General features: G+C 34.7%; 1 protein-coding gene across 1 annotated transcript; it reads right to left on the bottom strand.

Moving 5' to 3' along the window:
* Window positions 1-38,963: 38,963 nt before the first annotated feature.
* Window positions 38,964-140,738, bottom strand: HSD17B4 (hydroxysteroid 17-beta dehydrogenase 4). Its single transcript, XM_081281713.1, has 24 exons — window positions 140,550-140,738; window positions 137,940-137,993; window positions 125,521-125,628; window positions 119,734-119,793; window positions 118,345-118,366; window positions 118,197-118,243; window positions 116,607-116,691; window positions 114,942-115,129; window positions 105,696-105,787; window positions 102,865-102,889; window positions 100,904-101,032; window positions 97,722-97,825; window positions 95,995-96,231; window positions 93,434-93,485; window positions 90,760-90,831; window positions 89,531-89,634; window positions 78,064-78,129; window positions 60,064-60,133; window positions 59,357-59,463; window positions 58,157-58,243; window positions 51,846-51,932; window positions 50,681-50,819; window positions 43,153-43,280; window positions 38,964-39,370 (listed from the first exon to the last, which is right to left on the bottom strand). The coding sequence occupies exons 1-24, from the start codon at window positions 140,605-140,607 to the stop codon at window positions 39,281-39,283; spliced, it is 2,211 nt and encodes a 736-aa protein (XP_081137839.1). The 5' UTR covers window positions 140,608-140,738; the 3' UTR covers window positions 38,964-39,280.
* Between the last annotated feature and the right edge of the window lie 3,441 nt (window positions 140,739-144,179).

The following is a 144,179-nucleotide window of genomic DNA, read 5'->3' as shown; positions in this document are numbered from 1 at the left end:
TAGGGACTATTCCTAATTTCCTGAATATGTTCCCCAGCTGAGGTATATAATCCATTTCAACAATGGACAACCTTTTTATTTCAACTATATTAATAAAGTGTATCAATACGGTATATCAGGTATCTTTATAATGACAAATCCTCTCCTTTGGCAAAATATCATGATGAAATTCATTCTTTGACATATGAGCAAAATTAAGAATGAAAACAAGTTCTGGTGGATTATTAGAACTTTCAGAGTTTTCGTTTGCTTTCCTGTGTCTTGAACTGATTTTCAGGTGAGTTAAATTGAAATGAATTAAAAAACATGAGATTAACTATTTTATGTAGATGGCTTATTCTTTAGAATAATTCTCATTGCATTTATAAAATAAAAATCAACTAAAGATTTTAATTGACATATTTAGATACTTAAAACCTTTTATGGTAATTAAACTTTATTTTTCATTGACATTAATTGTATATATTAATGGGGTCCAGTGTAATATTTCTATACATGAATACAGTGTTCAATGATAAATCGAATCCCTATTTTAATTCTCCCCAACCCCCAAAGCCTTCACAGTCCTTACTAATCACTATTATACTTTCAGATCAACTGTTTTTGTTTCCAATTATGAGAAAAACAAATAGTATTTCTTTCTTCATCTGACATGTTTACGTAACATAATAACATAATATCCTCCAGTTTCATCCATTTTCCTGCAATTGATAAGATTTCATTCTTTAAGTCTGTGTAGTACTCCATTTTTTTTGTATATATATATATTCATTCCATATTTCCTGTATCCATTCATGTCTTGTTGGCTACCTAGGCTAATTCCATAACTTTGCTGGGGTGCATAGTGCCACAATAAACACATAAACATGGGAGTACAAGTTATCTCTTTGTGCTAATTTCAGTTCTTTTAGATATATACCCAGAAGTGAGATGGCTGGGTTGTATGGTAGTTTTTAGTGTTTTGAGGAAACTCCATAGTGGCCTTCATAGTGGCCATACTAATTTACATTCCCATTAATATGACATAAGAGTTCCTTTTCTCCATATCCTACCAGCATTGATTATCTTTTTTAAAAAATAATAGCCATTCTAACTGGGTTGAGATGGTTAGCCAATCCCAAAAAACCAAATGCCATATGTTTTCTTTGATATAAGGAGGCTGACTCATATTGGGATAGGGAGAGGGAGCATGGGAGGAATAGACAAACTCTAAATAGGTCAGAGGGGTTGGAGGGAAAGGGAGGGGGCATGGGGTAATTAATGATGGTGGAATGTGATGGTCATTATTATCCAAAGTACAGGTATGAAGACACGAAATGGTGTGAATATACTATGTATACAACCAGAGATATGAAAAATTGTGCTCTATATATGTAATAAGAATTGTAATGCATTCTGCTGTCATATATAAATTTTAAAAATAAGTAAATAATAGTCATTCTAACTGGGGTGAGATGGTACCTCATTGTACTTTTGATTGGCATTTCCCTGAAGGCTAATTAGTCCAGTTTTTTTGATTAGCCCTTTGTATTTGTACTTCTTCTTTTGAGGAGTGTTATTCAGTTAATTTGACCATTTATTAATTGTATTGCTTCTTTGTTGTTTTTTGAGTTCCTGTATCTCCTGGATATTATCCCTGTCAAGTGAATAGTTGACAAATAGTTTCTGATTGTCATTGTCTTTTCACTCTGTTGATCACTTCCTTTGATGTGCAGAAGCTTTGTAGTTTGATGCAATGCCATTTGTCAATTTTTACTAAGGTCCTAATCGGGAAAACCATTGCCTGTACCAGGATCTTGAATTGTTCCCCTATGTTTTCTTTGAGTAGTTTCAGAGATTCAGGTTTTTTCGGTTTGTTTTGTTTTTCCATTTTGAGTAAAGTTTTGTACAGAGTGAGAGAAAGGATGAAGTTTCAGACTTCTGCATGTGGATATCCATTTTTCACAAAAAAAGCTGTTCCTTTTCCACTGTATTTTTTTTTAGCAACTTTGTCAAGAATCAGTTTATTCTGTTTTGATTTGTCTGTTTTCTGTGGTATGTCTATAAATCAGGTATTGTGATATCTCCTGCTTTGCTCTTCTTGTCCAAGATTATTTGTTATTTGAGGTCTTTTCTGTTTTCATATAAAGTTTAGGGCTACCTTTTCTAGTTCTATGAAGAATATCACTAATATTTTGAATTAAATCTGTAATTTCATCAAATCTGTAGATAGCTTTGAATAGTATTCTAGATTGGATCTGAACTATTCCCTCAAAGGATCATGTGTTAAAGGCTTGGTCCCCAGTGCAGCAGCATTCAGAGGTGGGGTTCAGGGGAAGTGATTGGATTGTGGAAGATCTGATAGATTCATGGCTAAATGGACATTGGGAAGTGATGAAAATTGTAAGGGGTAGGACCTAGTTGAAGGAAATGTGTCCTTGGGGACATCCCTTGGGGCCATATCTTATCCCAGGCCCCTTCCCCTGTTTATCTTCCTCCTGACCATAATAAGGTGATCTGTTTTAATCAGTCCACACTCTGCCTCACCATAAGCCCACAGCTATGTGGCCAAATTATGGACTTAAACTGTGAGGCAAAATAAATCTTTTCTGATTTTAAGTAGTTTATCTCAGGTATTTTGTCACAGTGACAGAAATCTCACTAAAGCATGTAGTATTGCCATTTTAGCAATATTCTCCCAATCCAAGAACATGGGAGGTCATTCTTATTTATATTTTTTCCTATGGATTTTTTTTTTGCTATTATGGATGAGACTGCTTTCCCAATTTCTTTTTCAGCAAATTCATTATTGGTGTTCAGAAAAACTAATTTTTTTTCAATGTCAGTTTAGTGTACTGCTACTTTACCAAATTCATTTCTCAGTTCTAATAGTCTTGGTGGAATCTTTAGCTTCTCTGTTTAGGATCATATCATGTACAAACAGGGATAATTTGACTTCTTCCCTTCCTATTTGTGTTTCTTTTACTTGTTTCTTTTGCCTAATTTTCCTGGATAACCTTCTAGTGCTCTATTAAGAGCAATAAGTATAGATACCCTGGTCCTATTCCTGCTCTCGCTTTCTCTACACTCAATATGATGTTGGCTATGGGTTTGTCAAAACCTTATTTATGTTGAGGTACAATCCTTCTATAGCTAAAGTCTCCAGGGCATTTATCATGAGGACACTGAATTTCATCAGATAATTTTTTTGCATCCATTTATATATTTGTGATTTTTAAATTTCATTCTATTAATGTGATGTCCTATATTTATTGATTTGTGTATGTAGAACCATGCTTGTATCCCTGGGATGAAATCAATTTGATCATGGTGAATTCTTTTTGTTGTTGAATTTGATTTGCTAGTATTTTGCTGAGAAATTTTGCTAGTATTTTGCATGTATGTTCATCAAGGATATTGGTTTATACTTTTATTGTTCTGTCCTCGTCAGGTTTTGATGCTGGTTTCAATAATTCTGAAAGAGTTTTCTCCCTGTGGAATACTTTGATAATGACATTAGTTTTTTTTATATATAATGCTTAACACATTAATTATATAAATGTATGGGTTTCACGGTGACATCTACATACATGCCTATATCATGCCTTGATCATGTCCACTCTCCCTTCTGCCCTCCCTTGCCCTTCCCTCTTCCCCACCCACTACGATCCCCTTCCCCTTGGGTTTTGTTGCTGTTGTTTTAGTTTCCATATATGAAAGAAAGCACATGATATGATACTGGTCTTTTTATATGTGGTTTACTCTAATTAACATGACATACTCTAATTCTATTCATCTGCCTGCAAATAGAAGGATTTCATTCTTATGTCTAAATAAGATCCAGCCATAATTTCTTTATCCATTCTTCCATTAATGGGCATTAACTCATAAGGATATGGAGAAAAAAACTTTATACATAGTTTATTAATATAAATTAGTGTAGCCACTATGGAAAATTGTATGGAGGTTCCTCAAAAACCAAACTACCATTTGATTTCACTCTCTGTCTTGGGTATATACTTCAGATATATATGAAGGGGAGCATTTGTTTTTATTTTGATTTTGTTATAGTTGTTGTTTGGTGATAGTCAATCAAACTAGGGTGAGATGGAATCTGTTTTGATTTGTATTTCACTGATGTCAATTATGTTGAACATATTTTCATATATTTGTTGCATATCTGTACTTTTAAGAAGTGTCTGTTCAGATCATTTCCCTGGGAATTGGAAGACTTGTTATTTTATGATTTCTTTATATATAACTGACAAAGATTTTCTCCCATTCTGTAGATTGCCTCTGTGTTCTGTGGATTGTTTCCTTTGAGGTGAAGATGCTTTTTAATTTGATGTAATGCCATTTGTCAGTCCCTGCTTTTGTTTCTTGAGCTACTGGCTTCCTCCTCAGGAAATTGTTACCTGTGCCAATATTTCTTAGTATTTATATATGTTTTTCTACCATAGTTTCAATGTTTCAGGTCTTAAAATAAGGTTTTGATCAATTTTGAGTTGACTTTTATGCATGGTGAAAGATGGGGATCTTTAATCTTCTATATGTGAATGTCTGGTTTTCCCAGCACTATTTGTTGAAGAGGCTCTCCTTTTCCCAATGTTTTTGGTACCGTTGTTGGGAATCAATTGTCTGTAGATGTGTGAGTTTATTTCTTAGTCCTCAATTCTACCTCACTGGTCTATGCATCTTTTTTTATTCCACAGGATGCTGTTTTAACTAATACCACTCTGCAGTGTGTTCTGACATCAGGTATTGTGATGCCTCCAGCATTGCTTTTTTTGCTGAATTGTTTTGGTTATCTGAGAAATTTTGTGCTTCCATATGAATTTTAGAATTCTTGTTTCTAGTTTTATGAGGAATATCATTGGTGTTTTGATGTGGATTTCTCTGAATATGTAGATAGCATTGGATGCTAGGGTCATTTTAACAATACTAATTCTCCCAATTCATTAACATGGGAGGTACTTCCATCTTTGTGGTGTTTTTTAAGTATCTTTTATTAGTGTTTTATAATTTTCTTTTCTCCTTTACATGCACTTTAAAATTTTTTTAGTTGTCAATGGACCTTTATTTTATTTATTTGTATGTGGCACTGAGAATCAAACCCAGTGCCTCACACATGCTAGGCAAGTGCTATACCACTGAACTACTATCCCAGCCCTGTTTTATAATTTTCATTATAGAGGTCTTTCACTTCAGGTAAATTTATTCCTAAGAATTTCAGTGTGTGTGTGTGTGTGTGTGTGTGTGTGTGTGTGTGTGTGTTGTGAATGTGATTCCTTTCCTGATTTCTTTCTCAGTGAGTTCATTCATTATTAGTTTACAGAAAAGTTGCTTTTTGTGTGTTGATTTTTGCATCCTGCTACTTTGCTGAATTTTATTATTACTTCTAAATATTTTGATGGAGTCTTTAGGGTTCTCTAAGTATAAAATTGTACCAACAAACAGAAAATTTAGATGATTCCTTCCTACTTCTTTCCCTTTTATTAATATTTTTTATAATTGCTCTGGCTAAAATTTCTATTATCATATTGAATAAGAGGGGTGAGAATGGACTCCTTTGCCTTATAACTGATTTTAAAGGAAATGCTTTCAGTTTTCTCCACTCAGTATGATGTGAACTATGGCTTTGTCATACATAGTCTTTATTAGGATTAGGTACAATCCTTCTGTAACCAATTTATTCTATACCCAAGTTATTCAGATGTTTTATCATGAATGGATGTTATTCAATGCTTTTTCTGAATATTGATATGACCATGTAATTTCTATCTTGAATTCTATTATGTGCTGTATTTACAATTATGATTTTTTTATATATGGAGTCATTCTTGCATCCCTGGAATGAAACCAATCTGATCATATGCATGATCTTTTTAGTGTGCTATTCAATTTGATTTACTAGTGTTTTATTGAGGACTTTTGCACCTATGTTCATCATAGTATTTTTGTTGTTGTGTCCTTGTCAGATTTGGGGAACAGGGTAGTACTGACTTACATAGAATGCTTTTGGAAGTGTTCCATACATTTCTATTATGAAATAGTTTGAGGAGCATTGGTTTAGTTATTCTTTAAAAGTCTGATAAAATTCAACTGTTAATCCATCTGTCCCGAAACCTTTTCTTTCTTGAGAGACTTTTTATTACGGCTTCAACCTCATTACTTGCTATTAATCTATTTGGATTTATATATCCTCTTGATTCAATATTGGTAGACCTTATGTGTCCAGAAATTTGTCCATTCCTTCTGGATTTTCAAATTAATTGTCATAAAGCCTTTCAAAATATTCCCTAATGATACTTTCAATTTTAGCAGTAATCTTCCATAATATCTCCTTTTTCATCTCTAATTTTATTTGGCTCTTCTTTCTTTTGATTTGTTTTGCTAAAGGCTTGTCAATTTATTTATCTTTCAAATCAATCAACTCTTTGTCTCATTGGTCTTTTATACTTGTTAATCTGTTTCTTGTATTTAAACTCTAAGCTTTATCATGTCTTCTAATGATTTAGGGTTTGGTTTCTTTTCTAAAACCTTAATGCATCATTAGTTTATTTTAGACCTTTTTTTTTTTTAACTATAGGCACTCATTGCTGTAACCTTCCCTCTCGGTACTGCTTTTGCTATATCTTATAGTTTCTAGTATATTGTATTTCCATTTTTATTTGATTATAGGAACTTTTTCTTCTTCCCTAATTATTTCATGACCCACTGCTTGCTCAATACTATATATACTGGTATAATTTCTATTGTTTCTCTTGCCACTCATTGATTTCAAGTTTCATTCCCTTGTGATCAATAAGATGCGAGAAATTTTTTCAATTCTTTGAGTTTGTTAATACATTAAGCCATAAAGCAATATTTATCTAGTTTAGAAAAAGTTCATTTGCTAATGAAAAGAATGTGTATTCTGCAGCTATTGAATTCTTCTATACTGTAATTCAGTTTGGATGATATACTGATGAAAATAAGGTATAGAAATCACCCCCTATTTTTCTACTGGGACCTTTCTCTCCCTTTATATCTAATAGTGTTTTTTATATAAAATTGGAGGCTCCACTGTTGGATTCATGTATATTTATAATTACTATATCATCTTGATAGTTTTTCTGTTGATCAATATGTAGTGACCTTTGTCACTTCTAACTACTTCTGGCTCATAGTCAATTTTGTAATACATAAACATAGCTATTCCTTCTTGGTTTTTGATTCCATTTTTTTGGAATATTGTTTTCCATCCTTTCATATTTATTCCTTTTATGTCTTTGCAGGTGAGATGAGTTTCTTGCAGGCAGCATATGGTTGAGTTTTTTTTTTTTAATTCATTCTTGTGATTGGATTATTCCTTCACCTTCTGGGAGTAGGATTCCCTTAATTATCTTTTATAATTTGGTTTAGTGGCCATGAATTTTTTTTAATAAATTCATGCTTATCTTGGAAGATCTTTATCTTCCAATTCTGAAGGATAACCTTGCTATGCAATAATCTTGGTTGGCAATTATTTTCTTTCAGGATTTGCAATATATCATTCTCTGCCCTCCTGGACTTTAGAGTTTCTGCCAAAAAAAAAAAAATCTGTTATCTGATATGTTTGCCTTTAAATGTGACTTAGTGCTTCTCTCTTTTAGATTTTTATATTATTTCTTTGTCCTATATTTTTGGCAGTGTAACTACATGTCATGGAGAGTTTTTCTGGTCAGACCTATTTAGGATCTATATGAGTCCTATACATGGATATCCATGTCTTTCCCAATGTTTGGGGATTTTTTTCTACTATTTCAATGAATAGGATTTCTGTGCTGTGGGCATGTAACTCTTCTTGCTCTGGCTTGTCAATTATTTGGATGTTTGGTCTTTTAATGGTGTCCCAGAGATCTTATGTATTCTCTTCTTATGCTTTTTTCTTATTTCTGTCTGAATGTTCTATTTTTACAGAGTTGCATTCAGGTTCTAATATTCTTGCTTCTGCTCGATCTGGTCTGATGGTGTTATGGTTTGAATCTGGATCCCAAACTCTCATGTGCTCAGAGGTGGGGCTTTAGGGAAGTGCTTGGATCATGAGAGCTCTGACCTCATCAGAAGTGGAATGGTTAATCCATTAATTAGTCAAATTAACTACTTGGTGTTGGGACCTTGTTGGAGGAGGTAGGTTACTGGGAGTATGCCGTGGAAGGGCTTATCTTCACCCCTTCTCTCTCCCTCTTCTCCCCGATCACTGATTTCCAGTGTTCTCCCATGGTCACTTGCATCAAAATGCAGCTGTTCACCTGTTACTTCAGTACATCTCTGGAGGGGGAGGTGAGTGCTGAGCATCTCTATTCAGTCATATTATCCTCCAAAACCTGTGATTTTTTTTTTAAATTACTGAATGATAAGATCATAAATCTACAATAATTTAATGTTTATAGCATTATTTTTATTGTATCTTTTTAAAATATATATTTTTTTGTAGATGGACACAATACCTTTATTTTATTTATTCATTTTTTTAATGTGGTACTGAGGATCAAACCCAGTTCCTCAAGCATGCCAGGTGAGTGCTCTATCACTGAGCCACAACTCCAGCCCTTCATTGTATATCTTAATTTCATTTATAAGTGAAATTAAGCTTAGAAATGGTAGCTAACCAGACCATGTTCTAGACCTCTAAGTATTATTCTTTTATAATAATTATAAGCCTAACTAAATTAAAGAGAGAATTTGCCTTTGTCATCCACAAGATTTTATCATTAAAAATGCAGAGTGTACTAGTTTGCATATATATTATAAAGGAGGAGAGTGGAGGTCTGAAATAAGTCTCAGATGTGTTATAAAAAGGTGTTTATGGAATGGGTCCTTCATACTTAAATAAAGGATCTTTAAAGGTACAAGCTAGGGGCACATATTTTATTCTGCAAGAAAAATCAAAAATTAAAAATGTTAAAAATAAAGGGGCTTCTTTAGTCCAAGTTGTTATTTAACACTCAGTCCTCTGCTGTTTCAGCTTTTAGTTGGAGAATTTTCTATAAATTCCAAAGTTATAAAGTACACTAACTTTGTAGCAACAGCACTCCTCAGAGCCCCATTCACCTTAATTAAGGAGTCAACTTCAAGGCAAGTCATATTATCCTTAAAAGATAAGGTTGGAAATCTACATTTAGAAACACTGCTTGAAATGCCTTCGAAAAATAAGCACAAGGAGTTGGGTGACCTTGTTTCTTGACCTGGCTCTGATGCCTTCCTTGGTGTGACCTGGAACAACTCATTTAACTTCTCAGAATTTCACTGCAATTTTCCAAGTGCAATTTTTTTTTTAATTATCAACTCTAAGAATAGAAACTGATTGTTCACATGTAGGGAAATACATATTCTCTTGAACAACTCATGGGAAGATATTCTTTCATTTTAAAACTCCAACCTGAGCAGCAACACCTTCTAAAGAATAAGAATGTAAATAATGATAATTCTCAAGAAATGATAATAAAATTGAATTTACTCATTGAATACAATCAGGTTTTTAAATTTATTTTCCTTATTCACATCTAAATCTCTAGTGTACAGTACACATTAATACAAGTAAATACTCATTCAATATACACTATCCATTGGTTGTCTTGAAAACTGCTATTTGAGAACCAATATGGTCACATGGAAGAAAGAGCCATATTTATGGAATGGCCCCTAAATCTGAAAGCTGAAGCAGGAAAAGACGCTGTTTCAGTCTGTCTTAACCCATCCCTACAAGTCAAACTGTATATTCTTAATCAGGCAAAGGAAAAGAGAGGCCTATTTTGTAGTGCTCATTGAGCCAGAAAAGTAATGGTAGGAATCACCCCGCTCTATTTCCTGAGCTGTAATGTGAATTGCTTCACTGTCCATGTGTCCTCCCTTGGATTATGAAGGATTATGAGCAAAGGGAATGTTATTCCCTTTGGATGGAGGTTTGGGTGTCACTGAGCCTCAAATTCAGTTGTCTATCCAAAAGGAACAAAGATTCAAATTATTTAAATATATAATTACACCACCTGTCACAACACACGACTAAACCAGTCAGGGTCACTCCAGGAGAACTGGGCTGGCACAAAATAATGACACATAGACAGAGAAATATCTTTTTCTTTGGGTTCTTTGATGGCCCCTCTTACTCAACTCCCATGAAGGAGGCAAGGCAGGCAAGAAAGAGAAGGAGCACACCTGGGTCTTATTGGAGGAAGCTGTTCCAGGAAAAATGTTATATCAAAAGGGGCAAAGGGGTAGAATTACAAAGGAACAAGGAAGCAGCCCACTCCAATAGGGTAATACCCACTCCCAAACTGCACTTTTTTATCCGAGCAGAGCTAAAGTTCACTTTTGTTGCAGGGTGCAATACCAGTCCAGTACCTCTTTACTCAGGACTTAAAGGTGTGTGCATAGCTCCTATTCAGGGTGGCCCCCGACAACTACCCATCTCCTATGATATATTCAATAGACAGAAATGCACATTCTGAAAACATACTCATTCCTAATCATAACCAATGGCCTCTTTATTCTGGGCTATCATCCACTCACAGAAGTAGGGCACATACTTCTTGTCTCTCATACTCTAACAGACATTTCATTTGAATCAAAAGTTTAAGACTTATTGCCTCAATGACTGTTCTTGCTTGATTATAAAGCTTAATAAAACTAGGAATTAAAGCACAGCTGTATTTGATAGGAATTGACATGTATAAGGCTGTTGCTTTTAGAACTTGCCGTTCATAAACATGCTAACAGTTACCCCACTCCTTTTCTCACCTCCAGAAGTAGGGTGAGCAAAAATGGGATCTTGTGGCTGTAAGGGAAAGGTATAAAGTCTCTGACCCATAAACCCAGTAATTCCATTCCTAATTTTTTTTCAAGAAACTAAAACCATTTAATATGGTCCAGAATGCATACATATGTGAGAATGTGTGTGTGTGTGTGTATTATATATATAATATATATATATATATATATATATATATATATATATTATATATATAAAAGAGAGAGAGAGACATTCACATTTATAGGGTTCGGAGTGACATTTCAACAATGTATACATATATGTATAATGATCAGATTAGGAAAATTAGCTTATCACCTCAAACATTTATTATTTCTTTATGTTGGAAATGGTCAAAATCTTTTCTACCAGCTCTTTTGATATTAATTGTCAACTATGGTTATCCCATTGTGCTACAGAACATTAGAAGTTATTCTTTCTGTCCACCTATACTGCTGTACCCTTGAACTATTCTCTCTCAATTGGCCCCATATACACACACACACTTTCTAGGTTCTGGTAACCACCATTCTCTCCACTTCTGAGATCAACATTTTTAACTTTTACATATAAATGAGAACATGCTGTATTTGTCTTTCTTTCTATCCCTAACTTACATCACTTAACATATATCTTCCAGGTTTAACCATGTTGTTGTAAATGACAGAAATTCATTCTTTTTGGCCCAGTAATATTCCCTTTTATATACAGACCTTATTTTATTTATCCATTCATCCATTGATGGACACTTAAGTTTCTTCCCTCTCTTGGCTGTTGTAAATAATAATACAATAAACATGTGGGTGCAAATATCTCTTCAAGACACTGGTTTCATTTTTTGAATATATATCTAGCAGTGTGATTACTGAAACAGATGGTACTTCTATTTCTAGGGATTTTTTTTAGGAACTTTCATACTGTTTTTTATAATGGTTGTACTGATTTACATTTCCTCAAACAGAATAAAAGTGTCCCCCTTTTTCAAAATTCTCACCAGCATTTGTTGTTGAATTATTTCAACAATAGCCACTCTAACTGGGGTGAGTGCCATCATATTTGGGGTATATTTGCTTGTTGGCTTTTTTTAAATTAAGACATAATATTTGTACTTTTTTATTCAAATCAGTTATACATGACAGTAGAAAGCTCTTCAATGTCTTGTACATAAATGGAGCAGAATTTTTCACTTCTGATTGTACGAATGGTGTGACTCTACTTCACATACAATCATACATGTACCTAGAGTAATTATGTCCATTTCATTACACTGTCTTTTATACCCCTTTGTCCCCTCTTTCCCTCCCCTTTACCCCATGCAAAGTTCCTCCACTATACCATGCACCCCACCCTATGTGGATTGGCATCCACAGAAAACATTTGGCCCCTGGTTTTTTGAGATTGGCCAATTTTTCTCAGCATGGTATTCTCCAACTCCATCCATTTACCTGCAAATGCCATAATTTTTTTAATTTTTATTTATTTTTTAGTCATACATGACAGTAGAATGCATTTTGATATATAATACATACATGGAATGTACATACATCAATCCTATTGTCTATTCTGTTGCCCTTCCTATCCAAATGCCATAATTTTATTCTCTTTTAATGCTGAGTAATATTGCATCATCTATATGTATATATCCATTCATCTACTGAAGTGCATTTAGGTTGCTTCCACAGTTCAGCAATTGTGAATTGTGCTGCTATAAACATTGATGTGGCTGTATCACTGTAGTATGATGTTTTAAAGTCTTTAGGATATAGACCAAGGAGTGGGATACCTGGGTCAAATGGTGGTTCCATTCCAAGCTTTTTAAGGAGTCTCCATACTGCTTTCCAGATTTGTTGCACCAGTTTGCAGTCCCACCAGCAACATGAGTGTAGATTTTCCCCCACATCATCGCCAACACTTATTGTTGCTTGTATTATTCTTAACTGCCATTCTGACTAGAGTGAGATGAAATCTTAGTTTTTTTTTTTTTAGAATTTTAATATTTATTTTTCTTAGTTTTTGGCAGATACAACATCTTTGTTTGTATGTGGTGCTGAGGATCAAACCCGTGCCGCAAGCATGCCAGGCGAGCGCACTACCGCTTGAGCCACATCCCCAGCCCAAAATCTTAGTTTTTTTTTAAATCTAATTAGGTACATATGACAGCAGAATGCATTTTGATTCATTGTATGCAATTGCAGCACAACTTTTCATTTATCTGGTTGTACACGATGTAGCATCACAATATATGTGTAGTCTTACATGTCCATCTCATTTGACCATCTTTCCTGTGCCCATGTCTGTCCCCCCCAACTTTACTCAAAGTTTCTCCATTTTTCTCATGCTGTCCCCCATTATGGATCAATGTCCATTTATCAGAGAACATTCAGCCTTTGTTTTTTTGCGGGGACTGGCCTTCTTCACTTTGCTTGATATTCTCCAACTCTATCCATTTACCTGAAGATGCCATAATTTTATTCTTTTTTAATGCTGAGTAACAGTCCATTGTATATATGTACCAAAGTTTCTTTATCTATTCATATCTTGAAGGGCATCTAGGTTGCTTCCACAGTTTAGCTATTGTGAATTGTGCTGCTATAAATATTGATGTGGCTGTGTTACTATATTATGCTGATTTTAAGTCCTTTGGGTATAAACCAAGGAGTGGGATACCTGGGTCAAATGGTGGTTCCATTCCAAGTTTTCTAAAGGATCTCCATATTGCTTTCCAGTTTGGTTGCACCAATTTGCAGTCCCACAAGCAATGTATGAGTGTACCTTTTCCCCCACATCCTTGCCAACACTTATTGTTGTTTGTATTCTTCTTAACTGCCATTCTGACTGGGGTGAGATGAAATCTTAGAGTAGTTTTAATTTGCATTTCTCCTATTACTAGAGATGTTGAGCATTTTTTTCATATATTTGTTGATTGATTGTATATCTTCTTCTGAGAAGTGTCTGTTCAGATCCTTAGCCCATTTATTGATTGGGTTGTTCGGGAGTTTTTTTTTGTTTTGTTTTTGTTTATTTTGGGGGGTTAAGTTTTTTGAGCTCCTTATATATCCTGGAGATCAGCACTCTATCTGACGTGCTACCAAAACGTACACTCTCTCTTCACCTCGTTGATTGTGTTTCTTTTGCTGAGAAGAAGATTTTTAGTATGAATCCATCTCATTTATTGATTCCTGATTTTAATTCTTGTGCTTTAGGAGTTTTCTTAAGGAAGTCAAGGCCTAATCCAACATGATGAAGATTTGAGCCTACTTTTTCTTCTATTAGGCACAGAGTGTCTGGTCTAATTCCTAGGTCCTTGATCCACTTTGAGTTGAATTTTGTGCCTGGTGAGAGATAGGAATTTAGTTTCATTTTGCTGCATATGGATTTCCAGTTTTCCAGCACCGTTAGTTAAAGAGGTTATCTTTTCTCCAATGTATGTTTTGGCACCTTTGTCTAGTATGAATAACTGAATTTATGTGGGTTTGTCTCTATGTCTTCTATTCTATACTATTAGTCTACATGTCTATTTTGGTGCCAATACCATGCCGTTTTTGTTGCTATAGCTTTGTAGTATAGTTTAAGGTCAGGTATTGTGATGCCTCTTGTTTCACTCTTCTTGCTGAGGATTGCTTTGGTTATTATGGGTCTTTTATTTTTCCAAATGAATTTCATGATTTGCTTTTTCCATTTCTATAAGGATGTACATTGGGATTTTAATTGAAATCACATTGAATCTTTGGGTAGTATTGCCATTTTGACAATATTGATTCTGCCTATCTAAGAACAAGGGAGATATTTCCATCTTCTAAGATCTTCTTTAATTTCTTTCTTTAGTGTTCTGTAGTTTTCATTCTAGAGGTCTTTCACTTCTCTTGTTAAATTGATTCCCAGGTATTTGTTGTTTTTGAGGCTATTGTGAATGAAGTAGTTTTTCTAATTTCTCTTTCAGAAGATTCATCACTAATGTATAGAAATGCATTTGATTTATGGGTATTGATTTTATATTCTGCTACTTTGCTGAATTCATTTATTAGTTTTAGAAGTTTTCTTGTGGAATTTTTTGTATCCTCTAAGTATAACGTGATCAGCAAATAATGGTAGTTTGAATTCTTCTTTTCCTATTTGTATTCTTTTAATTTCTTTATTTTTTTTAAATTTATTGTTGGTCGTTCAAAACATTACAAAGTTCTTAATATATCATATTTCACAATTTGATTCAAGTGGATTATGAACTCCCATTTTTACCCCGTATACCAATTGCTGTATCACATCAGTTACACTTCCGTTGATTTACATATTGCCATTCTAGTGACTGATGTATTCTGCTGTTTATCCTATTCTCTACTATCTCCCTTCCCCTCCCCTCCCCTCCCCTCCCCTCCCCTTTTCTCTCTCTACCCCCTCTACTGTAAATCATCTCTTCACTTGTATTATTTTTCTCTTACCCCTCCTTTCCTCTTATATGTAATTGAGTATGACCCTGAGGCTCACCTTCCAATTCCATGCGATTTCCCTTCTCTCTCCCTTTCCCTCCCACCTATCATCCCTGTTTAATGTTAATCTTCTTCTCAAGCTCTTCGTCCCTACCCTGTCCTTGGTTACTCCCCTTATATCAAAGCAGTCATTTGGCATTTGTTTTTTTTAAGGATTGGCTAGCTTCGCTTAGCATAATCTGCTCTAATGCCATCCATTTCCCTCCAAATTCTGTGATTTTGTCATTTCTTAATGCAGAGTAATACTCCATTGTGTATAAATGCCACATTTTTTTATCCATTCATCTATTGAAGGGCATCTAGGTTGGTTCCACAATCTTGCTATCGTGAATTGTGCTGCTATGAACATCGATGTAGCAGTGTCCCTGTAGCATGCTCTTATTAGGTCTTTAGGGAATAGACCGAGAAGGGGAATAGCTGGGTCAAATGGTAGTTCCATTCCCAGCTTTCTGTCTAATTGCTCTGGCTAGAGTTTCAAGAGTGATGTTGAATTAAAGTGGTAAAAAGGGCACTTCTGTCTTGTTCCAGTTTCTAGAGGGAATGCTTCTGATTTTTCTCCATTTAGGATGATGTTGGCCTTGGTTATAAAAGCATAGATAGCTTTTATAATGTTGAGGTATGTTCCTACTATCCATAGTTTTTTTAGTGTTTTTAGCATGGAAGGGTGCTGTGTTTATCAAATACTTTATCTGCATCATTTGATATGATCATATGATTCTCATCTTTAAGTCTATTGATGTGATGGATTACAGTTATCCATTTCTATATGTTGAACCAACCTTGCATCCCTGGGATGAACCCCACTTGATTGTGGTGCACTTTTTAAATGTTTTTGTGTGTTTAATATGTTTTTGTATTTGCCAAAATTTTATTGAGAATTTTCACATCTATGTTCATCAGGGATATCGGTATTCTCATTCTATTTTTTTTCTTTGATGTGTCTCTGTCTGGTTTTGGTATTAGGATGATAGTAGCCTCATAGAACAGGAGAGGACCCTTCCAAACTCATTCTATTTCATGGAATAATTTGAGGAGTATTGGTATTAATTCTTCTTTGTAGGTCTCACAGAACTCAGTGAGAATCCATCTGTTCCTGGGCTTTTCTTGGTTGGTAGGCTTTGGATGACATCTTCTGTTTCCTTGCCTAAAATTGATCTGTTTAAGTTGTGTATGTACTCCTAGTTGAGTTTGGTAGGTCATATGCCTCCAGAAATATGTTGGTGTCTTTGATTTTCTATTTTACTCGAGTATAAAGTTTCTAATTACCTTCTGTATTTCAATAGTGTCTGTCATGATATTTTCTTTTTCATCACGAATTTTAGTAATTTGAGTTTTCTCCTAATCATTAATTTTATTTTTTCAAAGCATCAGCTTTTTTATTTTGTCAATTTTTTTGAATTGTTTCTTTTGTTTCAATTTTATTGATTTCGGACCTAATTTTAATTATTTTCTGTCTTCTGCTTTTTTGGTGTTTGTTCCTCTTTTTCTAGGGCTTTGAGAAGTAATATCAGGTCATTTTTTGTTGGCTTTTCCTTTTCATGAATGAACTTAATGCAATGAACTTTCCTTTTAGCACTGCCTTCATAGTGTCCCAGAGATTTTGATATGTTGTATCAGAGTTCTCATTTACCCCTAAGAATTTTTTTATCTTCTCCCTGATATGTTCTGTTATGCATTTGTCATTCAATAGCATATTAGTCTCCAGGTGTTGAAGTAGCTTCTATTTTTTATTTTCTCATTGATTTCTAATTTCATTTCATTATGATCTGATAGAATGCAGGGTAGTATCTCTATTTTTTTTTTATTCTCTAAGACTAGCTTTGTGGCATAACATATGGTCTCTCTTGGAGAAGGATCCATGTGCTGCTGAGAAGAAAGTGTATTCACTTGTTGATGGATGGAATATTATATATATCTGTTAAGTCTAAATTATTGATTGTTTTATTGAGTTCTATAGTTTCTTTGTTTAGTTTTTGTTTGGAAGATCCAGTGGTGAGAGATGTGTGTTAAAGTCACCCAGTATTATCGTGTTATGGTCTATTGGATTCTTGAAGTTGAGAAGGATTTGTTTGATAAACATAGATGCCTCATTGTTTGGTGCATAGATACTTATGATTGTTATGTCTTGTTGATGTATGAATCCCTTAAGTTGTATGAAATGACCTTCTTTATCCATTTTCACTCTTTTTGGTTTAAAGTCCACTCCATCTGATATGAGGATGGAAAGCCCTGCTTGTTTATTTGGTCCATGTGAGTGATATGGTTTTTCCCATTATTTTACTTTCAGTCTGTGGATGTCTTTTTCTATGAGATGAGTCTCTTGAAGGCAACATATTGTTGGGTCTTTTTTTTAAACCCAATCTGCCAGCCTATATCTTTTAATTGATGAGTTTAGGCCCTTAACATTCAGGGTTATTATTGAGACATGGTTTACATTCCTGGTCATTTTGGTTTATTTTTGTTTTTTAACTTAACTGGTTTCTCCTTTGATTGGCCTTTCCTTTAGTGTAGTTCCTCCCATTGCAGATTTTCATTGTTGTTTTTTATTTCCTTCTCATGGAATATTTTGCCAAGAATGCTCTGTAGTGCAGACTTTCTTACTGTAAATTCTTTTAACTTTTGGTCATCATGGAAGGTTTTTATTTCATCATCAAATCTGAAGCTTAATTTTGCTGAACATAAGATTCTTGGTTGGCATCCATTTTCTTTCAGAGCTTGGTATATGTTGTTCCAGGTTCTCCTGGCTCTGAGGGTCTGGGTTGAAAATCTGCTGAGATCTGAATTGGTTTTCTCCTATATGTAATCTGATTCCTCTTTCTTGTGGCCTTTAAGATTCTATACCTATTCTGTATGCTAGGCATTTTCATTATAATGTGTCTTATTGTAGATCTATTGTAATTTTGTACATTTGGTGTCCTGTAAGCCTCTTTTGATTTTCCAATTCATTCTTCATGTTTGGGAAATTTTCTGATATTGTTTCATTGAAGAGATTGTGAATTCCTTCAGTTTGAATCTCTGTGCCTTCCTCTATCCCAATAAATCTTAGGTTTGGTCTTTTGATGTTATCCCATAATGTTTAGAAGTTCAATTCATGGTTTCTTATCATCTTCACTGTGTGGTCATCTTTATTTTTAATATTGTATATTTTGTTTTCATTGAGGTCTATCTTCCAAGTGACCTAGTCTGTTGGTGATGCTTTTTATTGACTTTTTTAAATTTTTTTTTAGACCTTTATTTATTTATTTATTTATTTATGGTGCTGAGAATTGAACCCAGTGCCTCACACAAGCTAGGCAAGTGATCTACTACTGAGCTATATCCCCAGCCATCTATTGAGGTTTTTATTTGGTTTATTGTTTCCTTCATTTCAAGGATTTCTATTTGTTTTGTTTTGTTTTTTCAGAATCTCTTTCTTGAAGTAATCTTTTGTTATCTGTATTTTCTCTTATCTCTTTAGAAGAGTGATCAATTTTTGCCTGTATTTGCTCACTTAGGTCATTCTTTAATTCACAGATCATTTTAATTATGTACATTCTGAACTCCTTCTCTGACATTTGATATATTGTCCTGCCAATGGATTCTATTTTTGTAGTATCTTGGTTCGTTTGGGTACTTTTCTGTTTTTTTTTTTTTTTTCATGTTGTCTATGTGTCTTCCCCTCTTGCAGTGCAGATCTGTGGTACTGCAGCTTCTACCTTATAATCATGTAGTGTCCCTGCAGGTTACCAATACCTCACCTTTAAGGGGAATATCAATGTTTACAGCACCTAATGCAAACAATATGCAGCCATAGATCAATTAGCTTCTATTTAGACATTTACAGTTTTGTCTCTATAAACAGAAATGATGAGTTTAGTTATCTTCTACCATATAGTCAGTAGGGTTGCATAAGGGTTTACAGTTTCTAATAGTGGACAGATAGGGGGAGTAGGTTGTGATGTTTATGAGGTAGGATGTGAGAATATAGAGGTATTAGATTATAGGACTAATGAATGGGTAATCATGAGAAGTTGGCTGTTAGCAGGATAAAAAAGAGAGGGAGACAACCCCATGAAAGGCTCCCTACTGCCTCTGCAACAGGATGGTGTCTGTTAGCACACCTAGTAGAGATACCTCTGGTATAGCCAGTAGTGTCAAACTTGTAGGTACCTGGAACTACACTAAAGGAAAGGCCAATCAAATGAGAAACCAGTTAAGTTAAACCTGTCAGCTTCCAGGCCCCAGTCAGTGTCCCAAGGGAGAAGCTGCCCCAGCTAAAGATGGCAGAGGTGGCAGCAGAGGTAACTCAAGGTGGCGGTGGAAGTGTCCCAAGATGGAGGTAACCACTTTCAGAGATGGAGCTGGAAGGACTGGCTGTACAATGACATTGGGTAGCCTACTCTGTGATGCCACAGTGTGGTGCTGCAACTGGCAGCCTCATCCTGGCCCTGTCTGATGTCCCATGGAGGAGATCACCACATTGGGAGGGCTATGGTGGCTGTGATATCCCAAAATGGAGGAGGTTTGGGTGGAGGCACACGTTGGTGAACAGGGAACAACAGTGTGGTATTCCTCTCAGTGTGAGCTGGGTGTTCCTCTCCGGTGGTGGGCCGAAGTGTGGGTCATGGTTACTCTCTGGCAGTGGGCCATATGATTATCAATATTTGTACATTTTATGGGTACATTATGGATAATTTGATAGATTTTCATAATGTGTAATAAACAAATCAAGGTAATAAACATTTCCATCTTTTCAAATGTTAATTATTGTGTTGGGAATTTCATATTTTTATAGTCATTTTGAAATATATCTTACACTGTTTTAACCAATAGTTATCCTAATGTGCTATGGAATCAGAACTAATTCCTCCTCTCTGTTCTGGTGCCCTTTATTAAGCTTCTTTCCATCCTTTTTTCCTGGACTTTCCAATCACTAGTGACTATTGCTTCCCTTAATTCTACTGTGAGATCAACTTTTCAGTTTCCACACATAAATGAGAACATATGTCATTTGTCTTTCTGTGTCTGGCTTATTTTACTTAACATAAACACCTCCAGGCATCCATATTGCTGCAAATAACAGAATTTTGTTCTTTTTTATGGCTAAATAATATGTGCTCTCATACATTTTTTTTCTGCATTCATTCACTGATAGGCAACTAATTTGATTCCACATCTTGGCTATTGTAAATAGTACTGTTATAAACATGGCAGTGCTGGTATTTCTTCTGTATAATGATCTCATCTCCTTTGGATATATATCCAGTAGTACAATTGATGGATCATGTGGCAGTTTTATATTTATTTTTTAAAGGAATCTCCATACTGTTTTTTGTAATGACTGCACTTATTTACATTCTCACCAACAGTGTAGGAGTTTCCCCTTTCTTCATATCTTTGCCAGCATTTCTCATCTTTGTTCTTTTTTGATGATACCCATTCTGAGATGATAATCTCACTATGATCTTGATTTGCATTTTCCTAATGATTATTGATACTGAAATTTTTCAGGTACTTATTGGCCATTTATACATCTTTTTTAAAAAAAAGTCTTCAGATATTTAGCCTATTTTTAATAAAAACTATTTTTTAGGTAGTTAACTTTTTGAGTTTTTTGTATATTCTTGAAAAATCTTGTCAGATTAATAATTTCAAATATTTAAATATTTTCTCACCTTCTGTAGGTTGTCTCTTAATTCCATTGATTATTTACTTTGCAGAAGTTTATTGGTTTGATATAATCTATTTTTATTTTGATTGCCTATACTTTTGGCGTTCAATCTAGAATATCATTGCCCACACCAATTTCTTTAATTATTTTCCCTATATTTTCTTGTAGTAATTTCACAGTTTCATGATTTAAATTTAAGATTGATCCATTTTGAGTTGATTTTTTACATATGATGAGAGAAACGGATCTTGTTTCATTCTTTTTCACATGTATATGCAGTTTGGCCAGCACCATTTATTGAAGGGTCATGTATGTGAATTAATTTCTGGATTCTTTATTCTGATGTTCATTTATCTTTCTATGCTAGTACCATGTGGTTTGGGTTGTTATGACTTTGATATCACTATGCCTTCAGCTTTGGTTTTGTTGGGATTTTTTGTTGTTCAGGTAGCTTTGATTATTTGGGGACTCCATATGAATTCTAGGATTTTTTTCTATCTTTGAAAAGAAAGTAATTGTTATTTTGATGGCAATTTCTTTGAATCCCATTTTGGGAAGTACAATCATTTTAACAATAATAATTTCTCTGATCCATGAACATGTGACATGATTCCATTTTTGTGTCCTCTAGAATTTCTTTCATCAGTGTTATCATTTTCATCAGAGTTCTTTCACTTCGTTTTTAAAATTTATTCTGAATACTTTATTTCTTGTCGCCATGCTGAATGGGATTGCTTTCTTGATTTCTTTTTCATCAAGTTGTCTATTAGTGTATAAAAATGTTACAGCTTTTTTGTATGTTCACCACTTCTAAAAGCTTTTTATGTTGTATTTAGGTTTTTCAATATAAAAACCCATAACATCTTCAAACATGAATAATTGAACATCTTCCTTTCCAATTTGGACAATAGCTCTTGCTAACATGTCCCACACTATATTAAATGAGAGTGGATATCTTTGTTTTATTCCTTATATCCAAAAAAATGTTTTCAGCTTTTTCCTGTCCAGTGTGATATTGACTGTGGGTTTTTCTAACATAGCCATTAGTATTCTTAGGTATGTTTCTCTATACCTAATTATTTGAGAGTTATTATAAAGAGTTGTTGAATATTACTGAAAGCTTTTGCAACACTGAGATGATCATATGGTTTTTGTCTTTTATTCTTGGTGCCATTTTTATTTGCATATATTGAATCATCCTTGCATCCCTGAGATGACACCAAGTTGATCATGGTGAATGATATTTGTGATGTAATGTTGAATTTGATTTCCTAGTATTTTGTTGATTATCATTAATTTTTTTGCATGTATGCTCATAAGGAATATGTGTCAATAGTGGTATTTTCATCTGGTGTTGATATCAAGGTAAAACTGGATTTGTAAAGAGTTTTGACAATTCCATTTAAATTTTTTGAAATAGTCAAGAAATAGAATTAGTTCTTTGTAAAAATGTTTTGTAGAATTCAGCAATAAAACCATATATCATATGGGAGATTTTTAATTATTGCTTCAATCTCATTACATATTTTGTTCTATTTTTTCCATAGCTTTATTGAAGTAGAATTGAAGTATATTAAAATGCGCATATTTGAAGTCTGTTTAGATTTTCTATTTCTTTTTTTTTTTTGGGGGGGGGGTGGTACCGAGGATTGAAATTGGGTCACTCAACCACTGAACCACGTTCCCAGGCCTATTTGGTATTTATAAAAAGATAGGATCTCACGGGTTGCTTAGTACCTCACCTTTGCTGAACCTAGCTTTGAACTTGTGATCCTCCTGCCTCAGCCTTCTAAGCTGCTGGGATTCTTGCACCAATTTTAGTAGGTTAAACACATTCAGGACTTAATTCATTTCTTCTAGGTTTGCAGTGCTTTTGTTTATAATTGTTCATAGTAGTTTCCTATGATTCTTTGTGTTTCCGTGGTATCTATTATAATGTTCCCTTTTTAGCTCTAATTTTATTTGAGTCTTGTTTCTTTTTTTCCCCCTTTGTTAGTCTAGCTAAATACTTGTCAATTTTGTTTATCCTTTTATTTTTTTAAACTTTCATTGATTATTTTTTAGTTGTTTCAATTTTATTTATGGTCTGATCTTAATTATTAGCTCTTTCCTTCTACTGATTTTGGGTTTATTTTTGCTCTTTTCTAAATACTTAGATATATTATTAGGTTATTTGAAATCTATTTTTTGGTGTATGCATTTGTTGCCATAACTTTCCTCAATACTGCTAGTGCTGAATTCCATAGATTTAAATGTTTTCCTGTCATTTTCATTTGTTTCAAGACACCTTTTTATTTCCCTTTTAATTTCTTCAATTATGATCGGCCATTTAGGAGCATTATATCCAATTTTTCATGTATTTCTGTGTTTTCCATTCTTCCTGTTCTTTACTTGTAATTTTATTTTATTGTGGTCTGAGAAAATTTGAATGATATGATTTCAACTCTTGAAAATTGTTGAGACTTTGTTTTGTAGCTAATATATGATCTACCCTTGGGAATGTTCTATGTACTAATAAGAAAAAATGTGTATTTTGCTGTTACTGGTTGAAATGTTCTGTAAATGTTTGTGGAGGTTCATTTTATCTATAGTATGACTCAACTCAGGTTTTTTTTGTTGGTTCCCCCGTCCCTGGATGATATTTCCATTGAGGTTAATGAGGTGTCTAGGTCCCCAGCTATTATTAAAGTAGTTTGTCTCTCATTTAGATCTAATATTTGCTTATGTATTTGTACAATCTATGTTGAATGTGTATGTATATTTAAAATAGCTATATCTTCTTGCTTGCTTAATCCTTTTATCAATACATAATGACATAATGACCTTTTTGTGTTTTTTTATTTTTACTTTTTGATTTAAAGTCTTCCATATTTGAATATAGCTACTCCTATTCACTTTTGGTTTCCATTTGCACTTATACATTTCTCCAACACTTCACTGGTAAACATACAGACTAAAAATGAAGTGAGTTTCTTGTAGGCAGGATATAGTTGGGTCTTGGTTTTCTATTTGACCAGTCTGTCTTATGATTGATAAATTTAATCTATTTATATTCAAGATTATTGTTGATAGGCATGAGTTGCCTCCTGTCATTTCGTTGTCCTCTGCTTGTTTTATATACTCTGTATGTTTCTACTTATTTATCTTTGTCATCTGGTAGCTTTCTGCCATATTAAGGTATTATGCTCTTTTTCGTTTGTATATCTGTTCTATTGAGCTTTATATATTCAGGTCTTTTGTGATGGTAGTTTTCATCCTTTCATTTTTAGTATAGGATTCCCTTAAATTTCTTATGGGATTAGAAATTTTAGTACAGGATTTTAGTATAGGATTCCCTTAAATTTCTTATGGGATTAATCTGGTGATGATAAATTTCCTGTTTTTGTTTATTTGAGAAGGAATTTATTTTTTCATTTCTGAAGGATAATTTTGCTGGGCATAATATTCTTGGTTGGCAGATTTTTCTTTCAGTATTTTGACTATATCAACCCATTCTCTTCTAGCCTATAAGATTTCTGTTGTTAAATTTTGCTGCAAGTCTAATGGTATTTCATTTTGCACACATTGATGTTTTCCTCTTTCTGTTTTAGGATTATTTTTCTTGTACTTTTGACATTCTGAGTATTTTATGGCTTGGTGAAAGTCTATGTTAGTTCAATCTCATTGGAGTCCTTGGAGCTTCTTTCATCTGGATGTCCATATCTCTTTGGATATTTAGAAACTTTTCAGCTATTATTTTGTAAAATAGATTCTCAGTGTCTTTCTCCTTTTCTTCTTTATCTGAAATTCCTCTAACATAACTATTTGGTTGCTTAATGGTGTCCCATATGTCTCAAAGGCTCTTTATTCATTTAAATTCTTTTTTCTTTGGTGTCTCAAGTTTTATTCTGCTTGTTCTAGTATATTGTGGTAGCTCTTCATTATATTTTTATTTCCTCAATTGAAATTTTTACCTTCAAGATTTCTGATTGGTTCTTATAGTATCTATCTCTTTGAAAGTCTCATTTATATATTGAATTATTTTCCTCATTTCTTTATAATGCCTGTTTGTATTCTCCTTCGACTCATTGAATTTCCTTCGGATAATTATTTTAAATTCTGTTGCAGTATAGAAAAAAAACAAATAAAAATAAAACATACAAAAAATTCTGTTTCAGGAATTTCATAGATTTCCTTCAAATTGGGATTTATTTCTGGAGAATAATTGTGTTCCTTTGGAGATTCATGTTTTCTTTCATGTTGCTTGTGTCCCTTTGTTGATATCTACCCATCTGGTATAACTACTATCTATTATAATTTTATGGAGTAGACTTTGTAGGAAAATACTTTTGTTTAGGTAGGATATAGGGAGTCAATTGAGTAGATGCTTTAGCATTGGTTATAATTGAGCTTAAAAGTGTAGCCTCTGATTTCAGCATTTGTGATTGATGTTAGTAGTTTCTGAGTGCCTCAGTTATCTAGACTGCAGCAGTTCATGAAAATAGTTTTATGACTTTGCAATAGACACAGGATTTCAAAAGTGCATGCCCTCAGGCCACAAAGAATCAAGTACTGACAGTACTGGGGTTTGTGATGATAGTTGCTGTGATCTCAGTTGTATGATATATGATGAAGGCTATCTCTAGGTGCTACAGAGCAAGGAGAAAGTTGTAGCACACAGTACATAATGAAGACCTTCCTCAAGTTCTACAAGATAAATGTGGGAGATGCCTGGGACTGTGGCACCAGCAGTTACAGCTCTGGAGCTACAGAGTTGCAGGATAGGATGTCCTTCCTCAGGTCTGTGAGACGAATATGGGTGTGCTATGATCTGGGACACTAGTAACCACGTTATAGGAATCAAAAGTGACCTGGATGGCTGTTGGAACTGATTAAAAACTATTCCCTGTCCCAAGGAACAAGAACATATGATGTCGGTGATTTTTGGAACCAGTACCTGTGCTTCCAAGGCTCTAGACTGAGAAAGAGACTTTCTCTAAATCCCATGGGGGCATGTACAGATGATGTGGAGGCTTGTGTCATGCTATCTATGTTCCTGAATATATTGGATATAGAGACCTTCTTCAGGTCCTATGGGTCAGGCATGGGTTTTTCTGGTGCTTGTGGCTTTGGTATTCATCATCCTGGAGTTGCAGGGCATATGTGGGACTTTTCCAAGATTGTGAGTGACAAGTACAAGTGATGTCACTGGTATTGGTACACACAAGTAGCCACAGCCCAAGAGTGGACTAAGGAATAAATCTTCAGTGGTTTCTGACTGCAGCACTGGCAAGGATCTTCCTAGAGGTGTGGGATATCACTCGGGGGAAGACCTGAGTGATGCTGGGGGTTGTGGAACCAGCACCCACAACTTCAAACCAATGGACTGGGAGGAGACCTTTCCTAGTTTCTGTAGGGCACACGTGGTTCAAGGCTATGGCAACCACCTGTTCTGAAGCTCTGCAAGATATATGCCAGCCCAAGGCTTCTGGTGGCATCAGGTATCCAGTTGCTAGTCCCAAAGGCAAGTTAGTATCTAGAGGTGACTTTTGTAGCAGCTTGGATTATGGAGATAGAAGGCAATGTGAGTTCCTTCTCTTGGGCAGAGCAGTTGTTCCGAGACCAATTGGCTTCCCAAACTGAAATCAAAATCTGTGAGGACTGGAGAATTCTCCTGCAATGAGAACTGCTGTTCTGCCTCCATAATGGGAGTTTCTAATACATTCCTGCTTACCTTTTCCCAGCAATGTGGAGGCTCCTGGCTCAACTCACATAACCAGGGAACTGGGGTTGAAGTTTCAATTTGCTTTGTTCTTTACTCTACATTGTATTTCTTACCCTCAATGCTATTTAGGGGTCCCATCAATTCCTTGCTGATTTCCAGAGTTTTCCCTCAATCACTCTTCTTGAAATAGCTTGTCCTTTGTTGCCCTGTGGCAGAGTTGTGCACAAGGGACCTTTATTCAACCATCTGGGATCTCTATCTATCTGCACTGTAGTTTTGATTTCTATTTCCCTGAAGATTAGTGATATTGGACATTTTTCTCTATAGTTGTTGCCCATTTGTATATCATTTTTTGAGAGCTGTCTATGCAGATCATTTGACCACTTGTTACATTAGATTATTTTATTTTTACTGTTGAGTTGCTTGAGTTCCTTGTACATCTTGGATATCAACCTAGTAAACGACAAATTTGCAAATATTTTATCCCATCCTATAGGTTATCCCTTCACACTGTTGATTTTTTTTCCTTTTCTGAGAAGAAACTTTTTAATTTGAATCCATCCCATTTATTGATCCTTGATTTTACTTCTTGTGCTTTAGGGGTCTTGTTAAGGAAGTCAGATTCTAGGCCAACATGGTGAAGATTTGGGCCTACTTTTTCTTCTATTATGCACAGGGTCTCTGTTCTACTGCCTAAGTCTTTGATCCACTTTGAATTAAGTTTTGTGCAGGATGAGAGATAGAGGTTTAATTTCACTTTGCTACATATAAATTTCCAGTTTTTTCAGCACCATTTGTTGAATAGACTATCTTTTCTCCAGTGAATGTTTTTGACAACTTTGGCTAGTATGAAATAACTGTACTTATGTGAGTTTGTCTCTGTGTTCTCTATTCTGTACCATTGGTCTATAAGTCTATTTTGGTGCCAAGACCATGCTGTTTTTGTTACTATAGCTCTGTAGCATAGTTTAAGGTCTGGTATTGTGATGCCTCCTGATTACTTTTTTTGCTAAGTGTTTCTTTGGCTATTCTAGGTCTCTTATTTTTCCAAATGAATTTCATGATTGCTTTTTCTATTTCTATGAAGAGTGTCTTTGGGATTTTAATAGGAATTGTATTAAATCTGTATAATGCCTTTTTATTTTTATTTTTTGTAGTTGTAGATAGACAGAGTGCCTTTATTTTATTTTTATATGGTATTGAGGATCAAACCCAGTGCCTCACACATGCTAGGCAAGGGCTCTGCCGCTGAGCTACAGCCCCAGCTCTGTATAATACTTTTGGTAGTATGACCATTTTTAAAATATTAATTCTGCCTATCTAGGAGCATGGGAGAGCTTTCCATCTTCTGAGGTTTTCTTTAGTGTTTTCATTGTAGAGGTCTTTCACCTCTTTTGTTAGATTAATTCGCAGGTATTTTATTGTTTTTGAGGCTATTGTGAATGGGATAGTTTTCCCAATTTCTCTTTCAGTGGATTCATCACTGATATACAGAAATGTGTTTGATTTGTGGGTATTGATTTTATGTCCTGCTACTTTGCTGAATTTATTTATTATAGAAGTTTTCTGGTGGAATTTTTTGGATCTTCTAGATATAGAATCATGTCATCAACAAATAGTAATAGTTTGAATTCTTCTTTCCTATTAGTATTCCTTTAATTTCTTTCTTCTATTTGCTCTGGCTAGAGTTTCAAGGATGGTGTTGAACAGAAGTGGTAAAAGAGGACATTCTTGCCTTTTTCCAGTTTTTAGAGGGAATTTCCAATTTTTCTCCAGTTCTTTTTCTAACATGTGCTCTTATTATACTTGTTGAAAATTAGTTGGTGTCAATGTAGAGATTTATTCCTGGGTTCTCTATTCTGTTTGATTGGCATATATGTCTGCTTTTATGCCAGTACTATGCTGTTTTGGTTTCTATAGCTTTGTAGTATGATCTGAAGATATTATAATGACTCTAGCTTTGTTCTTTTTACTCATTAGGCATTTGAGGGGTTTTGTTTGTTTTCTAGACTATGCTAATTTTGGAAATGTTTTAATCTCTTTCTATGAAGAATGTCATTAGTATCTTGATAGAAATTGCACTGAAACAGTAGATCACTTTGCATAGTAGAAACATTTGAATTATATTCTTCCAATTCATGAGCATAGGCTGTCTTTCCTTTTTATGTACTTTATTCAATTTATCATCATTTTGTAAGTTTCATTGTAAAGATTATAGACTTTAAATTTATTCTAAGGTTTTGTTTATTTGTTGGCATATAATTGTTTATAATGTTCTCTAGTGATCTTTTGTATTTCTGTGGTATTAGTTGTAATATCTCCTTTTTCATCTCTGATTTTATTTATTTGGAGATTCTCTTTTTATCTTGGTTAATCTAAAGTTATTTTTTAAACTAGTAGCTTTTTGTTACATGTTTTCTATTTTTTTTCAGTCCCTATTTTATTTCTGTCTTGACATTTGTTATTTCTTTGTTTCTTCTAATATGGGGTTTGGTTTATTCTGGTTTTCTGGTTTCTTGAGTTGCACTGATGCACTAGGATTCTGCAGCCATGTGGTGAAGAGAGGATACTCCATGGAGTAGGCTCTTTTTCTGGGGTAATACGTGAGTAGTGTGATAACCCAGCAGCTTTCCAAACTGGGCTCAGTGCCTGTGAGAGATTACATGCCTTTCCAGCAGCAAACACTGAGGGTTTTTCTTCTTACCCTTTCTTACTAGGGCTTTCTTTCTTACCCTTTCCTACTGTGGGAAGTCATTTTGGTTCAGGGTTGATCTCAACAGTGTCAAGATGATAGATGCTCTGTACTGGGTTCCCTTCTTTACAAGGCAGTTCTGTGTCTCCATGTTCCACCATGTCTCTGACACATTCCCACTGCATTCTGTTGCTCCACTTCAAACACTCCAGTGAAATAGCAATTGTTTTTCTCTGTTTTAGTCGTGTGTGTGTGTGTGTGTGTGTGTGTGTGTGTGTGTAAAGAAACATGCCAGTCACCTTTATTTGGCCATATTATTGACACCACTCCTAAAAGTTTTAAGCCAGAAAAATAAGAAATACCTATAGCATTTGCAGAGTGGTTCAGGATAAAAAACTTGATGCAAGATGGTACTTGATTTGCTACTTGAAAAAACCAACTGAGTGTTAGTGCCACTCACTGACATAGGGAATGTAGTTAGGACTGGGGCCACTTTATACGAGTTTTTCTTATTTTACATGTTGCAATCTTTCTGCTCTAATTTTCACAAGGTGTTAATCTCATGGTCAATGAAAAGATACTTTTTCCTAACACAAAGTTTCCAGTGGCATACAGGCAGGTCTGGTTGGGAAAGCAAAAATGTGCAGTTGTGAACAAGTCACATTTTTTAAGTACCTGGAACATCTAGAGGAACTGTAGACTAGGATTGCTTGATTAGGTAAGATGTTTGACAAGTTACAAACTTGTGGTTTGTGGTGGGCATCTGTGTACAGGACAATGACTACCCCAGTGTACAGAGCTCTCTTTCAACATAGTTCACTGCATCTCAAAAAAGTGTCTATTATAAGATGCAAACTAATTGCAAAGATGTTAGAATGAGGAAAAAAGGCATCAAGAACTGAAATGTACAGCAAACACAAAGAATTGGTATTGTCCCTTAAGGTTTGTGTTTTTCAAGAGTCAAAAAAAAAAAAAAAAGATAGGGAAAGTCCAAGTATAACTAGAATAGAAAAGCAGCTTTCAACTTTCTGTGAATATACAGCTTCTTTCCAGTTGACTCACTTTGGGGACATGTTTCCTGCCGACCATTATTGAATTGATATTTAATAAAGTAAAAATAATCAAATTTTGTTATTAATAGAGGGATTAGATCTAGATAACAGAGATGAAGATTCTAAATGACATATTGGATAAAGGCTTATCAGGAGAAACTGAGAAATGAAACCAAAGCAGTTAAACCAATGAACACATTTTAGGTGAAGGAAATGAAACTTCACAGGGGCTGGAGTTGTGGCAAAGCACTTGCCTCACATGTGTGAGGCACTGAGTTCGATTCTCAGCACACATATAAATAAATGATTAAGTTAAAGGTTCATCAAAACTCAAAAAAAATTTAAATATTGTACAGATAAACAGACCATCTTGATACATTTCTTCAGTTTCATTTGCCAGAAGCAATCACTCTTCTGAAATAGATGCAAATCTTCAGTTCATGCTTTGTCCCTTTATTATATGTAGATGTAGCCCTAAAAAGTGTTTTGTGTTTTTAAGATACTGCATGAATTACCTCATGCTATAAATTTGTAGAATATTCTTCTAATTCTGTCAACAGTATCATTTTTAAGTGGGTTACATATTTGTCGGGAAGAGGCCATAAAAATATCTGCTATAGGGGCTGAGGTCATGACTCAGTGGTAGAGCTCTTACCTAGCATGCGTGAGGTGCTGGGTTGAATCCTCAGCACCACATAAAAATAAAATAAAGATATCGTGTCCACCTAAAACTAAAAAGTAAATATTTAAAAAATATATCTGCTATAAAATGGTAATATTATTTAATTAGCAAAATAAAATTATAGAATTAATTACAACTGTTAGAATCCAGATATCCACACAGAACAGGAACAAATGTTCCTGAGGCCTTAGCCTCTTCCCAGGCTCTGGCTCACTAAGGTAAAAACCATAGCCAGCGACATGATTCACACAGAAAGGTACTGAAACATCTGAGAAAACATCTACATCCTTGCCACACTTAAGAACATAGTTAGAAATGTAGCCCCCCAATCCTTGAAACTATCAGTAAAGGCACAACCTCAAGGAGGTGAAATCTGAATCGGTGCCTTAGGGTCCCTGAATACTATCCTGAACTGGTCTCCAGTATGCTTCTTTCACTCAGTCAACCCTTGAGTCAAATTGAAAACCTTCAGTTTATACGTTTTGTTTCTTTCTCTTCTCCAGCTACACTCACCAGTGCTGCCAGGACATTGTTAAATAGCAGTAATGATAGTGGACTTAGAGTCCTGTGTGTAATGGGGGTTGATCCTTGTGTTTTACCACTAAGGAGCAAGAAAAAAAGCATCACTGAGTTTAGGTTGAAGAAGTATCCAATTATTCCTATCATGTTAAATCTCTTCAACAAGAAGTTATTGCTGAATTTCTTCGAGTGACTTTTTTTAATCTATGGAGACAATAATATAGACTTTTATCCTTTTATCTATTCATGTCATCATATTAATTGAGTTTAAAAGCTTACTACTTAGAATTCAACATTATAATGTGCTATTAGAGACTTTCTCATCTTTATTTCAGCTGCTTCTATAGACATAAGATCATTAGTCCATAGTTTCCCTTGATCCCACCAAGTTTGTGAAGTTTAGGTGTCAACATTATACAAATTTTGTGAACAAAGATAGCAATTTTCATTCTTTGCCCTCTGGAACAATACAAATAAGACTGGCATTAACTGTTCACTAAGGGTTTATCTGAATTCACATGTGAATCCTGAGGCCTGGTGATTTGGAAATTGTTCTTAATACTTTCTCTCATTCTCCTATGTCAAACTATTCAGATCATCTTTCTATTATGAGTCAATGATGTAAAAAATGATCAATTCATCCAGCTTTTCAAGTTCAGCATAGCTGTACAATGGACTCTCCTTTTTTGGTTAAGTCACAATCTTACCTGTTTACTAATTTTTCAAAGAATTAGTCATTTATTTTAGTTTTTATGCTAAGTTTTATCATTACTAATTTCTTATGTTTTCCTTTTGTTGGTTATTTTTCTAACTTCTTGAGTCTAATGCTTAATTCATTTCCTTATGGTATTTCTTATAGCTAGTATAAGGATTTTAAACTATGAAACTTTCCTTTGTTACTACTTTAACTCATACTGAAATGTAATGTGATTTCTATGTATTCTAATATGTAGGTATAATTTTATAAAACAAATATATAAGCTCTATAAGTATACTTTTTTCTCCTTTTGTTTGATTTTTTTTCTTCCTCCTCCATTGTAATCACTGTTTCTACCATCCCAACTGCCATGGTAATCTTTTCTAACATAGTATATTGAGATACATTTATCCTGTACTGAAAAAAAAAAAAAAATATATATATATATATATATATATATATATATATATATATAAAGATGTATCATATTATTCAAAACTGAATGAAAGTATCAAAAACTACATTTTGCTTTTCTCACTCAACAGTATCTAGTAATATATTTTAGTAACTGATTCTGCATTATCTCTATAATACTTTATGGTATTGATGTACCATAATTTATTCATGTCTTCCATTATTGAATATTGCTTTACTTTTAGTTTTATGTTTTCACTAAGAACAGTGCTATAATTATATAATTACATTTACACATATACATGTATATAGACACACCACAAAATGCATAATTATATACCTCCTTGTGATTTTTTTTTTTCCCCCTCAAAACTGTGTTTGACGGGAAAGAGATTTGGTTGAGGTGGTTGACAAAACTTTGTTTTGTTTTGTACTGGAAATTGAGCCCAGGAGCACTTTGCCACTGATCTATATCCCCAGATCTTTTTATTTTATTTTTTCCTTTTAAAATTTATTCTGAGAAATATTTGAGAAACTAAGTTGCAGAGTCTGGCCTCAACTTTGTGATAGTCCTGCGACAGCCTCCCAAGCAACTGAGATTACAGGCATATGCTACTGTGTACAGGTTGGTTGACAAATGTTTGAGATTTGGAATATAATATTTTATGATTTTTATTTTGATTGTACATTGTAATTTATATCACAGGAGAATGTGTGTAAGTTATAGGCAAATACTATACCATTTTATTTAAGGGACTTGAGCTTTTTTGATATCCAAGAAGATAAAAAGATCTGGGAACCAATCTCCCTTGCACATAAAGGAACAACTGTATGAGTCTTCTATATACTTACATTCTATAGCAAGAACATTCTTTCTTTATATTACTTTTAAGCAATGATTTTGGAGTTTGAATTATCCTTTTCATTCTGATAGTTTTATTTTATATTTAGAACTTACAGTACTTGTTCATGATTACTGTATATTTTTGTTGATGAGCAGTTCCTCTTATCATTATATCTATACCTGTGCGTTTTTTTTTCCCGTAAATTCTACATGCTGTTAAAAAATCTATTGAAATTGCCTACAGCCTTTTATTGCTGTTGTTAGTGTTTGGTAAATCTTTTTATATCGCTTTGCTTCCAATCTTTTTCTTTAGATGTGTGTTATTTTACAGACTATAATTAGATTTTATTTTTCAGCTATTTTTCCAACATTTAAATTGTAAAAATGTTTTAAAATACAGTAAACTTGGATCAACAGGAATTTATACACTTTTGGGGGTATAAAATTGTACAACTATAGAGATTCAGCAGATTCTTATACAACTACTACACACCTACCCTGTAGCCTTCAACTTCTAGCTATTCAAGAGAAATGAAAACATTTTTTAAGTCTTATATAAGAATTTTCATAGCAGATTTGGAATAGCCAAATATCCATCAATTAGGGAATGGATAAATGGGTTAGGGTATATAATACAAGAAGTTTCCACTCCACAATTTTAAAAAGTGAACTACTTTTACACTATGCAACATGGATGAACTTCAAAGAAATTATGCTGACTAAAAGAATACATGGTATTGAATAATAGGAAAATTAATATGAGGAGAAATTCAAAACAGTGGTTGTTGGAAGGAAATTTGCATTGACTGGAAAGTGAGGAAACTATGGTAGTTATTCTTGGATCTTGATGGGTGTTTGCATTATCCAGGTGGATGCTTTGGTTGACATTCATTGAATTCTACACTGAAGATTTGTATGTTTGATTTCTATAAACTTTTTCTTAGAACTAAATGAACATTGACCCATTGCATCCCATTACCCTGTATATCAGACACCTATAAAAACTTAAATTAAGCAATTACATAATGTCCTATAAAATTATATAGACAAATTTTTATAGGTGTCCTATAATATAGGACAATGGGACATAATGGGCTAAACTTTTAACTCATGATATCCATGCTGAAGTGTTAAAAGATAAAGTATACTGATATCTGCACTTAGAAAAGAAGTATGGATAGATGAATAGATATTTGATGGTGTAAGTTGATCCACATGCTTACAAAGTTTTAGGCATTGTCATCTTTTGAAATTTAACCATTCTGGTTGGTATGTAATATTCTCTTACTTTCCCTAATGATGTCAAAGTACTTTTCCATGTGTTTACTGACTGTTTTTGTACCTTATTTGTTAAGTGTTTGTTCAAATATTTTGTCCATTTAGAAAATAGCTTATTAATGAATGTAATTCTTAGTATTTACAAAGATGTGTTTGTGGAATGATATGAATTGCGTGCACAGCAATTTCACTTCTTGACAGTTATCTCAAAAGATTATATACAATCATTTTTTTCATTAATATACTTTATTAGGTTAAAAACTAGTAATTTTAGACTGAGATAAAAATCTTAAAAGCAGAAAATACATGAAAAGACAGGTTAAATAACAACCAAAAATGACGTACAACAGCTATTCTCTGGTAGCTAAAAATTTTATGCATACTTTAATAAAAACAGCAAAACAAAATTCCATTAAAAATATGTATAAGTAATTTTTTCACTTTTTTGACTTGTTTGGTCCCCTTAACATTTTTTTTAATTTTTAAAATTCTTTTTAGATATGTATGATAGTAGAGTGTATTTTGACATGTTTACATGGAGAATAACTTAGAATATTCTAATTAGGATCCCATTCTTGTGAATGTATATGATGTGGCATTTCACTGGTGGTGTATTCATATCTACACATAGGAAAGTTATGTTTGATTCATTCTACTTTTTCCTATTCCCACCCTCTCCCTTTCGTTCATTCCCCTTCGTCTAATCCATAAACTTCTCTCCCCTCCCACTCAGTGTGGGAGCATTCACATATCAGAACATCTGGCCTTTGGTCTTCTGGGATTGGCTTATTTAACTTAGCGTGATGGTCTCCAGATCCATCCATTTACCAGCAAAAGTCATAGTCATTCCTTTTTTATGGCTGAAAAATATCCCATTGTATATATGTACCACATTTTCTTTACCTATTCTTCTGATGAAGGGCACCTAGGTTGGTTCCATAGGTTAGCTATTGTGAATTGAGCTGCTATAAACATTAATGTGGCTGTGTCACTGTAGTATGATTTTAAGTCCTGAGGAGTGGAATAGCTGGGTCAAATGGTGGTTCCCCAAGTTTCTGAGAAATCTCCATACTGCTTTCCAGTGTGGCTGCACCAATTTGCAGTTCCACCAGCAATGCATGAGTATACCTTTTTCTCCACATCCTCACTAACATCTGTTGTTACAAGTATTCTTGATAATTGTCATTCTGACTAGGGATGGAATCTCAGTGTAATTTTAATCCCTTGCCACTTATTATTAATAAACATGTTCCTGAGATGCAGTCTTACTTTCATAATGTGACAGTGTACTGGGGATTGAACCCAAGGATGTGCTCCACTGAGCTATTTCTCCAGCCCTTTTCTTAAAATTTGAAATGGGGTCTAATTTGCTGAGGCTGAATTCAAATTTGCATTCCTCTTCCTTACCTCAATCTTCAGAGGAGTATCTGACATCACAAGTATGCAACACTGTGCCAGGCATCATAATTGTTTAAATAAATGTGGCAATTTATAATTTTGTTTTCTAAAACAATGGTTCTCAACATCTGTGCTAAGGTCCTACCTGGCAGGCTAAATCCAGTGCCTGGCCTATTTATTTTCCAGCTAAGTAAAAATGTTTTTCACAATTTTATAGTTTGTTGTTGTTGTTTAAGGTACAGAGATCAATATGGCCACAGAGCCCAACATACTTATTATCTGGCCATTTAAGAATACGTTGGCCAACTCCTGATTTAAGCCATCTTGTTCTTTACTGATTACTTGTTACTTCAAAAGAAATTAAGGTGCAAAGAACTATTTAACCTCACTTCAAATGACCCTGGTGATATTTTTAGACTGTTTTCTGGTTTAATTTTATGTCTTCCATACTGCCTTCAAAAATTCCCCAGCCAAGGTTCCCTGAACAACACATGTTCTTTGTACATCTCTATTTTTCAGTTCTTTCAGCTGTGCATCCAGAAGTTATATAACCGTCTTAAAAGACGGGTTCTGGATGAGGCTATAAACAGCTCTTATATGGGTTAAATTTTGAATTTTAATGACTCAACATTTTACCAGCTCAGATACTTTCTAAAAGCTATGTTAACCCTGATGACTAGATATCACATAACTGGGCAACTTCAGCCACTATATTACATGTGCCTGTAATAGATTAGTTTTTATCTAAAGCTTGCAACTTGTCTATTTTACCTGTTTGAGTTCAGAATTTCTCAGCAAAACTAGATCATCAGTTTTGATGCTTTGACAACCTAATGAACAAAGTTAAAATTCAAATCCCTCTCTCCAATTTAAAAAAATCAGTTTTCTAAGACTGTTTGCCTTAAACTACATATACAAAGTTGTGTGAGAAACTGTTCAATCAATGTTGATTGAAAACTACACACAGGTGACACACTTGGTAGGCTTAAGGCTATATACAAGTTTACCAGGTGATAAAGATTAAACAACAAAAAAAATTCAGAAACACTAATGGGACTTTAGGTATACATTCTTCTGATATCACATCTAATTTTCTCTTAGGCTACAGAGTTTGGGTTTTCTTTTCAGTGTATAAAAGAGTTAATATAGCAGCCCTGAGTACACCATCCTTTGCAAAGTGTGCAGGGTTGGACCTTAGCTGGTATCTGCAAACATTTGGGGGAAGATTCCTACCAATCCCTTAATGGGTGGCTTTCTTTATCCAAACTGCTCCTACAAATAATATGGTTTGTGCTTAAATACCTTTCACTTCAGAATTCAGAGTTCAGAATTATGGTATGTACTCAGGGAGAGGAATTCTGTGAACAAGCTCACAATGAAAACTTTGGGCAATGAGTCTAATGAATTTTGTTGACAAAGGAAGTCAAAAGACATAGAAGTCAGACTGGTCCATTTAAGAAGTTAATATACTTCTCATTGGATAGTAAAAGAAGTCAGGATGGTACATTAACAATATTAAATATTTAAAAAGTTAAACAGCATTAAGACTAATAATTAGCTGCAAAAATCTGAACATAAGTAGCTCTCCAACCTTTAAGATTGACAAAGAGGGAAAAGATAATTAAAACTTTCTTAATGTCAGTTTGAGCATCTAAGGTACATATACCAACACTTTCATTAATTTATAGTGATTAATTTTGATTACATTTCTATTGGGACACCAAGCTTTTCCAAGCTCAATAGGAAGAGTTGTTTAATACAATAAAAAAACAACATAAGACTGTCACTGCTGTTTTAAAATTCACTTGGAAGAACAGTAGATCATTTTGAACTTAGGTCAATTTCATAATGCTATAGAGAAATTAGACCAAGGGATAACTGCTAAATATGTAGCTTTTCTTCTTATGCCTTCTACTTAACCTATTCAATAAATCACTAATAAGGATATTCTATGCTCCATCACTGTTCTACCTACAATTTCAAATTTCTAAGACCTTCTCCCCTAATCCCTAACTCAAGAATTCCCTCAGTCTATATTCTTTTTCCCTGAAGCAAAGAGCTATGGTGAGCTCCCCAAATCCCCATCAAGATTGAAGAACATATTCATCCACCTGCAAGAAAGATTATCAACTGAATATATGCCTACTCCAGGAATTACTCTGTGTAAGGTCAAGGTCCCTTTGTAGAGTAGACCATAAACAATACCTAGTTACAGGACAATGCTGAAGGGCCACCCCAACTTCAGAGGTCCCCAAAAGATCAGTTGAGGTCTTGTGGTAATTATACCACAGCCTAACTTCCTTTGCATCAAGCCCTGCTTCCTTTGCTTCCCCTGACAGTTGAGGATCCTAAAGGCATGCCCAAATCAGCTTTCTGCCCATGAATCTCCATCCCAATCTGCTTCCCAGAGAACCTTACCTGTAACAGCAATCCACATGTGCTTCTCATGATGCATAAAAAAGATTTACTTCATAACTGACCTGAGTATTCCATTTGTTGATGGTCATTTCTGTAGACAATCCATCAAAGGAACATTTCCCAAACACCTCATCTGAGGGAAATGGGAAAAGTCATGACAGCACTTGTTAAGACTATTGATTAAGTAAGAAAGCTATATCCTTGCTAGATTTACAAACAGTATGAGAAAGTACACAATTTCCAGCAAAGGGAAGGTGAGAAAAAAACTACTTGGGAGCACAGACTTTTCCCTTGTCTAAAAACGTAACAATGTTATATAGCAAAGAGTGAGAAATAAGTACATATGAGAGTATCAATAAATTAGAGAACAGAAAATAAGTGTAAAAGATATCAAAGTAGCTTTTATTCACTTAATTTTTTCTTTCAACTTATAAATGCTATCCCAAATTCTAAAGAAAATGGACTTGAGTGAAACTTTTTTTATTATGAAGATACAGTTCGAAGAACAGAAAGATAATTATAAGCTAGCTTATTGTTCCTTGTAAAAATAATATATGCAAAATTAGTAGAAATTGAAAATCTGAATGTTAAGCATCTTCCATATCTTAGTTTTGATCATTTTTACAGAATAATCAAATAATACTTGAATGAAGAAAGTATCTAATTATTCTATTTTTATTACTAATGCAGTATGCCCCTCAGAGCTTGGCATAGTCTTTAAGAATCATCTGGAGTTTCTGGCTCAGCATGATGTTCCCTCTGGCCTTCAGTCGGCCACTAAAGAATGCCTGGGAAGGAGAGAGGAAAAGAGATGTCAACTGTTATGTTACATTTGCCCATTTTTTTAAAAAGATGACTGTTCAGACTGAATACAATTATTAAAAATTCTGGACAACAAAGGCAACTTTTATCTTACAAAGACTCCTATGTATTTTAGAAAAGACAGAATAATTTATATGAAGAAACAGTACTCCCAGACCTATCACAACCCACACTTATAACTGGTTTTGCTCTGCTCCTACATGTGGAGATGAATATTTTATTAAGGATAATATTTATATCAATTCAGAACTTTAAAAGCAGATTAAAGAGATTTACTATATCTTAATGAAATAGCCATACAATGACAAAATAAGATAGTGTAGCTCTGTGGTGAACACATCATGGCTCCAACACCAGAGCGCCAGTTAAAATCCAGGATCTGGCACTTAATAGCAAGGTGAACTTAGTATTTCTGAGCTCCAGTCTCCCAGCTATTAAAAAAAAAAAAATCAAGGCAACAGTACCTAAATAACACAACTCTGTTGTGTAAGTTAAGAGAAATAAAGTGTGAAATGCTTAGGTTAATGTCTATATGTGGTAAGAATGTATTGAGCTCATCATTACCAAGCAAAAGGCTGGCATGCTAAGAAAAAGTTCCCATTTGGCCTTTATCTGAGATGATACAGAAACTTGTTTGGGTAACTTAAGTTGTCCCTCAGTATAAATTCCCTACCATAAAATAAAAATAATCAGTCTTTATAGCTTGAGAATATATGAAATATATTTGAACTGAAAAAGAAGCTAACTTAAAAATAGAAATATTTATACATATTCAGCATTATAAAGCAGATCCACAAATACAATCTCACTTAAGATACACAACCACCAATTTGAGGTAGGTACATTAAAAGTTCTCATCCCCATTTAAAAGATGAAAAAAACAAGTTCAGACTTTTAATAATAAAATAATTTAAAAAATAACTATTTTTTTCTTCAGTTTCATGGGTCATTGCTTTTTCTTAAGTTTGTCCTAAACAGCCTGATTAATAAGACTTATCTAAAATAATCTCCCTACCTTGTCATACTCTAACCCAAGGTATGTCAAACTAAGGCCTGAGGGCCAGACCTAATCTGCTACTTGTTTTTGGAAATAGTTTTATTGGAACATAGACACTCCCAATTGTTTCCACATTAATACTACAATGACAGCTGAATAGCTACAACTGAGACCATGGTTATGGTTTAGATGTGTCCCCAAAAGTTCATGTACAAACCAATGCAAAAAGGTTGAGAAGACAATATTGGGTTATGAGAGCCTTAACCAATCAGTGAATTCCTGATAGGGATTAATTGAGTGGTAACTGAATGGTAGGGTAAGGATAAGTAGGCAGGAATTGGGGTGTGGCTTTGGGTTATATATTTGTATCTGGCAAGAAGAGACCCATCTCTCTGCTTCCTGATCACCATGTAAGCTGCTTCCATCTGCCATACTTTTCTGCCATGATGTCCTGCCTTACCTTGAGCCCATAAAAATGGAGTCAGCTGTCTATACCTTAGACCTCAGCAACTGTTGAGTCCCCAAATAAACTTCTCCTTTAAAATTATTCTGATCAGGTCTGTTAGTCACAGCAGCAAAAAAGCTGAATAAAACAACCATCTTACTCCTAAAATGTACAACCTAACACTTACTATGAGACACATGGGAAGTTTGCCAACCACTGCTCCACCCATTACTCTGCCTTATTTTTCTTTATATAAAAGATTCTATTTATTTTCTATTAGTGCTCCAGAACTAAGCTCCCCATGGTAGAAGCACTGCCTTATTCACTGCTAACTAGAATCTGAGACAGATTAGGTACCATATAAATTTCTGGAAAGGAATTAACAGAGCACTCAATGCCAAAAACTATACTAAGCTCTTCATTTATATTATTGGATTTAGTTCTCAAAAACAATACTTGGGGATCATTACAATTATCATACTCATTTTTGAGACCCTAAGATTAAGTGATAGAGCCAAGATTCACTCTATATGATGCTGAAAACCAAATTGTGAACAACTGTATTTCCCAATTCTTTTCAAATTAGTCCTTATATTCTGGAAAATAAGAATATATTCTCAGCTAGTCAAACTACTCTGTTCCTTACAAAGCGACGTAGTTTTTTTTTTTTTCAAATAAGCATTATGCTTTGCTTATAAGGTTAGTCACTGCTATTCTGTACTATGTTATGATTATAAACAGTCTGTTTTGCTGCTATGTGAAAACTATTTCCTAATAATTATTTATTCAATCATTTGTTTGAACCTCTTCATTCTAAGAATCAGTTAATTCTCTTGCAGTTTCTAGTTACATAATCATGAATTGAAAATAACAAAATTTTCTCCTCTATTCAAACTGCCATGGCTAATCCTCTGTGTGTGTGTGTGTGTGTGTGTGTGTGTGTGTGTGTGTGGTGTGTGTACGTATGCACAGGTGCATGTGTGTGCACGCAGTGGCCAAAAGTTTCAGAATATTAACTAATGGTCAGAGAAGACACTCTTGCCTTAATGACTTTCTACTTTCCACTGAAAGGTCTCTAAATGTTTCACCTTGAGTAATATATTGACTGTTATGTTGAAAGATCCTATCTCTAGTTTTGAAGAAATTCTTAACCTTACCCAGATCAATCATACCTAATCCAAAAATCTGAAATCCAAAACATTTGGGGGTGGTGGGGAGCGCAGAGGGGGTGGTAAAGTGGACTGAACCCAGAGGTGCTTAACCACTGAGCCACATCCCCAGCCTTTTTTTTTTTTTCCTTTGAGACAGGATCTCACTAAGTTGCTGAGGCTTGGCTTTGAACTTGCGCTTCTCCTGCCTCAGCCTCTAGGCCAGCAGCATTACAGGCATGTATCGCCACACCCGGCTGAAATCTTAAACATCTTTGAGCTGTATGTCAAAAAGTTTCAGATCTTGCAATATTTCAGATTTTTGGATGAGATGCTCAACTAGTGAATTTATGCAAATATTCCAAAATTTTCTGATCCTAAGCATTTCTAGTAAGAAATATCAACCTCCTTACCAAGAATGAGTATCTAATTTTATGAAGTATTTGCTAATATCATTTTTTAATTTTTTTTAGGAATTTGTTTTAATTAGTTATACATGACAGTATAATGCATTTATGCACTTTGATATATCATACATGGGATATAATTTCTCATTTTTGAGTGTTTATGTTGCAGAATCATATTGGTCATGTAGTCACATATATACATGAAGTAATAATATCTGTTTCTTTCCACTGTCTTTCCTATTTCCACATCCCCTCCTTTTCCCTCCCATCACTTCCCTCTACCTAATCTAAGGTAACACTATTCTTCCCCAGGCCCCCCCCCGTCTTATTGTGAATTTGGTTTTGTGGGATTGGCTTATTTTGATTAACATGATATTCTCCAACTCCAAGCAATTACTGGCAAATGTCATAATTTCACTCTTCTTTAAAGCTGAGTAATATTCCATTGAATACCACATTTTCTTTATCCATGGGTTTTTACCTCTGAACTAATGACATGATAGATTTAAAAGTCTAGCTATGGTTTAATCTTTGTTTTACTATATGATAAGGAATATCACCCAAAATTTCAATTTTAAAAAATGTCAACTGAAACTCTATTTAAAATTACAAATGACTTGTCTTCCAGAATACTGGTACCAACTGTGTTTCCGTCAGATTTGTTTGAAACAAATTGGAAATCAGCTCAAAACCCATAATTGTCAAACAAGAAGGAATAATGATGAATAAATGAAAAATTTGAGAACATTACCTTCTGAGGGTCAAGCTTGCCCAGAACTACCTGCATGAAATCATCATCTGAAATTATGATAGTCGTATCAGCACAGCCTTTTGCAGGGCCTTTGTATACTTTTCCAGATTCATTTTTCAGGTCAATTGCTGGGAAAAACAGGAAGAAACCAATATGTATCACATTTTTCTTCACAAATGAGGGTATAAGTAGTTAGCCAAATGCTAACAATTTTTAGAGTTTCCAAGCTAATGTGGCACTTATTCTGTCAATAGATTACATATTATCTGTCATTTAGAAAATCCTTTCTTAGATGCATTTTTTATGAACTAATGTAGAGTAAGATATTCTAAGGAATAAAAGTAGTTGGAATATATATAATTAAGGCCTTTAAGTTCAAATAGACTACGGTAAGAAATGGAGAAAACTTAAATTTCAGAATAGTTCCTAACTGCAGGGACTGTGGGACACAATCTAGTCACCTTTCAAGTACTTGAATTCATTAAAGATTTCACATATGAATAGTGAAATAATAAAAATAGATTTGAAAAATACTCTAGTTATAATTACCACTTATTTATAATTTTTTTTGAGTTTTTAAATTAGCTTCTCTTCCTTAAAAAAAAAAAAAAAAAAAACAAAACCTTTTTGACACAAGGATTAACTGTCCCAGAAATAGACTGGGTAATTATTTAAAAATTTACCTCAACATTTATAGAGCATTATACCAAGTTATAACTTAGAAAGTTTAAGCTGTCTTGTATGATCCAAACCATACATACAGGAAAACTAATTCCACTCATTCAGCTTCAACCTATGAACACACCGCCTCTTGCTCCAGTGGGGGAGCTGCAATTGCATCTCTCTTCCTGGAGAGTAATACAAAATTCCTGACTTAAGAGTCTGGGAAAAGCTATAAATGCTTAATTACTATATTTTGGTTAGCAAGCCCTGCTCCAAAGAGAAAATTACATAACACCAATAGTGTACAGAGGAAATTTTGCTAACTATGCTTTAAAAAAGGGGAGGGGGATAACTGTTACCTTGGGAAGGGGAAATGGCAAAGCAGGGTCACCATTTCACTTTGCATACTTCACTCACTTCACTAAGTTTCTTATGGGTCAGGAACTATGAGGTACTACAAGTATAATATGAAGAGCAAAGGCTCTGTTCTTAATGACACTTCTGTGAAAATATATTCTAATGTATATATCTGTATAGTTTAAAATAGAGGGCATGGAGTGGGAGAGAATGAAAAGACTTTGATGGTTTTAATTCTGCACAAGTAAGGCTAAGGCCCACAGTATATATACTGCTAGATAAACAGAGGTATAGATATATATATCTCTCTCAAGGATAAAGCTGGATCTTAATGCTACAGTGCAGGAGTGAGGCTTTGTTAATTACAGTTCTTACCTGTCCACTTGCCCTCCCACTCACTTAAGCTGTTTTACCTGCTGTTTTGTAGCTAAGACTTTTGTTAATGATAAAACTTTTCTTTTTATTTTATTTTTTTTATTAGTTGCTCATGACAATACAATGATTTTGACATATCATACATTTGAATCAAATGGGGTATAATTTCTCATTTTTCCAAGTGTACAAGTTGCAGAATCACATTGGTTATACAGACACATGTATATACATACAGCAAGAAAGCTAATAACTAATGCTGATAAAAGACTAACAAAGGGCTAGTTCCTGCGAGAATACAGGAATGGAACAACTAATTCCACAGTGGCTCTGGTCATGGTCTACAACATGGTTCATACAGAAGAATAATCTAACACAATCACCTTGAATTTACAGGTACCTGTGAGGTCAGGGTTAATCTTATAGTAGAAATGAAGAAACTGATTGCACTTACTTTCTTTTAGTGGTAAATTTATTTTAAATGTTTTACAAATGTTAAAAAGTTACAAAAAGATATTAAGATAAACATGTCACACAGAAGATGGAAAGCCATAATTGTTTTAAGTGGTTTATAAAAGATGCTTTTATGTGTACTTTTAAATAGTAAATGCACACGGGCATATAATCAGGAGGTGCCAATGGTAAGGGAGAAACAGTCACCGTTGCTAGGGAAATAGAGACCTTGGATATCTCTCCAATTTTCTTTCCGAAGACTTTTTTCTTTAAATGCATGAGATACTTTTCTGAATATCAATCCAAAATTTGAACAAACATTCTTAAATTTTAGTTTATATTCAAGTCAAGAAACCCTAAAGGGTGATCTGCTTTGACTGTTAGAAGATGAACACCAAACCAGGAAGCTGTGTGTTCTGATGCTCAAATGCTATCCTCAAGAATGATTATATTCACCAGTTCTCATTCTTCCACACTATGGCAAATTTTCAAGAGTCAAAATAAGTGACATCTAGCATTCAAAGGATATCTTCATCTAGTCACTATAATAAACACTGAATAATTAATTATATATAATAAATGTCTGGGTTTACTCCAGTTATTAGACTTATCCCTATACAATTACAGTATATAATTTTTTTTAAACTCGGTACTTACCAAACAATATTTAAGCAAAAATAAATAGTATTTGTATAATCCTGCTATCTAACTATAAATTCCACTATATTCCTATAGTGGAAAAGATTACAAATATATGAAAGGAAGCAAAGTTTAAATCCAGTAGGAAAACAACTAAATTCCTCAATACCAACTGGTTTAAGCTGATTATTCTAAAGAAAACAAATCATATTTTGCTCAGCAACACTATCTTTAGCACATGAAAATAAATCTTTGCAAAAAGTTTCAGTAGTATGGCTATTGTACAGATATTGGATATACTCAACAAATATTTTTCTATTAGAAAGCATGGGATTATTATTTGTGTATCAAATTCTAAGTTTATCTTGTTTAGTGACAAATGGAAATATTAGAGCCACTGTTCTATAAAGTGAACAGGAACAACAAATCTCCAGTACCAACACAGATTTTCCCTCTATTTTCTTCCTGTATGCCATTAAGCAAGATAGCAAAACTAATGTTCTCATTTGCAACTAGTAATTCCTTGAACACGGTTTCCAACTCTCAGCCTCCAGCTGTGAACTTACACCTAAACACCAGTGCCCACAATCTAGTTCTACTCTCAGCTGACTCTAGTTTGGATATCACAGCTCATTGTCTTTTCTCCCCAAACTCTCTTCTTTTTCCATTTTGCAATTCTAGTAATAGTCAACAACCTCAAACACACAGCATTAATTTAGATTCTTGTTCCTCTTTTTCAGACATTACTAGTAGCCAACAAATCAATTCTATCTTAGTTAATATTTCACATAGGTCTTCTCCTCCCTATTATTTTATTTAGGTCTTTATTCCTTTTCTCTGCAATCCAACAATCCTTGTTTACTTGACCCTATTTCAATTTTTCTGACAGTTTCTAATAATTAGTCTTGGGGCAGTCTTTTTATGTTTATGGTACCCGGCCTCATAAAGAATTTGGCACACAGTGAAATACACAAATACTTGTTGACTGAATCAAATCTCCCATTCTCTGAAAGCTAAAGACACTTTCTCCTTGTCTCTTCCCATATGTTCCATGAGAATTATTTATATAAAAGTACCTTATCTGAACTGCCTCCAACTGGATATGTTTTAGAATTCAGAATTTTTTAAATTTTAGGAAAAAACTGATACACAAAATGATACATAATATCTACATATTATAGTGTTGTACCTTTGGAATTCTTTTCTATGAAGAAATTATTTCTACTCTTGACTAATTCACCTTAGGTGAGTTAAATAAAAGAAATAACATCATAGAAGTTCAAGTTATGCTGTGCCAGCAGAAAAATGGAGGGGAAAAAAATTTTCCATTTTCAGAGTTTTGGAGTTTTTAAAGTTTCAGATCAGAGTAACTATGTTTTAATTTTCAGGAGCACAGTTGTAAGTAGAGTCTTATTCTTTTACCTTACTGTGTGAGCTCTGAGTCTTTCTGTCATCTTTCATTTCCTCTAAAATTTTACTGTTGCACAGAACAACAGAACAGAATTCACTAGGACAATTTTGGTTGATTTTAGAATTAGTAATAATTAATACCATAATATATAATTTAGGGGCTTGGGTTGTGGCTCAGTAGTGCTTGCCTAACACATGTGAGGCATTGGGTTCAATTCTCAGCACCACATTAAAAAAAAAATTGAAGAAACCTTGTTCATCTACAACTAAAAAAAATTTTTTTAAAAATCTTATATATAAAATGTTTCAATGGCACCCTATGTTACTATATATTTCACTCATATTAAAAAGAAAATGTCACTATCCTTACAATAGACCTATTTTAATAGAAGGTAAGGCATACAATCTTGGTACTTTAGATAGAATGGCCTTTTCTTTGAACTGTTTTCTTCATGGCTTTTAGTCTTATTAAAACATGTAGTTAGGCTAATATGTGTTACAGTACTAAAAGCTAGAAAAAGATTAAATCATAGCCTTTTCTGAGTTAAGCACAAGATCAAGTGGAAGGTAAAACACAATTATGAGTTGTGTTTTTCCTTGTGTGACCTCTAGTAACCTCTAGTTACTTAGGGAAGCACCACCTATGAATAATGCTTTTATTAATCAATTCTAAATCTATACTTATGATCAAAAAATTGGCCCCTGGTGCAAGTGAGAGATGACTTCCTTTCCAAAAGCACCTCATTGGGGCCTTCTCTGACTTTCTACACCTCTCAGATCTGCCCTTTTGGCCCATAGAGAAGAGGAAGGACTCTGGATTATCTCAGCTTTGCAAGGCAAAGGCCACACTGCCCTTACCCAGGCAACCCTCCTGCTATGTAGCAATGAACTACAGGCCACAGAGAAAAAAATCCTCCCCAAGAACAGCTAATAATCCCCCTCCTCCATAATCAAAACCAACAGAGTCCCAGGTAATACCAGAAATCTTCTAATTCTCTCTAGACTTAGACTAATTTAGTTTGGAAAGACTTCCCCAAACACAAACATTGCCCAAAGATGTTGGCTATCAAATAAATGGGTGAATGTTTTTCAAAGTTTTAAGATCGATTTGATTATTGGCTTTGATAAATAAGAACCCAAAGAGGAGATGCGAAAAAAAAAACTATATGGCATCAATAATTAACAATTAACAAAATTCTAATATTCCCAGTGAAATCATATAGGGGAAGGGCTTTTCCTAGATTACCTAAAGGTAATTTTTAAATGTAAGAGCATTTTCTAATATTGTCTGTGAATAAAGTGTCACCAAAAAAAAAAGTGGAGAATCTTATGTATTATCAACATATTACAGAAAATTATCATTTGTCTAAAGTGAACCACCAGTGTTTTCAATAATCCTGTGTTTTCTCACTCTTTCTAACATACTTTCATCCATAGTGAAACGCTGAATTCCAACATGGAAAAAAGAATTATAATGATGGCATCTATGTATACACTGTTAATCTGTGAAGTTATTTCAAAAAATTAGATACTTTGAAAAATAATTAGGAGAAATAAATACACATTACATTTTTGTCCTCTTTTATCTCCTTTCTGAATTAACCTCCTGTAAGCACAAATGACTTCCAGAAGAACAAAAATCTTCAAAAGGTGAAAAGTGGATATTGTAAGTGTATGTCCTTACTTTCTTTTTCATACCAATTTATATGAAGTCCTATATAATGAACATATGCTGCTTAAAAAGAATAGCAAACACTATATTTAAAAGAAAATTATTTATATTTAACCAAAACCAATTGGACAGAACTTCAAAATATTTCAGTTGATTGAAATATTTCAGAGGTTAAAATACTGTAAAACGTAAGTAAAGTCACATAACAGATGCAAAAAGTTTTAATTTTTGTTCTAAGCACTTATAGTGATTCTTCAGTTGTAATGAGTAATAAAATAATGTAATTTTCAAGGCAATTAAATGGGTACCTTTAAAGAACAATCTTAGAATAAAATAGAAACTGTCATATTAGTGTATGCTCTGTAAAAATCCAAAACATTTTTTCTGTAAAACAGGTACATTAGGTACAGGGTGTACAAATGACAAGTGAAAAGATGTTTCTTTCTACCAATTGTAGGGTGTCAAAAGCACAGCCTACAGAGCTTGCATTGAGGTACCAACATGGTATTCTATACTTATACATTGCCCTAGGGAAGAGTTAGAATCAGATTTGAGTCAGGTCTAAAATTTTAGATGGTCCTGGAGTATAAGCCAATCACAGACCCCCTCCAGGAATTCCATGTCATTCGAGGCTCCTAGCCAATCTCAACTACATGGGATCTCACTGTGTCTCACAATTATGAAAGGAAAAAGCTTTGAGTTAAAAACTACTCTGGATACTGTGCTGCTTTTCTTCTATTAATAGATAGGTTCAGGGGACCAGCGCTGCTTGACTAATAGTGAAAGAATCCTGTCCTTTGGGACTTTCAGGTAGAAAAGCATGAGAAATCAAAGTTTCAGTGAGCATTCATTGGCATATCATATTTCTTTAACAACTCTAGAGGTTAAAATACTCTAAAACATATAAGTAAAGTCACACAACAGATGCAAAAGACCTGGTAAAAATTTTTCCTGTGATCATTTTATCCTCTAATTTCACTTTATAAAATGGTACCAGGGTCTTTTTGGACCTCCATACTAATAAAATATATATAATTGTTTTCTTTCTGCAGCAAATTGATTTAACTGTTTATATTTCTAATGTGCCACTCTAATAGATAATTTCCCTAAACAAATAGTAACTTAGGATTATAATCTTTACATACCAAGAAAATAGTTACGATCTTATGCCAATAATGGAAATAATTCAAATTATTGTTTTGAGATAAATAAAACAATTTTTAAATTATCAAATATAATGGCTTAAAATTACTTCATTTGACTAAAGGAAGTTGAAAATTAAGGAAGCATACAGCTACTGTATAAGTATACTAGTCCCTTAGTATTAGTTCCAGGACATCCCTTGAATATCAAAACCCAAGGATGCTCAAGCCCCTTATATAAAAAGGTACAGCCAGCCTTGGTGGCACATGCTTGTAATCCCAGTAGCTCAGGAGGCTGAGGCAGGAGGATCCTGAATTCAAAGCCAGTCTCAGAAACTTAGAGAGACCCTGTCTCTAGATTTAAAAGAGTTGTGGATATGACTAGTGGTTAAGCACCCCTGGTACACCCTCATCCCCCATAAAAGGGTGTTGAATTCCCATATATCCTATGCACATGTTCCCATATATCGTCTCTAGATTATTTACAGCACCCAATCCAATGTAAATAGTTGTTTAAGGAATAATGACAAGGAAAAATATCTATAGATGTTTAGTATAGATGCAAGCAACACAACCCTAACTGCATTTTCAATCTGTGGTTGATAAAAATCCTTGGATGTGGAACCTATATATACGGAAGTACCAACTGTACTAATTCTAGGTATTACAATGAAATCCTCAAAATAAATGTTTTTATTGTTATCTTACAAACCTTAAGACGTAGGAATTACTTACCTTCAAAAAGACTATCTCTATGACAAGGGTATTTTATTTATGAAGAGTTACCTAAGAAAATTATAAAGTCGGGGATATGACTTACTCCACTTAGCTGCAATGTCTCCACCTTTAGTGATATGCCACTCAAACACAGCTTTTACTTTCTTTACCACCTCACGCCCAACTTCCTTAAGGCGCCGACCTATTTCCTCAAACACAAGAGTACTTTGAAGCTCGCCACCCTAACAAAATGAGAAAATTTATTTTAAAAGTTCTGTAAAAATAACAAACAAAAAAATGATTACAAATATATGTGGTATAAAACTGATTTTAAAAACTGCAGGTAAAACAATTTTTTTTTCTTAGTAGGCTTCTTTGACACTCATGTCACCCAAAACCTTAGTTCTTTTAACAAGATTCTAATTTTATCAGCATTCAAACATAATATTTTTAAAGAAAACTAGGAACTGGATGATATATGTCCAATTGTCCAGAAAGTCAATCAACTTCTGTGGTCTGATCTTTATAAAATGGGACTAAATTACATGATGAATAAACTTAGAAGCTCTAAAGCTTCTGAGTTTTGTTTTAGGCACCAGGTATTGAACCCAGGAGCGCTTAACCACCAAGTCATTTCCCCAGCTCTTTTTTATTAAACAGGGTCTTGCTGACTTGCTTAGGGCCTTGCTAAGCTGCTGAGGTTGGATTTGAACTCTCAATCCTCCTGCCTCAGCCTCCCGAGTCACTGGGATCACAGGTGTGTGCCATCACACCCAGCTTCATAAGTTTTTGATCTTGGATAATTCCTGAGATTTTAATTTTCAGTTTATGACAAAAAAATTAAAGATCATAGTATATAAAAATATCAATATTATCAAATTAATATTTTAGAGACAAAAAATAAGTTTTTTTATCAAATCTCAGCATGTTGAGAGAATACAAATTTTTTAATTAAAAAATGTTATTGTTTTCATACCTGCATACAAATAAAAAATATACATATTTTTCTCAAATATTTTCTCAAAAAACTGATTTGTTAACTAAGAAAATTAATTATCTTGAAAGATAACAATAACCTACAAACAAAAATGTTTTTAAAAATTTGTAAGTTACCAAAATATTCCTTATTCCAGGTTTGAATTGGTGTCCTTTAATAATTATCTTTTTATACCTCTTAATTTTCTAAGATACACTGAACATTCTTAAGTTGATCTTAACCAAAATTCATAAATAAGTCAGTGATTTATATACCAGTTTTTATAACCTACCTCAGAGGGTGTCTTAGCTGAAATATCTGATTTGGGCACAAGATCCACATATGCATTTGAAATGACAATGTCTCCAGTTTCTTGGACCTTATAAGGGTAAAAAACAAACAGGACAGGAGGAAGTTCATTCCACCAATTTCGATGCAAATAAAATTTCATTTTAAAATGCTATATGTCATTTAAAAGAAATTTGTAATTTTGTTTCATGTGATAAAAATTAATAAATGACAAGATGAATAAATCTGAAGTTCTTCTGATTTTAATATAATTGTTATTAACGCTGCTGTGGAGACCTTTAAAAAAACAACTATAAACAGGTCCCATCCCCCAAACTACCAATTTAAATTGGTTTGGAGTGCAGCCTGGAAGTTGGTATTTTGAGATTTTTTCCCCCCCGGAACACACGGAAAGCCGGAGTAAAAAGTGCCAAATTCCTGAAGAGTAAAAGACAGAGTACAATGTCCACATCCAGTATACTCGGAGTACATTTGTTCTGTTAATATGGAATAAAAATGGCTAGAAACAGATCATAGTGGTCTTTTTAATTCTTTTTTTTTTGGATTTTTTTTTAATTTTATTTTTTTTATTGGTTGTTCACAACATTACAAAGCTCTTGACATATCATATTTCCTACATTAGATTGAAATGGGTTATGAACCCCCAATTTTACCCCAAATGCAGATTGCAGAATCACGTCAGTTACACATCCACAATTTTACATAATGCCTCATTAGTAATTGTTGTATTCTGCTACCTTTCCTATCCCCTACTATCCCCGCTCCCCTCCCCTCCCATCTTCTCTCTCTACCCCATCTACTGTAATTCATTTCTCTCCTTGTTTATTTTCCCATTCCCCTCACAACCCCTTATATGTAATTTTGTATAGCAATGAGGGTCTCCCTTCATTTCCATGCAATTTCCCTTTTCTCTCCCTTTCCCTCCCATCTCATGTCTCTGTTTAATGTTAATCTTTTCTTCCTGCTCTTCCTCCCTGCTCTGTTCATAGTTGCTCTCATTATATCAAAGAAGACATTTGGTATTTGTTTTTTAGGGATTGGCTAGCTTCACTAAGCATAATCTGCTCTAGTGCCATCCATTTCCCTGCAAATTCTATGATTTTGTCATTTTTTATTGCTGCATAGTACTCCATTGTGTATAGATGCCACTTTTTTTTTTATCCATTCATCTATTGAAGGGCATCTGGGTTGGTTCCACAGTTTAACTATTGTGAATTGTCCTGCTATGAACATCGATGTGGCAGTATCCCTGTAGCATGCTCTTTTAAGGTCTTCAGGGAATAGTCCGAGAAGGGCAATAGCAGGGTCAAATGGTGGTTCCATTCCCATCTTTCCCAGGAATCTCCAAACTGCTTTCCAAATTGGCTGCACCAATTTGCAGTCCCACCAGCAATGTACAAGAGTACCCTTTTCTCCACATCCTCGCCAGCACTTGTTGTTGTTTGACTTCATAGTGGCTGCCAATCTTACTGGAGTGAGATGGTATCTTAGGGTGGTTTTGATTTGCATTTCTCTGACTGCTAGAGATGGTGAGCATTTTTTCATGTACTTGGTGATTGATTGTATATCCTCCTCTGAGAAGTGTCTATTCAGGTCCTTGGCCCATTTGTTGATTGGGTTATTTGTTATCTTATTGTCTAATTTTTTGAGTTCTTTGTATACTCTGGATATTAGGGCTCTATCTGAAGTGTGAGGAGTAAAAATTTGTTCCCAGGATGTAGGCTCCCTATTTACCTCTCTTATTGTTTCTCTTGCTGAGAAAAAACTTTTTAGTTTAAGTAAGTCCCATTTGTTGATTCCTGTTATTAACTCTTGTGCTATGGGTGTCCTATTAAGGAATTTGGAGCCCGACCCCACAATATGTAGATCGGAGCCAACTTTTTCTTCCATCCGACGCAGAGTCTGATTTGATATCAAGCTCCTTGATCCATTTTGAGTTAACTTTTGTGCATGGCGAGAAAAGGGATTCAGTTTCATTTTGTTGCATATGGATTTCCAGTTTTCCCAACACCATTTGTTGAAGATGCTATCCTTCCTCCATTGCATGCTTTTAGCCCCTTTATCAAATATAAGATAGTTGTAACTTTGTGGATTAGTCTCTGTGTCCTCTATTCTGTACCATTGGTCCACCCGCCTATTTTGATACCAGTACCATGCTGTTTTTGTCACTATTGCTCTGTAATATAGTTTGAAATCTGGTATCGCTATACCGCCTGATTCACACTTCCTGCTTAGAATTGCTTTTGCTATTCTGGGTCTTTTATTTTTCCATAAGAATTTCATGATTGCTTTATCTATTTCTACAAGAAATGCCGTTGGGATTTTGATTGGCATTGCATTAAACCTATAGAGAACTTTTGGTAATATCGCGATTTTGATGATGTTAGTTCTGCCTATCCATGAACAGGGTATATTTTTCCATCTTCTAAGATCTTCTTCTACTTCTCTCTTTAGGGTTCTGTAGTTTTCATTGTATAAATCTTTCACCTCTTTTGTTAGGTTGATTCCCAAGTATTTTATTTTTTTTGAGGATATTGTGAATGGAGTGTTTTTCCTCATTTCCGTTTCAGAAGTTTTGTCGCTGATATAAAGAAATGCCTTTGATTTATGCGTGTTGATTTTATATCCTGCCACTTTGCTGAATTCATTTATTAGTTCTAGTAGTTTCTTTGTAGACACTTTTGGGTCTTCTAGGTATAGAATCATGTCATCTGCAAATAGTGATAATTTAAGTTCTTCTTTTCCTATTTTCATGCCTTTAATTTCTTTCGTCTGTCTAATTGCTCTGGCCAGTGTTTCGAGAACTATATTGAATAGAAGTGGTGATAGAGGGCATCCCTGTCTTGTTCCAGATTTTAGAGGGAATGCCTTTAACTTTTGTCCATTCAGAATGATGCTAGCCTGAGGCTTAGCATAGATAGCTTTTACAATGTCAAGGTAAGTTCCTGTTATCCCTAGTTTTTCTAATGTTTTGAACATAAAGGGATGCTGTACTTTGTCGAATGCTTTCTCTGCGTCTATAGAGATGATCATATGGTTCTTATCTTTAAGTCTATTGATGTCATGAATAACATTTATTGATTTCCGCATATTGAACAATCCTTGCATCTAAGGGATGAAATCTACTTGATCATGGTGCACAAGTTTTTTGATGTGTTTTTGTATTCAATTCGCCAGGATTTTATTGAGGATTTTTGCATCTAGGTTCATTAGAGATATTGGTCTGTAGTTTTCTTTCTTTGAGGTGTCTTTGTCTGGTTTCGGAATCAGGGTGATGTTGGCCTCATAGAATGAATTTGTCAGAGCTCCCTCTTTTTCTATTTCCTGAAATAACTTGAAAAGTATTGGTATTAATTCTTCTTTAAAGGTTTTGTAGAACTCCGCTGTATACCCATCCGGTCCTGGGCTTTTCTTGGTTAGTAGTCTTTTGATGGCTTCTTCAATTTCATCCATTGATATTGGTATGTTCAAATTGTGTGTATCCTCCTGACTCAGTCTGGGCAAATCATATGACTTAAGAAATTTATCGATGTCTTCACTATCTTCTATTTTATTGGAATATAGGTTTTCAAAATAATTTCTAATTGTCTTCTGTATTTCTGTAGCATCTGTTGTGATATTGCCTTTTTCATCCCGTATGTTAGTAATTTCAGTTCTCTCTCTTCTTCTCTTCGTTAGCATGGCTAAAGGTCTGTCCATCTTATTTATTTTTTCGAAGAAGCAACTTTTAGTTTTGTTAATTTTTTCAATAGTTTCTTTTGTTTCAATTTCATTGATTTCTGCTCTGATTTTAATTATTTCTTGCCTTCTGCTACATTTGCTGTTGTTTTGCTCTTCCTTTTCTAGGGCTTTGAGATGAAGTGTGAGCTCATTTATTTGTTGGTTTTTTCTTTTTTTGAGGAATGACCACCAGGCGATGAATTTTCCGCTTAAAACTGCTTTCATTGTGTCTCATAGATTCCGACATGTTGTGTCTGTATTTTCATTTATCTCTAAGAATTTTTTGATTTCCTCCTTTATGTCTTCTGTAACCCATTGATCATTCAGTAACATATTGTTCATTTTCCATGTGATGTAGGATTTTTCCTTCCTTCTTTTATCATTGATTTCCAGTTTCATTCCATTATGATCAGATAAAATGCATGGTATTATAACCCCTTTATATTTACTGAGGGTTGCCGTATGGCATAATATATGGTCTATTTTTGAGAAAAGGTTTTGCTTTCCCTCTCTAGGGCCTTTCCATAGTGGTCTTTTTAAAAGTATTAATTCTAGATAACAAGTCATTAATTATTCCAAGGGCTATTTCACAGAAATTATCCTATCCTTTTGTATCAATACCAATAAGTTTAAGGAAGCACTTATTAAAACTTCGATTTTTAACAATCAAGAACTGTGTAATGTTTTGAACAACTAATAATAAAAAAAAAGAATTGTAATGAAAAAAAAAACCCAAGGTACATGTATAAAGGCATAAATTGGCATGAACATAGTTTATATACAGAGATTTGAAAAATTGTGCTCTATATGTGTAATATGAATTGTAATGCATTCCCTGCTGCCGTGTATTTTTAAAAAAACTCATTTTCTCTTAATTACTTCCCTTCCTACTTTAGAGAAAAAAATAATTTTGTTCATTCTACTTCAAATTAAATATAGTGAAAAGTACGAAAAGAGACAAAAAATGAACAAAATGCATATTAGTAAAGTACTTTCTCAAACAAGTCAAGCACAGCACTTTAAAACATTGGTTTAAATGTAACAGGAAGGAAGGAGTCTTATATATATTAGTAATAAAAAGAGTATCTCTAATCACTATGGGGAAAATAACAAGTATACTGAAAGGATAAGAAGGCATGCTTAAAACTGCAAGAATGACTTCTTGGTCTGTTAAGTTTTTATTCACAGAAATGTATGTACTGTTCACTGCTAGCACTGTTTGATGATACAGTCGTGGTGCTCAACACTTTAGTTCATAACCTTATCTGAAAAATTAAACTTACACAAAACAATTAGAGAACAAGAGGGCTCTAGAATATGTGGCACAGATAGTAACTGTGTGTACATATGGGTTGGAAAGAGGGGAGGAGTAAGAGACTGCCTCTAAGAAACTTGAAGAACTTGAAGTCCTTAAAACAGGAAGAATTTGAAAAGAATATATGCATAGATTAGGCAGGAAAACAGTATAAGCATCAGGAAGAAATTAGGACTAAAGCAATCATATAAGCAAAATTTTTCAAAGTTATCAATTTGAATGTAAAAAATAAGATAGTTAAAAGAGGGTGCTTGTTCTTCCTAGAGTCAGGCTGACCTGGGTTTATACCTCAGCTCAACCACTTACTATGTGGCCATGAGCAAACTATGACATCAAGATTTTCTTAAGAACCTAGATTCTCTTGTATTTCAATACAGAGTTGTAATGCATTTTAAAGTTTATAGTACAGCCTATTTACAGTTAAGAGAGTTGTTAAACCTGCTCTATGTAGTACAAAATGACCAGACAGTTTGAGGGTTTTGTTTTTGCTTTGTGGTAGTAGCAATCAAATCCAGGGCCTTGCACATGTTAGGCAAGTGCTCTACCACTAAGCTAAATCCTCAGCTTTTTTTTTTTTTTTTCTTTTTTTGAGACAGGGTTCTCAGTATTTCCCTAGGCTGGCTCAAACTTGTAATCTTCTGCCTCAGTCTCCCAAGTAGCTAGAATTACAGATGTGCATCATCACACCTGCATAATTTTTTTTTAAATCTCACAAATAAAACAGTGATTGCATGTCCTTTTTCTCTTTTAGTGGAACATTGCTAATTCCAAAATTAACTCTATAGGGAGATATACTATTATTTGCTTTGTTATGTATTAAATGATTAAGCTCAGATTTTCCAATTATGCAAACACAGTAAATATTCAAATATTCTTTCAAAGTTACCATAAGTGATGTTATTTGTTACCCAATATTAAGTTTTTATAGGTGTTCCACATCTGGGACTAAATGAATTCATTAGGCCCAGACTACATTGCAATGTGTGAATTTTTTTATAATCAAGATATATGATTTCTGTCCAGAAAAAAAAAAATAAAAAAAACAGAATCTTATTGTTCTGTAGGAAATTAGTTTTGTCTCTATCTAGGCAAAATTACTTTAGAACTAAAATAAAGTGAATCAAATTCCATGTATAACTACAATGCTAAAAAAAAAATTCAAAGATACTATTGATAAAAATATCTGTTTTTTCTCACATCCATACTACTAATAACAACAACAAAAGCTATCAGGAGCAAAGTACCTTTATTATTCATACCTTAGTTTGAAAATGAATCCTGTTTCCTTCCTTCCACATTTCAGTTTGTAGAGTTTGTCCCGGATATACTGGTTTTGCAAAACGAGTCTTTTAGGGAGAGGGGAAAGAAAGTGGGGGTTAAAAGTCCTTCTAAAATAAAACTATTATACTAGGGAGGGGAAACTAGGGTGGTTAGAGAGCATAAAGAAAATAGAGGCTTAAAAATATTTACACTCAAACTATCAACAAATTAGTAGAGAAATACTATAGATACTGCATTAATAAGCTAAAATTCTTTCAAATATTGAATCAATTTGAATCAAGATACTACGAAGTATCTTGACAAATCAAGAAACAAAACCATAATCATTAGGTGAGTTACATACATAACAACCACAGGTACTTAAAGAGTTAAACATGGTCTAAGTCAGGGTATAAGGCCTGACTGGTATATAAAGCAAAGTAATTCTTACTAGTTCATAATTTTCTATATTATTTCATTGAATATGTACACAATTAGATAATTAAACATAGCGATACTAAAGAGCATGAAAACAATGTTATCGAGGGCAAGACATCAGAAAATGCATTTTCACTACTGCATGGGGTATAAACTAATAAAATATTTAAGGCAATATCGAGTACCTTCAAAAACTTTTAAGTGTACATCTTTTGACTTTATGCAAAAATACTGAGAGCATGGATATTTTATTTAAAATGGATAAACATTTGAAAGTATAAAAACTAAAAATAATATGCAGCCATCACATTACAGAAAGCGTGTTTATTAGAGTTCAAATACAGCTACTTTACATTTTCTGTTAAATTAACGCAAATTACAAAACAGAAAAATGAAAATCTTTAAAACAGATGCTGATATCTATGTATACACCTAATTTATAAAATAATCCAATTAATATTTTATATACAGAGATATGAAAAATGGTGTTCATATGTGTAATAAGAATTGTGATGCATTCCGTTGTCATGTATTTAAAAAAATAAAAGCAATTAAAAAAAAAAAAACATATAGGATATCCTTTGTGGTGCATGGGTAAAACAGCTATTTATAGCTACAAAAGGAAAATGTGCAGACTGCCAACTCAATGAAATACTTAAAATGTCTATTGTTGCAATATACTACTTATTTTAAACACTAAACTTCTTTAATTATAGAAAATAAAGAACTAATATTCAAATTACATAATAATGTTCATATACCTTAATTGCCTTGAACCTTGACACATCATTATCCGCAAACTGCCGTAAAACATGCCTGGCAGAAAATCCAAAGGTACATAATCCGTGTAATATGGGCTTCTCAAAGCCTAAAAAAAAATACAGAATTTAGGTGGATATAGACAATCTCATGTTAAAAAAAAAAAAAAAAGAGAACAAGTACCAAGTTAATTCAGGATTTTTAAAATAGTTTTTAAATTAGCCTGAACTATACCATCTATTTTAAGAAACATGGAAAATATTTTTTGCAAATAATGGTTTCTGATAGAAAATCATGAAATTAATAAAGAAGAAAAGGATGTGAGATCTGGGGGGGAAAAAAGAATTATTAGTTTTAATTGTGACATGAAATCACCCATGGTGATCTATTTCAAAATCTGTGTACACTGTTGATTCCTCCCTGTCATTGCTCTCTTCTAAGAAATATCCTTGTCCTTTATGTTAACTTAGCCTTCCCCATAGTCCTATTCTAGATCTTACACTAGCAGGAGTTCACTCGACCATAACCTGAATTTCAAGTATATCATTTTCCGAACACTACTTCCATATCTAGTTTTAAAAAATATTTTTAGTTAGATGGATCTTTAGCATAAATATAATAAGAGATCTTTTTTAAAAAATGTTACTCAAATTACCTGTCATAAGTAGCAGTAGCTAACATTCTTCATTGATACAGACTATCAACTCACCTGCAAGGCTAGCAAAGTTAGGGTCAATGTGTAAGGGATTCCAGTCTCCACTGAGGCGGTACAAAGCAGCCTGTGAAGAAAGAATCCTAAAAGTCATTAGTATTCATTTAAAATAGGAAATATGGGAGATCCAAGATGGCGGGCTAAAGGGAAGCAGCATTCTGTGTCGCTCTGTGATTAAAGTAGTGGGAATACTGTTTCACTGGGAGTGATAGAGGACCCCCACAGCTGTACCAGCCCAGGAATCATGGCCACCGTGCAGCACAGGGCTCCAGGCCTCACTCAGCATCAGAGCAGAGCCCCCGACTACTTGCTCACGCAGGGCTCCCTGGTGCCCCAGTAGAAGCACCAGCATCAGCACCTGGGCAGGACTCCTTACTATCTATCTGTACAGGAATCCCAGATGCCATCTATCTGTACAGGAATCCCAGATGCCAATCACACACAGGACCATCCAACTGCTACCCACACATAAAAACTCTGGCTGCCACTCCCTTGTGGACCCTCATCTACCAACATGGGGCTCCCCCGGTATCCTCCACCTTGGAACTCTGAAAAGACTGCCATAGTCCCCTATGCACGGAAGCCTGCCTGCACCAGGAGACATAGCACAGGCTCTTAAAACACTGACAGCCACAATACTGCATGCCACAGAGCTGAATCTCTGAACACATCATCACCCAATGACATCACCCGCTCCCCCAACCCGATCTGACTCCCCAACCCTGAAAGTAGCTGCCTCCATCTTGGGTCACCTTTGTTGCCACCTTTAGTTGGGGCAACTCCCAGTTTTGAACTCCAGCTGGGAAGGTACCTATAATCCCCCTTTCCCTGGCAGCCAATAACGGCACAGTGACTGGCCAATACAAAACAGCTCTCCAAGACAGATGCTTAGCACCAACAAGGCCTCAGGAGAGAAAGGTCTCCAGTTAGGAAGTAGAAAGGGAGAGGATGAGTGAGATACAATTTAGAAACTAGAGAGCAGGAACTGTGAGGCCTACATGAGATATAAGGAGATAAGACCAGATGCCCACATCACATAAGTGGACCCGAAAGGAGAACCTTGGGGTGAGGTGTCCCATAGGGGACAGGTAGATGCCATAACCCACTTCCAGGTGCCCTGCACCCAAGACCACCCCTCCCAACCTGGTAACCTTCAGCATCCTGAGGGTGGAGATACCAGCAAACCAGAGACAACCCCACCTATTGGATGAGGAGGGAAGCAGGAAAGATACTGATCTCTATCCCCCCCAAAAAAAATCCTTGTTTCTTCATTCGAGGTTTTTTTTTTTTTCCCTCTCCCTCTCTATTCTCCTGCCCTCATATCCCCAACACATGTGAAACCAAGTACTTTGCACGAATTAGGATACTGAGGACTAGGATGTCTAATAGTATATTACAGTTGTGTAGTATAATCTCTTCTCCTATTTTACATTTTTTATTTTTCTTAATATTGATGTTTTGTATACTCTACTATCTTCCCACTTACTTGTCTACCTAAAATCACTTCCTCTTCGCCTACTACTAACCATCTTCTTTAGAGTCCTCTTTCACACTTCCTAAACTCTAATAACTAAATCCTTACCTCCTACCCCCTCCCAAAATCTCATCGTACACCTCACCCCCGGTTCTTTGTCCATCATCAGAAACTGTAAACCCTTTTGCAAACCTACAGTTTATATTAAAGATAATAATTGAACTCACCATTTCTGTATATTGTGACCAAGCTGTAAATATCTTAATAGCAACTACTAGGTTTAAGGTTATATAGTGTTTGTATTTGGGATCTGTTAACATTGTTCTTCCCCTCCTTAAAGGAGAGGCATCGGAACCCTGCAGGAGCACTATAAGCATATGGGGTAAAAATGATAACACCTTGAATCCACAGTGCTAGAAGGGAAGAGACATAAACAACATGAAAAAACAAGGGAAGAAAGTGTGCCAAACAAACCAACATGCTACATTATTAGAGTCCATGGCCAGCACAGCAAAAGAAATGACTGAGGAGTTCAGAATGAACATAATTAAAATGTTCTGTGAATTAAAGGATGATATAAGAGAACAAATACAGGCAGTAAAAGATCATTTCTACAAAGAGCTACATAAGCAAGTACAGAAATAAAAGATTACTTTAATAAGGAGATAAAGGTCCTGAAAAAAAAAACCATTTTAATTTCAAAATCGTGAAATGAAAGAAACAATAAACCAAATTAAAAGTTCAAATGAAAGCATCACCAACAGAGTAGACCACTTGGAAGATAGGACCTCAGATAATGAAGACAAAATACATAAGCTGAAAAGAATATAGACCACACTGTGAAGAAAATGGTAAGAAACCATGAGCAGAACATTCAAGAAATATGGAATAGCATAAAAAGACCAAATTAAAAGAGTTATTGTGACAGAGGAAAGAATAGAGTTCCAAACAAAAGGAATAAACAATCTATTCAATGAAATAATATCAAAAAACTTTCCAAACATGGAGAATGAATTGGAAAACCAAATTTAAGAAGCCTACAAGATGCCAAATGTACAAAATCACAATAAATTCACATCAAGGCACATTATAATGAAAATGCCTAGCATAAAGGAGAGAATTATAAAAGTCACAAAAGAAAGGAATCAGATTACATATAAGAGGAAACCAATTAAATTATATGCAGATTTTTCAACCTAGACTCTAAAAATTAGAAGATCTTGGAACAACATATATCAAGCTCTGAAAGAAAATGGATGCCAACCAAGAATCTTATATCCAGCAAAACTAGATTTGATGATGAAATAAAAGCCTTCCATGATAAACAAAAGAAAAAATAATTTACAACTAGAAAGCCTGCCCTGCAGAACATCCTCACCAAAACATTCCACGAGGAGGAAATGAAAATCAGCAGAGGGAGGTATTATAATAAAGGAAAAACTAATCAAAGGGGAAACCAAGTCAAACTAAATAAGAAAAATAAACAAAAATGGCTGGGAATACAAATCATGTCTCAATAATAACCCTGAATATTAATGGCCTAAACTCACCAATCAAAAGACAGAAACTGACAGATTGGATTTTTTAAAAAGACCCAACATTATGCTATCTCCAAGAGACTAATCTCATAGAAAAAAACATCCACAGACTGAAGGTGAAAGATTGGGAAAAATCACACTACTCACATGGTCTGCGGAAACAAGTAGGGGTTTCCATCCTCACACCAAAAATGGAGACTTTATCCCTTTTTGGTTAACATAGCTTAAAGAAGGAGATTTCATACTGCTCAAGGGAACCATACACCAACAAGACATGATAATTATAAATACATATGCCCCAAGCAATGGAACATCTATGTTCATCAAAAAACTCTTCTCAAGTTCCAGAGTCAAACAGACCACAATATAATAATTCTGGGTGACTTTAACACACCTCTTCACCACTGGATGAATTATCCAAACAAAACCTGAAAAAAGAAACTATAGAACTCAATAATACAATCAATAACATATACTTGCCAGACATATATAGAATATTTCATCCATCAATGAGGGAATACACTTTCTTCTCAGTAGCACATGGATCTTTCTCTAAAATAGACCATACATTATGCCACAAAGCAACTCTTCAAAAATACAAAAAAGTAGAGATACTACCACGAATTTTATCAGATCACAATGGAATGAAATTAGAAATCAATGACAAAATAAAAAATAAAAATTACTCCAACACCCGGAGACTAAATAACATGCTACTGAATGGACAATGGGTTGCAAAAGACATTAAGGAGGAGATTAAAATATTCTTAGAGGTAAAAGAGAACACGAACACAACATATCAAAATCTCTGGGACACTATGAAAGCAGTACTAAGGGGAAAGTTCATTGCATGGAGTTCATTCCTTAAAAGAAGAAAAAGTTAACAAATAAATAACCTTACATACATCTCAAAGCCAGAGAGAAAGAACAAATAAACACCAAAAGCAGAAGAGGGAAATAATTAAAATTAGAGCTGAAATCAATGAAATTGAAACAAAAGGAACAACTGAAAAAAATTGACAAAACAAAAAGTTGGTTCTTTGAAAAAAAATAAAATTGACAGACCCTTAGCTATGCTAACGAAGAGAAGGAGACAGAAAACTCAAATTACTAACATACATGAAGAAAAAGGTAACATTACAACAGACACTGCAAAAATACAGAAAATAATTAGAAATTATTTTGAAAACTTGAACTCCAATAAAATAGAAAATATCGAAAGCATCGACAAATTTCTTAAGTCATATCATTTGCCCAAATTGAATCGGGAATGATATACACAATTTAAATAGACCAATAAGATTGTGGAAGATGGCGGCGGGAAGTGAGTAAGCCGCTCCGTGCTCCGCGCCCGCAGCATATGTTACCGCGTCTTAAAAGATGAAGTAAAGATCATTAAAGGAGATCTGTCGACAAAGACTCAGCACCGTGTCAAGAAAGGGGCCTAGGTGGAGTGAATCCGCCATGACTCCAGCCAAGGTGGAGTGAGTCCATCACGACTTCAGCGCGAGCAGTAAGGCTGCAGCCCGAGCTGCCCAGCTCCCTCGGCCCCTTCTCCTTCTCCTCTCCGCCTTTCCGCTTTGCTTCTCCCCCGCCGTCTCTCCTCCCACGCTCAGTCCCTAAATCTAGATCTCAATTTCTTTCCCCCACCCCGCCCGCTCTCCCGTGTGTCCGGTACCCAGCCCGCGCGGCCCCGAGGTGCTGCCTCCCCTCCCCCAGCCGCACCCCCTCCCCGGGGGTCCCGAAGGCCACAGCTGGGCCGCGACCGCGCCGCCGCCGCCACCGCCGCTTCCCGCGGAGCACCATAGAGCAGACTCTTCACCGGGAGAGTGAGCTGCCGAGTAAAATGGAACAGCTGATGAGTGACAATTTAAAATCTAAGTGACCCAACATGGCGGCGGAAGCGGAGAGATCAAGTCTCTAACCCCTTCAGCTGCGCGAGCATAGGGAGAAGTAAACTGTCAAAATACTGTTCGCTCAGGACCACTAGGCACTGTTGAGCTGAAGGGAATCCCGGGCGAACAGTCTGCATTCTAGTTCTGGTTCGCCTGCTTCTAGTGACTCAGCACTAATGATCCCGCTAAAATAACTAGTTGGCCCACCTGAACTCACAGAGGTAAAAGCCAACTGAGCACGATAGTCAGACCCAGGGTATCCCTCGGCTGACAACAGAGGTCCCTTGTACCAGCTACCAGGGGAGTTGCTACCTGAGGGCAAACAAATTCGCTGGGGGTCCTCAGCCCCAAGCCCTACAAACTTAGGATCTGAGGGAGGCAAACAGAAAGGTTGTGCCCAGGCATCCATGGAAACAGGGCTCCCAGGAGCAGCAGACCCGGCGTGTAGCCAGTATTGTGGCGAGCTTCACAGGTGAGCGGGGCCTGGCTTGAGGAACCACAAGAGAAGGCCCTAGGCACTCAGGATTGGAGACCCACACAGTCTGGGAAGAAGAGCTGAGGAACAGTGATTGGTTCCCACCCATCAAGAAGAGAAGCCTGGCCCAGTTCCCACCTACTGGAAGAGAAGTTAATTGAGCTCTATGACTGCATTTATTATTATTATTTTTTTAATGATTATTATTGGTATTTTTTTAAATTTTATTTTCACTTTTTGTTGTTGATGTTGTTGCTCTTCAACTTTCTTATTAATGGTTTCAATTTTTTTAATTCTTTTTATTCTATTATTATTACTATTACTTTTTAAACTTTAATTTCCATTTGTTTATTATCATTTTTTTGTTTTAAATTTTTATTTTTTCGTTTTTTCTTTCTTTCTTTTCACTTTTTTCTTTTGTCTTTTCATTTCTTTTCAATTTTCTTATTCCCCCTTTCTTGAATTCTACCTGCCTACACTCACTCTCATTAGTGACTTCTTCCCTTCCCTTCTAATACCTCTCCTCCCAAGCATCAAATAAATTTATAAGAGTAAACAGTAACTCAGCAGTCAAACAGAACAAGACGTATCATGAGCATAAAAAAGCAAGGAAGAAAAGGAGTACAAACAATGAAGGACAGCCTAAATATTCAGGAGGACCTGGAGTCATCAGAAAAATGGCCATATAAAGAACTCAAGGAACACCTTAGACAGATGGAAAGGAACCTTAAAGATCACATTGAAAATGAATTACATAAACAGATAAAAGAAGAAGTTAAGCATTTTTATCAGGAGATAGAGATTCTAAAAAAAAAATCAAACAATAATTCTAGAAATGAAGGAAACGATAATCCAAATTAAAAACTCAATTGAGAGTATCACTAACATAGTGGAGCAAGTAGAAGCCAGAATGTCAGATAATGAAGACAAAATATATCATCTTGAAAAGAGTCTAGCCAACTCAGATAGGCTGGTAAAAAAAATCACAAGAAAAACATCCAAGAGATTTGGGATAACTTAAAAAAAACAAACTTACGAGTCATCGGGATAGAGGAAGGCACAGAGATTCATGCCAAGGGAATGAGTAACTTGTTGAATGAAATAATTACAGAAAACTTTCCAGAAATAAAAAAGGAAACAGATATACAAATTGTAGATGCATACAGGACACTGAGCACACAAAATCACAGTAGACCAACGCCAAGACACATTGTTATGAAGATATCCAATATACAGAACAAAGAGAAAATATTAAAAGCTACAAGAGAAAAGAGGCAGATTACATTTAGGGGTAAACCAATAAGGTTAACAACGGATTTTTTATCACAGACACTGAAAGTGAGAAGATCCTGGAACAACGTATTTCAAACACTGAAAGACAATGGATGCCAACCAAGAATTCTGTATCCAGCAAAATTAAGCTTCAGATACGACAACAAAATAAAAATCTTTCATGATAAACAAAAGCTAAAAGAATTTGTAGCCAGAAAACCAGCATTGCAAAGCGTCTTGGGCAAAACTCTACACGAGGAAGAAATGGAAAACAATAATCAAAACCATCAGCGGGAAGTGCCTCGGTAAAGACAGAGGACGGGGGGAAAGCTAATCATGGAGAAACAAACTAAATTAAAAAAAAAGAGAGATAAATAATCAAACATGGCAGGAAGTACAAACCATATATCAATAGTAACTCTAAATGTTAATGGCTTAAACTCTCCAATAAAGCGACATAGGCTGGTAACATGGATTAAAAAAACAAATACAACAATATGCTGCCTCCAGGAGACACATCTGATTGGAAAAGACATACACAGGCTGAAGGTGAAAGGTTGGGAAAAAAATATACCATGCACACGGTCCTCATAAGCAAGTAGGGATCGTCATATCGAATAAAATCGACTTCAAGACTAAGTTAATCAAAAGGGATAAGGAAGGACATTATATACTGTTAAAAGGAATCATTCACCAAAAAGACGTAATAATTATCAATATTTATGCACCAAATAATGGCGCTGCGACGTTCATAAAACAAACTCTCAAGTTCAAGAATCAAATAGACCACAACACAATAATCATGGATGACTTCAACACACCTCTCTCACCATTGGACAGATCCTCCAAACAAAAGTTGAATAAAGAAACTATTGACCTCAATATCACAATCAATAACCTAGACTTAACTGACATATATAGAATATATCAACCATCATCAAGTGGATATACTTTTTTCTCAGCAGCACATAGATCCTTCTCAAAAATAGATCATATATTATGCCATAGGGCAACCCTCAGGAAATATAAAGGGGTGGAGATAATACCATGCACTTTATCAGATCATAATGGAATGAAACTGGAAATCAATGATAAAAGAAGGAAGGAAAAATCCTACATCACATGGAAAATGAACAATATGTTACTGAATGATCAATGGGTTACAGAAGACATAAAGGAGGAAATCAAAAAATTCTTAGAGATAAATGAAAATACAGACACAACATATCGGAATCTATGGGACACAATGAAAGCAGTTTTAAGAGGGAAATTCATCGCCTGGAGGTCATTCCTCAAAAAAAGAAAAAACCAACAAATAAATGAGCTCACACTTCATCTCAAAGCCCTAGAAAAGGAAGAGCAAAACAACAGCAAATGTAGCAGAAGGCAAGAATTAATTAAAATCAGAGCAGAAATCAATGAAATTGAAACAAAAGAAACTATTGAAAAAATTAACAAAACAAAAAGTTGGTTCTTTGAAAAAAATAAATAAGATCGACAGACCCCTAGCGATACTAACGAAGAGAAGAAGAGAGAGAACTCAAATTACTAACATACGGGATGAAAAAGCCAATATTAAAACACACGCTTCAGAAATACAGAAGACAATTAGAAATTATTTTGAAAACCTATATTCCAATAAAATAGATGATAGTGAAGACATCGATAAATTCCTTAAGTCATATGATTTGCCCAGACTGAGTCAGGAGGATACTCACAACTTAAACAGACCAATATCAATAGATGAAATAGAAGAAGCAATCAAAAGACTTCCAACCAAGAAAAGCCCAGGACCGGATGGGTATACAGCAGAGTTTTTAAAAAACCTTTAAAGAAGAATGAATACCAATACTTTTCAAGTTATTTCAGGAAATAGAAAAAGAGGGAGCTCTGACAAATTCATTCTATGAGGCCAACATCACCCTGATTCCGAAACCAGACAAAGACACCTCAAAGAAAGAAAACTACAGACCAATATCTCTAATGAACCTAGATGCAAAAATCCTCAATAAAATTCTGGCGAATCGGATACAAAGGCACATCAAAAAAAATTGTGCACCATGATCAAGTAGGATTCATCCCTGGGATGCAAGGATGGTTCAATATACGGAAATCAATAAATGTTATTCACCACATCAATAGACTTAAAGATAAGAACCATATGATCATCTCGATAGATGCAGAAAAAGCATTCAACAAAGTACAGCATCCCTTTATGTTCAAAACATTAGAAAAACTAGGGATAACAGGAACTTACCTTGACATTGTAAAAGCTATCTATGCTAAGCCTCAGGCTAGCATCATTCTGAATGGAGAAAAATTGAAGGCATTCCCTCTAAAATCTGGAACAAGACAGGGATGCCCCCTATCACCACTTCTATTCAATATAGTTCTCGAAACACTGGCCAGAGCAATTAGACAGATGAAAGAAATTAAAGGCATTAAAATAGGAAAACAAGAACATAAATTATCACTATTTGCAGATGACATGATTCTATACCTAGAAGACCCAAAAGTGTCTACAAAGAAACTACTAGAACTAATAAATTCAGCAAAGTGGCAGGATATAAAATCAACACGCATAAATCAAAGGCATTTCTTTATATCAGCGACAAAACTTCTGAAACGGAAATGAGGAAAAACACTCCATTCACAATATCCTCAAAAAAAAATAAAATACTTGGGAATCAACCTAACAAAAGAGGTGAAAGACCTATACAATGAAAACTACAGAACCCTAAAGAGAGAAATAGAAGAGGATCTTAGAAGATGGAAAAATATACCTTGTTCATGGATAGGCAGAACTAACATCATCAAAATGGCGATATTACCAAAAGTTCTCTATAGGTTTAAAGCAATGCCAATCAAAATCCCAATGGCATTTCTTGTAGAAATACATAAAGCAATTGTGAAATTCATATGGAAAAATAAAAGACCCAAAATAGCAAAAACAATTCTAAGCAGGAAGTGTGAATCAGGTGGTATAGCGATACCAGATTTCAAACTATATTACAGAGCAATAGTAATAAAAACAGCATGGTACTGGTACCAGAACAGGCGGGTGGACCAATGGTACAGAATAGAGGACACAGAGACTAATCCACAAAGTTACAACTATCTTATATTTGATAAAGGGGCTAAAAGCATGCAATGGAGGAAGGATAGCATCTTCAACAGATGGTATTGGGAAAACTGGAAATCCATATGCAACAAAATGAAACTGAATCCCTTTTCTCGCCATGCACAAAAGTCAACTCTAAATGGATCAAGGAGATTGATATCAAATCAGAGACTCTGCGTCGGATGGAAGAAAAAGTTGGCTCCGATCTACATATTGTGGGGTCGGGCTCCAAATTCCTTAATAGGACACCCATAGCACAAGAGTTAATAACAAGAATCAACAAATGGGACTTTTCAAAAGTTTTTTCTCAGCAAGAGAAACAATAAGAGAGGTAAATAGGGAGCCTACCTCCTGGGAACAAATTTTTACTCCTCACACTTCAGATAGAGCCCTAATATCCAGAGTATACAAAGAACTCAAAAAATTAGACAATAAGATAACAAATAACCCAATCAACAAATGGGCCAAGGACCTGAATAGACACTTCTCAGAGGAGGATATACAATCAATCACCAAGTACATGAAAAAATGCTCACCATCTCTAGCAATCAGAGAAATGCAAATCAAAACCACCCTAAGATACCACCTCACCCCAGTAGGATTGGCAGCCATGATGAAGTCAAACAACAACGAGTGCTGGCGAGGATGTGGAGAAAAGGGTACTCTTGTACACTGCTGGTGGGACTGCAAACGGGTGCGGCCAATTTGGAAAGCAGTATGGAGATTCCTGGGAAAGCTGGGAATGGAACCACCATTTGACCCAGCTATTGCCCTTCTCGGACTATTTCCTGAAGACCTTAAAAGAGCACACTACAGGGATACTGCCACATCGATGTTCATAGCAGCACAATTCACAATTGCTAGACTGTGGAATCAACCCAGATGCCCTTCAATAGATGAATGGATAAAAAAATGTGGCATTTATACACCATGGAGTATTACGCAGCACTAAAAAATGACAAAATCACGGAATTTGCAGGGAAATGGATGGCACTAGAGCAGATTATGCTTAGTGAAGCTAGCCAATCCCTAAAAAACAAATACCAAATGTCTTCTTTGATATAATGAGAGCAACTAAGAACAGAACAGGGAGGAAGAGCAGGAAGAAAAGATTAACATCAAACAGAGACATGAGGTGGGAGGGAAAGGGAGGAAAAAAAGGGAAATCACATGGAAATGGAGGGAGACCCTCATTGTTATACAAAATTACATATAAGAGGTTATGAGGGGAATGGGATAACAAACATGGAGGGAAATGAATTACAGTAGATGGGGTAGAGAGAGAAGATGGGAGGGGAGGGGAGGGGTGATAGTAGAGGATAGGAAAGGTAGCAGAATACAACAGTCACTAATATGGCAGTATGTAAAATTGTGGATGTGTAACCGATGTGATTCTGCAATCTGTATTTGGGGTAAAAATGGGAGTTCATAACCCACTTGATTCTAATGTATGAAATATGATATGTCAAGAGCTTTGTAATGTTGTGAACAACCAATAAAATAAATAAATAAATAGACCAATAAAAGATGCCATCAGAACCCTACCAACCAAGAAAAGCCTAGGACCAGATGGATACACAGCCGACTTCTATAAGCCTTTAAAGGAAAAACTAATACCAGTATTCTTCAATTTATTTTAGGAAATAGAAACAGAGGGAGCACTTCGAAACTCATTCTATGAGGCCAATATCACCTAATCCCAAAACTGGACAAAGACACATCAAAGAAAGAATACTTCAGACCAATATCTCTAATGAACATACATGCAAAAACTTCTCAATAAAATCCTGGCAAACCAAAAACAAAAACATATCAAAAAGATAATGCACTACGATCAAGTGGGATTCATCCCAGGGATACAAAGTTGGTTCAACATACAGAAATCAATAAATATAATTAATTCATCACACATCAATAGACTTAAAGATAAGAATCAATAGATGCAGAAAAGGCATTCAACAAAATACAGCAATGCTTCAAATTCAAAACACTAGAAAAATTAGAGATAACAGGAACATAGCTCAACATCATAAAGGCTATCTATGCCAAGCCCCAGGCCAACATCATTCTAAATGGAGACAAATTGAAGGCATTCCCTCTATAACCTGGAACAAGACAGGGATGCCCTCTTTCACCACTTCTATTTAACATAGTTCTTAAAACACTGGCCAGAGCAATTAGACAAAAGAAATTAAAGGGATATGGATAGGAAAAGAAGAACTCAAATTAGCACTATATGCTGAGGATATGATTCTATACCCAAAAAATTCCACAAGAAAACTTCTAGAACTAGTAAATGAATTCAGCAAATTAGCAGGATATAAAATCAACACCCATAAGTCAAAGACATTTTTGTATATCAGTGACAAATCCTCTGAAAGGGAAACGAAAACTACACCATTTATCTTTATTTTTATGTGGTGCTGAGAATCGAACCCAGTGCCTCACGCATGCCAGGAGCGTGTGCTACCACTTGAGCCACATCCTCAGCCCTACACCATTTATAACAGCCCCCAGAAAAATAAAATACTTGGAAATCAAATTAACAAAAAAAAAAATGAAAGACATATACAATGAAAACTACAGAACGCTAAAGAAATAAATTTAAAAAGACCTTAGAAGATGGAAAGATCTACCTTGCTCTTGGATAGCCAGAATTAATATTATCAAAATGACCATAATACCAAAAGCACTATATAGATTTGATGCAATTGTAGTCAAAATTTCAATGGCATTCCTCACAGAAATAGAAAAAGCAGTCAGAAAATATATCTGGAAAAATAAGAGACCCCAAATAGCTAAAGCAATCCTTAGCAGGAAGAGTGAAGCAGGTTGCATCACTATACTAGACCTTAAACTATACTACAGAGCAATAGTAACAAAAACAGCATGGTACTGGCACCAAAACAGACTGGTAGACCAATGATACAGAATAAAGAACACAGAGACTAACCCACAAAATTACAATTACCTCATATTAGACAAAGGCACCAAAAACATACATTGGAGAAAAGATAGCCTCTTCAACAAATGGTGCTGGGAAAACTGGAAATCCATATGCAACAAAATGAAATTAAACCCCTATCTCTCACCATGCACAAAACTCAAAGTGGATCAAGGACCTAGGAATAAAACCAAAGACCCTGCATCTAAAAGAAGAAAAAGTAGGCCCTAATCTCCATCATGTTGGATTAGGTCCCAACTTCCTTAATAAGACTCCTATAGCACAAAATTAATAAATGGGATAGATTCAAACTAAAAAGTTTCTTCTCAGCAAAAGAAACTATCTGAAGTGAATAAAGAGCCTACATCTTCGGAGCAAATTTTTAACCCTAACACATCATAGGACTAATCTCTAGGTATATAAAGAATTCAAAAAGCTAAATACCAAAAGACAAATAACCCAATCAATAAATGGGCCAAGAACCTGAACAGACACTTCTCAGAAGATGAGATTAACAAATATATGAAAAAATGTTCAACATCTCTAGCAATTAGAGAAATGCAAATCAAAACTAATATTTCATCTCTCTCCAATCAGAGTGGCAGCTATTAAGAATACAAACAACAATAAGTATTGGCAAGGATGTGGGGGAAAAGGCACACTTATACACTGCTGGTGGGACTGCAACTTGGTGCTGCCAATATGGAAAGCAGTATGGAGATTCTTTGGAAAACTGGGAATGGAACCACCATTTGACTCTGCTGTCCTTCTCCTCGTCTATACCCAAAGGACTTAAAAACAGCATTCCACAGGGACATAGCCACATCAATGTTTATAGCAGCACAACTCACAATAGCTAAATTGTGAAGCCAACCTGATACCCTTCAGTAGATGAATGGATTAAAAAAATGTGAGATGCATATACAATGGAATATTACTCAGCAATAAAAGAAAATAAAATCATGGCATTTGCAGGTAAATGGATGGAGTTGGAGAAGATAATGCTAAGCAAAATTAGCCAACCACCCCGCCCCCCAAAAAAAGCCAAATGTTTTCTCTGATATAAGGAGGCTGATTCATAGTGGGGTGGGGAGGGGGAGCATGGGAGGAATAGAGGAACTCTAGATAGGACAGAGGGGTGGGAGGGTAAAGGAGGGGGCATGAGGTTAGAAATGATGGTGGAATAAGATAGACATCATTTTTCAAAGTATACGTATACAACCAGAGATATGAAAAATTGTGCTTTATATGTGTAATATGAATTGTAATGCATTCTTCTTATATATATAACAAATTAGAATAAAAAATGGAAATCAAGAAAACAAAAAAAATAGTGTAATGCAATTTATTATTTTTATTTTTCTATCTATTCACCAGCTCAGGGTGAAGAGCACTGTATATTAAAAGATTTTCATTGTGTAATAATGTGAATACCAGCAGCAGTAATTATAAAATCAATAATTCATAATAAATATGTCCTCCTTATATAATTACAAAAAAATAGAAGAAAAAAATCATATTTAAAATGAATACTAAATTACAAGGTACCCAAAGGAGAAGATATTCAAATAAAAATGTGATAAGGGTGGAAGAAAGGAAGTGATAGAACCATGAGAATGAAAAGGAGAACAAGAAGGAATTAAAAGGAAAAGAGAAAATGACTGAAAGAAAAAGATCTAACATATACCTGGAGTAGCTGAAGAAAGAAAAAACTGAAAGAAAGCTAATATTTAAAATTACAATCCTTTAAAAGTTCTTAATATACATATTCAGTGAGCAATGAAACCTTCAAACTTTAAAGATAAAGAAAATGTTGAGGACCTCAAAAAACCAAATATCTTCTAACTTGCAGACTGGCATCAGACTTCTCAAAAACAATATTCACAGCAAGGCAGAAATGGAGCAGAATGCTTAAGAAATGAGATTTCATATCCAGCCAAGTGTCATTAAAGAACCTCCTACAGGAGGAGCTTCATCCAACCCAAAAATAACTTAGAAGCATAGACAAATGACTATCATATTGAACCATAAATTAAGATGAAGACAAAGATAGAAAATTATGCAAACAATATATAAATTTTAAATGCACTGAAAAAGTAAAAATGCATTCTTAAAAATGGGGATAATAAAAAGGGAGGAAAAAAGTAAAAATAAGTTATTTCTTATACAAAAAACAAGTGGAAGGGAAAGAACACCAATAGAAAAACTAATAGATTAAATAAGAAAATGAAGCATTCGGGACAGGAAGAAATATATATAGGACTTCTGATTTTCACTGTTATGATGAGTACTTGGAATAGACTTAAGTCTTCCTTTATAAACAACTAGAAAATTATTTTCTTTAAAAAAGGGGCAATAAATGCGGCAGTACTATGATTCTTGACCAAAATACACACACACACACACACACACACACACACACACATTGTAGAGCAAATATATACATGTATATACATACACAAAGGTGTTCTACAATCACCACAGATTTCTCCTCACAGTACTTCCCAGATTACAGCACAAGAAAGAAACCCAAATCGCAAAATGCTGCCACTGAATTAAAGAAATATAGATCAGAATGCTGGGGAGCTAGATTTTGTGTATACTAACGAGGAGGAACTACAAGGAAAAGAACTCCAGGGATGAAACAGTGGTCCCTTGAAGACCATACAGAAAGGCCCTAAAAGATGAGACACTACATGAAGAAAGCTAAGTGGAGAAAATTCAAGGCATCCCAGCCAAAAGCTAGAAGCACAGGCACTAGACTTATAAAAGAAGCCATTTTGGAGGCTTTCAGCCTTGCCATCTCTAAACTACTATTTGTAGCAGAAGGATCACTCAGTCAACCCAAAGAGTCCTGGGAAATAATAAATCAATGTTAAAAAAAAAAAAAGCAGGTAGTAGCTATAACACATATGGTAATTTAGTTCTGCTTTATTTTAGGACTTCTCAATGATTTCTGCTTCTCAATGATTAATTTGTAAATTTTCACCTTCCCAGGATCATTCAAGTGGAGGTAACATGTTGTGACAGGAAGGTGATGGTGCCATAGAGCCTAAAAGTTTAAAGGAGTCTTCTGGAGCTGAACATGGCAGTAAATTCATCTCTTTGAGGTTATAAGACCAGAAGATGTACAATAGTTCTTTTCTTTTAAATACTGAGAATGGGTAGTTCCAAAAACTAACTTCATTTAATAATGATAATTCAAGTATTAGGTATAATAAATAGTATCAGGTTTGTATCTGGGAAAATTATATTTTTTCTAAACCTCAAATGCAAAGTCTTATCTCTTTATTGTTTGGTCTTTCTCGACTACTGTAGTTAAATTTTGTTTATTATAAAAATCTATAAATTCACCTATATTACCATATCAGTATGCAGAATCTCTATTTAAGGCATTATAAATAGAATATTCCAGAAGTAATATGGATGTCAGTTCTTTACTAAGAAACAACTAAAAAGTTATTTGATTAAAAAATACTTAACACAAAGTTTGCTGTAATGGCATATTTTTTTTTTGTTTCCTCCTCCTCAAAGATTTGCCTATCCACAATCATCTTCCACTACCCTCCAATAAATGCTCCAATTTAGTCCTTAAACACACATCATGTTTTCCTCCTCTCCTACACTCTATCATTACTTTTCAAACCCTTTTTTGACAAACTGTGAGGCCTACATCTCTGAGAATATCCACACAACATCCTAGTTCAGCAAGGTCTCATGGTTACTACTAAACCCTTGTGTATATCACTCCCTAATGAGTATCCCTTCTCTGAATGTAACACTTTCTCTACAAATCAAAGTACCGAATTTAACCATTCATTGCTTGAGACAGCTGCCCTAGCTACTACTGACATCTACTTCTGGAGTATCCAAATGTCCTTTCCACTCTATAACAATAAGTGACATTTCTTCTACTTGATTTGTGTTTCCTACAGAACAGATACAGTTTCAGATGGTCCACAAATACTCTGAAATTTATGCAAAGTTTGTTGCAAACTGATTTATGAAAAATTATATTACACAAAATGGTTCAGAAGCACTGTCAAATGAGTGCTCATTATTTATACAAAAAATTAAGAAACTTAGAAACTATCCTTTATCAGCAAAATATTAAATCTTGCTAAAAGCTAATAAAAAGTTCATCATCTGAAAAAGAGAAAATGATAGAAAACCCTCTAGTAACTGTTTAGAAATTCAAACCTAAGAAATTATCCAACTTTTATCTACAGAAAATAACATTTTTATTTCAGTATAACCCAAGAATAATAACAAAGCATGTGTTGGGTTTTCTGAACCTTAAAACCATGAACCATTTTTGTTTTATAATACCCTAACAAATTAATTTCTCTGTTAAACTTTATGTATTACCTGAATTCTTACGGCAAAAGATGGGAAACACTTAAAGGGGGAGAAAAACAATCTAAGGACTTTTCTTTCTTTTATTTAGTGCAGAAAAAAACATAATTCAGATATACCAATCTTAGTTCTTTTTGAAAATATCAGGAAACAAATCCTGCAAAAGTTTTCAAATCAACACATCAAAACCAACAAAAAATAAATGAATATTACAAATAATTTGCTGCTATTACACACTAACAGTATAACTCTAGAGGTTTAAGAATTTTGTTCAATAACTACACTGTTATTCTTGTGATCACATTAAAAAAGAATCTTGAGGTCTCAAAAAGAAAACTTGCTTTTCTCATCTTTATGGTTAACTTCTGTTTCTAAAATAAATCTTATCAGGCCTCCAGAATTTGTGAACTGATAGGGTACTTTACCTCCCCAATCAGAAAACAAATTGGTTATGCCAAATATAAAAAATAAATCATCTACCATACAATGCTTTGTTTTTTCCCTGTCACTTAAAGTTAGCATGAAATCATATGCTTCCAAGCAATGTGGCACAGATTTCTTTCCCAAAAAGGTAAGATTGACTAATACCTGCCTTTCTTAACTCATTTATCCTGCCCTCTAAGGTTTTCATGAAATTTTTCACTATTAAGGTAACCAGTCTCTTTCAGGCAAGTACTGCATTGCCACAAAGCACAATGGTATTTGAGTTGACTAATGAAAAAACTTTTTTTTTTATCTAGTAGAAAAAAAAATCAACAACTAAAATTTATAAAGAATGAATTCCAACCACAGAAAATATACCTTTATTATGTTGAAGACATAGGCAACACTTCTGGATGCAGAGAAGTACAGGGTATCAGAGTTATAAACAAAAAATTGTCATCAGTCAGGTGGATTTATCACTTTTCAAAAATAATCTTACCTGATTAAGTGAGGTGGTATCTCTAAGTACTGCATCAGGAGATCTACTAGGTACGTCGAGAGCTACCTAAAATCAAAAGAGATTATGTTAAATCTTAAATACAAGTTTCATGATTCTCTTTACCTAAACTTGCATTTGATTAACAACCATGTTTCAATATAATAAACTCTGCAAATTAGATAAAGGGGAGTTTTGTATACATTATGTTTAGGAGACTATGATATTTAAAACTGCATACCTCCTAGCTCCATATACATAATTATGTCCCTCAATTGACCCCTTTTAATGTAAGGAATTATATAATCAGATCCATTCTCCAGGTCACAAATAAGAAAAAGTTGAGAACAGTTTTTCCCTTGTAAAAGATGATGACTATAACAATTAGACACAATCAATTTAAATAGATTCAATTTTAAATTCAGTCTTTTAAAATCCTTACATATTTTAATTTGACATCTTAACAAAATCATACATTTTAAACTCAATTACCAAAAAATACTAATTTAATACCAACTTAATGCCAAGACTTAAAAGTACTAATGAAAACATAGTAGCATGTAGAAAGAATCTGAGTACAAATTTATAGCTAATGTAAATCAAAGATTAAAGTCACATTTAATTAACATTAATTCAATTGTAGTCATATAGCTAATACCTACTAATATCTACTTTCCAATAATTTATAAGAGAAACAAATTTTTTGTCTCTAATATGTAAATTTTCTATAATAACATCAGTTTTATTCATTCAGAGTGTTAAAGAATTAGGCTATAAAAATGCCAACCTTACACACAGTCCCAGATTTATGCTAAAAAAATTTTAAAAAATCATGGTGAAAGTGGTTATTTCTAAAAACAAACAAGAGGCTACTACTTTTCAAAGATTACCGTTTCAGTTGCATGCACTCTGCAAGTTTTATTCATGTATTTATTTTCAGTTCATTCTACTAGGTTTTGGAACAGTGCAATTTGGGAACCAGATTTCACTGTTTAGTCATATACATTAAGTAGTCCTGAGCTGTCTAGAAAAACAGCTTATTCTACAAAATGTACCCCTTATTTTACAAAAATCTATTTTAAGCCACAGTCATAAAAATACATGCAAAGAACAAGTAAGATGGACAGTGCTGCCGTAATAGTTCTACTGTTAACAGGAGAGCAACGAGTTGATGGCATATGGCTTCACCATGACATAGCATAAGCTCATATTTTTTATGAAAGAACCAAATGATGCTAGTGAGCAATTTCTATTCAATTATTACAACAATATCTAGAAAAGGGATCTAGCTTACAATACTAGAAACAGTGGAGGCCAAAGGACCATGTGGAAGATTTATCCAGAGTGCTTAAAAGGCAAAAAACAGTCCCCCCATAAACAAAACACTAGTACCCAAGAATCTTATAACTATCAAAATTATATATTTCTAAAATGAGAGCAAAATTTAAAATTTCCTAGATAAACAAGAGCAGAGAATGTATTGCTAGCAGACCTTCATTACTTCATTATTAACCAATTAAAATAAATATATAGGGCTGAAGATGTGGCTAAGTGATAAAGCACTTTCCTTCCCTGTATGAGGCCCTGGGTTTGATCTCCAGCATGCACGCACACACAATTAGAAAAGAGAAACAAATAGTATGTTGTGTTTACTTAATCAAATATAAGCTCAGATTTATACTTTACCCTTTATAACATAATCTCTTCACTAAAAGCTTGAAATTTAAATGGAAGCATGAAATTACACTTCTAAGTTTTTCATTATATGCTGGTACCATGCCCAACCTATATCAGGGTTTTTAACAACTTGTAAGTCACTATCTATAGGTAAGTATAACCCCACATAATCATCATCTGATAGCTGTCCAGGTAATTTTACACATACAAGCAAGAAATGGTCACAAAATTTTAAAATGCAGGCCTAAGACATGGCTTCCCTTGTCTTAGTATTGATCGATATTACTTTTAAAATACACATGTTGAGCTGGGTATACTGGCACATGCTTGTGATCCCAGCAGCTGGGGAGGCTGAGGCAAAAGGATTGTGAGTTCAAAACCAAACTCAGCAACTTAGTCAGGACCTAAGCAATTCAGTGAGACCCTGGGAATGTGGGTCAGTGGTTCAGCATCCCAGAGTTCAATCCCCAGTACCAAAGGAAAAAAATATATGTGTTGATACAATTCACATACAACTCACCCATTTGAAATGTGTGATTCACAGTTGTGCAACCATCACCAGAATCAACTTGACCACATTTTCATCTCCCCTATCTATTACCCTACATCCTTAGCCCCTTTCTGTCCTTAGCTATCTTTGTCTCTAAAGATTGCCTATGCTAAACATTTCATATAAATGGAATTATATAATATATCATTTGCTATCAATCTAAAGAATATTCTTTAATCCTTCTTATAAAGAAGGTCCGCTAGCAATACATTCTCTGCTCTTGTTATCTAGGAAATTTTTTATTTTGCTTTCATTTTAGAAATATAGTTTTGCTAGTTGTAAGTTTCTTTGGTACCAGTGTTTTGTTTTGTTCATGGGGGGACTGTTTTTTGCCTTTTAAGCACTCTGGATATATCTTCCACATGGTCCTTTAGCCTCCACTGTTTCTCAAGAAAAGTCAGTTGCTAATTTTATTGGGGTGCTTTTTAAAGAGATGAGTCATTTTTCTCTCATTATTTTCAAATCATTCTCTGTTCTGGCTTTAAATGTTTTTTCTGATACACAGAATGTGGATCTCTTTGGATTTATAATCCATTTGGAGTTGGTTGAGCTTCCTAGATAGGCAGACTAGTGCTTTAACCAGTCATTACCTCTTATGGCTGCTTTCTCTTTTTCTGGTACACCCATTCTATGACTGTTAGTGTACTTAATGGTGTCCCACATTTTTGAGCCTCTTTTTTTCTCTCTGTTCTTCAGATTCTATAATCACTAATCAAACTGTCTCCTTCAAGCTTTTTGATTCTTTTGTTAGTTCAAATCTACAGTTGGGTCTACAACAGTAAATTTTTCATTTCAGTTATACTTCTAGCTCCAGAATTTCTATTTGGTTCCTTTTTATAATTTGTGTCTATTAATTGATATTCTCTATTTGAGGAGTAATATCATCACTTAAGCTTGGTTTCTTTTAGTCATTTGAACATATTCATGATAGCTGCTTTAAAGTCTGTCTAAGTCCTTTGGAAAAGCTGTTTCTGTTGTCTGGCTTTTTTGTTTGTTTGTTTGTTTTATTGTCATCATCTGTTTTCCTTTCTCCTGCCTATGGGAAACATTCTCCTATTTCTTTCATGTCTTATAATCTTTGGCTGATAACTGTATAGTATAACAACTGGACACTAATCCCCTCCCCTTTCTATGGCTTGTTAGTGTTTAATTCTTTATTTGTGTAGAAATTAGACCACTTTGGTACATCTATTTCCTCCACAGTGTGCAGGCCTGCGTGTGCACACTGTCACCCTGGAATGACAATGATTTTAGTAGGGCTTTCTTCAACTGTCTCTCCCTGATCTCTATGAAACTCTCTGCCTCTTTTTGTATCATCTCCTGCTATTAGGCACCAATAATCGTCAATGGACTCTTCTATTTTCAGAAATATCTTGGGGCACAAATTGTTCCACAATCTAATCCAATTAAATTCAGGCCTCAGCTGAGGTAGTTTTTGAGATCTGTTATGACTGGAGAAGGTCTCTTATCAGCCGTCTATTCTCTCTAGTTACCTTCTAGCTGGGCTACAGTGTAGCTTCCTACTCTCACGATGATACCATCCTTCCTTTGATTGCTCATCACTAAAGCTACCTTGTTTTTGAGGGCATCTTTGTGCTTGAATTTCCAAATATTCATTCCCAAAAGGAGTCAGTTTACATGAGAAGAACTTCAGAGCTCTATTATTATAGTCTTCCACTCCCTTGAGACAAGATGGAAGCAGGGATTAAGACCCAATTCTCTCCCAGGGACACCCTTATGTTACAAGAAGAGCGCTACTGAGAGGCAGTTGCTTTTGGTCTTCTCAGCTTACCTTTCCAAGTGTGGAACTTCTCTATGAGAAAGCTGGGGCAGGCAGAGATTATAATTCAAATGCCACAGATACTCACTATTCCGATCAAAATATTGATTTTCTTGAATAAATATTTCTTCATTTGCTGTACAGCTTTTAGGACTATTTCCAGAAACTAAATGGTTGCTTTCTAATAATTTTCTTACAGGTAGTTGTTTCAATGGCAACTGGATTCAAGAAGCTCCTTATGCCATCATTCCAGAAATCACCTTTCAATACTGCTTTCAGTAATACTTAATATACTACAGTAGAATATTAACTACAGTATAATCTCATTACCAGAGATAACTCGGAGATAAAGGTCAGGTTAAAATAAAAATCCAAATTGTAAAAGATTTTAAGAAAAATGTTTTTAGAGTTTGAGAAATAAATAATAACTAGAATTGTCATACTTAAGAGAAATACATAGTTTATATAATGAGTGAAGATTTTAATCTATACAAGGATCACTTGTGTTAGGTTTTTCTAAAAACTGTTGGTGCTACAAAGATTATATAAGAAAGTAACAGAGGGGCTGGGGATGTGGCTCAAGCGGTAGCGCGCTCGCCTGGCATGCGTGCGGCCCGGGTTCGATCCTCAGCACCACATACCAACAAAGATGTTGTGTCCGCCGAGAACTAAAAAATAAATATTAAAAATTCTCTCTCTCTCACTCTCTCTCCTCTCTCACTCTCTCTTAAAAAAAAAAAAAAGTAACAGATATCCCCATAATTATCTCAGGTGCATTTTTTACCTCAATTGGATTTTTCTAAACATAAAATATGTTATATGTATAATATACAAACACAAATAGCATTTTATATCCAAGAAATATTCTAATTGAAAGAATGTGCTTTACTGAGTCTCTACTCCTTTTGGGAATGAATATTTGTAAAAACATCCTGAGACTGGAGGGACATATGGCAATTTAAAAACAAAATACAAAATTAAAATCCTTAACTACACATCTATTTTGCTTATAAAGCCAGGCCTTGAGAAATCAGACAGAAGATACAGGCAAGATGGAAGAACAGAGGTGCCCTCCAAGTGACTCCACCAGAGGAGAATGAAAGCAACAAACAGAAAGTTGTATTTGAGATTGGTGGGCGAGGGAGAACTCTGGAAATTAAGAAACAAGTGATGGGAAAGCAAAGCAGCACTGAGAAAAAGTCAACCTAGAGAAAAGAGCAAAGTAATGTATAACTTCAAGTCCAGCTGCCTAGCCAGCCTGGATCAGGAACCAGATACTGCCCAGAAAAAGCATGCAATCCCAACCATAATAGGAGACAGGCAGTCCTAAATGCAAGAGAATTTCACAGAGCTTACAAGCTTTAAATCCAGTTTGGGGAACTAGTTGGTATAAAAATGAGTAATCTGCTCTCAAGAAGAAATCCACTTTGGGTACCCACCCCCAACCCCAGAACTTAAGTTATAACAATAGCCATTGCCAAACACCCTCTTAGCTTAGGGACTGACAGCCAGGCCCCTATCCCTACCAGAAACTTTGAGCTTGTATGTACCTCTCTGGGCAGAAGACAACCCCTTCACTGTCTGGCAGTTCAGGACCATGGCTGCCAAAGCCACAAATCTGAGTCCCACCTGCACTTGCCCCACAGGAATTAATAAAATGTTTTTTTTTTCATATTTTTAATTTAAAAAGCAGGATTGGAAAACAAAAATGTTTTTTAAAATTAAAAAAAAAGAAAGATCCTTGGTCATATTTTTAAAAAATTAACAAACTCTAAAAAATAAAACTTTGGGACATCATTAAGCAAACAAATATTCTATTATTTGAATTCCAGAGGGCAGTGGGGACAAGATGGCAGATTAGAATGGGGCAGCATTTCTCCTAACTCAGCCATCCAGACAGAACTCAAACAGTGGGAATACTAGGTCTCCCAAAGACTTACAGTAAAAAATCCTGAGACTGGAGGATAGTCTGCCCTAGTCAAACCAGAGACTATTTGACTAATTAATCAGGTCTAAAAATAAAAAACCTCTCCATGGAGTTTATCAATCATCCACAGAGAGCCAATCCAGAAGCCATCTTTGGACTGAAGCACAGTGGAGCCTATACAAACTGGATACCCAGATCCAAGAATTTGCAGCTAGGTCTATGTAGGCCTATCTAAGCCTAGCAAACCTGTGGAAAGGTTAAAAAAAAAAAGGAAACATTTGCAGGGGTGGGGGACTACACAGGTTAGAGAGTCTAGAAGAGAGCCTAGCTCTCCCCAGGTCCAAGAGACCTGCTGCTACCAAGGAATCCCTAAATAAACTTTTCCTCCTCTACAAATGTGCTGGTTGGGTCTTTTAGTCACTGAAGTGAAAAAGCTGACTAAAACAGAAATTGGCACCAGGAGTGGGACCATTTCTGTGACTTACCTGACCATGTAGTTAATAAGCATTTGGAGATTTTCAGAATTGGCAGGAAAAATTTTGAGATGTTTAGCAGTGCAAGCTGGAAATGCTTTATACTGTTGTAAGGACACATTAATGGTGAATTCTATTAGGAGCTCAGAAAACCAGAATGCCAATAGGACCATGGACAGTGAAGACAGGGCTCGAAAGGGTTGAGAAGAAAAGGAGGACACTAGTGGTAAAAGGACTAAAGGCCATTCATGTTATGTTCTGAGACTTTCTGTGACGGTGATTTTAAAAGTGATGGACTTCTTAATTTGAAGAAATTTCTGGACAACATAGCATTCAAGCGGTAGCATGGATACTGCTGGCAGCTTTTAGCCAAATTTATTGTGACATTCAGGAGCAGAAAGCAGAGCAGAAATATTTGAAAACTTGGACTTGAAAGGCAGGAGTAAAACTGGGGCTAAGGAAGTTGCAGTTGTCAAAGACATTTCTGCTACTAAAGAAATGCTAAAGACTTTGATCAGAGACAATGAGAAAGATGGCTTGAGGGCACCTCAGGAGCTGGCAAGACCACATCCATCTCAGGCTCAAGGGAGTAAAAGTAAAAATACACTGGAGACAAGACCAGTTGAGTACCCTTCTTGAGCAAAGGGACCTAGGAATTTTTTTCAACATGCTCAGTTACCCAAGCACTCAGAATCTTCTGCACCCAGGGTCCCTGGAGGCTTGGCTACTGCTCAAGATGGCTGCAGACCCTGGCATCAACCACATGGTTCTGGTTCTACAGAAATACAGGAAGCTAGAGTTTGGGGGTCATGGAGGCTTCCATGAAGATTTCAAAGGAAGGCCTGGGAGTCCCTGTGGGCAGCCCCTGAGAGAACAAAGCATGGAGATGTGAGGAGGAAGCCAAAGCTGCAGTGAACACTCCAAGATTAAGAAATGCCAGTAACATGGGACATCATCTAGGAAAGCTGCAGGAATCAAGAGAGACAACAGAAAGGCCACTTGGGCTACAACCAACAAGGCCACAGCGGCAGAGCTTCACAAATCATTTGGACAGAATATCACCATGCTATGTGCAACAGATGCCAAATGTGGAGCTACAGGACTTGTTTGCCCAGTTGAATTTCGGTCTTCCTTTGGTCCCATCCCTTTTTTCTGAGAAGTTTCTTCCACCATGATATCCTGCCTCGCCTTAAGCCCTGAAGAATGGAGCCTGCTGTCTATGGACTGAGACCTCTGAAATTGTGAACCCCCAAATAAACTTTTCCTCCTCTACAAATGCATATTTGTACATGGAAATATTTAGTCCATACTTTTATATATTGGAGACTTGTAAATAGCTTTTGGTTTTCACAGGAACTCATGATTCAAGTTTGCTCTGAGTCTTAGAGGAGGCTTTGAACTTGAACTTTTGGGCAGTCCTTGAATTGTTGAGACAGTGGGGACTCTTGGAGATAGACTAAATGTATTTTGCATTGTAAGATGATCACAGGCTTTTGGAGACCAGTGGTGGAATGTTATGGTTTAGATGTGAGGTGTTCCCCAAAAGCTCATGTGTGAGACAATGCAAGAAGATTTAGAGAATAAATGATTGAGTTATGGGAGCTTTCACCCAACCAGTTAATTAATTACCTGATGAGATTAACTGATCAGTAATTGAAGGCAGGCAGGGTGTTGGTTGAGGAGTTATGGGCATGGGGAGGGGCGTGACTTTGGGGTATATATGTGTATTTTTCATGGAGATCTCTCTCTCTACATTTCTGATCATCATGTGAGCTGCTTCCCTCTACCACATTTCCACTGATTTCCTGCCTCACCTTGAGTCCTGAGGAATGGAGCTGTCTGTCTATGGATTGAGACCTCTGAAACTCTGAGCCATCAAATAAAATCTAACTCTACAAATGTCCTAGTTGGGTGTTTTAGACACAGCAGCGAAAAAGCTCACTAAAACAGATGATAACTATCATCATGAACACACATGAATATACAAAACTCACTAGCAGGACAGAAACACAAAAGAGGAGAAACTACATAACAGAAAATTACTAAATCAAAAAAAAACATGATGAGGGCTGAAGTTGTGGCTCAATAGTAGAGTGCTTCCCTAGCACGTCTAAGGCCCCAGGTTCGATCCTCAGCACCATATAAACAAATAAGGATACTGTGACCATCTAAAACTAAAAAATATTTTTTAAAAAATGATGAGAAGTGAAAAGGAACAAAAAATACACAAAACAAGCAGAGTACACAATTAACAAGATGAGAGGAAGAAGTTCATACTTACAAATAATAACCTTGAATATAAAAGGGTTAAATTCACCAATGAAAAGACTTATACTGGCTTAATGAGCTTAAAAAAAAAAGGACCCAATTATATGCTGCTACAGGAAACTCACTTCACTGGTAATTGATAACACATAAATTAAAAGTGAAGGGTTGGGAAAAGATATAAGTGCAGATGGAAACAAAGTGAGCATGTGTAGCTAAATTCATATCAGATACAGCAAACTTTCAATCAAAAACTAAAAAGAAACAAAAAAAATCATTATATACTGATAAAAGGATCAATGTACCAGGAATATATAATGATTACTAATATATATGCACCCCATATGGAACCATCAATCGTGTAAAATAAATATTATTGTATCTAAAAAGAGACAGACTCAGTTACAATAATGGCTGGGAACAACACCTCGCTACCTCAATGGACAGATCACCTAGGCAAAGAAATCAACAAGAAAATATCTGAGTTGAATCATATTATACAGAGCAAATGGTCTTAATACATATTTATAGAACATTTCATCCAACAGCAACAGATATCCATTCTTCTCATCAATACAGAAAATGTTTAGTCAATTCTCAATAAATTTTTAATAATTGATACAATATAATGTAACATCTCAGACCATAACAGAATGAAACTACAAGTAACCAAGAAGAAAAATGGAAAGGAATACAAACACATGGGAGCTAAATAATATGTTCCTAAATAACCAATGAGTAGTTGAAGAAAATAAAAGGGAAATCAAAATATTTCTAAAAACAAAGAAAATAACAGCATATCAAAATCTATGGGATACAGAAAAGCAGTACTTAGAAGTTTACAGTAATAAATCCTTACATCGATATAACAGATCACAAATAACCTAACAATGCACTTCAATAACAGAGAAGAACAAAACAAACCCCAAATTAGAAGAAAACAAATAAAATTGAAACTAAAAAGATAAAAATAATCAATAAAACAAAGTTGTTTTTTAAAAGAATAAACTGACAAATCTTTATCTAGACTAACCAAGAAAAAAGGACCTAAATAAACAAAAGCTTAAATTTAAAACATTACAGCTGATACCACAGAAATATAAAATATCAAAAGAAACCACTATAAACAATTATAAGCTCAAAAGACATATATTCCAGAAGATATAAAGCCTACCAAAATTGAAGAAGAAATGGAAAATCTAAACAGACTAAGAGCTCTACAATGAAAATTAAAAAGCACTAATGAAAGAAATTATAAAGGACACCAAAAAATGGAAAGATATTCGATGTTCACTAATTGGAGAATTATTATTAAAATTAGCATACTACCCAAAACAATCTATAGATTCAATTCAATTCAATTCCAATCAAACTACAAAAATAGAAAAAACAATCTTGAAATCATATGGGACCACAAAAGACAAACAATAACCAAAGCAATTCTGAGCAAAATATACAGTGCCAGAGGCATCTCAATACCTGACTTCAAAACATACTACAAAGCTATAGTAACCAAAACAGCATGGTACTGACAAAACAGACACAGCGACCAATGGAACAGAAAAGAACACATAGAAATTACTCCACATTCATAGAACCAACCAATTTTTGACAGAAGTGCTAAAAACATATAGTGAAGAAAGAGGTCTATTTAAATGTGCTGGCAAGAGTACTTGCCTAGCATGTGTGAGGCACTGGGTTCAATCCTTAGCACCACATAAAAATAAACAAATAAAATAAAGGCATTCTGTCCACCTATAACTATTAAAAAATTTATTTTTAATTTAAAAAAAATAGGCCAAGCATGCTGGAGTAGGCCTGGAATTCCAGAGACTCCAGAGGCTGAAGCAGGAGGTAACAAGTTGGAGGCCAACCTCAGCAAATAAAATTTTTTAAAAAAAGGACTGCAGATGTAGATCAGTGTGCAGCCCTGGGTTAAATTCTCAGTACCAAAAAAAAAAAAAAAAAAAAAAAAAAAAAAAAAAAAAAAACTAAAAATAGAACTACAATATGTTCCAGCAATTCTACTACTGGGTATATAGCCAAAGGAGATGAAAACATACCAAAAAGAAAGCTAAAAATGTGATCAACTACAGTGCCCTTCAGTGGTTGAATGGATAAAGAAAATATGGGAAAGATACAAAAATCTAATATTATTGAGCCAATAAGAATGAAATCCCATCATTTGCAGCCAAATGGATAAAATTGGAAGACATTATGTTAAGGAAAATAAGCCAAACACAGAAAGACAAATACCACATGTTCTTACCCCTGTCTGGAAACTAACAAGTCAATCATATAGAAGAACACAATGAAATTGTGGTTACTTAAAGAATGGGAAAGGCATGGGCTGCAGTTGTGGCTCAGTGGCACGGCGCTTGCCTAGCACGTGTGAGGCACTAGGTTGGATCCCTAGCACCACATAAAAATAGACAAAATAAGGGCATGCTGTCCATCTACAACTACAAAGAATTAAAAAAAAAAAAAAAAAGTGGAAAGGCAGTATAGGGAGGGAGAATGGGAAGAAGTTTATTCAAGGTCAATGAAACAGTGCAGGAATTAGTTCTGGTTCTTCTTTAGCACAGTAGAGTAACTGTAGGTTTAAAATAATCTGATATATTTCAAAATAACTAGAAGAGTATGAAATTTCAAACATATAAAAATAATGAATGTTTGAAGAGATGCAAACACTTATTATCCTGGTTTGATGATTATATAATATCTATATGTGTTGAGTTACTATTATGTACTCATAAAGATATACAAATATGTGTCAATAAAACAAAGCCATTCCTTACCTTGAGTTTTTCTGATGTCCGTTTTCCTCCAAAACCTCCAGAGCCAACCAGAAAGAGAGAGAACTGATTATAGCATATAAGTTCCTTCCCAGAATAAGAATAGACTGTAAATAAAAGGAAAAAAAAAGTCACCAAAAAAACATAACTTATTAACCAAGATGTTCACAATTCCATTAAATTCCAAAAATAAAATCCAATTATGAAAGGGTTCCAAAAGTTACAATGATCTAGCTTGGACTTCAAAGCTCTCATTTGAATGCATTTAAAACCAGTCTCTAAAAGAAAAGTTTCTCAAATCTTTTCTCAACTATGAAATAGCAGTTTTTTTCACTTCCTAAACCTCCCCAACTGCCATTCATATTTTAATTTTTTTTCTATCACAAAAGTTTCAAACAATTCCACTAGAAAATGCAAGTAAACATGTTCAGACTTTCAAACTTTCTGCCAAAGCACTCAAAAGAAGCATAGAATGTAAAAGAGAAACTAAGTGGGAATAACTTAACAATGGATTTTTCATGTAATCCCATGATAAATAAAGGAGCATCTGCATAACCTCTGATATATGACAAAACAAGAAGGCCTATATTCAAAATATCAAGCAATATCAAATGTTCCCCTGTTCTTTAGTCTTTGACAATAAATATTTCTCTTCTACTTGAACTTTAAAATAAATTTCAGGCAATGTGTCTTTAGCATGTTGAACTACTACTATTTCAACATTTATTGAACTACTATATTCTTTTTTCTCACTGAAGATAAAATGTGGCTATGATGTTTAAATATATTACAAGTTCTATAAGCTTAAATGCACAAGCATAGGAATCTGTCTATCATTTAGAAGAATGATACTATGGCCAAATATATTACAAGTTCCAAATAGCTAACACAAGAAAACTATCTATAATGCAGCCTATTAATTGAGAGCTAATATTTATTCTGCCAAAAACATACTCCAGCAAGCATAATTCTCCTCTATGATTTATATTCAAGCCATATTTTTCATAGGCTTTGATTATGTTGTTTTTAAAAAGCCCCACCTTTCCTGGCTCTAGTCCCATTATACTTCCTCCCCCCCCCCCACCTCTTCTCTTTTCTTAAAGAGCTAATCTTGCTTTCTTACAAATGGAAAATAAACACAAACTTATTAATCTATTTCTGTAGTAGGCATTATATTACATATAAAGGTTACCAATTTAACAATATTATTATGAGAACTATAAATGAGTTACCATCCATAAGAATTACTGCGCCAGATCCTTTATCTAGGACATCAGCAACAACTGCTTCACATTTTAATTTTCCTAAAATGAAAAGTAAAATAAATAAGTAGACTATTCTAAAGACCATAAATTATTACATTAAAACATGAAATAACTTTATATAGTTTCTACTGTAATTTCAACAAAACTCAAAAATTATGATTTGAAGTAATATTCCTGAACTCATTAGAAATAAAATTTGACATTAATAATTCATAATGCCTGAATCTCTAAATTTGAAACATTAACACTTCTAATAAATTAGATATTTAAAAAGTTACCACTTCCAATGTCAACGACTCTTCCTGGTCTCTTCTGTCATCCACATTTGTTGAGCACCAATACCATTTATCCCACTCCTTCTCAAATCGCCATTAGTTTTTTTTTAAATTAATTTATTTATTTTAATTAGGTACATATGAACAGCAGAATGCATTTTGATTCATTGTATACTGCAGCACAACTTTACATTTCTACGGTTGTACTCGATGTAGCGTCATCACACCTTTTATTTCCTTCTAATTACTCTAAGACTCCCTATTCTCTCATTTAACTGGTTATGTTCTGATAATCATTATTCAAGAGTGAAATCCTCAGGTTTTTCTTCTTAAAACCTGCTTTTCTCTTTTGTTCTTTATGAAGAAATGGAATGAACCATCCAACTGCCAAACCACAAACTTGAGCATCATCCTTGACTCACAGAAAATAAGCATATGACAAGATTTGAGTATTCATAGATTAGTAGAAGCCAGGTCATACTAAAAACTTCTAACTTCATCCTGATGTCTAGGGATAGTCATTTGGGGTTTCAAATAAGAAAGCAGCAAACACATTTGCATTTTAGAAATATAATTTTGGCTTCAGTGAGGTGGATGGGCCTATGGGAAAAAAACAGCAGAGGTAAAGAGAAATCAGAAGGTGAGAGAACAAAGTTGAAAAATTGGGAGCAGACGTAGACAGAAACAGAAGAATTCTAGATGTATTTAAGATAGAGACTCAAATAATTTGGTAACTATCTGGATGTGATAGATGATTAAAGGAATGTGAAGTATTACAAAGACAAGCCAGAGTAATGCTTCCCAAAATCCAAATCTGTTCATATACTCTCTGGTTTAAAGTCCTTCAGTAGCTACTTATTGCCTTTATAATGAAATTCAAACTTCTTAATCTGACTTTTGGGACCTTCCAAGATCCTTCTTAGCTCTCTACTCTCATAATCTTGCTACTCTCCCCCAACTTTTTTGAACTATTTTCAGTTTCCTTAAACTACCAATGCTTTTTCTTACTTCCAAACCTCTACACATAGTATTTCTCCCTTGGCCTTAAATTATTTTCCAATCTCCTCTTTACAATGTTAAATCCTAATTCAACCTTCAGATCTCAGCTCAGAGTTCATTTCCACCAAGATTTCCCCATCCCCAAGTTAAGTTGCAGGTTAAAGACTTTCCCTTGTGCACTCCTACCATTTATAAGGTATTTTACAATGTTTACAAATGCCTATTGTCTACTAGACAAACTCTAAGCTCTGCAAAAGCAAGGATGACATTTTTTTCCATAGTTACATTACTAACACTTAACAGAACGCCTGGTACATAATGAATACCTAATAAATATTAAAAGTGAATAATTCCAGACAACTGATTCCTTAATCTACCTTTCTTTAGTTTCCAAATTTTCTATTTTGAGTACATATCATTTTATAAATTGGTAAAAATCTAGTTAAAGAATATTTAGGAGTAAAAGGTTCAATGTATACTAACAATTAAACCACAACTACCTGAAATTCTGTTTTGGAAATCTGTCATAATAATTATATTTATTTAATGCTTAACTGTTCAAAAGTAATTTTATGTATACTGAGATTTGATGGTTATATATTCTGTTAGAGAATCAAGGCTGGTAACATTATCAGTCTCACCTTCTGCACGAAATAATGTATTGTTTTGCACTAATAATAGAAGTCATACTGAGAAAGAAATGTCTAATAAAGACATCATATAAAAACATAATAAAGATAAAACTCTTGAACTCAGAGACTCTAGAGACCACTATATGCTGGATAGAACATGTTCTGATTCGTGAAGGAAAATAGTGTTTTTGTCAGGTTTCTTCTGCTCTAACTAATGGTTATGTTTTTACCAAGATGAGGGATAAGTCAGCTAATGATAGTACCACTGCAGTTAACAAATTAGCAAGTAAGAGATGATAACATTAAACATCTGATGCCTGTGACCCCATGCCTCATCAATTGGTATGTTGTATGAATAGACAATCATATAGTAGCCATGCTCTTGGTTTTCTATAGTTTAAAAAGGTTCCAAACCACAAGTATCTTGAATTTTCAGTTTTCACATTTACTAGAAAGTAAACTTTAAAACTATGTAATATCATTTGATCTAGCTATCCCACTTCTTGGTTTATACCAAGAGGACTTAAAATAGGCATATTACATTGATAACAGTCACATCAATGAACAAAGTTTAAAGTAAACAAAATAGATACTAGTTAACGTCAACCTACTCCAGTGGTTTATAAGTACATAGTAATTTCTGATTATGTTTCCCTGGATCACTCCTCTTTAAGACAATGGCACAGTTTGGAATGTTAATTAGAAAATTATGGAATTTGTGGATAAGGTACTCACCTGATCTAGGAAGAGGTTTATATAACTCCAAGTATTGCTCCCCATGAAGAACCTACGTTAAGATGAGCAAAATTTTTATTAGCCAACTGCTTTGTCCCATAGCTTCTGCTCTGGATATTGCTCATCACAAGTGACATTTTATTGTCCACATGCTCCCATCATATCTCTCTCAGTTTGGCTTTTAAGAACTACTTCTTAATCATGTGACTCAGAAATAATCGGTCATCAATCTGAAGATACCCATCACTTTTGGAGCAAAGAGCATACATTTATGCTCTTTCTTGGCATGCACAAATCCTTGTTGACTGATAGTTATAGATTATTTGCCAAAAATGAGACACTAAACTATGCTTTATTCCCAGTGCTTATCACAGTGCCTGGAACATATTAGGTATCCAATAAGTATTCGTTGAGCAAAAGTGAACAAAAGGGCCACTGCTAGTAAAGTAATTTCAGGTCACACATACCAACCAGAAATGACTCAACTAAAACACAAAAAGAAACGTTAAGGCATATTCAAAGGCAAGCACTGTCAATGTCAACATTCCCTTTTTACCATTATTTTATAAATTATCTATGAAGAATAGATACTAAGGGCACTGTATAAATTAATAGCAACAAAGCAAAATAAACCATCTTATGTAGGAAAAGCAAAACTTGATCCTTATACCCAAATCAGTGCACTCCACTGCAGTGGGACAGTCTCCCAGTCCCCAAAATTCAGAAGAAAAAAAAAAAAAGATGGGAAAATAAATGAAGAACTACCTGCCTGACTCTGTCACATAGTCTGATAACTCAAGATTGGGAAGACTGGGATTCAAATTGCAAGGTGGCTATCATTCCTAGTCACAGAATATGACCACTATTTATGATTTCCAATTCTGAGGGGAGAATTTTGAAATATTTGTTTTAATTTTTTGCACTTGTATTATCCAAACAGAAGAACAGTCTGCTGCACCATGGGTGATAACTAAAACAGCAAACTGCCCAGCACATATTTCTGGCCCTCCTCCCAATTTCATCAAATACTCTAATATGTTTCCCGTGTATTCAGAGGAGATACCCATGAGCAATGGGATAATCTTCAACCAAAGTTATAGAAATCTTTTCAGAGCTCTGACTCAAGAACTACTGCTGGGCTCAACCTTAACTTTACTCCAATATTAAAATATATCCTATTTCAAAACTTTCTCATTTTAAGTGTACATTTTATTCATTCTTTCAGTTTCTCTGTATCACTTCTACCTGTGAACACTGCAGGGCCCTAAACTCAGATCTCTTCTCTATTTAAACTCACACATTAGATGATTTTACCTATTCTCAAGTTTTAACATATTACCTATATGCCAAAGATCCTATTTAGACCTTTCCTCCAAACTTTAGATTTACACTCAACTGTCCTTTTTACATCTTCAGTTGAATGTGTAACTTATCCAAAACCAAGTCCTGACTACCTCCACCTTAAAATAAATGTGTACATGTGAGTATAATTATACACAGTAATGTCACATGCAACTACTATATATGTTAAATATATTGCATATTTAATTATACATTGTACTTATTGTAGGGTGAAGAGGGTATAAATCAATTATCTAGAACAAATACCTTCCTCCTAGACTCCTCTTTTTTTCCCCGCCTATCTAGAATTTTTGCTTGGATTACTACAATAGGCTCCTAGTGAGTGATTTCTTAGCTTCTATGCTTGGTTCCCATACAACCTCTTCTCCACACAATAGCATTGAACCTGTGAGTGAATATAGGTGGATTATGGCAATCCTTAAAAGGGTTGCCCTTGGCCTCCCATGTTAAACAGAATATAAGCTGAAATCCTTACAATGACTATAAGGCCTTCTTCTTCTGCCGCCCCTGAATAGAGTGACCCCTTATACACTTTACAGCTATACTGGCCCCTCTGCTGTTCCAAATATAAGCCAAGTATGTACCTACCTCTGGACCTTTTTTCACCTATTCTCCCCCAATACTCTTTTACCAGATAACTATTTGGCTTGCTTCTTGACCTAATATCATGAGATAAGAACTGTCACATATATTTTATAGATAAGGAACTGAAGTCTAGAGAAGTTATTTACCCTTGGTCAAATAGCAAACTAATTCTCCCTCTCTTTTATTCTTCTTGTTTTGCTACCAGGTATTGAACCCAGGGGGCTTAACCACTGAGCCACATCCCCAGCCCTCTTTATATTTTATTTACAGCGTCTCACTAAGTTGCTTAGAGCCTTGCTGAGTTGTTGAGGCTGGCTATGAACTCATGATCCTCCTGCCTTGGCCTCTTGAGAAGATGGGATTACAGGCATACACCATGATGCCCAGCTCTTTTATTCTTAAACACAAAAGTCAAAAAATATGATAAATCTTTATTCCTGAACTAAACATTGTTATAAATTATTGTATAGTTTTATGTACATATACACACACACACATACACATACATATAATATATACAATACAGATACACATATGCATACTGGATGTGACATTTACTGATAACATCTAAAGAAACAGAAGAAAAGTCAAACAAAATTTCTTATTAGGCATACCTGTGCAAAGTTGATTGAAAGCCCAGGAATCTCTGCTAATCCTCCACCCATTATAGATTTCTGAGCTATGATAACTCCAAAGGTAGGCAAACAGGAGAAATCAGAACTTCCTTCATAAACAAATTTCAAATTCTTTGGATCTTTGACAGATGCTCCCACTCCAAGAGCATACATAATTGTTTCCATTTCCGTGTAAGCAGAAGAAAATGAAGGGAGTTTATAGCCAATAGCTCCAGCCTATAGAAAAGTTGAAAAAATTATTTTTTCATTGATATTTTTGTCAAATTTTTGAAATTTTAACTTTTAAAACTATTTTATTTTAAAACTATTAACTGTTTATGTACCTAGCTTTGCCTTTGAACAGATGTTAATCAAATGTCAATGAATTCGATGGAACATAATTATTTCATTATATTTATTCATTATTCATTTCATTACATTTGATATTTTACATAAAAACCAAGTAATGCCTAGAAAAAGACTTCATTTACAGATAAGTACTTTTTTATTGCTTGCTTCTTGCTAACACATATTATGTCTCATTTTGAATTTTCCTGTCTCTGACAGTGGAAACTTTATTAATTCAGCAAATACTGGCTACCAAAATCCAAAAAAGAATGAAATCTGTTATAATTACGGGATAGTGAACTGTTTTACAAAATCAACTGTATAAAATTCATTGTAGGGGCTGGGGCTGGAGCTCTGTGGTAGAGCGTCTGCCTTGCGCAGGTGAGTCACTGGGTTCAATCCTCAACACCACATAAAAATGATAAATCAAGATATTGTGTCCATCTACAACTAAATATTTCCTTTAAAGAATTCACTATAAACAAATGAGCAAATCATAGCGTAATGCTTATAAATTAAATTGCTTAATAACATTTTCAGTTACACTGAGATTTAACCTAAAGTTTCTTTCCAGGAATGTCTTTGGCCTAACTGGATGATAGATTTTTCAATTTACAGATGATATGCCTAACTACTATGTGAAGCACATATTATAAAAAAATGACGTCCAATTTTTCAGTCACTTTTATCCTACAGCAGGAGTCAACAAACAAGGACTAGAAGTTTACAAGGGTTTTTACATTTTCAAAAAGTGGTTAAAAATATATATATATAGGGCTGGGATTGTGGCTCAGTGGTGGAGTGCTCACCTAGCACATGTGAGACCCTGGGCTCGATCCTCAGCACCACATAAAAATGAATAAATAAATAAAGATATTGTGTCCAATTAAACAATAAATATTTTTTTAAAAAAACTTATATAAATAAATAGAACTTGTGGTATAGCTCAGAGGTAGAATGCATGTTTGTGCTTAGCATGCACAAGGCCCTGATTTCAATTGCAGAGCCAAAAGGAAAGAAAAAGAAAAACCAGAATACTATGTGTTAAAAACAGTATGTGGCCTCTAACACTTAAAATATTTGCTCTAACACCTAAAATATTTGCTCTGTCCCCCAAAATTTTGCTGACCCCCTATTTTAAAGTAAAAATCCCAATAACACACTGAGAACACTCTCAGACTTAAAAATTAGATTCCTAGTGTTATCACTATTCTCTATTTTAAAGTATCTATGCCATGTTTCTCTTCATTATTAGGCATAACTTTAGAGACTTAAAGAGAATAACTGCATCTGAAAAAAATAAAAGGGGCAGTGGGGGGAGGAAAAACAAGAGGAGGAGGAAGGAAGGACAAGTTTCAGAGACAACATTCCCCACTTACAAATCCTGAAGTAGCTGTAGATGTTGCATGACTGGTATGATTTATTGAAACTCCTCCTTCTGCATCTATTTTATGTAAAACTTCAATCATACCTGCAACTGATTCTAAAATTAAGAAAAATAAAGAAAATGAAGCTTGGTTTAAAATGTAACTAAAAATGCAACAGTAAGCTAGATAACAGTTGCCAACTACAGAACCTCCTCATTATTCATGAACTGAATATATGATGTTAGACTTTTGTAGGAAAAAACTGTGAAAAACTTTGAAATAGACCAAAAGCATAGCCTAATGTACTCTTCACAGACTCAGAGCTTTTCATTATCTTTCAGCTATTTTATGGTAAAGAAGAATGAGGAGAGGCTGAGGCTGTGGCTCAGTGGCGAAGTGTTTGCTTCGCATGTGTGAGGCCCTGAGTTCGATCCTCAGAACCACATAAAAATAAACAAATAAAATAAAAGTATTGTGTTCAACTAAAAATATTAAAAAAAAAAAAAGAAGAATGAGGAGTGTAGGAGGAAGGTGCTTGTTCTAGATAACTGATTTATACCCTCTTCACCCTGCAATAAGTACAATGTATAATTAAACCCATAAAGTAGGATACATGTTAGCAGATATGTAATCTCTGTCTAGTGGAAAGACAACTGATTTCCCTTCTCACTCTACCATCAACCCTTCCTCTGGGATGGAAGAATGCTAATACCTCCACCCCAGGTCCAAAGATAGTTTTAAAAATTCTTGCCAGGCACAGTGGTACACACCTATAATCCCAGTGAGTTGGAAGGTTGAGGCAGAGGATCTCAAGTTCAAAGCTATCCTCAGCAACTTAGCAAGACTCTGTCTCAAAATCTTAAAAAATGAAAAAGCAGAGGTGGGAGGGCCTGGTGGTAAATTACCCCTGAGTTCAAATCACCAAAAAATAAAAATAATAATAATAAAATACCTCCAGAGACAGAGAAAACCACCATTATGAACAGTGATTCTAGACAGAAAGTGGAAGTTCCTGTTCTGGGGTCTAAAAGATTGTAAAGAAGTTCACGTATGTGGATAACGTATTAAAGATATTCTGAAGGCTCTGGGACATAGGCTTCCTACTAAACTCTGACAAAAATGAAAAACAAAACACAAAGTCTGAGATGACCAACATTACCTGCTACTCTAGGTCACGCTACTAAAGAAGTTTCTTGCCTAATCCTCTCCCTACATCCCCATTTCAGCCTGTTGTCTTGAGGGAAGGCTATTTAATTGAAAAGCACCATGGTACAGGCTAAAAGCACTTCACTCAGAGATAGACAACCTGAATTAACTCTTAGCTCAAACAATGGTCAGTTTTGCTGGGACTTAGTTTAATCATCTCTAAACTGAAAGTACTAAAATAGGTATTCTGGAAAGTCAACTCTTATCAGAAAAGATGACTTTTCATTATACTTTTTTTTCACTTACATCTTTTTTTTTATAATGGTCTAATACTTTTGAGGCAAAAAGGCAGAGAAATGTTTTTAACTTTTCCTTTTTCTTTTGTTTATTTTCATTGATAAGCAATATTCAAAGAACAAAATTTATCTCAAATATCAAAAATATAAAATTACTACCATTTATGACATATCAATCATGTTATCGTCTGGCTGAGAAAAAGCATAATGAAAATTTCAAGAATGTACATGTAGGAAGGAAAGTATCAATAAGAAGCAAAAACCAAGCTGGGCACAGTGGTACATGCCTACAATCCCAGAAGCTTAAGAGGCTGAGGCAGGAAAATAGCTGGTTCAAAGCCAGCCTCAGCAAAAAGCAAGGCATTAAGCAACTATTTCTAAATAAAATACAAAATAGGGCTAGGGATGTGGCTCAGTAGTCAAGCTAGACATGGTGGTGCACCTGGAATCCCAGCAACTCAGAAGGCTGAGGCAGGAAGATCTCAAGTTTGATGCAAGCCTCAGCAACTTAGTGAGATCCTCACTAGTAAGCCACTTAGTGAGACCCTGTCTCAAAAAATAAAAATAACTGTGGATGTAGCTCCATGGTAACGTAAGCCTGGATTCAACCCCCCAGTACAAAAAAAAAAAAAAAATAGTAAAAACCTGAGCAGTCATTTTTTCAGATATATTCTTCTATCAACTTGGAATATAAAATTATTGAGGAAAAAGGAAAAATGTTTTTCTATAAAATGATCCTGACTCATAATCTTACTCAGAAAACTCTTTTAAATTTCACATGTCATATGCACATGCAACTTTTACTAGGAAAAAATGTGAATTTTCTTTGGTCTCTCTTCCTGTGGGTATATTGTAGGTGATTAAATAATTCAGGTTAATAAGCATTTATTAAATCCCTTCTGAGTTCAGCACTATGATAACACCAAGTACAAAAGAATTATATATAGGACTGGGGTGCAGCTTAGTGGTAGAACACTGTCTAGCATGCCCAAAAACCTAGAACTACAAAAAAAAAAAGAGAGAGAGACAAACAGAATTACATATAAGATACAATCTCTGCCTCAAAGAATTTTCCATGCAGTTAAGAAACTATATATTCATGGAAAAAAGCAATGGACAACAGTTACAATTAAATGTTAATTAGAAGTTCAAGTGGGTAGGAGTTCAACTAACAGAAAGATCAACTTAGCCTAGATTATCTGGAAAGGTTCTGCTAAGTATCTAGGCTTCAGTATTTCTAAGAAAGCACTAAAATTATGTAGAGGTGATAGAAGGAAGACAAAATATGATAGAAAAGGAAAGAAACAATAGCAAAAACTAAGCACTAAAGCAAAGCCTCTTTTATTCTCTAAATGAAAAAGAGCTAAGCCCAAGTAAACTAAGCTTAAATAAACTTTGGAGGAAATAGAGAAAAATGCAGTCAAACTAGGAGCATGCATCTAGATAAAGGAAGATTTTTTAAATGAACTATCAGCTAAAAAGTAGGTGCATTTAACACAAATAAGTAAATGCCTTGTGCCATCCATCCCCCTGCCACTAATAAGCCAAAAAACAAGACTATAAAAAAATAACAGTGGGACATAAATATCTTAAATACAAAGAGTTCTAATACCAACTATAGCAGAAAATATACTACACATGATAGAAGTGTTTAAGTCATCACAGTTTAGAAGGTCCTTCCATATAATAAGAGAGAATATTTGTTGCCTGTGGTTCCCCAACCAAGGTTAAATGGCTTGGGATTCTCTTTACCTTGGATATTCTGAGGCTTGCTGGCATTATCAAAGTCACAGATCTTCTCCCAGTTAGCCTTCACTGCCTCAGGAGTCATTGGCTGATTCTTCTGTCTTGCAATGGCTCCAAGGGTCCGCTCCCAGCGTACTAATTATAGGGAAAAAAAAAAGAAAAACAAGATACTGAGCACATAATTTAGGAGGAAAACAGAAAGTAAAATGTGTAAAAGCCCCTTAAATTTTTAACTTCAAGAAAAAGGAAATTCAGAAAAAAAAGTGTTCCACTTTGTAGAATTTTACTATGAGCATAAAATGCCTTTTTCCTAAAACACCCATCAGGAAAATGTTAACTAAAAAAATTGTTTTGAATAAAAACTTTCTCCTTTGACTGTGCCAGGCACTACTAAAGGTAAAATCTCATGCTGAATCTGAAAGCTAAATTACAAAATAATCGCACCAAAAGACTTACCTCATAACCAGAGATGACTCAAGTAAAGATACGTAACTCTTCTTGTATATAAAATGAAGATTAACAGAATAGAATGTGTTGGATAGTAAATAGAAGACTAGTGGTGGTAACATGCCAAAGATTTTAGTTAACAAAAAATCAGTATATCAGATAGCCACACATAATTCTCTTTACCCTTCTTTTGCCCTCCTTCCATTTCGACAAGAAGTCAACTAAACTGCACAGATTTACAGAAAACATAAGTTCTGCATCAATTCCATTAGGAGAATTTTTAACATTGTTTCCTTTTAAAAATCCAGAAAGAATAAATACACTGGCTACCTTATTTAAGCATAATGATCAGACTGTTTTTGATGACTGTCTCCCTCCACCACCCGAATTGAATCCAGAGCCTTATGCACACTAGGCAAGAGCTCTATCACTGTGTTATATCGTCAGTCCTTTTCAATTTTATCTTGAGACAGGGTTTTGCTAGGCTTCCCAGGCTGGCCTGAACTTGAAATTCTCTCGACTCAGGCTCTTGGGTACCTGGGATTACAAGGGGACACTTGATAATTATTAAATTTAAGACTTAATAATTTAATAAGTACTGGGAAATCTAGAAATGCCTGCTTTTGAATGTTTCCTATTGATGAAGTGCCAGATAGAACTTTTACTGAAGCACTCATCTTCCTATCATAAGTGAGTGTTTTTTTCAAAAGACACCCAAATGCTTAAGGAACTTTAACAACTGGACAGAGCAGTCATTAATGCTAAAAATATTAATAATTTACAATACATTATACCAATGCCCTCCAGTGACAGCAACCTTTTAAGTAACTCAATTAATCATGTGATTAATTTTGATACCAACAGCCAACTGAAAACAAGGTATTAGAATTTTCACAATTTTTTAATTCTATAAAGCAACTATAGTTAGGTTTAAGAGATGGGACAGAAGAGCACTGATAATACTAAATGAATTTACTATTGAAGAGAAGGAAAACAATTCCCATATCAGTTGCAATTTATTGACCAATGTTGCAAAGTTGTCCAATGTGATTTCTCACTCTCCCAATATTTTATGCTAGAGGAAGGAAATAATTACATGAAAGAATTGGAGAACTTGCTAGCTATGCCATCTAGAATAGGCTCCTCCCATGTTTTCAAAATCGTCTCTCCCTCCCACTCACTTCTCTGCTGAAACAGCAAAAATAAACATGTGGGATGCCAGAGATATTGGAGGATAAATACAAATATAAAGAGAGACTTTGCTAAATGAAGGAATAAGACAGGAAAAAGTCCTGAATAAGGGTTGCCTACAGAATGAACAGACTTTCGAAGTACAGAGGCCTGCAGGACAATTGCCACGTTTTAGAAGATCTGCTGTATAACAATATTCAAGTCTGAATATGTGTGCACTAAATCTAGTGATTAGGCACTTGACAATATGCTTATTACCTGGTTGTAATGGAAATGCAGATTTAAAGATATGGAAATAACCAATGGCAAACCAAAACTGAGAGACTTACATTTTCCAATCCATCCTGCTCCAACCTAGCAAAAAAGAGGGAGAAACATTATATTATATTATATAATGTATAATCACTAGTAGAATTTTTAATTTAAAATAAAGGCAGCAATCCTACTAGGTATAATAGAATGCTAGATGACAATGAATGAAAATAATATGGCTCTACAAAAGTCTACTGGTCCCATGAATTTACACTGTTCCTATTATCACAAGAGAAACCTAAAGTAACACAATATAGTAGGAAAAAAAAGACTATGAAGTAAGAGGCCAAGGCTTGATAACATATTTTCTACTGACTAGCTATGTAACCCTGGTCAAATCATTTGGCCTCCTGAAACACAAATTTCACCATCTGTAAAATAAGGATAGGATAACAACACATAGTTTACGTGGTTACTGTGAAATTTATACAATGTAAATTGTACACATTATAGTCTCAAAATAAATGTCCTTCTAGAAAGAACCAGTGAACTAAAAAAATAAATAAAATAAATTCAAAGCCCATAGAGTATTTTACTTAATGAATTATATATATTCATGTTAGTAAAACATCTTTATTTAGAGATAAGGCAAATCACCAAATACCAACTGCCACACAGAAAGATAAATTCTATATATCTATGTTTTTAGAGATTCAGGAAAATCCTAAAGGGAAAAAATGTCTGATATAAAGAAAATCCGGCATGTTTTCAAACACAACTACACTGTGGTAAAACTTCATATTCAAATTCTACATGTGGTAGGAAAAAAATGTATAAGGAGACAGCACACATCTTGGTGGCTCTAGGCATAAGGATGTAACTTTTCATCATCTTTTGCCTTTATTAATATGCCCACACCTTTTATATATCTGATGAATCTTGATGTAATTAAGAGTACATAAATCAGCAGTGGTTTTAGATAACAGGTAAGAGATATCACCTTTTATCATACTTTGGGAGTGATGTGAGCAACAAGTTCTTCTGAGATGCTAGAAACAACTGCTCCTGCTGAACCAAAATCTTTATCTGCCACTCTAGGTATCTATCAGAATTTTGCAAACAAAGTGGTAGTTTAAGTCAGAATATTATACCCACCTCTTATCATATTTTATCAATCAGGCATGTCAAATGTTCCTCATTAAAAATGTTCACAATAGAGTAAATGAAAATAACAACATAAAATTTTATCCTCAGCATGATCCTAATTGTCTACATGACTTTGGATGCGTGTTTAAAATACACATCTAAAAAAAGACTGGAAGGAAATACATAAAAATATAGTTCTCTTTGCGTAGTGATAATGTGGTGATTTTTATTTTCCTGTATATATATTCTAATATAGTTAAACTTTTCAGAGAGGATACATTTTAGTTTACAGAGTTAATATAATTTTCAAAGTTAAGTAATTTTTAAAATTCCTTAGATAAAAGAGGGTCAGGCTAAATTTTAAACTCCAGATGGCTTGATATTATTAAGTTTTCCTATTCTGTAAAATTAGATTTGTAAATTTCCTTCCACTTCTGATTTTCACAATTCACATTCAATGGGTGTGATTAGAAAGGTGGAGGCATATATCTCTGTTAGCTATATGAAGGCTATTTTATTTTTCTCCTTTAATTTACTCATAAGCTTTTTATTCAAATGAAGCAGGCTAATAAGATAGTATTCCCTTCAAACTGAGCCAGATTCTTTTTCTACCAAAAAATGTTTTGGATTCCACAGTATCGTACATACCACAGGTTCATTATAGAGAATCAAAAAATGGAAGGAAGAAGATTCTAATATATAAAACTTCAAGCTAAGAAAAAAGATCAAACTGAAATGAGTAATCATAATACATACATCAGCTTAAAAAGGGGATGGAGAAAACAGAAAAGTTTTCTTTTAAAGTTTAAAACAAATAGTAAGTTGTATTTATTGATCTATCATAGCCAAACTAAATTCCTGATACAGATTAATAAATAAAATTCTGGGACAGGCTGTTATATACTAGACACAATGTTAAAGGTTTAAAATTATCTATAGTTGTGTTATAGTTTGGATCTGGAATGTCCCCCAAAGGCTCATGTGTTAAAGACCTGGTCCCAGCTGGTGGTGCTATTGGGAGGTGGTGGGAACTTCAGGAAGTGGGGCCTAGTTGGAGGAAGTAGGTCACTGTGGGAACATCCTTGAAGAGTGTATCTTGCTTCTGGCCCCTTTTTCTCAGTTTCTCAGCTGCTATGAAGTGAACAACTCTTATCCATCACATGCTCCCCATCATCATGTTCTGCCTTGTGAAAGGACCAAAGCAATAGGGCCAAATGACTATGGATTGAACCCTGAGCCAAAATTAATCTTCCATCCTTCAAGTTGATTTGTCAGGTATTTTGTCATAGTGGCAGAAAACTAACACAAGGTGCCACAATAAACTTCAAGAAAACTAAAGCTCAGGAAGGTTAATTTATACAATATTCCAGCAAGTCAGTGACTACCAGAATAAGAATTCAAAATCTGATCCAGGTGACCTCAAGCTCTATCTTTCCATTTTAAGAAGCTGAATGGCTTCTTAAATCAATGAAATCTTCTATATATTTGACTAAACATATCATACTAGCCATATTTTCATTTGGTAAGACTATTAGAAATGGAGAACTATGAAAAAACATAATTTATAAAGCTGATGTTACATTTTCCAAAAGGACACTTGTACCTTAGTAACATAAACATAATATTTTAAAATATTCAAGTTACGTCAACCAGTGCAGATTTGTACAAATGTAAGCATTTGAAAAACACTAATTTTAAAATCCTTTTTTATATTTAATTACACAAATATTGCTTTAGGAAAAAACAGCAAGTTTCAGAATACCTCAAACAAACCACCGTTTTCCTCACAACTCTCATGGCAAAGCCAAAGGATCAGCGGTGCCACATACTCAGGCTTTAAAGCTTCAAAAAGATCTAAAATAAATAGAAAGAAATTACAAACAAGAATATGTACATTTTATCTGTCATTCTGCTTTGTGAAAATTGCTTACTTATGTAGGTAAAATTTCTTATGTTGATGATTCAGAGACTTTAAATAAACAAGAAAAAATATATACATATGTATGTAAACAAGAAAAAATATATATACATATGTATGTATACTCAAATATTAAAGGTTTTTAGAAGAACTTTTTCATCCCTATTGAGACATTTAGAAGAACTTTTAGAAGAACTTTTTCATCCCCATTGAGACATACCTGAAACATTATCAAGTTTCTTGATAAAACTGCAGTCATTAGACATACCTTTCCATGATGAGGAACATACTATTCTGGAGAAAATGTTAGAGCAGTCTCAGCAAAGACTGATGAGTAAAATTATATATAACATGAGAATTTTGGAAAACTTCAAACATCCTTGACAATTATAATAGCAGAAAATGATTGAAAAAGACCCTAGAACCATCATGATGAGTAACAAAACATAAGGATTGTTTTCTCATTGTAAACCTCTGTGAGCAGCTTAGTACAGCAAAAAAAAGTACTACATAAGAAACACAAAGACCGAGAATTTAGTGCCGGCCCTACAGGTAAGCAACTTAAGAACTTGGGAAGATCACTCAAATTCCTTGTACCTGTGTCTTCATCTATAAATTGGTAATTAAAATGTTTTCCCTGACTATTCCACCAATTTGTTCCAAGATTCCAATGAGAAAAAACTATATCTTATGATTTCTTTTTTTAAGCCAATTCTTTTAAAAAAAAAAAAAATTCTAGTTCTCAATGGACCTTTATTTTTTTACTTATTTATATATGGTGCTGAGAACCAAACCCAGTGCCTCACACATGCTAGGCAAGTGCTCTACAACTGAGCCAAAACTCCAGCCCTTATGATATCTTATAGACCTTAAATCTTATCTAAGAAATCAAATAAATGCAAAAACCTGAGATATGATGTAATTTTATATTAACATAATAAAATAGCAAAGATGTACTTATAGTCCTGTAAATTAAAGATCAGCTACAAAATCTTCACTTCATGGTCTCTAAAAGATCTCAAATCCACATGCAATCCAATGGCATAGTGTTCTCCACTTTCCATTATACACATATGGAGAAAATCAAAGGAAGACTCCATCCAACTTCTTGAACTACACAATAACACAAATTCTTAACCTATATACCATTCATCTCAATATTTAACATTCCTCTAATTTCCCATGTAACAATTTGCAAAATTCAATATTAAAGGATGTTTATATATAGGGATTCAGATATTTGAGGTGACTAACTTCATACTAAATGCAAAATGAATATATCTATAACATCCAATTGAGAGCTGGGGCTGTGGCTCACTGGCAGAATGTTCATTGTGCATGTGTGAGGCACTGAGTTTGATCCTTAGCACCACATAAAAATAAATAAAACGTATTGTATTCATCTACAAGTAAAAAAATATTTTTAAAAAATCCAACTGAGTATAAATTCTTAGGTGAAAAATGAACATAAGCTAATAGAAAAATACTTCTGCTTTATACCGGATTTTGCATATTATCACTAATGTTATATGCCAATATTCTTGTTTTCCAGTTCATTCTCAATCTGCTAGGTAAGCCAGCATCTATTAAACTCAGTTTCATTAAAAAAAAAAAAACAGCAAGAAGATAAACATAATGTCTAAGAAGGCCCATTAGCTAGTAAGATATAGTTATGTGAAATCAAAATTAGAACTTAGCCTCCTTTACCCAAGCAGTGTTTATTCCACAATATTAGATATATAGCATTAAAATGAAGCAAGTACTTTTTGACAATTTTGTTACCAGAAATGGTATTATTTTAAACCTTGCTGAGACAGAAGAATAATCACAAGCAAAAAGAAAAAAAAAAAAAAAAAAGCCCTTAGTTCCACACTGCAAGGAAGGCAGGGTTGCTCTGAGAACACATTTAAACAACAGTTCTGATACCTAAATACTTAGAGGTAGGCCAGCATTGAGATGAGGTTCTGACCCTAAACTATTCTACACTGAACCTCAACTTTCAAGGAAGACTTGGTTAAGCCTCCTGGTTACCAGCAACAGCAAAGACAAATCCTCTCTGAAGAAAAAACTGTGAATTTAAAGCAAAGAATAAACACAGATTAAGGTCAGGTAAAGGGCTTGTGATTAAAAATCACCAAACACTCATGAAGGAAAACCATAATGAGTAAAAAAATTTTACAATAAAAAACAGATTTAAACTCCAATGGAATGTTATAATTTAAAATATATTGTGTATGTGTGTGTGTGTGTGTGTGTGTATGTATGTGTGTGTGTGTGTGTATATATATATATATATATATATATATATATATATACAGATTTAATGCAATCACAATCAAAATCCCAATGATATTCCTCAAAGAAATAGCAAAAGCAATCATGAAATTCATCTGGAAAAATAAGAGACCCAGAATAGTCAAAGCAATCCTTAACAAGAGGAGTGAAGTAGGGTGGCATCACAATACCAGACCTTAAACTATACTACAGAGCAACAGTAACAAAAACAGCATGATATTGGTACCAAAATAGACTTGTAGACCAATGGTACAGAGACAAACACACATAAATACAGTTATCTCATACTAGACAAAGACATCAAAAATATACATTGGAGAAAAGATAGCCTCTTCAACAAATGGTGCTGAGAAAAGCTGGAAATCCATATGCAGCAAAATGAAGTTAAACCCCTATCTCTCACCATGCAGAACACTCAACTCAAAGTAGATCAAGGACCCAGGAATTAGACCAGAAACCCTATGCCTAATAGAATAAAAAGTAGGCCCAAATCTTCATCATGTCAGATTAGGCCCCAATTTTCTTAAAAATACTTATAAAATGCAAAAAATAAATTCAAGAATGAATAAATAGGATGGATTCAAACTATAAGAGCTTCTTCTCAGTAAAAGAAACAATCAGTGAGATGAAGAGAGAGCCTACAGAATGGGAGCAAACTTTTACCACATACACATCAAATAGAGCACTAATTTCCAAGATATATAAAGAACTCAAAAAACTTAATACCAAAAAAAAAAAAATAACCCAATCAATAAATGAGCTAAGGAACGGAACAGACAGTTCTCAGAAGAAGATATACAATGGATCAACAAATGCATGAAAAAATGTTCAACTTCTCTAGCAATTAGAGACATGCAAATCAAAACTATTCTAAGATTTCATCTCATTCCAGTCACAATGGCAGTTGTCAAGAATATAAGCAATAAGTGTTGGCGAGGGTGTAGGGAAAAGGCACAGTCTTACACTGCTGGTGGGACTGCAAATTGGTACAACCACTCTGGAAACCAGTATGGAGATTCGCTGGAAAACTTGGAATGGAACCACCATTTGACCCAGCTATCCCACTCCTCAGTTAATATCCAAGAGACTTAAAAACAGCATACTAGAGTGATGCAGCCACATCAATGTTTATAGCAACACAATTCACATTAGCTAAATTGTGGAACCAACCTCGATGTCGTTCAGTGGATGAATGGATAAAGAAACTGTTATAAACACAATGAAATATTACTCAGCATTAAAAGAGAATAAAATCATGGCAGTTGCAGGTAAATGGATGGAGCTGGAGAATATCATGCTAAGTGAAGTTAGCCAATCCCAAAAATCAAAGGCCAAATGTTTTCTCTGATAAGTGGGTGCTGATCCACAATGGGGACAGCATGGGAAGAATGGAGGAATTTTTGGATAGAGCAAAGGGGAGGGAGGGGATAGGGAGGCAGCATGGGGACAAGAAAGATGGTGGAATGAGATGGACATCATTACCCTAGGTACATATATGATGATGCAAATGGTATGACCTACTTTGTATGCAACCAGAGACATAAAAAACTGTGCTCCATTTGTGTACTATGAATCAAAATGCATTCTGCTGTCATTTATAATTAGAACAAATAAATTAATTTTAAAAATGCAAAAAATAAAATACATTGTATAGAAAAGCTACCTAATGATTCAGAAAAAGAAATCCAAAGTTCTAAAACGAATGTTAGTATAAATACAAAAAGTAAATGGTACCTAAAAATACTTGTGTCCCATGAAGTAACTAATTTTAAAATAATTCCACTTATCAATTGTTTCATACCATTTCACAGAAGCTTCTTTTAAAGTATTATGGAGATTTTCTTTTCAGAAATGTGTAAAGCCCAGGAATACTAAGTATCATAAACATTTCTCCAATAATCAAATATTCTACTTATTAAATAACTAAGTAAACAGGCTTTCAAGCATACATTTTTTAATTTCATATTTTCAAAAAAATATGAAAAAAAGACTCACACTACCTGATTCTGAGAATAATATGAAAACTACAGTATTCAAAACATGATATTGGGAAAAGGACAGGCATATAGATCACTGGAACACAATGGAGTATCCAAAAAAGACACACATATGTGGTCAATTGACTTTGCACTAAAGTATAAAGGCTACTCAAATCGAGAATGAGAAACAGTCTATAGAACAAAAGAACTATTTTCTTAAACAAATAAATAGATTTTAAAAAGAAGAAGAAAATGAACTATCATATGTTAAATACCTACTGACCTTCTTAAGATCTTTGGTGAAATATATCAACTCTAAAAATGTATCTTTTTAATGCTAAGTGAAGTTAGCCAATCCGAAAAAAACCAAATGCTTTCTCTGGGGTAGGGAGAGGGAGCATGGGATGAATAGACGAACTCTAGATAGGGCAGAGGGATTGGAGAGGAAGGGAGAGGGTATGGGATTAGAAATGATGGTGGAATGTGATGGTCATTATTATCCAAAGCACATGTATGAAGACACGAATTGGTATGAATATACTTTATATACAATCAGAAATATGAAAAATTGTGCTACATATATGTAATAAGAATTGTAATGCATTCCTCTGCCATATATAAATCTTAAAAAATAAACAAAAAAATAAAAATGTATCTTTTTATAAAACCAGAAATTTTTTTAATAATGAATTTGGTATTAGGTGATGTTAAATTATTTTGTTTGATACAATAAAGGCACTATGGTTACAATGGCTCTATCTATCACAGATTCATTTCCAAGTGGCTATTTGGTGAAATATAATATCTAGAAATTGCTTTAAAATATTACTGAAAAAAAGGAGAGGCAACAAAATAAATACAACAAAATTGGCTATTTCACTATTCATGAGTTGTTGAAGCTGGGTAATGGGTACATAGTTTTCTGTTTGGGGATTTGGGGGGTTTTGTTTTGCTTTGAGTTTTTGTTTTTGTTTCTTTGTGGCAGTACTAGTAATTGAACTCATGCTATACAAGAGCTCTATCACTGAACCACACCCTCACTAAAGCTTTATAGTTCTCAATTCTCTTCCTTATTTGTATGTATGATGAATAGTAGCACAGTAAAAAAAAAAAAAAAAAAAAATTCTTTTTTAATAAGACACACATAACCACAAAAAGTACTTTTTAAATTATGGAATATGAATAGAGTAAAATATAAAGCAACCATTAAAAATCCTATATAATTTTACTAAATAAAATATTCATGACATAATAAATAGGAAAAATAATAATTAAACTTCCATTCTCCAACTGAACATGTTAAACTTGGAAGTCATCAATCATCTCCATCTTCAAACCAAGAAAAAAGCTGAACAAATTAAAAATGAACAACTCTGTTTAACTCCACCAGAGAACTAAGTCACATGGCAAACCACCATTTGAAAAACTGAAAAAATAGACAAATTCAGAGAATCATGGCTTATCAAGAATAGAAGTCTCTAGATTCTATAAGAATACTTAATGGTAACTGACAAAATCCTAGAGGCTAAATGTGAACATGCTTGATCTTAGGGAGGCTCTATATTAATAGATCTCTGACATTTTGGTCAATTTTATTTCCAAAAGCTCCACCAAATTCTCACAGTGAAGATCAGAGAAAAATCCTCTCACATTCTGTACATGAACAGGGAGAAACTAACCATTTTGAAATATGTCTATGTTCTATTTGACACAGGTTTGTCTTGAAGAGAAATTACTTTACCAGAGCTTTATCTGACCTAAGGGAAGACCAATTACACAATTAGAGCCCCTCTAGCTTGCTTATCTCAAATAAGGGAAAGAAAGAAAAATAACACTAAGAAATTCTTCTGAAGGTCCTGACCCAGGATGATGACCCACTAAAAAAACTGAAGAGTTAATCATTAATATACAGAACACTTCCCCTTCCCAATGCAACATAGTCACATTAACAGGGTTCTAATTTAACATTATATCATTAATATACAGAACACTTCTCCTTCCCAATGCAACATAGCCACATTAACAGGGTTCTAATTATAGCTCAGAGAGTTCAAAGACACAATTTCTATTTAACAAAGAGTTCCCAGGCAAACCCAAAATAATGGGGAACACAAAAACTAAAGCAGATTAAAAACTGAAGTCTCTGATACCAACTGCTAAAGCGAATAGTAAACATGGCCTAACTCCTAATGAGATAAATGTAATTCCTCATACTAAGGGTTTATTTACCTCAATTTTTATCACCTAATACATCATGTTCAACTTTCAACAAGAAATTGCAAGTCATGCTAAAAAGCAAGAAAGAGTATATAGACTGAAGAGATAAAGCAAACAACAGAACCAAATTAAAATATGGCAGAGATATGGAAATTATAAGACTGGGAATTTAACTATGATTAATGGGCTAAGGGCACCAATGGAAAAAAACAGACAACATACAAGAACAGGTACTGTAAGCAGAGAGAGGGGAAACTCCATCAAAGAATCAAAAGAAAATGTTAGAAATCAAGATGACTATAACAGAAATGAAAAATCAATGAGCTTAAAGACAAGGCAATAGAAGTTTCCCAAACTAAAAGGCAAAGAGAAAAAAGAACTACAACAACAACAAAAAAAAAGAAACAGAATATTTAAGAACTGTGGGCAATCACAAAAGATATAATATGTTCAATGGGAATTTGAGAAGGTGAAGGGGAAAAGAAGGAAGCAGAAGAAATTCTTGAAGCAAGGATGGCCAAACTTTTCCCAAATTAATGAGAGATATCAAATCATAGGTCTAGAAGCTCAAAGAACACCAAGCAGTAAAAATACTAAAAATCTCCAACCAAGCATATTATATTCAGATAGAAAAAAAAACAAAAAACAAAAAGAAAACCATGGAAGAAGCCAGAGGGAGAAAAAAACCTTACCTAAAAAAGAACAAGGGTAAGGGCTGGGGTTGTGGCTCAGCGTTAGAGCACTTGCCTAGCATGTGTGAGGCACTGGGTTCATTTCTCAAAACCACATATAAATAAATAAAATAAAGGTCCATCAACGACTAAAAAAAAATTTAAAAAAAAAAAGAACAAGGGTAAGAATTATGTTGGACCTTCTCCAGAAACTATATAACCAAGAGGAACATGAAACAAAATATTTAAAGTGTTGGGAAAAAAGCCATCAACCTAGAATTTTATATCCAGTAAAAATATACTTACAAAGTAAAGAATATTAAAAGATCAGTAAAGACAACTCACTTCCCTGGAAAAGAAAAATTTGCAAAACTCCTATCTGATAAAGAACTTGTTTCCAAAATATACAAACAACCCTTGAAACTCAAACAAATAAACAAACAAACAAAAACCTCAATTTAAATTATCTGAATAGATAATTCACCAAAGATAAATGAATTTAAAAAAAAATAATGTAGAAGAAAACACCAAGCACCATATGTCACTAAGAAGTTTCAAATTCAAACAATGAGAGATAGAATTTCACACCTATTAGACTAAAATCCAAAAAACTGACAATAAAAAAAAAAATGCTGCCACAGACATAGAACAAGACCTCTAATTCATTGCTTTACCAGTTGTTTGGCTGGTTTCTTACAAAGCTAAACCCAGTCTGACCAACCATTTAGCAGTCACACTTCTTGGTATCTATTCAAATGAGTAGAAAACATGTTCACATAAAAATCTGCACACAAATGTTTATAGCAACTTTACTTCATAATTGTCAAAAATTAGAAGCAACCAAAATGTCCCTCAATAAATGAATGAATAAACAAATTGGGGTACATCTGTACCATGAAGTATTAATGAATTATAAAAGGAATGAGTTTGAATCTTCTCCAGGCATTAAAAAGAAAAGGGGAGAAATTAATAAATGAAGCACACGGAACTTTTTGAGTAGTGAAACTATTCTATAATGGAAGATATGCAGCATTACAGAATATACTGCTATGCAACACAAAAGTATTCCCATTACACACTATAAACTTTAGTTAATAATAATGAATCAATACTGGTTCAACGACTGTAACATACATATACCTACCACCCTGATGCAAGATAGTAAACAGAGAGGAAAACTGAATAGAAGAAATATATGAGAACTTTCTGTACTACCTGCCTAAAATTCTATAAAGCAAAAACTGCCGTAAAAAATAAAGTATTAGCCTGATACAATGGTGCACACCTGTAATCACAGCAACTCAGGAGGCTGAGGCAGAAGATCACAAATCTGAGGCCAGACTTAGCAACTTAGCAAGACCTTGTGCCAAAAAATAAAAAGGACTAGGGATATAGCTCTGCAATAAAGTCACCTGAGTTCAATTCCCAGTACTGGGGGAAGGAAAAAAAAAGTACATTATTTTTCTATAATCATTAAAAAGGGTTAAGAATTTATTATCCCATTCTATAAAAATGCATTTGTATCTATCTATGCAGAGAAAAAGGATGAAAGTTTACTTCAGTATGTTAAAATTCAAGTCATTTTTTATTTTTTCCTTTGTGTGTGTGGTGTTTGTTTTTTTTTTTTTTTAAAACTTTCAACACTGAACAACAATTACACAAAATGCTTTTGAAATTGGAAAGAAAGGGATGAGGTTGTGGCTCAGCAGTAGAGTGCTCACCTAGCAAGTGCAAGGCCCTGGGTTCAATATTCAGCACCACATAAAAATACATAAACAAAATAAAGGTATTATGTACAACTAAAAAAAAATAAATATTTAAAAAAAAGAAATTGGAAAGAAAATAATTTTTTTGAGTATTCAGAAAATTAAATACTGTTTTTTTCCCCACACACACACATTTGTAATAGCAATAAAACCACAACTTACCTTCAGGCATAACAGTCTGAGTCATCCGTGATCCAGCGTTAGGGGCAATAGTGTTACAGTGAATGTTGTTTTTCCTGCCTTCAATTGCAAGAGTATTTGCAAGGCCCAGAATACCCAACTTTGCAGCACTATAATTTGCCTGGCCAAAGTTGCCATATATTCCTGAAGCTGATGAAGTCATAATGATCCTAAAAGGAAAATCAGTCTCTCAACATTCTCTTTTCTGTTTTGATAATTTACAACTCTAACCTTATTTTGGTACGACTGCAACTGTCAAAAGCAACTCTTGGGTCATTAGCTTCTCACAGTCATGATTCGTATCTTAAAAAATACTGATATAAAAGTAATCTCTCAAAATTCAACAATAAGATGTAACTATTTGAGAAGAATCCCTAGTCAGAGCCAAATGAAATTAAGTATAATAATAGATATTTGTTATTTATTGAAAACAATAAGATTTATAAATATAAACTAGCAACATGTAAGTTAAAATTTTAGCAAGAGGACTAGGGTTGTAGCTCAGTGGTAGAGCAATCACCTAGCATGTGCAATGCCCTGGGTTCGATCCTCAGCACCACATAAAAATAGTTGTGTCCAACTACAATTAAAAAACTAAATAAATATTTTTAAAATATTTTAGCAAGAAATATTACATCAAGCATTTCTAATTCTTCCATCCTTACCACATTGCCTCTCTTCCCTTCTGGATAATATCAAATGCCCCAATATACAATGCCCTCTTAAAATCTGACTCAACCTCATTCTACTTAGTCCAAATAAAATAAATCATATCACTTATTTTTCAGAAACTGCCAAGGATCATGATAAACTAGAAATCTTCAGTAAGAACAAGCATCACAAATAATTTGTTTTTAGAAGATATGCTGCAACCCTAATAGGGATGACCCCAACACTAGAGTGCAATAGCACACACTGAGTTAAGTGCACTACCACCACCACATTCTTTTTTTGGTGGGGTGGGGAGAGGGGTAGGATGGCTATGAGGGATTGAACTCAGGAGCTCTGGACCACTGAGCCACATCCCCAGTCCCTATTTTGTATTTTATTTAGAGATAGGATCTCACTGAATTGCTTGGTGCTTCAACATGGGTAAAGCTGGCTTTGAACTCAACGATCCTCCTGTCTTGGCCTCCTGAGCCCGTGGATTACAGGCGTGTCCCACCACACCTGGCCACCACCACATTCTTAGTTACAAATATAGGACCAAACAAGGAAAGTCCTACAGTTCCTAAACAGTTTATGAAGACTAAGTCAGATCTGACCAATATCAGCAGGAAATAGCCACTCATCTTTCCCTAAGTTGGTCACTGGACACACAAAAAGACATTTTATTTAGAAAATAATGTATAACTGAATCCTCAATGTTCATACTAATTTCTAAAATGCCAAATAAGAGGAAAATTATTAATAATGAAATGTAAGAGGTGAGAAAAAAATACAAAGCCAGCCAGCTCAGCTAATCTATATCTATTAAAAAACACCAATTTAATGTGAATGTGCCAAAACTACATTTTAAAAGCCTACACATATTTCATAACATTTTATATAATCTTTCTTTGTACACAAACACACACACACACACACACACACACAAAAAAAAAAAAAAACATCTTCAACCTCCTTGATAGCTGTATAAAATTCTACCTTCCATATTTCTGTTTCTTCATATGATCCCATGCTGCCCGGGTGACTTGAAATGAGCCCCGCAAATGAACTCTCTGGATTATATCTAAAATAAGAAATTATTTTTATGTAATTTGTCAAAAATTAGATACATGTCTCAAAATCAACAGTTTATTTAATTAAAGATACTCATTTTATATCTAAGCATTCATAATCAGCTACTTTCACACCCCTCTCTGGTTAACCATTTTTGCTTCTGGTTCAATTATAACACCAATCAAAGGTTCACAACCATTCTTACAACCACTTTCCCTATAATTTATAAAATTATTTCAATCCCTATACATATCTAAATGCAATGTCATCTTTAATTAAGGTCTATTTTATGTAAAAATTTGCTGTTATACCCAAGAATTTTAGATACATAATTAGCACTTAACATCAACATCAAAAAAATAATCATAAAGCACACAGATCATTAATAATTACAAAATACTCACTATATCCATATTTTTTACCAAAGTTTAATAATGAGAAGGGGGACAGAGACTGAAAGGCAGAGACAGAAAGGAGAGAAAGAGACCCACGGGTTTGCAGAGATTTCAATCTAATCAACAGAATACTTAGGAAATGTTATTGCTAGGCCACTCTAGATTTAATGTATTCTTTTAATTGTCAAGTTTTTGAACCATTCTTACTTATTTTTGTTTCAATTTATGACTTCAACAAACATTTTCATGTGTACATTAGAAGAAAGTAAGAGTGTTGACTGTAGAAGGACGGAATAGGAGAAGGAAACACTTCATTCATTATAGCTCTAAGAAAATTACTAACATAAGCCCCCTTTGCCAGTAAACCTTATCTTTCCTCAACTTCTTTCTTATCCCAGCTGTTTAAAGAAAGAAAAAATTAAAAGCTCCTCTTCTCTTAATTCTAAGTCAGAAGAATTTTTTTTTTTTTTTAATGATGCTGGGTATCAACCTAGAGCCTGTATATACTAGGCAAGTGCTCTATCACTGCCCATGTTTTGCTTTTCCCAAAAGGATTTCTGGGGACAGAAGCATGTGCTATAAACAATGATACAATTATCTCATCTCAGTTACCAAGACTGCCACTTTTTCAGCTACCACTGTTTGTTTTAGTTCTGATGGCCAATGAAAGTAAGAACAAAGAAAAAAACAATCATCACTGTGATTGGTTCATTAACTAAACTCGAAACTTTTTGTCCCACCCTATTCAAAGATCACCATCATTTTAATTTTTAGTACCCTAGACTCTCTTACACATCCTGCTCTGCTCTTGAAAGAATCACAGCTAGGTAAAAGGACAAAGGCTATCAGAAAGCGTTAGTGCTGCTAGAAAATACTAACCATCTCTTAGGGAGAAAAATGGAAAATAAACAGAAAAAAAATCCTTCAGATAACTTCTGTCAAATTATTTAACATTATTTAAAATTTATAAAATGTTTTTAAAAATGCTATTTCCAACTATTCATCTTTTTCCATGTAGTTTATATGAGAAAGGGTTTTCCTTTTCCATATAAATTTATCAAATATCAAAAAGGCAAAATGGATAGATATATTCTAGAGAAACATATTTAAAACAACTTACCCCAGTCTTCATCACTTATTCTACTGAAAGAACGGTCCCTCAGAATTCTAAAATATTGATATTATATAAGGTAAGAAAGGGCAGGGAAGTATACACTTATATAAACAACTGCATGCACTTTACTAAAAATGAAAAAAGAAGTACTCACCCAGCATTGTTGACCACGACATCTACAATAAATATAAAAAGATCCAAGTCACAACTACAAAAGCAAGCATATTCATTTGCATTTGCTTACAACTCATACTTCTTACAAAATTACATAGAAGAGTTAAATATAATAGACAAAGAATACTATCAAAACAAAAATTTATGCTTACAGGAAAAAAAACTAATTCACAAAAACACAAGTATCATATAACATCAGTGCCTTCCTTTCAAACTTATAAATTTAAATTTTTCCACCTCTATCTTCTACCAAAATTCTATCAGCTTATTTAAAGAATAAGATGTTGCATAACTCTTGGATTCTAAGACTCCAGAACCATAGCCACCCTGAACTTAACTTCAAAATCACTTGAAATTTTAAGTTTAAAAGACTTTTTAGGCTGGGGTTGTAGCTCGGTGGTAGAGCACTTGCCTAACACGTGTGAGGCACTGGGCCCAATTCTTAGCACCACATAAAAACAAACAAATAAATAAAATTAAAGGTATTTAAAAAAAAAAAAAAAGACTTTTCACTGTCACTGCCACTGAAAAGTCCAAAACTCAAAGAGAAAATCATTAAAGTTAGAAACTGATGTCCTATTTTGATACATATTTGTATTCTCACTATATAGAGAAAATAATTATTTTTTAATATTCAACCACCATCTTATAGCTATTTTTACCCTATGACTTCAACTTCACAACTTTGTGTCTCTATCAGAGGTATCTGAAAATGGCTTTTGAGTTCAACCTAATATAATTCGAAAATAAATATGCTAGATCTAACAAAAAGGGAGGGCACACATTCAATTTACAAAAAGTAATCTTTTTCAGATTATAAACATATTGGGCTATCTGCAGTAATTTTTCTTCATAGTAATTCTTTAAACTTTCAGTAAAATATGTAGAACTAAACCAGGAAGATTACCTAGGGAAATATGGACTAAACACTATATTTGAAATGCTTCTTAAAAAATGAAATTTTTTTTTACTTCATACAATCTTCTTAATTAATTTACAAGATGTCAGATCATTTTTATCCAAATCGTTATAATTCTTCAAAAGAATCTGAAGGGTCCTTTATTGTCAAAATACTGACTTATTTTTCTTATAAACATATTTAAAACTTAACTGAATTATTACAAAAAGGACACTGAGAAAATGTACAAATTTTTATAAGCATTTAAGGTTCAAAAACAATAAACATATATTCATAAAACTGCCAATTCAGTCCTTTACGAAATAAGGTGGGTTAAATAAAATAATCAACGTAGAAAACAAATCTAAGAATATCTTCAAGAAAGAGATTTGTTTAATAGAAAATTTAAAAATATTTTATTAGAAAGGTAGAAGGTGCTCCATCAGGACCACAGATGAAAAGAAACATCACCTATTCTTCCAAAGGCATCCAGTGCTGTCTTCACAACCTTCTCTCCTGCTTCCACAGAATCTGAGGGAAAGAGAAATTAATACAAAACTTCAGCAATCTCCTTCACAATGACTTATCCCATTCACCCAATAGAACTCATTTTCAAGAAAAATACATTTCTATTGCAAGCACATAACATACTGAAACACTGATCCTCTAATATTATAAAGGATATTTGGCCCCTAAATAATTATTTAACCTATAAGAAAAGGAGTGATGAGGAAGATTATTAAGAAATCTTTGACAAATACTCTCTAAAGCAGCACTGACCTATTGATCAGTCTTTCTGTGAGGATGGCAATGTCCTATTCCCACAATGTCTAAATATGGAAACCACTCAACATGGAGCTTCCAAGTGTTCAAAATATGGCTAGTGTGAAAAATTTAATGTTTAATTTTACTTAATTTATATTTAATTTTAAATAACTACAGTGGCATTTCCCTTCAAGGATACAAATGAGTATTTGGAGGAGAAAGAGGTGCCTTTTTAATTTGAAAAAACATATTTAGTGTTATATGGAAATTAAATGTATTATTTTTATTTATTATTTTTTTATTTTATTTTTTGGTATCAGGATTGAACTCAGGGGCACTTGCCCTATTTTCTATTTTATTTAGAGACAGGGTCTCACTGAGCTGCTTGGCACCTCGTTGTTGCTGAGGCTGGCTTTGTACCCACAATCCTATCTCAGCCTCCCGAGCCAATGTGATTATGGCGTGTACCACTGCATCTGGTCAAATCTACTATTTTTGCAATACTAAACAGAAAAAGCAAAGCTCAACAAAATCTCACAGCTTTGTTATCTTCCACTAATCAGCCCCAGGTAAAGGTAAAAATCCCCTTAATTGTGATGTTCGATCTATATTCACCTAGGAGATAGCACAGTAGAATGTTACAAACACAGGCAATCTTGTGTACAGAGTACAGATGTAAGACTAACTGCATATCCACGTTCAGACTAACCTGGTCATTGGCAGCCTCCCTGACACTCATTTGCACAGCCCTTCTAATGGCTGTGCCAGCTTCTGGTTCCCTGTATTAAAGCTCTACATACTTGGAAAACTTTGAGGGGCTTCTGTTTTCCTGACTGAACCCTAACTGATATAGACAGCATATCAAAATTGGTAAAGTGGGGAGTCTGGAATTTTCATAGTTAAAAAAATGGGTTTTCAAAAATACAGAGTTTTAAAATTGAAAACATTTGGGCTGGCACTGTAGCTAGTGGCAGAGCATTTGCCTAGCATGTGTGAGGCACTAGGTTCAATTCTTAGCACCACACAAAAGTACACAAATGAAATAAAATTGAAAACATTGTTGCTAGATCTCCAATGTGCAAAGAAGATAGTAAAATGTCTTATTCCCTCAAAACATTCAAACCACATCCTATTTCCTCTCCCCTAAAATTTCGAAATGACATCTATGTAATTTTATTTCTGGCCCATGAAAACAATCTAGTTTTCAGGTCAGTAACCATTAGCTTTTTTTTTTTATTAGTTGCTCATGACAATACAATGATCTTGACATATCATATATTTGAATCAAATGGGGTATAATTTTTCATTTTTCCAAATGTACAGGTTGCAGAATCACATTGGTCATGCAGTCACCTATATATATACAGAAATCCTAGTGTTTATTTTATTCTGCTGCTCTTCCTATCCCCCCTTCCCCCCTCCCCTCCCATCACCTCTCTCTACCCAATCTAATGTGACACATTTCTTTTTTTTTTCCTCACATCATCATACATGTATTTTGTATAATGATGAGGGTCTCCTTCCATCTTCCATGCAATTCCCCTTCTCTCTCCCATTCCCTCCCACCTCTCTTCCCTATTTAGTGGTAATCATCTTCTCATGCTCTTCCTCCCTACTCCATTTTGAGTCACCCCCCCACACTTATATCAGAGAAGACATTCGGCATTTGTTTTTTAGGGATTGGCTAACTTCATTTAGCATAATCTGCTCTAATGTCATCCATTTCCCTGCAAATGCCATGATCTTGTTATTTTTTTAGTGCTGCATAATATTCCATTGTGTATATATGCCACATTTTTTTTATCCTTTCATCTATTGAAGAGCATCTAGGTTGGTTCTACAGTCTAGCTATTGTGAATTGTGCTGCTATAAACATTGATGTTGTTGTGTCCCTGTAGTATGCTCTTTTTAGGTCCTTTGGCTATAGTCCGAGAAGAGGAATAGCTGGGTCAAATGGTGGTTCCATTCCCAGCTTTCCAAGGAATCTCTATATTGCTTTCCAAATTGGCTGCACCAATTTGCAGTCCCATCAGCAATGTACGAGTGTACCTTTTTCCCCCCGCATTCTTACCAGTACTTGTTGTTGTTTGACTTCATAATGGCTGCCATTCTTACTGAAGTGAGATGGTATCTTAGAATAGTTTTAATTTGCATTTCTCTTATTGCTAGAGATGATGAGCATTTTTTTGTGTATTTGTTGACTGACTGTATATTCTCCTCTGAGAAGTGTCTGTTCAGGTCCTTGGCCCATTTATTCATTGGGTTATTTAATTTTTGTTGTTTTAACTTTTTGAGTTCTTTGTATACTCTAGAGATTAGAGCTCTATCTGAAGTGTGAGGGGTAAAAATTTGTTCCCAGGATATAGGCTCCCTATTTACCTCACATATTATTTCTCTTGCTGAGAAAAAAACTTTTTAGTTTGAATTCGTCCCACTTGTTGATTCTTGATTTTAACTCTTGTGCTATAGGTTTTAAACCATTAGCTTTTAAAAGTAAACCTATACTGCCAAGCGTGGTAACGTACACCTGTAATATCAGCAACTCAGGAGGCTGAGGCAGGAGGAATGCAAGTCTGAGGCCAGCCTTAGCAATTTAGTGAGGCCCTAAGCAACTTAGCAAGACCCTGTCTCAAAATAAAAAAGCTCTGGGCATGTGTCTCAGTGGTTGAGCACCCCTGGGTTCACTCCCTTGTGGAAGGAAGGAAGGAGGGAAACTGGGAAGAAAGAAAAAAAAAGAGAGAGAAAAAAAGAAAGGAAGGAAAGAAGGAAGGAAGAAAGAAAATACAGGTACTGCTACTTAACTTTAGGGAACTTATTCCTGGTGATTGAAGTCATCAATAAAATGGAGGCCTAGTTGGATTATATGGGTTTTTTTTTAAGTTACTGATAGACCTTTATTTAATTAATTTATTTATATGCGGTGCTGAGAATCAAACACAGTGCCTTCCACATGCTAGGCAAATGCTCTACCACTGAGCCACAACCCCAGCCCCAGATGGTATTTTTGGTTACATTTTTAAATGTAACCAAGGACCAAGGTTAGTAAATATATCTAAGCTGGCAAACAATGTTATGTAAATACCATACACTTAAAGGTGCAAACATTTTCCTAGAATTTTTTTTTGGTACTGGAGATTGACCTTAGGGGCACTCAACCACTGAGCAACATCCCAAACCCTTTCTGTATTTTATTTAGGTCTCACTGAATTGCTTAGGGCCTCAATAAATTGTTGAGGCTAGCTTCGAACTTGCAATCCTCCTGCCTCAGCCTCCTAAACTACTGGAATTACAGGTATGCACTAATGCACCCACCTCTGGGATAATTCTTAAAACTGAAAAGCCAAAAATTATTCAAATTTTGACTCTTAAAAATCATTGAACTGCTGACCATAAGATTTTTTTAAATATTTTTTTTTAATTATAGGTGGACACAATGTCTTTATTTTACTTTATGTGGTGCTGAGGATCCAACCCAGTGCCTCATGCATGCAAGGTGCACACTCTACCTCTGAGCCACAACCCCAGCCCTGACCATAAGATTTTGAGGAAATAGTTTTCCAATCTTGTGTTACTCTATATAAAATCTGTTCAACTGCAATCTTTTTTATTTGCCTATAAGTTAACATGGTTACAGATTTTAAAACTAGAATTCCAAAATGAATGTGAAACTGTTGGGGGGTGGGGGGTTGTAGCACAGTTGCAGAGCACCTGCGAGGCACTGGGTTCAATCCTCAGCACCACATAAAAATAAGTAAACAAAATAAAGGTATTAAAAAAAAGAGAATGTGAAAGATTAAAATGTGTGTAATTATGCCAAACAATTTTAAATTCTATTTTCTGCACTGATTTTTTTTAATTCTTTTAAATATTTAAAGAATTTTATTAACATTATTTCATTTGCTCAATGCTTTTGTGATGAATCAATTAAAATTCTTAACATTCAAAAAAAAAGCAGGCTGGGTTGGGGCTCAGTGGTAGAGCACTTACTTGCCTAACGTGTGAGGCACTGGGTTCTATCCTTAGCAACACATAAACAAATAAATAAATAAACGTTATCATGTCATCTACAATTAAAACATATATTTAAAAAAAAAGTAAAGTGGTGCATGCCTATAATAACAGCTACAGAGTTTGAGGCAAGAGTATCTTCAGCAAGGACGTCTTTAACAAGACCATGTCTCAAAATACAAAAAAAGGACTGGGGATTTAGCTAAGTGGTAGAGAACTTACCTAGCATGCATGAGGCCACGGTTCAATCCCCAGTATTAGGATTTAGGATGAACACATCAAATGTAAAGGTTGCATTTACTATTCCACCCAACCTCTGCCCATGACTTCATTTAACACCTAATTGGATTCTTACAGTTTTACTAAGATAAGAAAGTTACATATAGCATTGACAACTTGTGCAGAAATGGAACATAGAGGCTAATACAGAAACGGGTGTCATTTCACTTCTTATACTATATTTTTAAGAATCTTTTTTAAAGATTTTTAAAAAGACTCAGATCGGGCTGGGGCTATAGCTCAGTAGTAGACTGCTTGCGTGGCACATGTGAGGCACTGGGTTTGATTCTCAGCACCACATAAAAATAAATTAATAAACAAAGATATTGTATTCATCTACAATGAAAAAAAATATTTAAAAAAAATACTCTTAAGATCATTCTTATATAAGACCTTTTAATGAAACAGATCTCTCTATTTCTTTCGTCTTGTTTTTCCCCTTACTATACTGGGCATCAAGCTCAGGGCATTGTGCATGCTAGGCAAGTGCTCTAAGACTGAGCTATATCTCAGCTCTTTCTATTTTATTTTGAGACAGAGTCTCACTATATTGCTCAGACTGGTCCTAAACTCTCAATCCCCCTGCCTCAGTATCCTGAGTAGCTGAGATTACAGACATGTGCCACCATGCCCTGCTAAAACAGATCTCTTTTTTTAAATATTTTTTAGTTGTTCATATTCCTTGATTTTATTCATTTATTTATATGCGGTGCTGAAAATCAAATCCAGTGCCTCACACATGTAAAGCAAGCACTCTACCACTAAGCCACAACCCCAGCCCTTAAAAATAGATCTTTGGGGCTGGAATGTAGCTCAATGGCAAAGAGTCTACCTTGCTTTCACAAAGCCCTGGGTTCGACCTCCAGTTCCAAAAAAAGACAAAATAAAAGAACCCCACCAAAAACAGATCTTTTGAGAATACAAACAAACTGTATCTATAATTTATTAATTATGTATCATGTGCTCCTTAATAAAATGATTAAACAGAAAAATGAGTATAATTATGTGAAATAATTTAAATCAAAAGCTTTTTAAATTCTCACATATTATGTATTATGTAGCATAAGAACTGTGACAGACTTAGATAAAATCTAACTTCATAATTACATAGAAATGCTAAGATATTTTCTCAAAGATTATCAATGTAAACAAATGCATCAACCGAAGGAAAACAAAAGAAATAATACAGTTATTTTAAATACATACCATAGTTGGCCACAGCTTTTCCACCTTTCCTTTTTATTTCTTCAACAACTTTATCAGCAGCTAAGGAGCCTTTACCAACTCCCTTGAAGTCCCCTCCTAAATCATTCACTGCAATGCAAAAACAAATACCAATTAATTTCTAGAGCTTCAAAACATAGGTTAGAAATGAAATTCAAATTACTAGTCTATTTCCTCAATGACATGCCCAGTTTTTCCTTTCCTTTCCTTTCCTCGACTTGCTAAAAACACCATAAGCATTTTCTGGACATGCCTCTTTGTTTCTGAACAGACACAAAGAACCAGCAAAAACACTTAGAACACAAGTTCATTACATGAAATTTTTAACTTTACAAGGCTTTTCCTCTTGAAAAAAAAAAAAAAAGGAGTGGCTCAACTCTTCAGTTAAAAGAAAAAACGTGAAAATCGCTTCATGATTCAATACGCCAAAGACAATATAGTAGTACCTGGGGGAAAAAATTGAAGTTATACTGAAACAACAGTGATTACTAGGGACAGGAAGGAATGGGACAGGGTGGAAGAAGGGTAGTGGGATATGAATCAACACAATGCTGTATGAATGTATGGAAATATCACACAGAATCCTACTAATAATGTATAACTAATATGTGCTAATAAAAAATGAAAAAAATTAAAACTACCAATGATACAGCAATTCCACTTGAGGTTATGCATCCAGAAAAAGATGAAATCAGAATGAAAATGAAGGGAAATTCTCTTCAAATATCAAAAAGACATTAGCACTTCATGTTCAATGCAGCATTATTCACAATAATCAGGTATAGAAACAACCTAAATGTCCAAGGATAGATGAATAAATAAAAGGGATAAATCACAAACGCATTATGCTAAGTGAACAGAACAGTTAGAGAAGGACAAATACTGATTGATTCCACTTACATGGAACATCTTGAATAGCACAGAATGGTGGTTTCCAGGAACTAGGGAGAGGGTGGAAATGGAAGTAGTTGCTAACTAATGGGCACAAAGTTTCAATTATGCAAGATGAATAAGTTCTAGAGATCTGCTATACAACACAGCGCTTGTTATTTTGTAAACAAACATCAGTTAAAAGGGTAGATCTCATGTTAAGTGTTCTTACTACAACAAAATGAAGAGATTAAACATACAATGTGAAAAATCTTCCCGTCAAGAAAACGTTTGTTTACATGAATGGTGATTTTAAAAAAAAGCATGGTTTTAAACTACTAGCATGGTTTAAACTATTAAACACTTGTAAATTTTTTAAATTTCCATAAAATATACTATCATGTTCTAGAATGAAAAAAACACAAACTGTTGCCAGGCTTGTTGCCAGGTACTCAAGTGGATAAGGCATGAAGATTGCAAGTTTGAACCAGCCTGAGCAATTTAACAAGACCCTGTCTCAAAATAAAAAATTAGCAGCACAATTCACAATAGATAAACTGTGGAACCAACCTGGATGCCCTTCAATAGAAGAATGGATAAAAAAAAAATGTGGCATATATACACAATGGAATATTACTCAAAAATAAAAGAGAACAAAATCATGGCATTTGCAGGTAAATGGATGGAGTTAGAGAAGATAATTCTAAGTTAGCCAATCCCAAAAAACCAAATGTTTTCTTTGATATAAGGAGGCTGACTCATATTGGGATAGGGAGAGGGGTTGGAGGGCAAGGGAGGAGGCATGGGATTATTAATGATGGTGGAATGCGATGGACATTATTATCCAAAGCACATGTATAAAGACACAAATTGGTGTGAATATACTTTGTATACAACCAGAGATATGAAAAATTGTGCTCCATTTGTGTAATAAGAATTGTAATGCATTTCGCTGTCATATATAAATAATATATAGAAAAAAGGAAGAAGGAAGGAAGGAAGGAAGGAAGGAAGGAAGGAAGGAAGGAAGGAAGGAAGGAAAGAAAAGGAATGTCAGTAGTAAAACATTTTTCTAACATATATGAAGCCCTGGTTTCAATCTCCTGTAACACTTTAAAAAAAAATTGTTAAAAGAGGTCAAAAATTACATACAGAACTAATACATGTTCAGTCACTAATTTATATCATGATTTCATCTTTATATGTTTAACAACTGACCACATCACATGACATTTTCCTACATTCAATAATAGTTATTAAAATAATTGCACATTTACTATTTTCAAAATAATCTAGAGGGACACACAAATCTGTAAGAACAATGCTTGCCCACAAAGAGTTTCTAATTTACTAAAATTGAAGTATATGACCACAACAGCAACACAGATTACACACTAATATATTACAAAGTATGTACCAAGGTCAATAACTAAATAACAAGGCCAACATAACTAAATAACAGAGATGAATAACAAAGGTAATCTATATAATAATCCAAGGCAAAGTATATGAAGTAACACAAAAAAATTAATGAATATCAAATAATCAATGCCAAATAACTTGGAAAAAGCAGAATTCAAGAAAAATACTTGAAAGAAAGAATCTGCACAATAAATTGGGGGGGGGGGGGTAATCCAGAGATTTTAAGAAATACAGCCATAAAAAATAACCAACTAATAAATGATGTGGTGGTACACATTAGAATTTTAAATCTTTCAATACAGATTGTAACAATTGAAAACACAATCTTTTTCTTTAGAAAAATTTACTTTTTTAAAAATTGAAGCAAGGTTTCAAAGTAGGATTGGGTAGTTAAGAAGGAAAAGGGATGATAGTAAGGCAATGCCAGGCCACTCTTAAAAACCAGCTAGGGCAAATGTGTTTTCATTATTTTTTTTAAAGAAATTCATTTTTCAAAAGGTAGACTGGGGTATACTTTTTCCTAACAATATAATAGGATATATACAATGACTGGTCTTACTAAAACTAAAATATTTTAAAATTTTTAAATAAAATATTCTACAGGGGCTGAGGTTGTGGCTCCATGGTAGAGCACTTGCCTAGCAAGTATAAGGCCCTGGCTTCAATTCTCAGCACCACATAGAAATAAATAAAATAAAATAAAGGTATCACATTCATCTAAACTAAAAATATTTTTAAAAAATAAAAATGAATGTTCTACAGATATGAAATAATAAAGAGGCTTATATTATCCCTCAAGAGCTGAAAAAGTAATGATTCTTCAAAGACTAAATATGACTATTAATTATTCATTTCCATGCAATTATTCAAATTACAGGAAATAATCAGTTAAAAAACTTCCAGACTTTATGACATGCAGCTAACAGTCTTTTATGACTATTCTTAAATAAGCACAAGAAATTTCAAAATCAACTGAAATACACTGATAAATTTGTTCACCTGCATGATGAAACACTACCCTCAAGTGGAAATTTTACAAAGTGCAACCAGTTAAGCACAACCTGGATAATTTATTGAGAAAATGACATGTAGTCAAACAATAAAAGAACAGACTTATTCAAATCAAGTATTTACATTAGAGAGTGCTAAATTAGCAGTGACCCATTCAATCACCCCACTATAACCAGAGCTAAATCACAGGGATTAAAAACTAGAAAAGCACTGGTTAACAACGAAGGGCTTGGATAACAATGTTAAAACAAGTATGTACAAAGAGAAGTACATATATACTATGTGACACTTACAATTCAATATATGGCTAAAATTCTAGTAGTAATAGTAGTAGTGGTGGTGCAAGTAGTACTAGTAATACCAACATACTAATATGTATACTTTACATTTCAGTGAACCACTGTATATATTGAAACATTTAATCTCCATACAATTTTGAGACTGGTAGAAATAGCAGTTCCTGCTTTCATAGATGAAAAAGAAATTTGGAAAAGGTCCTAACCCAAGGCTCCTAGGCTATACAAAATAGCAAAACCTAGTCTGGACCTAAACCAACTATAATATCTGTCTGCTCCTCTAACACTGCAAGCATGTTTAGTTTATCCCCAAAACAACAATCATTTTCACTAAGAAAAGAAAAAAAATTACATTTGTTTAGGAAGGGTACAGAGAAAAACATAAGGCAACTTCTCTACTCAAACACTTGTAAAATAGGTAGGAAACATGTTAAGATGCTAAGGAGAGAATCTTATCAACTGAAACCATAATCACATACTAAAGCCATAAATTCTCCATACAAAATCCAGTTTATGACCCTGAAGATTTTTTTTTAACAAAATACTTTCCCTTTTGGGGGGGGGCGGTGAATAGCTACAGATTGAACTCAAGGGCACTTAACTACTGAGCCACATTCCCAGCCCTTTTTATTTTTGAGATAGGATCATGCTAAGTTGTTTAGGGTCTCACTAGGTTGGTGAGGCTGGTCTCAAACTTGCTGTCCTCCTGCCTCAGCCTCCCTGGTTGCTAGGATTATATGCATGAGTCACCACAGCTGGCCCTATTTCTGTCATTTAAATAAATCAGTAATTTGGATGGTCTCCTAAAGACTCCCATGGTTTTTCCATAAAAATACATCCCCAAAGTATATTAAATAACAGCTATGCTGGAAATTTAGGGATCCAAGGAATTCTAAAATACATTTGGATCCTATAAAAAGTATACTGTACGTAGGTAAATGGATACCTAAAGATCAATTACCAAGTTACTGAGCCTGGAAAGAGAACCAAATGTTTGAGAATGCCTGTCTCCTCACATCCTTACAATATTGGTGATTGCCATTCTTTTCAGTCTGACAATTATATGATTATAAATTATAACTCATTATTTTAATTTACATTTCTTTGAGCACTAATAGAGTAACATTTTATTTTCATGTACCCATTGGTCATTTATATTTCTTACTGTTTTGCCTATTCATTTCACATTTTATTGGGGGATATCTGTCTTTCTGATAATTTGTAAATGTCCTTTATTTGTAAAAGATATTAATTATTCACCATGTGTTAGCAAATCAAATTCTTTTCCTGAAATGTTGAGAGAAATAAAGCTCACATCTGAGCATAAGTATTATTTAATGAGTATTATGTACATTGTTTTTCGGAGTTTTGTTTTATAAACTAGATGGAAAACTGGGTTTGTCTTTTAAAATTCTATTTGTTGTACAGGTTTTTATTCTTAGAAGTTAGGTTTTTTGTTTCTCTTTCTTTGCTGCTGCTTTTTTTTTTTTTTTTTTTGGAACTGGGAATTCAACCCAGGGACACATACCAATGAGCCACATCCACCTTTTTTTTATTTTTTATTTTGCACAGGGTCTCACTAAGTTACTTAAGCCTTCACTAAATTGTTGAAGCTGGCTTTAAACTTGCAATTCTCCTGCCTCAGCCTCCTAAGCTGTTGATATTATAGGCATGAGCCACCACAACTGGTACCTAGCAATTTTTTATTATTGGCTCCAAATACTATACCAGCAAATATGCTTTGGGTCTCCTGAAATCAAGACTACTAAACCAACTCAGGGGATATAGTTTACTTTTAATTTGTACAAAAAATATAACCCAGAACATCATCTCTCTCAAACCGTCCCCTCTTCTTCATGTCACTTCTCTGTACTAAGACTTCTCCTAGTCACTCTTAATTTCTGAAAAGCACATGTCCTATATCAGCAGGTCTTGTCATTGATTTCATTAGGATTCTTCAAATGTTTACTGAGTTCCCACTCTGGACCCAGCACTATGCTGGGTGCTTTGGGCTCTTCAGGTTGACAAGTTTATGCAGTGAGGAGCTGCCAGTTCTTTTGAGAAATTCTTTATCTCCATTTCCTTCCTATTCTATCATTTCAAGCCTACATTACTGCTATTGCCTACCAGGTGGTCTTTTGCCTCCAATCTAAACCTCTCTTGGCTATCTGACTATTGCTGGAGTAATGTTCCTAAGGCACCCTTTGTAATATATCAGTACCTTCCTCAAAAATCTGCAGTGGTTTTCCCTATTGTTTACTGTTTAACTTTAAAGATGCCTTGTATCTGGTCTCACTTTAATTGATGCCTTTTTTTTTTCATTTTTATTTTGAAACTGGGTCTCCTTAAGTTGTCCTGGCTGGCCTCAAACTTGCAATCCTCCTAACTCAGCCCCCTGAGAAGCTGGGATTACAGTAGTGCACCAGCATATCCAGATGATAGTTCTTTCTTTTTGCCATAGTTCTTTCTTTTTGCCATAGTTTATATGGCAATCTCTAACTTTCTACTTACCTAGTAAGAGTGAAAATGTTATAACACTGTACATTTGAAGAGTGCTTAATCATTACTTACACATATTCATGTTCACATACATACTCAATCCAAAAACTATCACCAAGTCATATCTATTATCAATGACAAATCCATAAACTGTTTTTATTTCAGAATAAGAATAAGCAGTACTTTAAGTGTAGTTGTTGTTGAAGAGATTCTTTTTTTCTGATGTCAAAAGTCAATGCACAGGGCTGGGGTTGTGACTCAGTGATAGAGTACTTGCCTGGCACATGTGAAGCACTGGGTTCGATCCTCAGCACCACATAAGAATAAATAAATAATGGTATTATGTTCATGTACAACTAAAAAAATTTATAAAAATTTAACACACTGATGTAAAACTAGAATCTAATTCTCTTATGTTTAAAAAAATGCTTCTAAAGAAATTCAAACTGTATAAATCTAAGACTTTTTCCCCTATTCCCACCTGAATCTTTCCCAGAGGTACCTGCTATTAACAATTTCTTAGATGTCCTATACATTCCTATTCTCTATCTTTGGTGCCTTTCTCCCATTTTGATAGTTTCCTATAGCAAAAAAAAAAAAAAAAATAGTATTAAGAATCACTTCAGGGCTGGCACAGCACTTGACTAGCATGCAAAAGACCTTGGATTCAATTCCCACCACTGCAAAAAAAAAAAAAAAAAAAAAAAAAAGAGGAACTAGGATTGTAGCTCAGTGGAAGAGCACAAGTTTAGAATGTACGAGGCCTGGGTTCAACCCCTAGTTAAAAAAAAAAAAAAAGAAACAAACAAACAAACAAAACATCTCTGGTGTAATGGCATATACCTGTAATCCCAGAAACTCAGGAGGCTGAGGTCAGCCTCATCAACTTAGTATTTCTAAGCAACTTAGCAAGACCCTGTCTCTAAGAAAAAAAGAGGGCTGGGGATGTGGTAAAAGTGCCCCTGAGTTCAATCACTAGTATCCCCCCACCCCAAATCATTTCATTGATTTTAGAGCTGTAGATCTACTGGAGATTGTTTACCTATATTTATATGCTGACTACTACCAAAAATTATTTAAATGACTTAACTGTAAATGTGCAACAGCACTATTAAAGAAGAGAAAAGATGTTTTATCAGCAAAAGATAAGCATACCAGAATTGCAGGGTAATAGTTGTTCAGGATCACCCTTCAGCTATGTGATAGCCAAGTAAAAGGAAAACTCTCGGGAGAGCACAGTGTTTTCACTATTTGGCTGAAAGATATAATCATCTTGGTTCATTTCCAAAGTGGCCATAAATGTATCCAAATATTTGAAGAACTCTAAATTGTTGTAATAATTTCAAGAGCAATCTCTTCAATTAGGTCTTTATCTTAGTCCATACATGCTGCTATAATGAATACCACAGACTATGAAATTTAGGCACAACAGAAATTTCTCAGTTTTGACCAGTATGTACAAATCCAAAAATCTGACCTAATGAGGGCCATTCTCTGCTTCCAAGATGGTGCCTTGTTGCTGCATCCTCCAGAGGAGTAACACCATGGCTTTACATGACAGAAGGTATGGAAGGGCAAGAGGGTACTCCCTTCCAATGTGGATCCTTTTATATGGGTGCTAATCCCATTCATGAGGGCCCAACCCTCATGAGTTAATCCCTTCCCAAAAGCCACACCTCTTAATACTGTTGCACTGGCAATTAGGTTCCAACAAGACTTATGGAAAGGACACCATCATTCAATTTGTCTCATAACAAGATGGCATCAAAGGTATTCCTAAAGGACAGGATAAATGAATCAATTAATATGACCCCCTCCTTATAAAGCCACCAGGATTCAATAATGGAGGATTCTATCCTAATGATCTTATCAAAACCTAACCAATTCCCAAAGGCCAAACCTCTAAACACCATAGTTAGATTAGGCTTCCACCCTCCTGATATCTCACATGGGGATAAATTACATGAAGCCTTGGAGATTACTCAAACCACATCCAAACCATAGCAGTAGATTACAGCAATAGCCTTTAACTGTCCTCTTTGCTTCCACTTTTTATTTTAATAGAAAATTATACATGTACACAAAAGAATAAAAAAATAAAACCCCGTGAGCCCATCATCCTTCTCCATTTCTACTCTTGCTCCCTGACATCTAAGTCTCTTAAGAGCAACCAGAATGACACCTTTAATATTTAAATCAAGTGATACTGCTCCTGTGTTTTCACCCATCTGAATCAGGTTAAAAACCAGCACTTACTCTGAGCAAAATGGTCCTATGTGATCTGGTCTCAATTCTCTACTGTTGTCTTTGTTTATGTCCCTTCAAGGATCTCACTCAATCCAGCCACACTGGCTCTCTTGCACATGAAACACATGAAGCCTGCTCCTGCCTAAGGACCTCAGCACCAGCTGCTCTCTGCCAGAAATTTCTAGGTCCCAGATCTACAGGTACATCCATTACTCCCTGCAAGTCTCTCTTTAGAAAGTCCTCTTTTAGCACTTTCCATCCTATTCACCATAATTTCTTTTCTCCATAGCACTTACCACATCATCTATTATATTTTTACATATGTATTTGTTTATTGTCTGTCTCTTCACTAGAATATAAACTCCATGAAAGTGGAGGCCCTCTCTAATTCCCATTGTAGTCACCCAGCACCAAAACAGTGTTTGCTACCTAACAGATCACTAAATAAATATTTGTTGAATAAGTTTATTAGCTTTATTAACTTTTTCTAAACTGGGCTTTAAAAATGGTAAATAGCTAAGCTATCCTAAAGCAATTCAAAGGTTTTCTCCTATAACATGATGACAGTTATAAAGACCTCTAGGGGGGATGTGGGCTCTTTCATTATAAGTGATATATGGCTCCTTCATTATAAGCTGAAATTTTGTAATGATCTTTCTTCTTGTGTTATGTAAGTTTAACTTTTTCACTCAATCAGCACATACCCATGATTACTAAGCAAAGCACTATCTTAACACTTGCAGAAAATACATTGGTGCTTAAAGCAGCCCTTTTTCTAAGTATCTACAAGAGAAACATGTTTTAAATAAAGGAGCTTGGATGCCTCCTGAGTAAACAAAACCTCAGTTCACTGATGAACTAATATATTCCATTCTTGAGCACTGTGCCTAGTACATGGTAACCAGGCAGTAGTACTGGTTCCTTTCTCTTTCCTTTATAAAGGTCCTTAATTTTTTTATGAAATTTAACTTCACCATAATTTTACAGGTTCAGGAAGGAAGCTATAAATAAAAAGGTCATGAAATTAGGCAGTAGAGTCAGGATCTAAACCATGCACTTCCTAATTGGCAGGATCCTCACAGTGGTCGAAAACATAAATTCTAGCTTCAGCCCACAGGAATGTAAGACTTAGGAGTTATTCTATAACTGCAGCATAGAGAAAAAAAAAAGTCATGTCAATCTTACTTCAGAGGATTATAATTTAATTTTTCCAAAGGTGTTATTTCTTCAGTTCAAGAGTATAACAATGTTTGCCTTGCCTTTCTTACTAAGAAGAGGTTCTCCTTATTGGAACATGTCAGTTTGCCTTGCATTCATACCCTTAAGCTAAAACTCACCACTCAAAGATGGGTATGGCTCATCTTCTGAGGAAACCTCAAAATTATTCAATTCCCAGCACCTCAGCACCTACTTCAAATATGCAGAAATCTCTAAAAATATGTAATTTGTACAAAACTAAACATCATCTGAGAGCATGAAAACTTAAAGCTTAGAAATTCTTATACCAAAATTTAAATAGTCCATAGTGTTTTATATTATGGAATATATAACAAAGCACTCGTATTAATATGAAATTAGAAAATTTCTTTTTTTTATTTTTTAATATTTATTTTTTAGTTATTGGTGGACACAACATCTTTGTTTGTATGTGGTGCTGAGGATCGAACCCAGGCCACAAGCATGCCAGGCGACCGCGCTACCACTTGAGCCACATCCCCAGCCCCAGAAAATTTCTTAAATGATATACTTTAGTGCCGCAGTCTGGCTGGGCACAATTCAGGAGCCACTTGTCAAAAGAAACTAACTTTATTTTTAGAACTACACACGCCAAACAAAACAGCTCCTCAGGAAAAAACCCTCAGAGCCTAACTGCCACCACCGGCTTCCCACAAGACTCTCTCCCCAACACCAGCCTCTCCACCTCCCCCAATCCTCCTGCTCTTGAGGCCGATTGGCTGGGTCGTGTGGGCGAAGCCAAAGAAGTCCCCCAATGAGCAGCTCCGTGGTCTGAAAAGGCAGGGAAACAGCCCAATGAGCATCACCGCAGAGGAGCCAATCAGCTAGATGTTGCTGGGACCGCTGTGAGCCAATCAGCCGCGGCTGGAAGTTTGCTGGGGCCCCTTTGGCTGTGGCTCTCAACACTTTAGTCTTGGCTAAAGGATTTGGCCAATAAAATATAAGTGTTAAGTGGCATATCACTTCTGAACAAAAGCTTTAAAAAGTCACCAAGTAGATCCATTTTTATGTTCCCTCTGCCCCAATAATAGCAATGTCCCAGATACCAGCTGCTCCTTCATCCTGAAATTAGGAACACAGAGTACAACACAAGCTGACAGGAAACTGAATATGAACATGAAATAATTCTTTATTACTCTGAGCCACTTAGATTAAAAGGCTGTTTAATAACCCTGCACAACCTAGCAAAACAGGACTTGAGAAACAAGCTACTTTATTTCTTAAGGTCCTATTTCTTACTGGCCTCTGAACTAGTCATAGGATAAGCTGACTGATCACTTTTCCAAAAACAAGATATTCTGATGTCGTCATAACATCCTAGATTTATATATTTCCCTTTACAATTTGTTTGCTTCCTCAGGTAAGAATTATTCTAAGCAAGAAAATATTAACAAAGGAGAAAAGTCTGTGCATGGCATACAACCTGGAAACAGAATGTTTATGTGTGTAAGGTAACAATATCTTGGTAGCCTAGAAAGTTCAGAAGTAGGACACAAACTAAAAAAGTGTAGAAAATATCAACTGAAAATTCTGGACAAGCTGGGCACATTGACGCATGCCTATAATCCCAGCAATTTGGGGGGACTGCTAGTTGGAGGCCATCCTGGCCAACATAGTGAGACTCTGTCTCAAAATTAAATCTTAAAAAGGGCATCGTCTGCTTCAGTGGTAGAGTCCTTGCCTACCATGTATGAGACCCTGGGTTCAATCCCCAGTACCAAAAAAAAAAAAAAAAATAGGTTCTGCAGATTCACAAATACTGAATTCTGCCCTTTAACACAAAACTAAATCTGGCTCTTCAGCCAAGTTTAGCAAATATTTTTCATCTGCTTTCTTGGACTTCTGATAAGGACTTGCTGAAAGACCATCTTTAAATAAGATGAGAAAATAAATATGACACACTGTTCCTGTGTGAATTACCTTTATCAGAATTCAAACACTCATCATCTGAATTTAACAAATTCAAAATAGTAAAACAAACACAATTTACACAAACATACACTGCTGTAAAGTCTCATATAAAACAAGTTTATATACTATGTCTATATCTTAGTCAAAACAAAAGAAAAAAGAAAAATTAATTCAACCAATTTCAGACACACTAGCCTCTCCCCCAAAAAAGACAATGTCAACAAAAGAGTCAAAGAACAAAGCACTTCGGGATTCTTCAATATAGTATCTTCCAACTGACCCTAATCCCATCATACAATTAAAACTCATAAAACTGACCCATGAATGAATTTTAAGTTTTGAAGTGAAAACTTTTGATGAAAGAGATAAGAGACCCACACTTTTTATTGCCTGACTCCAAACTTCCAATTCTCAAATCAAATTATTTCAATTATTTATTTTATCAATGTATTTTTGGGGATTCTCCTTTGATCTTAAATTAGTAGCTTTCTACCTCAAAAACTTATAGCCCACAATACTAAAGTCAGAATTTCCTTGTATACAACGAATGTCTGCCCTTCTTTATCAATTCTATTAAGTTAGAAATTCTGTGAAACAACAAATTATATTATTATGTGTACTTTTATGAATATGTAACAACAAATCCCATAATTATGTACAAGTATAATGCACCAATATAAAAGTGTGGAAAGAAAAAAAAAAAGAAAAGGCAAAAGTGAAACTACTTTAAAAAGTAAATCTTAAAAAAAAAAAAAGTTCACCTTAAGGGGATGAAAGATGTGCTGGCAGAAGTTAAAACTTTATGATGAAATTATACCTTGACAAATTACTTAATAGAAAGACAAAAGGGGCTTGTGAAGACTGTATTTTTATGAACTATTGATTAAAAAGAAAAATATACCAACTTACCAACAACTAATGCTCCTCTTTCTGCAAAAGCCAGGGCATAAGCTCGGCCCAAACCTGGTTTAAAATAATCAGAAAATGTCAGAATTATTTTGGTCCACTCAACTCAGTCCCCATTTGAAAGTCAGTAATTACAATAGAAGAGTCTTCATTTGCACTCTCAAACTCTACTCCACTCTCATTTGCTTGCAGAGGCTAGAAAGTTTAAAACTACGTTTTACTATACACCCTACTTACATTTCCTAACTTGCTACCTAGTGCTAAAATGCCAGATGTGAACTAGATTCCACCATTAGATGCATTTGCACAAAATTTAGAAAGTGGAAGTGATAGAGGTCACTTTACTAGAATCTGAGCTGTAAGTACTGATTAAGAAGCTGATTTTCTCTGAACCTTCCTATTTATTAAAACACAGTGACCTGTGGAGGCAACCTACTTAACCAGCTTCCTAATCCCTGAATGGCAGCTTCCATACTTTAAATCTGAATTTATGTGAGCTGTGACAGAGTTCCAATGGCAGACTCAGAACTACTGGCTACTCTAATGTACCAGTTCTATATTGTTCCAAAAGTCATTTTAAGAAAAATCACTAAAACCCAATTGCCTGTATTCAATCCTTTTGTTTAAACTATCTAGCGATTTCTGTATCCTGTACTGAAGCTTGACTACACAAACACACACACACAAAAAAAACTTTAATTCTGATTCAGAGCTAGAAAGTATAGATTTACATACACAAAGATATGTGTACATATACAGAGTTTATAATATGTAAGAATATATGAGAGACTGGCAATTAGTAATTACCGTTGAAGAACAGACGGTGGCAGCAACTAGAAGACTTAACTTTTACACTAAAATTTTTTTAATGTGTTCATGTTCTAAAATTTAAGTTAATAAATTTCACTGATAAATGGAGGAACTGAATTTGACAATTTTTATTTGGTATAAATTAACTGATAAATAAGTATACAAATAACAAACTAAGGTGAATAAATTATCACCTTATGATAATAGTTAAATTATCAGGCTTTCCCAAAAAGAAAGAACACAAAATAAAAATTTTATTTTGAACCCAAAACACAAATTTTCCAAAACTAAAAGATATCACCACATAATTTATTTTAGAATTTAGCCAATCTGAATGGATGAGAGAATTCAGCCAATTTATACAGGAGGAGCTAAGCTCATAATTTTCTAGTCACAATTCATTAATGTTTCAAAGTCATTTTTATGGGATGTAATAAAACAGAATAGAAAATTTCAGAGTGCACAGCATTTTCATGTACTGTGTCATGAACTTGCTTCAAATGGAGATGGGGGAGGGGCTCTGGTATAGAATGCACTGCTTAATGTCAAGTCACTGCCAAAAGAAATTTAAAATACCCCAAAAACAAAGAGTAAGCAAAATGGTTTCCCAAAAGCTCATTTCAGAATAAATACAAATATGAGTATAAAATACTTGGACAACAATTAATAATGAAATTGTTTTCTGAAAGGCAAACTAAGATGTAGTTTATCAATGAAGATGTAAAAGTACATATGAATTAATTGACAATTCCATTGTTTATGGCTTGTAATATATAATTCAAATAATTCCTTGTTAGGACCCTTTTATTACAAGGCTCTATAAAAGGGAAATCAAGGATGCATAAAGTTACGATCCCTTGCATGTGAAGGTTACAAAGATCACCCACTTGGGGGAAACTAGAGCAAAAATCTTACTGCAGAGGCTCGATGTGTGTGACAGTGGTTTGTTTTAATTTTTGTTCTTTAAAAATTGTTTGGGTTTTTTCACATAACATTTCTTCGGTTTGCTTCTCCTGAAATATACGAGGATCTGGCAAATTTCCTAAGGAAGGGATGGTCCACTTCAGAAATGTCTCTGCTCTTCCTTTCTTCACTCTTCCTGTCCCATTCCCACTTTATTCCTCTATCATTTACCTCGTCCCTGCACGCACTGGCGTTTACAACTTTTCCAGGATTCCACCGGACTTTGAAAACACAGCCTGGCTTGATAAGCATACAATACAAACTCCAAGGAGGGCTCTTATCAGATGGATGCCCTCTTTATAGGCCCTCTCCAGAACTTAAAAAACATAAGACATTAGAAAACAAACACTAAATAACTGCCTTTTCAAAGTCAAGAAGCTGGCATCTCCACTCCTTAGATGGGACCTCCAGGCCTGAGGCGGCTTTTCAGGCCTTAAGAGATCGGACCAAGGCCTAAGGTCTCCCCACAGAAGAGTCATAATCAGCAGCCACAGAGCCAAGAACTTTCACCCAGTTGTGCAACCCGCCGCCCAGCCTGGTTTGGGAAGCTGCCCGTGGGTGCTGGGGAAAGTAGGCTGCACCTGCCTGAGTGACTCCCGTCTCAAGGCCGATCCCCCCACTCGCCGGCGCTCCCCTTCAGATTCAGTGCCTTGAAAACTGCGGTTCCTCCCACCACGCCGCCACCGGGTCAAGCCCACTCTCTGCCAGCCGCTTCACCATCCCCGCCCACAGTCCCGACGCCTGAACCTGGACTGCGACCGCACACCTATCCCTGATCCAAACCGGAGGGTCCGCGGCGTGAGGGGGGCGCGCGCCGGCCGTACAATCTTCCAGGCTCACCTCCTCCCGCGCCGGTGACCAGTACCACACGCCCGTCGAACCTGAGCGGCGAAGTCATTACTTCTGCCTTCCACCTCACACACACTAGCAGTGCCGCTAGGCTCAATCAGCCAGGCTCAATTAGCTGGGGGAGTGGCGGGGGCGGGATGCGAGCAGGCGACCTGCCGGTCTCAGGGAAGAAAACAGGCACTGTAGTTTCCCAAGTGCGCCTGCGCAAGCTAGCTTTCCCAAGTACGCTTGCGTGGCGAAAGCATGGCCCCTTGGGAAATGTAGTCCAGCGCGACTGCTTGCTGGAAGACCCTGCCCAAAACGTTTCTGCGCTGGGGATGTGGCTCAAGAGAAAGCGGGCTTGCTTTGCAAGCATGCGGCCCGGGTTCCATCCTCAGCACCACATACAAATAAAGATGTTGTGTCCGCCAAAAACTAAAAAAATAAATAAATAAATATTTAAAAAAATACTCTCTCACTCTCTCTTAAAAAAAGAAGAAAAAAGTCCGTTTCTGCTGCCTTAAGAATGGAGTTGCCAAAAAAAAAAAAAAAAATGGAGTTTTCAAAAGTTGTGTGGCAGCCCTCGATATACATCCCCTATCATTTCGTCATTCTCTCAACAAACCTTTTACAGGTTTAGGAACCGGCCTAGAGAAATATCGCAGTGCACCTATCCTTAAGGGGCTTTCAGATATAGACTTTAAGTAAGAAAGTTACCCTTAGCCGTGGTAAAGATTTCTCAATTTAATACCTGGATCTCTTGCATAAAAATCACCCAGGAACCTTCAAAAGGCAAAGTCCTAGATTCCCACCACTGATTTCCAGAAATAGAATCACAGGGACAAAAAGAAGTAAGCAAGTGCTCTTAAATGAATTTTGTGCCTCCCTCACGCTGGGCGCGCGCTCTCTCTCTCTCTCTCTCTCTCTCTCTCTCTCTCTCACACACACACACACACACACACACACACACACACACACACACACACACGCCCCCTCCAGGGAATATATGCGCGGCACAGTTAAGGTGATACAGTGTCATTCATTCATTCAACATTTGTTGAGCATATACTAGATTTAAGTTACAGCTGAGTAATAAAAATTCTTGAAGCTTTTCAAAGGTGATAAACTTTCAATATGGTGCAACCTATTAAGACTTGTGACTAATGTGTGGAAGTATGCTAATTAATTATGCCAAAATAAACTAACCCTGTCCAGGCTAGAGAAAAGGAGGGAATAATTTCAAAGAATGTGAAGCAGAATTGACTAAAAAAGAAAGAAGGGCATTATAGACAAGAGCAGATAAAAGTCACCTTTGAACAGGAAAAGGGTGAAACTACAAAACTAAGCAGAGCCAGTCAATTCATGCTTAAATATCTGAACTTTGTGCAGAAAACAATTGCTTTTTAAAATTTTTTTTAGTTGTAGATGGACACAATACCTTCATTTTGTTTACTTATTTTTTTATGTGGTGCTGAGACTCAAACCCAGTGTCTCACACATGCTAGGCTAGTGCTCTACTACTGAGCCACAACCTCAGACCCAGAAAACAGTATTGAACAGTATTCCTCCACAGGTGGTAGGCAGAACACATATCATGGAAAGATCACTTGGCTGCTTTATGGAGAGTTAATTATAGGTGGATAAGAAGAATATATTAAAAATGTGGGGGACATTATGGAGGCCAGGAGAGGAAATGTGGGAGAGAAAATGAACATTTGGAAATGGACTTAATAGGTATTTGTGATTAACTGGATGTGGATGTGAGGAAGGAGCAACTAAAATAACACAATATTTCTGGCTCAAGCACCTAGGTTATAGGGGGCCACTTATCAAACTGGAAATATTGTGGAAAGAGCAACTTATGGCTTCGATTTCAGCAAAACTGTGCTTAGGAAGAGGAAGTAAAGCCTACAGCTACAGAAGCCTACCAGGCAGCTGTGGTTATAAGCTCTGTAAATTTGATTTCAGTGCTCCAGCAGAACAAAAAAAGTCTTTGACCCAAGCCTAAATCTCCAGAGTGCACATCCTTTCACTACCAGCTGGACCCTAAACAAGCTTTGTTCTCTTAGCCATTTGCCCACATCTGCTTTACACTGGTTTGACCCTTGAATTCTGGTACACTTGGAAACCCAAGGAGACAAGCTCCTAGAACACTGCATTCAAAGATAAGAAAGAGAATTAGGGAGACAGGTTAGAGCAGCATGCCTGGCAAGCTGGAAACTCTGGAGCAACGCCCAGTACAGAGTTGGTGAAGGGGGGTGGAGAGAGGGAGCACTTGAGAGATATTAACTAGGTAACAGCCAAATTGTACAAATAGGCACATAGGCCAGCTTCAGTTGGCATGAAAATGAAGTTCTCTCACCTTTAACCCTTACATATAAAGCAGGAACCTGGCACACTATAACCCCAGCTATTCAGAAGGTTGAGATAGAAGAATCGAAAATTGCACGACAGCCTGGGCAAATTAGGAGACCCTGTCTCGAGATAAAAAGGGCTGAGGATGCAGTTCAGTGATAGAGTGCTTGCCTAGCATGCTTGAGGCCCTGGGTTCATCCTAATACCCGAAAAAGAAAGAAGATGAGGGAAGGAAGAAGAGGTACAGCATGGCCAGGACCTTCAACCAAAGGGACACAATGCCTAGAAGCAAATCCTGCTTCTGAGTCCTAAACCCACTCTTCTCACACCCACCCACCCTCTACCCTTCAAAAGCAGGTCTACATGTGCAACTCTCCTTGATTGAGACCAATGATAAATTCCTTTGCTAAAGGGACACGTGGGAATCCGAAGTTCAAGGGTAAACCTGTGCAACAACTCAGTAACTTTTGATCTTTGCACCCCTGATCCCTGCAAGGGGGAAGCCACCACAGCTTTATGAACTGAGCAGCCAAACTTGTTCAATATAACTCCAAGGAGAACCCTGAAACTTATGCACTGACCCCTTTGCCTAGCTTCACAGTAGAGCAAACTCACAGATCACCTTTGTGGAGTATTTGTTTCAATCTTATATGGTAATCTTTCTTGTTTAATCAAATAATCCTGTTATTCTGGTTTTTTAAAAAATCAAAGTTCAGGGGTCGGGATTGTGGCTCAGTGGTGGAACACTTCCCTAGCATGTGTGAGGCACTGGGTTCAATTCTCAGCACTGCACATAAATAAATGAATAAAATAAAGGTCTATCAACAACTAAGAACAAATATTTTTTTAAAAAATCAAAGTTCATTATTCCTACTTCTAGAAATCAAACTGCAAAATCAAGTCAGTTGTAACTTAAAGAGAAAGTGCATTCAGCCACAAGCCTACAACCTAAGTAAGAATCCAGCCTCTCTCAGCCATTGTTAAAGAGCCAATATTCCAATTTCAAGTCTCAGAACTCAGTTTTGGCTAGTACTGATGACAGCTAACGGGAATAGGAAAGTTCAAGTAACAAGTAAAATAAATGTCCATATGACTGGAATGGGAATGAGAGGCAATAAATATAGAGGAATTACAGTCATCAAAGTAAAATGAGGTACATAATTTAACACACTACAAAAGAGTGTTTTGCTATATAGGTGCAGCTTATTTTCTCTAATGGTCTCATCTTGCTTTCAAGTCCTATTTTTGTGGGAAGGGGAAGATGAAAAAAGAGACATAAACTGATCA

The sequence above is a fragment of the Spermophilus citellus genome (genome assembly GCF_964194105.1).
Source record: "Spermophilus citellus genome assembly, chromosome: 1".
Taxonomy (NCBI): domain Eukaryota; kingdom Metazoa; phylum Chordata; class Mammalia; order Rodentia; family Sciuridae; genus Spermophilus; species Spermophilus citellus.
The sequence above is the reverse complement of the archived record's forward strand: the minus strand, read 5'-3'. Positions and strand labels throughout refer to the sequence as shown.

Coding starts and splice junctions, on each gene's coding strand:
- HSD17B4 (XM_081281713.1), bottom strand. CDS start 140,607: ATGACTTCGCCGCTCAGGTTCGACGGGCGTGTGGTACTGGTCACCGGC. Junction 58,244..59,356: donor CAAGGTTCAAGGCAATTAAG/GTATATGAACAT, acceptor TCTCCCTAAAAG/ACTCGTTTTGCAAAACCAGT. Junction 51,933..58,156: donor GGATTCATTTTCAAACTAAG/GTATGAATAATA, acceptor TACCCTTATAAG/GTCCAAGAAACTGGAGACAT.